This window comes from Calonectris borealis, chromosome 15 (genome assembly GCF_964195595.1).
Source record: "Calonectris borealis chromosome 15, bCalBor7.hap1.2, whole genome shotgun sequence".
NCBI classification, from domain to species: Eukaryota; Metazoa; Chordata; class Aves; order Procellariiformes; family Procellariidae; genus Calonectris; species Calonectris borealis.
In genome coordinates, this window is record NC_134326.1 from 14,136,939 (window position 1) to 14,279,689 (window position 142,751).

The window sequence follows — 142,751 nt, forward strand, 5'->3', positions numbered from 1 at the left end:
CAAACGTGCCTCAGTGTCCTGCTATTGTTCTGTCTGTGTTGGCAAAGATCTGGTGGCAAGGACCAGAGGAGGCCAGGAGGTACCACCAGGACACACAGCACTGAAATGGAAATGGGGGAGAGCGTGCATCAAAAGTTCCACTGATCTCCAAGGAGAACAGAGAGCTACTATTGCAGAAAAGCCTGTCAACACATACTTAATTTAGTACAAGAATCACATAACCAAGTGTAAAAATCTTCAAATGTCATTTATTAAGACATTCAGCTATGTCTGTCAGTCTACATCCAAATTTACTACTAAAAATAAAATAGTATCACATTTCACATTAGGAATACCGACTTTGAAAAACACTTGAGTCAAGCCTATCGTATAAATAAGTGACTAATTTCTCTTCATATCAAAATTCACATAAAAAAATTGCCTGCCCCCTACTCCCACCTATTTCCCCACCCCAGTCCCTAGTTCTACTTGAAGCCATGATGCATGTAAAAATTTAAGTATGGACATGTCCTTGTCAAAGAAAAAAGGTGCAAACCTATTAACAGCTTTAAAAGTGGCATTTGCGGAGTCTGATCATACACAATAATGTACTCATTCCCAAAGTGCAAATATCGCCAGAGTTTAATACTGTTTTAATTCAGCTGCAAGAATTAAACATTACACAGCACAGTACTGCAAGGCCTCTATCTGTGCCCTAAAACTCATCCCACTTTCCTCCTGCACATGGTAGCCGAAGTCAAAGTGTTCATTAGAGCTTTAGTTTACTTCATGCAGCCCAGCCTGTGCCCATTATTAGCAAAAGTTTCATATACATCAAAATATTGAAGACTCCGTCATAAAAGTCAAGAGTCACTATAGATTACATGAATTCAAATGCAATTGCCCCACCAAGAACACCCAAAGCATACACATGACGTATTAAGAGTGCTTCCATCTTCTAGTACAATCACTGCTGTTATATCTTTGATTTTTGCTTACGTGCCATAAAAAATTTGTCAGCAACCAAAGCTGCACCTCAGAGACTAACAACTCGCTGCATTTAACGCCTCTCAGGTACCCTGGGACATGGCTGTGTGCGATACCTTCTTCCTGACCAAAACAAAAGCTAGCGTTCTCTCTGTCTGTCTACAACCTCTCACAGACCTCTCGTTCCTCTTATCCCTCACCTACGTCTTGAAAACACTCTTTCACTGCAATTTATTTCCAGACGTCCTTCCTATGCCCACAGTTCAGAGAGCTTCTGGAGTCATTTCTACTACATCTCACTGGAGTTACCACTACCAAGCAGCCCATAAAAATCAGCATGGGAGATTACATTTTGACCAGCATTAATAGCTAAACTTCTTTCACAGCTGTGGAAGGATAGGTTTTCTTCTGAGTCAAAGTTGGATCTCTGAAATGTGTTTGTTCCTGTGTCATGCTTTGTCACCTTAGAGCTGGACACAAACCCTTGGGTCTCGAGCGGGGCACCCCTCTGGGGCTGCAATTAGTTCTGCAGCACAAGCTGCTCCCTGGCTGGCCTCACACGGGCTCGTGCCGCTGTCCATGCTTTGAGACCCCTCCGTCTCAGCAGAGGCCTCCAGGCTGTCCTGTCCATCAGCAACCTGTCCACTGCTCTTGCTAGGGCTGTCTTTCATACTGGGCCCACTGTCACGTTCAACACCAGGGGGCTCAGCTGCATCTCCAGGTCTGGTATTTTGCTCTGCACCAGGATTTGGCTGTTGAACTGGCTCTGGTCCCAGTCCCGGTAGCTGTGAAGGGCTCTTAAGTTGGCAGTGGCACAGAGGGCAGGTTTCTTGCACATACAGCCATTTCTTAAGACAACCCGCATGAAAAAAATGGCTACATGGTGTGATTACAGCAGTTTTCATATCCTGAAAGACACGAAAAAAAAGAGAAAGATCATATTATTTGTAATTCCATTCCTCTCCTCTCACTCCATACATCTAATGGGTCCACTAGCCACGCAGGAGACAGAAGCAGACAAGTCAGAGAATGATCCTTCCTTCGTACCAACAAGCCTCCACATTCAAATACAGACAGAATTCAAACACAGGCCAGGTCTGGCTGTTTATATCACAGGGATTAGAAATTAGGCAAAAAGCTTTGTTTATAAGGATTACACTTAAATAAAAGCTTCTGTAGGATAAGAGTCACAGGATTAGTTGGCTTAAGAAACAATTGTGCAAGTCAAAAACAGCACTTACAGATACAACATGTAACAGCAAACCAGAAATGAAGTAACACCCTAACTCTGTCAGCTGAGACCCACATATTACCAGTCTGGTGTTTCAAACACTGTCATTCAACCTGGCACTGGTAGTTTTACTCTTCAAAGAATTTGTATCAAGTTTGGAGTCAACCCAATTGCACTCCAGCTGCACACTACTAACCTTAGGGTGGTTCTTTCGCTGTCATGCACAACTACAATTTCTATCCAAGAGAAAGAGACTTCGGAGCTAGAGGTATGATAAAGGTATTACTTTCAGCATTAATTTCTAAGGTCCCTACATCTGCTGGCTTACATCAGGAAGACCCTTAATCTTTTGATAATTAGGTTTCTGTTATAAAACTGACATTGCACATGAAGTGGAAGTAGCGATGTCTGTAGAGACTGAGCTGCTTCTGCGGAATAATAACAAATCAGCTACTGAGTACACGTTGTCTTTCAGTAACAAAATCTTCCACTAATGAAGAAAGGGTACATTTGCTGTTACTATTGAGACCAGCTCAACCCAAACATGAGAGGTTTCAAAGAAGCTCAAGGACACAGTTTGTTGTGTAACTGGAGAAAAAAGAATGGAAGTTTAAACACATCCCAACTATCTCTTTATTAATAAAAACTATCTCGGTGACAGCACTCCAAATCAATTTACACAAAGCAGAAAACTGGGTAATTCAAGTAACTTACTGAGCACAGTATTACTCACTAAATATAATTCAAGTAACTTATTTTACTAGTTGCAGACTGAACTTGACAGTGTAGTGGTATTTCAATTCAAGTCAACCTTTTGACGCTTCCATTCTTACCTGGTAGCAGATGGCACAGATATCATTGTGTTGCTCCAACTGCTCTTTTGTGGCAACGGGCAGTGATTTTATCTTGTTCACAGCGTCTCTGCGAAGAAGGAAACTTTTCCACCCCAGCTGGGCCCGCAACCACACGTTGTAATAGGAGTGAATGAAGATGATCACAGAACCCATCACAGTCCATTCACCAAAGATCGTTTCCGAGACACCGTATGCCACCACACAGAGAGCGACGAGGAATTCCAGCAGCCGGTACGTGCCATTTACATAATAAATCACATCATCCATATTTTCTACTGGTTCTTTTCTGAACTCCTCCACCATAAACAAAACATAAATGAAGAGTGTCCCAAGCACCTGCAACACAGTGCAAGACCATGAGCTCACCGTTCAATTCTGAACTGTAGCTTAAGTCATTCAGCATTGTCCATCGAGCTCTGTACACACCACGCTCCCGAATCAGACAGAGGGCAGGCAAGCCTCAAAGTAGTAAAATTGTCGCTGAACTTCAAGACAAATCAAAGTCACTCTTTCTTGCAAAGCATTTAAGCTTGTTCCCAAGTACTTCCCCTTCTGTACTTTCCCGAGTGCAGAACATAGCTGAGTTGATTAAACAAAAGTGCTGAGCATCATGAGGGGTGATTTTATAAATTTAATAATAAAAAACCCAAGTTATAACAAATACTCATAGTACAAAACATTTCCTGTATTTACACTACTGTGTTTTGAACTTCAAATTGCTTTCAAAGAGCCATAGCTAAGTAACAATATATAAATGAGTACTCTGGAAAAAAACTTTTTACTAAGATAGTTATGCCCTCAAAAGCCTTCTGGCTTTACAATTTGAAATAGAATTCCATTCACCTATGTTCTCAGCCCACCCCTAAGAGCTCCTTAGCCTTAGATACAGGCTAAAGAAAGAGATTTGATATCATATCTTGTACTTCTGCCCTTCTATCATCCCTGTTCTTTTCTCATCATGTATTTCCGCCCCTAGAGTAACAGGATCACAGTTAATACAGGGCTTCACAGTTACTACAGGGCTAACGTTCTTACCTGAAGAGAGGTTAGAATACTGCTGGAGATAATGATCAACAGCCAGAAATCCATGTGGAAAAATTGACAAATCATGTAGGCCATGTATGCGGGGAACACGAGTAAGAACAAACAGAGGCTGACTGCTCGGAAGTGCTTCCAGAGACTCCTGCAAACAACACAATAGGTTTTTATTTTTTAAGTCAGTTTTGAGTGTCAGAATAAGAATTGGCTGACTGCTGGATGTAGCCATGTTAGATGTTTGCTCAAGGCTTTAACTTGTTGAAGGGAGTTTCTCTTTTACTTGGGCACAGTCTCATTCCCAGCATGCATACCTACAACACACACAGCATGAAAAGTTCGCTCTCATCTGACCTTTGCTGTTTTCAATACAAAGACAAAGATTATGGGCAAAAATTCACCTACATTAATTGTCATAATGGGTCAAGTCAGTGGTTAGACAAATTAAGTACCCGAGATATGAATATTTCAGATGAAAGTCCATTAAAATAAAGAAAATTATTAAACATGCATGTAACTGTACACTTTTCTATATAAACAGAGTTCTCCCAGATTATATACTTATTTCAACTCTTCTATGTCTTTTTGCTAATATGCATGGGGCAAAGGTATTTCCTTTCATCACCAGATTTAACCCTGCTGCCTTTAGAAGCATATTCCCCAATTCAGGGATCACAAAAGAAGAAATGTAGCAGGACTTGAACATTCATCTCTGCCAGTCCTTACTCTGCTCCTATCAGTTACTTCTTCCTAATCTCCTCCCCAACCTAAACACACCATCAATCTTTTCACACCCACCCATTTGTGAAGGCTTTCAGAATATCTCCAGTAATTTACTATACTACCTTTACATGTTCCTCAAGTTGTATTTTAACCTCATTTAGCTGTGGAAATGATCTACAGAAAAAGTGGAAGTATTGGGGGGACAGGACAGCAGCAGAAACTGGCTAATTTAATAGAGTCTGAAGAAACACCAGAACTGCAGACCTCACAGTAGCATTCTGTGTCTGGGGTGAGGGAGAAAGGGGGAGCTAAAGGGGAATTTAATCCTGATCCTTGTTGATTTAGAACTGCCTGGGAGATTTGGCAGAAGAAAGTTAAAACTCGCTATCACCACAGACTGCTTGTTTAAGCTGGGCAGATGCTCATATCCTGGCTGTACTCCCTTTCCCTCTGTTACTATATTTGAAGTTAACATTGCTGCAGGCAGAACATGCCGGCTACAAGTAGCCTTGAAGCTAAACAAATTCTCTACACATAAATAAACCTTCTCTTTTATTTCTTCACTTACAGGTTACAGAAAGGGAAAAGACACAAACAATTAACAAAGATACAAACAGATTAATACAAGACACCAAATACCAATACAGCTCTTCAAAACACAAATTAAACTTAACAACCATCCCACATGATCAGAACATCTGGTACACTAATGCAAGCCTTCCATCTCCTATGTTCTGCCAATAAACCCTATCATTTTGGGATCACAGCCTCACAAAAAAATAGGTTTTACAATATCTAACACAAAGTCACTCCCAGAAACTTCCCATCCTCAAGAGCTGTCTGAGACCACTACATTAGAGGGAAACCTACCCAGCTGCAGAGGAGGTTAAGCAAAACCATTCTGCAAATCCACACAATGGAGTGTGGGTGGGGAGAGCACAGGCACTGGAGTCCTGGATTTGCTTAACTGAGACCACAGTGCACTGACACTCTTGCTAGGGAGAAGAACCACTGAACAGCGTAATACTCGAGTGGGCAGCCAGCAGCTGCAGAAGAGCATGGTCTTGCACAGGCTGGATGGACGCAGTCCTGAGCAGGAGCAGGTGACCAAAGTCACCCTTGTTTGCCAGCATACAGCATGGTGAAAAGTAGTACTGTGTGCCCTTGAGAGAGTAGGATAGAGAGGGGGAAAACGAGAGAATTTAGACTAGAAAAGAAATCTGCATACAGAAAAGACAGGGTAACTTTACAAGCTACTAAAAATCCAAATCAGGCCATCAATTACTAGTTTATCACCTCCTAAAACATCATTGAGTAACTTTCAGTTTAGGAAACCAGTCTCTTACTTGTCCCTTGAGGCTCCCAATGCCAAGACAATGGGATCAGCAATTTCCAGCATGGACTGAAGGATGGATGCCACCACAATGAAAAGAATAATACTGAGCAGGAACGCCCGATGCACAACTTGGAGCTCAATCAAACCTGTCTGCACAGCCAGGATCAGGAGTGTGACTCCTTCAGTCATTCCCCTGCAGATCAACACAGTCAAAAGAACAAACAATCACATCTTTCTGTGTGTCGATGTTGGTTCAAAAATACATCTAGAAGCACCAGGAAATAAGCTGTCTGTTTCTGCCACAACCCTTCAAATGTCACTGGTTTTAGCTTTTACTCATGTCCCTGCTAAGGTTTTAACCAGAGAGGAGTGAAGTGATGGGGGTTAGGAACTAGCAGATTTCGGAACCCTGACCCTGACTAGCAGCATCTGGGCTATATCCAGCCCAGCAGACGCCACCCAATGACAGAGTTCCCCACCAGCACAGAGCATTTTAAGGACCCAGGTTGTGTCTTAAGAGGAGGAACCCACCAGCCTCAGTGTTGCCTACACAAACCCAAAGCAGCCCTGCTATGTCTACACCTGGGCACCAGTCACCCTCATTCCTAGATCACCATGAAGATCCTCTCCACCTGCTGTATTTCCCCATCACCACCCTCCAGTCTGTCCTTTGGCCCCGGGGAAACATCCTTGACTCAACACCCCCCCTGGTGCCCAATTTAGGCAAATCAGCAATTTTTCAGTTTATTCTCTCTGTACCTATACCAAATAAGCTGTCCGCTTCTTTTTGGCTTGGAACCTCAGACTGAATTTCGTATCTCCAAGGACCACGATTTAGCACCAGTATTTGACGCAGTTGAAGTACAGATCACCCAGAACTGCATGCTTCCCAAAAGATGCTTTTATGTAGACTACTCCTGGGCAACCCTGATTTATACCATTTTTGCTTCCACATCTTGGAATCCAAAATGTAAAACATTCTTTTGTATATGGTCTGGACTTTCTGTAGAGTTAAGGGCTGGAATAACTGAGAAAGGTAGTGTCATACGTAGGATCCCAATTTCGTATCAGACAAGTTGGGACAAGCATTAAGAAAAGGCAGTTTCTGTATTTTGGCTATTTCCCATAGTAATTTACAGGCAATCCATTCAATGCTGTGTTTTAAGCCTCATAGAATAGTAATGTTTCACACATGACTACAGGGTAAATAAGGAAATGGAAGTATGAAGTGTTTATATTATCCAAGCATGTGAAAATTTTCCAGTGACTCATGAAAATGAAAGCACTAAGACAATCAAACTCTGCAATTACAAATCCCAACTAACAGCCCTGAATTTGTTACAGAAATGAGCCATCTCCCAAGAAGTCTGTGACAAGCTGTATTTTCACCTCAAATCCTCCCAGTGAACACACAGACTAGCATACAAAAAGCCTGTCAAGGATATCCAGGAGTTCGTAAGTTAAAAAATTGCAATGCAACCTGTACATTTCTATATAAATCCTTTTTTGTCTGCTTCTTTTTAGACTCTAGGCACAACAAGGCACTTACCTGTTCATAGCAGGATCATTCATGAATGCTCGGTAACCCTGCAAGTAAAACTTGCAGAGAGTCAGAACTCCCAAAGCAACGAAAGAGACTGTGAAGACCAAGCCCAGCAGTGAGTATGGAGTGCTACAGCATTCGGCAATACTGGAAGGAGACAGGGGAAAAGAAACAAAAAGAAAAGGTCCATCAATTAAAAGCAATGTGGTGAGCTCTCCCCTTGTCCTGTTAATTGTGCAAGTTGGTTTTAAAGCAAAATTGGATTGGTTTAATGAAAATATTAAAAGCTCTACACCGCCATGAAATCCTCCTATAAAAAGATGAGACGTATTCTGTTACTTGTCTCCAAGACACAACTTCATCTCAGCTCCCTAGTTAATGCTGCCGTCAGGCTGGAGCTCGGGCCGTGCTATGGTATTTCTCTGGTCCCTCTCCAGCGCTGTGCCACACGGTGGCACTGTCCTGCTTGCGTAGGGTTTTCATAACCACAAGTCAATTTGACAGCCACAATACACCCAGAAATTCAGCCAGCTACCAGAAACACAGAGTTAAAGCAGATGGATTCACTAAGGCACTTTCCACTCATATCCACAATCGTACAAACAAACATCAAACTGATAAATACTACTGGGAGACTGGGAGCTTTTTGGTAGCATTCACATCAGGTTCAGGTAGGCAACACCTGTCTTTCAAACGGCTGAGCCAGAAGCAGCAAAATAAGACAGTGAAGAACATTCTTCCTCAGCAGGCTTCTTCCTCTCTTTTGCTACAGCAGTGAAGTCCCAAAGATTGAGACCCCAGAATACATTTGACAATGCTGAGAACAGCTGCATAACTTGACCTCCCTCACCTCAGGGCTGCTCTTCTGCTGATCCTGGCACTGCAATATTTGGAGCAGCCTAAGCCTCAGAGCGTACTTCGGCTTCTGAAACATGACGCTGCCAGAACAAGGGGAATGCAGTGCGGTGCACCGTATGCCCCAACACTACGTAAAGAACCAGCTGTCAGCCAGGGATTACACATCTGGAAATGCTCACATACATAATCCAAGGTAATACATTGACACCCCCATTCATTTAAAAAGAAAAAAAATCTTTGCTTGTTCACCAGGACAGTAGTCTTGTAAGAGAAATTATGGTGGTCAAAAACATGTCATGCTAATTAACCAACTGAAGAGTGAACTAGTCCAGCACTCTGACAAGACAAAAGAGTTTTGAGAAAGCATATGCTTCAAAAATAAACAAAGCTTGTCCAAGAGACATTTACTTTGTCTCTTTTAATGACTACTTTAACCGGAAATCTCCTTTGAAAGCAATTCACAGCAGAAAATTTTGATGTGTTTACATAAACTATTTGCAGTGCTTCTGGTAAGCCTTCAAATTCTGCCTGTTTACCAAGCCGAGCAGGGCTGAAAAAGCTTTTAAATGTTCCTGCTGGTCAAGGTAGTGAGAAACGCAGTATTTAAAGCAGCTATTTCTGTAGGATATTTGAGGAACTTGGAACAAATTATCAGAAATCAAGAATCCTGGCTTTTCTGCCTGATGCCAAATCCTTTTTTGTCAGAGTAATTTTAGTACCCTTATTAAACTTATTTTCAGATGATCTACTATGCAAGGGTCCTAGAGGAGCTTAAGAGCTCAAAGAGAAGTCTGGGGAGCTTTCAGTGTTATGTTTATGTGTCAAGCACAAGTTTATAAATTGTCCCAAAGAGCTGAACTCTTCAAGGCTTCTCAAAAATCACAGCAGTTACATACCCATGGAAAAGATTTTGAGAGGAACAAGGACAATGAAAGGTACAGAAGAGTTTTTAAACAGCAAACATGCAAGCAAAAGCTTTCCAGTCTGGGAAGAACAGACCTACGCTACTCGCAATTTTAAAGAAAAGAACGGAACTGTGTGGTCTTTCCCCCCCTGCCAATACATGAATTGAGGGGCACTGAATGAAACTATATGGATTCAAACAATCAAAATGGATTTTTCATCATACAGACCAAGTTGAGCCATGAAACACCTTGCCTCAGGATCTTTCAAATGACACAAGTGTACACAGGTCCAAGGGCAGAAAGAACAAGTTAATGGAAGAGAAGTCTTTTGGGTGTTACTCAACACATATTAACCATATCCAGCTAATGCAGCCTGACAGCTGAAATTGGATGCGGGATTGGAAGGGTACTAGGAAGCGTCCTTTCTGTCATATTATCAGTAGGTATCTTTCCAGGTACTTGTTTACAGCCACTGCTGGAAACTGGATCCTAGGCTAGATCAGTATTTGGTCTGACCCAGTACAGACACTCTGAGGTTCTTATGAAAATCAGACACAGCTATTCTGCACACCCCAAGTGCTGTCAGCTGAATTCCAGCTACACTGTTTTAAGCAATCATTACACTTAAAGGGCACAGATGCAGAATTCGCTCACTTTCATGGAAGAGCACACCTTTTCTTCCATTTTGTTAAACAGCCACCGCTCCATTATTAACTGGCCTGACAAGGTATACCTGAGTTTGTGTTTTTAAGATGAGTAAGTGTTTATAATTTTTCTACTGTGACAGAGCTGAGAACACTGAGAACATTTGCATAGTTTTTCTGTTCTTTTCCAACTGCAAGGAGAACTTCACAGAGATCAATTGGTATTCATTCTCTCATAGATCAAGCCAATGCAAATCTGCAAAGTAAGTTCTCTGTTTTGCCATGAACAGAAGTCTAACAATTTGGTGCAGGAATAAACTCAACTTATTTACAAGGAAAAGGATTGCTTCCCCCATCTCTGCTAATTGCTAAATGCAGTACTCTATTGAAACAAAACTAAAATTGCAGCAGAGATGAACAGGAGGAAAAACTTCAGACACCAATGGTTTAGTTAACAACCAGGTAACATAGTCAGTGCTTTTACATAATGCAGTGTGACACTGTAAGCAATTTTAATACTACATGCAATAAAATCCCTAGGATTTCTCCTTAATGATAATGAATTTTGACAGCTTACACTATGGCACAGATAGATACACACACACAGAGGCAAGAAACAGCTAAGCAATTGGAAAGTCTGATTGGAAAACTGTAGTGATGAGCAAGTTACTCAAAGAAGTTGCTACCCAAACATGGTCTCTAAAGAGTATGTCTTATGTTACCTGTGTGTTTAGACAACTATTACCTCTTTTCTCCCCACTCCAGTATTACACTATCTAATTTGCCTAACCCACCTTCTGCAACACACCCAGTTCTTCCCTGCCCTAAGCTCCCGCTCCCTTTTGCATGCTGTAATTTCTAGTTAAACAACAGCCAACAAAGGCACCTAAGTTCCAGCCAGAAGAATCCCTCAAATGCTGCCTTTCTCTCAATAACAGCACTAACCACGTGTCCTGGTTTTGGCTGGGATAGAGTTAATTTTCTTCCTAGTAGCTGGTATAGTGCTGTGTTTTGGATTTGGTACAAGAATAATGTTGATAGCAACAACCAAAACATCAGTGTGTTAAGTAGTGCTTACACTAAATCAAGGACTTCTCAGCTTCTCATGCTCTACCAACTGAGAAGGCTGGAGATACACAAGAAGCTGGGAGGGGGCACAGCCAGGACAGCTGACCCAAACTGGCCAAAGGGATATTCCATACGCCATGCTCAGTATATAAACTAGGGGAAAGCTGGCTGGGGGGCCGCTGCTAGGGACCGGCTGGGCATTGGTTGGCGGGTGGTAAGCAACTGCATCGTGCATCACTTGCTTTGTATATTCTTTTTTTATTATTATTATTATTGCTATTTTATTTTATTTCATTTCAATTATTAAACTGTTCTTATCTCAACCCACGAGTTTTCTCACTTTTACTCTTCTGATTCTCTCCCCCATTCCACTGGGGGGGGAAGGGGGAGAAGCGAGTGAGCGGCTGTGTAGTGCTTAGTCGCCAACTGGGGTTAAACCACGACACACAGGCCTCTCTCCTTTATCTTACAACCAGTTTTTAGGAAGCTTTTAGGAATTTGGTATCTTTAAGACCTTTACACCTCTGCCAAATTAACTACTGGGCTCAAAAGTTACTTCGGGAGTTGGGTACTTCGGCTGCTTGGATGAACTTAAGAATGTGTCCCACACCAGACTGATGAATCAAGACATACAAGGCTCAGAAAGCAACACAATCATGAGTAAGATATCAGTTGGACTGAACTTCAGCTGAAATATCTCAGACTTAAAACCAATTTGTATACTGAAAACAACTTCCAGACCAAGGCTCTAATTATAGCTATTCCCTCATCAAAAGAATATTTTGCTTTCTTTGGGAACTCTCCCACAGTTCTACTAATGCTGTCTGTTCTGAATGGGATCCATGCCTCTGAAGGACAAGCTTAACACGGTTTACATACAAGGTCACTGCAATAAGGACAAATATTTGTTGGGTATCCAAATGCAATATAGCCAATCTACATATCTAGTCTCTAAAAGAGCATAAACATTCATTTCAGAAGATAGTCAAAACAGAAAACTGATTATTTGCAGGCTAGTTAATTACCTTGTCAAGAAGAGGAAGAGGAGCCTCTCTCTTGAGGCAGGCTGGTCCCGTGTACTGAAATAGGAATAGATCTGAAGAGCAAATAAGACAAGCCAAAACACCATGAAAAGAACTGGGACGACCAGCTGGTTCCACAGAGACATCCCCAAAGCCAGGAGACCATACACCTCCACCACCTGGGCAAGACAGAAAAATGCAGTTTGTTACTGGTTCACAGCACCCGTGATTTGATAACAAAAGGCTAGTCAACAATACAGCCACAAGGAAGCTAAGGATAATTCACATGGCATTAGTCATCCCAACGGAAAAGAGGAGGTACATCAAACTGCAGTCTGACAAAGGGAGAACCCAGGTTCAGCAGTGACATATTACCACTGTCTGTCTTGAAGTAGGGAGAAGTACCTGACTGTGCAGCAAACTATCAGGCCAGCTGAATGCCCCTTCCTATGAAAAACTGGCTCGGAGCTGCTGACTGCAGCCAGCTCACAGCCAGAGGAGCGAGGGAGGACATGTGCCTCCAGTTCACGCATAACCCTCTCAGGCCTTTTTGCCCAGCTTAAGTCACAGCAATGTTGTTTTCTCTGTAGCTACTGCCAGGTCACTGCACACACTAGATACTGAAATATGAGCCACATCATTTCAGCATAGTAAAACTGCTTTGCTGACCTGTTTTTAAGGAAAAACTTAATACCTCAGACATTTTATATTTAAGTATCTCAAAAAACAACACGTACCAGACTTCTGACCGCTCTAATCCACCAAGTGTTTTGAAATTCATGTTTAAGCATTATTTCAGAAGACTCTGAAGCTCAAATTACTTTTGTATTGCAACGACTAAGTTACAATGCAGTCATTTCCAAGAAGCTGGAACTTCATATAACTGGACTTAATACAAAAGGTCAAAAGGAGATCACTCATAACTACTATTTTCTCATCATCTGCTTCCCAGGATGACACACAATCCATAATGGCTAGCAAATTTTAGCAAACGCTAAAAAAGCTGCCTACTTAGTCTGTCATGACAAGCATGAGGGATGTTACGTTCATGAGACCTGCTGCAGAACGTACTGTCGCTGATCGGCAAGCAACATGCTGCTGGCAGGCACACGGTGCCAAGCTCCCTTTTAACACAGACTTGTGAAGGAAGTGCATCTGCCCTCAGGAGACTCCCTTGGCCTCTCCCTTGGCCCGGGACCAATGCAAGCAATCCTATGCAGCTCCTGGCAGAGTACTCGACCACATCGGAAAAGGGTCATGCTACGCTCATAATGTAGATTCATAACCGTGAGGTATTTCTGGCATCTTCTGCTGCAAGTAGGCAGCCAAGGTTCTGGACCGGCTTTTAAATTATACCATTAGCTACAGTTTGAAACACACACACAAAAATCTGCTTCAGTCCACCTGGTAGGGCTGTCTCCCCTACGGTGCTGCATTCAGGAAACACTTCTGGTGTTTAACATCCCAATATTCACTAAGTTTTGCCACTGATATCAAAACAGCAATCAAATTCAGCCTAAAATAGTAGTAAACTCACAAACACCAGGACGAAGGCATTACTGAAAACTAACAACTGCACAAAGTTATAGCGATGGAAATACAAGTAGGAAAACATTCAAGACAAAACAACAATATTCTCCTCTGGAATAAGCATACTAAGCTTGATTTGTAGTGGAGTTGCAACCAGTTATACGAACACACTATAAGCCACTGTTTTTTTCTGTTCTGTTTCAGGAACATAGGCAAAGAGCAGCAAGCTCTTTAAAAACAAAAATCCTGTTTTCCTATATTTTCAATACAATGCAAAAACCACTCACACACAGTGTCCAAAGGCCACGTACAAGGAATACTTCTTCCTCCTGATTACAACACCGTAATACAGCCTGGCAGATTTGAAATACTGGGGGGGAGGGGGAAGAGACAAGCAATCCTAGAGATGAGGAGACTTGTGTAACAGCTATATTTAGAATATATAATATTATATATAACAATTCTGACGGGGGGGGGGGGGGGGCCGCGGGAATTAGCAAGAAACAACTATCTCCCCCCTCACCCCGGAATGTATTTGCAATTAAAACACTCCTAAGATGCTGAAGTGTTTTAAACATAAGTGTCTAATAAAAAATAGATACACGACACTCAAATCCAAATCTGATCTGAATTTGACTTCAGGAAGCTAAACTCTGCATCCGTTCATACACGTGGAAAATGGAACTGCTGGTTCCAACCTGTTGCAAGTCTTCGAGCTGTACAAAGACGTGCAACCGTTTTACCCCAAATGTTACCACTCTAAGTAAACAATCAGCATGATTTTCCTATTCTCACTGGAAAACAAGGATATTGAAGCTTTGCCAGTTAGCTCCCAAATTACTTTTTAATCAGCAAATCTACAAGCTAGTTATGGACAAGATCAGACCATGCTAGGTGCTGTACAAACACAGAGGGATAATCCTGCTCCAAAGACCAATTACATACAAAATAAACAACCAGACAGTACTGATCACCATGTCAGGCTGAGACCTTGGCACACCAGACACCTACTGCTGCCAAGTTTTTGTTTGTGTATGACAGATATGACAGCAAAGAAGAGCTTTAAAAAGGCCTTTGAAAGAGCTTAACAAGTTAGTTTTCAGACTGCTTCTGGACTGAAAAGCAGAAGGCAGAAAACCCGTAGCTTGGTTTGAAAAAAATCCAGCGAGTGGTGAGAGCTGAAATAGCAAGTCAGTCAAAAGTTAAGCAAGCATCAATCTTTTTATATCGAAATATTATATATACATAGAAGGATGCATATACACATATATTTTATTTTTATATAAAACATGTGAGGTGTGATGTTTCTGTACCACTAACAAAGTGTCTTTTCAACTGAATATCTATCAGATGTCAAAGGGTTAACAAAATGCTTATATGTCAGATCAGTCTTCTCTGTTCCTGCTAACTCTTTTGTTAGAGGTCTCAGCAATGCTGCTGTTCTAAAGAAAATACTACAGACCTTTCAAATCACTGTCTGCAAGTTACAAATCACTGACTGTAAGTCAGCGATTATTACAGTCAAAATCAGCTTTAGTGTTACTCCCAATTTAACACTACTATAATTACAAATGCTTTTCATACAGAAGGCATTTCTTGAACAACTACTACAATTCATGCATGGGGATTACCTTGCTCACTTACGGAGGCTGTAAATAAATTCCATTTGCCACAATCTTGTCTTTTCACCTGGATTTGGGAAGCACTAAGCAAAGTCCAAGCAAAGTGGACATGCTCAGCTGACCAGCAATGTAATTCAGGCTAATATCTTAACTGCTCACCCATACAAATTAGAAGCTACCATAAATTAAAGAAAGAAGATGCTATGGATAGGAACACATTTGGTTTGCTAAGAAAGCATGAGTTAACACACACACACAGTTGCACAGAAAACAGCCAAAGTATTTTTTATTTCTTTCCTGCAAAAAAGGCTCAGGCCAAGGAAAATAAAATTGTTACGTTCGCTGTCTTACCTGGACAAGCTCTCTGTATGCAGATTTCGCCAAGTTATAGGGTACCAGAAGATTTGATGCCAGAAAGTAGAGAACTTCTAAACCAGTGAAAATCATGGCAAATTTGTTGATGACAACAATGGTTTCCAAAGGGACCAGGCAAAGTCGTGCCAGCAGAGGGAGCATGTGAGCAGAGAAAAGCCAGATCTGTTTTGTTTTCATGACGCAAGAGCAGAGCGTACATACCACCAGCTGACCTGAAAACGCGACACAGTATTTTATAATCAAGCTGATTATCCCCTTCAGGAAAAACGTATATTAATACATTATCTTTCCATAACACAGTTATCAACATCCAGCATATTATGACAGTTCTAACTAGGACATAATCTGTTATGAAACCAGGCTCCTCCGCGTCTTTTGCTGGGTCACAGAAGTTACCATTTTCCAGATTAGTGAGATGTAAACCCAGAACACATGCAGAATCATACTCAGATTAACATGAAGTTCCAGGAACAAATCATGCAGAGGATAACCCAACAAGTCATCCCTCTTCTTCCTTAACATCCTTTCCTTACACCCCATCAGTAGCTGGATACACAGCAGCAGCTTTTCTGAAGCCCAGCTATACTACTATTTCATCCCGATCTATGCAAAAAAAGTAATCAGGGGTCCCAAATGCCTTTTAAAGCAACAATATTTATACTGTCAAGAGGAATTACTGGCCAAGAACAGCAACAGAAGAACAGCCAGGTCAGCAGCTGAGACTTCAATAATTTCATAATGCCCTGAGGCAGTTGCTCAAAATTATCACTGAAGCTTGCAAGTGACAGATATTTAACAACTAAATTCTCTTTAACAGTTGGCAGGGACACAAGCACAAGCACATCTCTACCACCCACCCAGAGATTTGGGGAGTGGTATTTCTAGAGCAGACCACTCCAGTATAACTGCTCCCATTAGAATCACTGAAAGTTGTACCCTTTATCTCGGAGGAAATGGAATGGGGCGAAATGCACAATGCCTGGATAAGAACAATTCTCACTCATCATTTTGCAGTAAGGAAGAAGTTTATTGCGTATTATTTAAAAGCAGAACCTTGTTCACCATCTATGTTAGTTTAATCCGAAAACCGCAATACGTGGTACTGAACCCAAGTGCTTCTGCTCTGTTTTGGAGCTACCTCCACTAATGTCTGCATTTCACAACTCTTCCCAAAACCAGGAGTTACCCTTAGCAAAACACAGAGTAACAAAACCAAGGCTGTTAACATCTCTAGGTAAGTGCTAACTCCATGTGTTCACATAAGCTTACTGACCTTGTAAACCCTTCTGGATGGGCTGGGGAGGGAAGCTGCGAGAGGAGAAATAGCAGCACTAGGGTTTTGCTTTCATTCTGCCTAGCTTCCCTACCTAGGAAAGGACTTCTGCTTTCAAAATAACTGCAACTGAGCTGAAAGCAATCTCTAATCTCTACTGCTTAAGCATACAAAGTTCTTCCTCCTTCACACTGTCCTCGTTCAAGTTTAAGTCCTACTGTATAGATGTATTTACTAGATGTATTTTTGCATTAGCAGATATCTTTTCAGAACAAGCACCCTCAGAAAGACACTATTAGCATACTGGGTCTTACAAGCCTCAGAAGAAGTTACTCTACTCATCTTTTTAGAGGTCCAACAGACTCCAGCTCTGAAGCACTCTCCCTCTGCTTTGTTGTTCTCTGCCCACACACAGGTTGCTACAATCCTATTTAACACACCACCAGTGCACTGCTGTGCTGTAACGTTCACGAGCCTGGCACAGTCAGCTTGAGAGGATTTCTGCGACTCACGGTAACTAAGGCAACCCAGCTTCACACACAAAGGGATACAAATACCAGTATCCAATATGTTCTTCAGGATTTAGTAAGAGTGTCATCATCTGAAATAAAATATTGCGATGACATCACGTTAAACAATCCAGTGCTCTTTGGGATGACTCTGGAGCTCTCCAAACACAAAATAGGACCTCTGAGTCCAGTCTCATCTCATGCAATAGCAAAACCTGTTTTCCTCCAACAGTGATGTGCAGAGTATGCTGGTAATCCCTGCTAAACTCTCTGACCCTCCCACGTTTTTGATCTAAACACCTATCAAAAGTTAACTTGTCATGTGAAGGAGAGCTGTACACCATCAAAGGAAATACATGGAGCACTTTCTCTGGAGGCCCCGATCTCCTTCCTGAAGTCTGCACCTTGTCAATTCTCAACCCCTTCAGGAAGGGCCTGAAAACATCTCCAATGGACTTCTAGTGACTGGTACTTCCCACTTTAAACTGGGGTAGCAGCACCTTAGTTCAGGACAGACAACGTCTCTCTGCAGTAAATCACAGTTTCTCTCCAAGTGGGCCTGTGCACCATCAGTCATCACACATAACATAGCAGGATCAGTCAGAAGAAATTAGTTTGTTCCTCATATCAAATCGTAAAAAGATTTTAATACTCTAGCTATCTGCTGAGACTAGCAAATCCAGCTGAATGTTTCCACTCTGTAAACTTAAATGCCGTGGACTGAAAACTGCCAGAGACAGCTAATGAACCCGACAGCTCGAATCCTCCTGCAGGACACCAGGCTCCTCTGCTAGGGAATGAGGTAGTAAGGAAGTTGCCGTAAGTTCCTGCCCATTCTTTTCCCTTCCCAAAACCTCCACAAATACATTAAACATTGCTGACAGATAGCCAAAGCCTCCCAGCTTGTAAGCTAATGGAAAATGTGCAACAAGAAAGCCTATGCAGCACAGCCGCTGTTCAAGCCACTTTAAGTAGGGAACTGTCTTTATTTCATTTCCAATTTTAAAAAGCTGACGTTAACAAATTCCCTGGCTACGTCATTAACTGTTATGCAAAAAACAGGATGTCTTAAAGTTCATATATAATGCCATTATTGTGCACTAAGAAAAAGCAAGTCTTCATGGTAGCATCGCTTCCAAAACCACGCAGCTTTGTAACGTTCACAGCTGACATGCTCACAAAGTGGCACGCTCATCCAAGGGGCAGTCTTCAGAGACATCTATTCCATCCAGCATGTTAGTAACCCTAGTCAACAGTCATCAGACTGAATTAGATCCAGGGGAAGAAATGACTATGAGAGCTCATTCAAAAAGCACTAATGAATAAAAGCATTAACAAAGATTAAATTTGTGAAGCAGCTGGCGTACTGTACATCATCCCCTTAATTCTAACCAGAACTTTTAGGAACCAGAGCTGTACTAGTAGCACGATGACTCCCCCATGCACCTGCCTCAGTGCCTTTGTCAACAGTGCTGCAGCACAACACTGGCAGAACACATAAGAGAAAGATGGAGTGAAGCACCTATATATTCATTTTGCTGTGAAGATGACACAGTTCAGTGCAGTACACTCCTGCGACATGGCAGATTGCACTGGATAAATACCTTCGTATGTAACAAATTTGAGAAAGTATTTCATATTTGTACAAAACACTGCTGAGCCTCTTAGCCCACTTTCACAGGTCTTCCCCAAAGAACACCACTTGCCATCAAGACTAAAATTACACTTTCAAGTTGGCTTTAAAAGAACAGGGGCAATTAATAATGGGGATATTAAGTATATTAACGTACACACATTTACTAGTATAGTCAAGCACCTACTTCTGAAAAACAATTACAATAAGGGGACACTTTAGTCTGACACCCAGTACAACCCAACACTATATTGGATAAAAACAATACTATCTTTCACTTATTTTTACTCCATATTAAAACCTGGATGAAGCGTAATGGGTTTGACTCTCAGTTTAGTTTCTGTCTAAATGTTACTGGATGACACAATTCCTCCTGATCTCTTCCTGCCCAGACCTGCCTGACACTTTGTGAAGCCCTCTGAAGGATTCTGCTTTATCATGGGACCCTGCATTGCACCAGAGAAATTCAAAGACTAATTACAAACATTTTCCCATAGAAACACACTAAAGGCTTTAGTTGTACTTTGGTGTCATTTGGCAAGACAGCAAAATATATCTAGAAATTCAGAAGAGCGAAGAAATGATATCTAAAGAAGATTTCCTTTCCTTGAAAAATACCAATGTTATTTCTATAAAAAAATATTAAAAGCAAAGACAAATGCCACATTTGAAAGTAAGGATGCAGGCAAACAGGAGATGTATATATTCTGGTAGACCTAACATATACTGTGAAGAAGTAAACCCATTTAAATCTGCCAGTAGCAGCTGCAAGTAAACAGAAAGCAGCTGAGTTTTGCCAACAGTACATGGCTGACTAAATCTGTCGATAATCTGATGAAAACCATAGATCTTAGTGAAAGGAATTAAGGAAGATTTTTCTTTCAAGCTTGTCTCAGGCTTAATTTTAAAATACACATGGGGGGGGGGGTGTATTCCGATATCCTCTCAGTAGAACATATGGTATGGCGTAGCAACCTTAATGCTGAATTTATTCTCTTCCAGTCAAAGTTCAAAGGGTAAGGGAACAGTCTAGAAAGCCCAATTCTTCAGGATTTATTTGGGATTTTTAGGTAGAGAACTCACCTCTGCCATTAATCAAACACAATTTAAATATAGTTTTGACTTGTTACTCCTTAACTCTTTAATTAGACATATCCCTGGGACTCCTTTAAAAAAAAAGCAGCCTGTAGCCCCGTGCACACACCCACAAATCTATTTCACCAGTTTTTTGTAAGAGAATGATAGCGTTCATCTATAAGGCCAATAAAGAATAAATACTTACACACCACACTCATTGACAAAAGCACTACAAATACACGTTACTATTGAAATTTCTACAGTACTTTCCACCTAAAGATTATTATAGACAATCCAGTCCTTCTGAATCAGATTGCGAGTCTGAGAAGAACATAGGGGCAGAGCATGACAAACAGATCTAGAAAATACTTCAAAGCTGCAAGTACAAGAGTATTGGTAAATCAGTAGCATAGAAAAAGCCAGGCAGGATACACCTAGCCTCCCCTGCCTCTTGCATATTAACAAGAATCACAGCTACTAAAAGCGATAAGAAAAAATTGAAACCAAGAGGTGCATAGGTTTCAATGAAGAGAATAAGGCAGAGCTCTCTCCTGCATCACAAATATTTAAAGCACTTACCTACTAAAGCAGTCATGAAGCGATTCATCGAGAGAGGTTCCAAGTACATTGGCCCTTCATATCCTGATTCCAATTCACTCCTTACATAATCCCTAAAAAAATAAACCCACAAATTATTAAGATCCATCTGATCAGACAAGAAGCAATTTATTCATTCCACACATACGTAACTTCAGTGTATGTCACAGTCAATTAACTAAATTACAAAAAGCAGTATTAACACTACTGTTACAGCAGCCTCACTGATGTAAGGATCTAACTGAGGCATGACTTAAGAGAAAAAAGTATTATCTGTAATTAGACTCACTGGCATAGCTGCAAAAATCCTTTGGGACATCCAAGCTGTTCTTCAGAGCGTGGCCTGAAACTGCGTATTGACAAAGCCTCTTAAGCACCATTCCATTTTTAAGTATCCTTATTAAGTGTTCTTCTTCCCCATAATAATTTCTTTTCCCACCAGCTCCATGTGAAAAAAATTTGAAAGCTTGACAGAGAGGTTTACCAATTTAATGGTTATAGTATTTTGCATCTAACAATCTCTGCATTGAATTTAAAAATAGGTATGAAGGAAAAGTGACAGTCATGAACTCGAGACAGGAACAGAGTTGCTTCATAATCCTTTTATCCAACATGATTTAAAATTTTAGCTCTATCCTGGGAAACTTGGGGGACCAACCGGATACCCTCAAACTGATAGATTGCTATTGACAAATACAGTGAAATAGTCTGATAATCTGACAGGATATTTGTAATTTCTCTCAGAAAACGCTGGCTAGGAGGGTGGGCTCAGGCAACCAAAGAAAAAGATAAGAATGTGAGAAAACTGGGCATTTTTCTGCTGTTGGTGATCATCCATCAGCTCTGCTTTCAAGCAGGCTAACATATGTAACAGCAATATAATTCAAATAGGAACTTCACACTAAGAGCAAGCATTTTGCACTTTCAGAAGGCAATCCTGGAACAGCACAGCAATAATTCTCCAGTGGCTCCTTAATCCCCTGCCATGAGATAGCAGGCAATACTCATGATCCTTTGCATCCAGACCTCCAGCCCCTTTTTCTGCCTTGCCCTGCGACCCCTTCCTTCTCCACTCCCAGAACAGCTGCTGCTCCACCCTTATTATGACACTACCAACTCTGCCACCAGCAGCACAACTAAGCCTGTGCTTGTATCTGGCTGATGCTGTCCAGTCATTCATGTCTAGCTGCATCACGTCGCGGGAATGCCAGACAGACACACTTGATCTGACCCCGCATAGAGCTAGCAGAGTCTGTTTGCTCAAGGGGCATGGCACTTCATTTATTACATACTTATTTATACCAGTGAGGCAAGCCACACTTGCTGGGAACAGATGCAATCAAAGCAAGGCAAACAGTACTGGAAACCACAACCAATACAAGAATTGCTTTTTTTATTTCAGTGCAGAAAAATATGCAACTCAGTGCTACTGGAAGCATGCACTTCTCCCCAGAAACGTGGAAATATACCCTTCTTCTAGTATTAGCTTGCTACCCCAATGTATTCACATTTTCATTTGCAAAAAATCTCTGGAATTCAAGACATAAATCTCAAAGTACTAAAACAAACACTTCAAAGCCTGTTCTTCATAGCTGACAACCCTGCCTACTCACTGCAGCTTTTCAAGTGTCATAGTATATGTGAGGTATGTTGAAATGGGTTCTTTAGGCTGTAACCTACAATTAAAAACACATGAGGATTGAAAAGGCACCTAAGATGACTGATTGTAGGTAGAACTTTCCCCCTTGTTATCAAGGTATAGCTAAGCACAAGGGTTTTTTTCTACCTTCCAACATCCATACAGATGTAATCTTTGGGACAAAGTTGGGTTTTTTTCTTTTATTTATTTCATATGAACCTGCAGAAAGCACTTTCTGAAAGCATTAGCAACACAAACAGGACAGTCCATCAGAGTTACAAAGGGAGGAAAAAATAACACCATTTCCAACATGCTGAAGATGGCTTTTTGTATTAGTAATATCATGTTCCATCCTCAAATTTAGGGTGAAAACACTGGCTATTTCTAAACTGCTGGAAGTTTCTTCGGTATCTGTTAGGGAACAGGTTACAAAATCATCCAGGACACCAGCTGTAGCAAGATGACCTTACACAACTTAGCTAAGACATACCAACAAAGCTGGACTTACAGTTGCTTCTTCAACACCAGGAACATGCCTGGAGATGACCCAAATTCCTTCAAGCTACATTTCTTGCCATTGTCTATCTGATTCAGTCATCTGCACAGAGGTCTGTACTTGGCTTAATTCTTTAAGTAACTCTCATTAATTGAGTTTTAGACCTACCAGCTTGGAGAAGCAACGTTTTAAGATCTCCTAAATTCTTTAAACAGTATTTGTAGATGATGTCTGAATAAGGAAAGTCAAAGCAATGATTCTCTTATTACCAGTACAAACACAAGGATCTTTTGGCACAGACAGCAATCAGAAGATGCCTTGAACAGCTGCACTGCCATACAAGATGCTGAGAAGAGCAAGCGCCTGCACTCAATTTTGATCAATTAAAGCTGTATTAAGCTGCAGCTTTTACATTTGAGAATTGTTCACTTTACTGCAGCAATGTAAGAACACAAGAATGCTAAAATCATTATTTACTAGTTAATGAAATGACTGAAACTACATTATTACTCTAGAAAATTAGGATATAAGAATAAAGCTTAGATCAGATTGCCTGCTGTTCATTCTGTAGACGCATTTCCAGCCTCATTTAATCAAACTGCGGGACTGTGAACATATACTCACAGACAGCCATGCCTAACATTGCTCTAAAAGGGTAAAGAGATACAGTGCTTCACACATGACGATTTACTGAAAATGCAGAAAGGTCTTCTGTTATTAAAAATGTGCTTTGTAATTGACTGACATAAGGCACAGTGGTTATCTGACCTAATTGACTCATATTGCTGACATTTACTTCGGCTGATTAATCTCTGCCATCAACATCAAACACACACTCTCATAGGTTTTAAATGTCTACAGACAACCTTAAAATTAAGTGTATTTTAAGATTATCCATAAGAAACAATTCAGTCTCTTGTTCCCACCCATATTCTCATTCTAAGCTCTGCGAGGCTCAACACTTGGAATACAATCATAACAAAACTGCAAAACATGAAATAAGATAATGATGTAGTTTCAATTTTTTAGCATTAACAGTGTGTTTAATTGCATAATTTCTTTTCTGCATAACTGCATCATTTATTTTCCCAAGTTTTATTGCTGGAAATAGGGAAAAGAAATGTGATCCTTTTAAGCAAGACATTTGTGCAGCTACATATAAAATAAAATCGGCATCCATTTTCCTTGTCAGGAGCAGCAGGATTTTGTTTTTTAAAGCTGACTTGTCCTTTTTCCATAAACAGATGGTGTACTATCTCCACCCAAATGGCCAGGTTAACATGCTACATACAAATGAAGCATCTTCTTTGGACTCTCCCAAGTGTTCACAAACATGAATCAATCTTTACACATTAAGGTAATTCTCAGTCTTGCAGATAAGGAAACACTTAAGAAGTTAGGGGACTTGTCAAGGTCACATAGACTTGGAAGTCTGAAGTCAGAGCTTAACTATAAAATTCAGATCTTATTCCCAGACTTGCAGCTGAACTGCAAGCTATTTCTGGGGTGGAAAAAAAACCACTCAAAGCTGAAGTCTTTCAACAGCTCAGAATTTCCAGGACACTGCAGAGTCACAAGTGCCAGCTGATTCTGGTCTTGTTCTATAATTTGCATTAACCAAGCTGGCCTCAATATGAGACCTCTTCATCTCTCTTAAATAGCATTCCAACTGGTAGTGCATGTGAGCAATTCACCGGAAGTTTTCAGCTCTAAGCAGAATTATTAACAGAAAACCACTCAGGAACAGTTTGCACATGTGACAACTGTATGTCTTGTTATGACCAGTGTGCTAAATAGAAACATCAGCTGGAACTGGATAGCTTTGGCAATAAAAGGAATAGCTCCACTAACATTATATTTGTGCATTACTATTTTCAATATGAAAACTAATGGGATTCAAAAATTCTTCTGAAAAGCTAATGCAAGTGTCACTCCCCACATTATATAAAGGCTGCCGCTGAGAACCCCTTGCACAGTGCTTCCTTCCAAACCAACTCAGTCTTATATCTAGGGAATGGGTAAGCTCACTAAAAAGTGTTAGCAACTACATTTGCTTTGCAAAATAGCTAGGGAATACTGCTGGACTATTTGAATCCAAGACATCTTTTAATTAAATATATTTTTTTTGTGCCAGCTGATGCAAGATTTAATTAAAGACTTTATTAACTCACTCCAGAAGTACCAAATAGAGAAAGCTTAGTACAAATACGCCGAACAGTCCAAGCAATAGTTATCTAATATGTTTCAGTGAAGCCTGTAAAGTCTCAAACCTCACAAAGCAATAGAAGTCACAATTCACATTACATAGAAACACAAACAAAAAAGGTATTAAAATCAAACATAGTGCTATCCCTTAATGTATCAACTAAAATCCATACCGTCTCTCTTTTAAAAAATTTAAAGATCCCAGAATGGCATAAAGATCTCTAGCTGTAAATGTTCTGGACCAAAGCCCTGTAGCTGATGGGTATTTGTACTTTATAGTTTAATTTTCATTTCAACACAAGTTCTTAAATAATGTTTAGGTTTCTCTTTTCTAATAAATAAGCCTTCAACCCTATAAGAAACACCCACAAACTGTATCTATAAAACTCAGGACTCCCCTGAGGATGATAAAAAACCCACTTTCCTTCCCACCCAGGCAATAAGAGGCCGTAATTCCCCTCTTGCACCCTCATCCATTCAGGAAATCATTAACTGCAACTCTGACAGCCACAACAGCGACATGTCAAGTCACCACAAAACCTTCATTAACACTCCCCTGAACTGCAACATAGCAAGCAAGAGATATTCCAGCACATGCTTTAGAACAACAATTTTGATGCAGAAATAACAAACCTATTACTTCACTTAAATCAATCAAAAGCACATTCTCAAATGTTTCCCATCAGCAGGCACCAAAATAAATCAGGCTCAAGTCCATATTTTCAAAACTTCCTATGTAAAGCCATTAATGTGATGGCACTCTCTTTGGTTCCAATTAAACTTCTTTTTGGTATGACAGTTTACATCGGCTTTCAACAGATTTAGCTAGAGCCAAACAAACGAAGATGATCGACTCTGACTCGTCCGACTCAAGAGTTCTTCAGCCTCTTGCTTTGCGTTTTAGATCCAAAATGCCTTTCTTTTTCTTTTCATTGTAAAATATATTACATAAAGAAAGATGAATTTAAGAATAAATTCCACTACTACTTTACTTTTACCATCTTCATATCTCTATTTTCTCTCTCAATGTAGGTACCAGGAACCTAAAAGTAATGTCCTGTCTACTTTGTAGAATGCTCCAGTGTTGAAAGCATGTTAGCCGAGCCATTTAATAACTCAGATTACTACATCAGAGGCCACATTCAGTCTTGTGGTGTTTTCTCTCCTCAGATTAATGGACATTACACTCTACAGAAACGTAGCTCTAAATTCCTTTTAAGCCAAAGAAAATACACCAGAATTACCTGACTGCATATTTAATTCTGTAAACTTTTTCAAGACAAAAACCAGCACGATATATTTAGGTGTCTGGCATAGAAAAAAGGCCTCCACAAAACCAGACCTATCCCATTTATACAAGATATTAACTAAATATCAGTCATTTTGCTAATTCCCAAACCAAGCTAACAAAATTAATCCATTTATTCTTACCTGGAAATTTGGTGCCCCGCATAAAGCAGCAGTGCGGTCAAAAAGTACAGATAAAGCTGAACCAGGTGTTGCCTTGGTAAAGTTAAGAGCACAACACTTAAGATGTAACCTGTAACAAAAAGCAGAGATTGAAATTTCAAAAAAACACCACCTAATCCCAAATTTCTTAATATGCATTAACATTCAAGTTTTTCAGATCTCTTTAACCACCTTGTTTTCATTTGGTTTTAAAGTTCACGTACCTATATTTTCCTCTCATCAAAACACAAAGCACGCAAAAAACCTGCCACTTTTTCTTTTTTTTTTCCCCATGAATAGAAATAGCTCTATCAGCTTCTGTAAGATTATACCTAGATGTCTAGAAGTGGACTTGATCCACAGTATTTTAACAAGACTTAATTAACATAACCTACGTAACAAAGGGAAAACAGGCCTAGATCTCCCTCTTCTTCCAAGTGAAAGCAAGTTTCAGTGTCACAGGGAAGAAAGCCTATCCATCCAACAAACTCAAGTCAATTGACATAAAAAATCCTTTTCTTCAAGCAAAGGACACACAGAACACCTTTCGATGCTGATTAGCATTACACATTTGAATTCTTCCACTATATCTTCATGGTTTAAATATACTTTGCATGCCCATAATTTGAGATGGGGACACACAGGCTGTTCTCCATACTAGCAATATTAAAGCACATTCAAGCTATCAGTGTTGCATAAATCAAGGCCAAGACTTGGCACAGCCTAGGATTTGTAGGCATTTACAACAGCAGTTCTTTTACTTCTTGTTAGCATTTAGTAAGCCTGTGGAAAAAGATCCGATGCAGATACAGCTTTACTCTTCAAGAACACAGCCTGGCTGCTCAGCAGCCTCTCCAACAAGCAGAACACTGATCCTTTTTTTCACACCTGCTCTCATTAGGATACTTAAATAAAGCAGTACTTTGAAGTCCATTTCACAACTGGGTGGTACATGCCCATCCTCTTCTCCTTCCCAGACAGACTCTGCAGGTCAAAAACCCAGCACATGGTGCCCTTACTAATCTTTATTTCCAAGCTCTCCATCACAATGCAGTGCACTCATGCTCTTTCTGAAGGTCACCTTAAGTGCTTGGCACTGCAATCCATTTAGGAAAAAAACCCAGCAACAGCTAACAACTTCCCTGCAGCTAAGAACAAAACACTATAGAAGAACTTATCCTGATACTTACAGCTATACTAGTCATGTTATATTTAAAGTTTCATCCATCTATTCAGCAATACTGGGCACAGCCTTTTTAACTGAGTTAATTTATACTTTGAGCTTTTTAAAAATACTGAAGAAAATAATGTAACTCTAGACTACGCACTCATAAGTAGTGGGACAACCAACTACTATAAAACAGCTTGGGAACACAGTATGTTCCAATATTTTAAAAAGATACCATTTCAGAGTCAGTCGGTATTTATGTAGAAGCATTTCAAGGCTACTTAGTACCTGCCACCTTCAATAAGCCATCTCTGTAAAATTCTACCAATAGTTAGGTCTTCAAGAAGGTAACTTGCAACATGCTCCTAGAAAAGGCATCAGACCCACAGTATGCCAAGCAAAGATCAATACAGATATGATAGATGATAGGAGGGATGATAGACAGACAAAGCCTATTTACTTACCTTTTCTAAAATACAAATATACAATTTACAAATTTAACATTAAAGATAATTTTTCAAGTACTTTCATAAAGTAGGTGTGACAAGTTGCACATTCCTCTGAGGATGTGCTTTTTCAAAAGCTGAAATAATGGATAGTTTCTTTGATTAAAATGAAGTTTTGGTTAAAATGAAGTATCATACAAGTCACCATCACTAGTTTCTGTACAGTATCCATTTGATCATTTACAAAAACGATGAGAGGGACGCAACACCTCTCCTATGAGGAAAGGCTGAGAGTTAGGGTTCTTTAGCCTGGAGAAGAGAGGGCTCCAGGCAGACCTTACTGCAGCCTTTCAGTACTTAAAGGGGGCTTATAAGAAAGATGGGGACAGACTTTTTAATAGGGCCGGCAGCGATAGGACAAGGGGTAATGGCTTTAAACTAAAAGATGGTAGATTCAGACTAGATATAAGGAAGAAATTTTTCACAGTGAGGGTGGTGAAACACTGGCACAGGTTGCCCAGAGAGGTGGTAGATGCCCAATCCCTGGCAACATTCAAGGTCAGGTTGGACGGGGCTCTGAGCAACCTGATCTAGTTGAAGATGTCCCTGCTCACTGCAGGGGGGTTGCACTAGATGACCTTTAAAGGTCCCTTCCAACTCAAACCATTCTATGATTCTATGATGTTTATTTCGAACTTTTGAAAGGGCCTGAAACCCAGCACGACAACAGTTTCCTTCTAGCAACCGTTTTATACAGAATAACATGCTTCTAGTTAATACAACACAGCAGATGTTTTACATTGCAGTTTTCTTAGCAAACACCTGTATTTTATGGAATTCATCTTCTCTGCTCACGACCTTCCTTCTACCAAATACACAAATGACAAGAGCAGGAATCCCTCAGCAGAATCTCCATGAAGACATTTAGTTTGCACCACACCACAGCATCATGAGCCAGCTCCAGCAGCTCTCACACCATCTGCAGACATTCTTAACACCTCGTCTCTGCTGTATTCACCACCTTCCCTTGATTGCTAAGTTAGGGACAATTCTCTCTGCGGAACAACCCACGTGGCACAACTATGTATCATTCCATCACTTGAGTCGAATCTCTAAACCCTTCCTTCTCACTGTTGCCCATGACGCACCTTCAGGTGGAGAACTAAATGGAGTTTATTATGCAGTCTTTTATTCCTCTATTACTCTATAAATAGCCTAAGAATACCTGTTTACTGTATCTGCATTTAAGCTCTGCCATCTTCTTTACCTTATTCTATCACATGAAAGTCTGCTCCTTGGCCACATGATGATGTACTTGAGCGGTGCTAGGATAATTTCTGTAAAAGGAAGACATTTTAGAGGGCAGTAATTGCACTCCAACATAGCCATGTTACATAGGAGTATTTTAGAAGCGACTAAAGTTCGTTCTTCTCTACATGATCACAACTTTAACTAAAATAATAGCAGGATACATTGAATGAGTGAAAACAATGTCCAAATACAAATCAAAAGATGAGAGGATTACTATCACATCTGTGCCTTTTAAACAGAGGGCTTCCAAACAGCACAGATGCTTGTAACACTGCACAGGGAAGCAGCACAAGACAGCCAAGGTTACTGCAGAAGCTTGAGCAATGAACTCCACCGCTCATAAGTATGGGCTGGAATTTAAATGTTCGCTTTGAAGCAGCCGTTTGCTCTAATTGTTAGATTTTGAAGAGGGGGAGAGTGAGAGACATTTAAAGTCGTTCCCTTTCATTCTTATTTACAATTCCCTCTTGTGACTTGATAAGAGAGAGATTTTGACACACTTCATACTGCAATATCTGTGGTTTTGCTGCAGTGGCCCTATTCCCAAAGTGGTACCAACCTCGTTTTTATCAACAACGCTTCTGCCAAAAAAAAAAGGCAAATAATTAATTACCAAATTTTCTCATTGCAGAAGAAAAGGAAGACAAGCTCAAATTCAGACATACTAGCAGCAATATTCTATTCCCTTTGTTCTTGCCCCAACAAATGATGTAATTAATATATGGCGTAAACGAGATTCTACTTCAAAACAAAGGACCAGGAAATGAAATCTCCCACAGCAGCTTTCTCATCTAAATCATTACATTCTGTTTTCACTTGCACCTCCTCTGTCAGAAGAAAACATGATGTTGAGAACATATATCCCTTTGGAGAGATTCTCCACACACAAGGATTTATAGTTTGAGAAACAGTGATCTTACTGGGTAACCTTTAGTCACGGGTTAACAGTAACTAACGCCCACTTCCATCCAAAGCTTTCTGAGCTCTGCTATCTGCAACGAGCGCTCCTCTCCCTTGATTTAGGCCATGCGTGCTATTGTCACTCTTGGGACTTGGTGTATTGTCCCTTTTAACTCACCAAGTACATTTCTGTTTAAGTGTAAGCAGCAGGGTCAGTGAAGCCCAATTCCTGCCCTGGTAAAGAAACCGTTCTAACACACGTTAAAAAAAAAAAGATAAAGACAAGAGAGAATAAGTTCTTTCCTGAATACAGTAGTAGTGCCCTAGGGCTAGGCCGCCAAGAAACAGAATCGCACCCTTAGGCTTCCAGCTATAAGAAGCTCTACAGAAGCCCCATTCTGCCAACCTTACAAATACAGAGACCCACTCCTCAGTACTTATTCAGGAGCACAAGGAAGCAGAGAACTTCCACTGCCTGTCATGCAAGACGGTACAGATTTAGGCCACATTGGAGAAAATAAACTGTGAAACCAATAACAAGCAGAAAAGCTAAGTTAAACATTGCTAGACGAGAACACATGTATTAACTAGCTCATGACCTCATTTACAACTTGTTGATTCAGCTAGATGAAAACCTCTCACTGTGCAATGCTCATTGTTACAGTAAGCAGCAGCTCACAGATTGCCTTTCAGCAATCTCTCTCTATTTGTGTATCACCAAGGTGCTTCCCAGCTTCTCTCACCCTGTATTACCTCTTTGCCGACTCAGGTGTCTGAGTTTTATTGACATGCTGCATACAACAGAGGCTTCTGGAGCATGATCAAAGTTGCAACCTATCCTCTTTATGAAACATTTTAGTGCTCATTTGCATGATTACAGATCCCTCGTGTCCACTTCACATTATTACTCAAAGTTTCCTGCAGGTTTAGTCTAAAAATGAGAACTTTGCACATGAAAAAGAGTTCATAACATTTCTTAATAAAACCACACCATTTCTTGGATACTGCTTCTGCAGAGGCTTGCCAAGGAAACACTGCCCCCAAAAGAAAAGCAGCTGTTTATGTTGGATACTACAATGTGAGGAATTCAAATCTTTGAGTGACAGAAAGTAATAGTACAATTGCTCGGATTTTACCAGGAAATTAATTTGGGGGGCCCTAACTTCCCACTCCCCCATATCCTCTGAGGGTAAAGGGCTCATCTTACAATGACTTGCAAAGCAACTTGCTGTGAGGCAGCAAGCTGTGAGCAGCAGAATACCATCAAAACTCCTGTCTCTCCCGACACAACGTAGGATCAGCGCACTCACTGAGTTGGTCATTTCATTTCAGCCTAACCCTTGACTGGCACTTTAAGTATAAATAATCCAAGAACTGAGTTCCTTACAGAGATTTGCAGTGTTGTCTGAACAAATAAAATGGACTTTTGATTCTAGTTCTGCCGTATGATTCAGAGGCTGTTTCTATAATACAGTATACCTAATGATCAGAGTTCTGGGACTAATTACAATTATGGAGAACCTGAAGAATACTGGAAAAGAGCACAGAAGTTGAACTGTAAAAATATAAACAGTCACAATGTATTCTAAATTATGAACACAGATTGGTATGTTGTCATAAGACTGGTACTCTGAGTCATGCAAACCTCAAAATTTTAAACATCTTCTTTCAAGCAAGCTGCTATTGGCTTTTTTTTTTTTAAATAAAAAGTGATTCAGGTTGCCAAAAAGAGATACCAGCTTTACACAGAAAAATTACCTAAAAGTATACGTATGCTGAGAAAGCTGCTTAGTAAAAGCCTATGACACTATTGAAGCAGTATAGGAATCAGCAGTCTCTAGAGTTGGAAAGAGAAAAAAGGGTATGCTCTATTTTGAGCATGGAATACTCTCTACCCTCTTCCATGTGCACCAACTGCAGCATACACTGCATTTTACCCAAGAAGACAATATGAAGACATAGCAAGTAATTTTTTTAAGAAATAAAGCCAAGTCCAAGTCATAAAATTGCATTTGGTTAAAAATAGTACAGTTTAAAATAGTAACACTCAGAAAATAGTTCTACTACCCATTTACCTAAGTGCTGCTGGCAGGAGGGAGACAGAAGACATGGGACAGCAGACCCAGAGATGCTGAATCTGAGCAGCACTTTGTCTTTGTATGCATTAAGTGCATTTACACATTTAGTCATGCATCCTCTTCTTACAATTTTGGGAAATTTCCTTCTGGAATGAACCAACTGCTTCTTTCTTCTCACATCGAAGCGTCACTGGACACTTTTTACTGTGTTTGTGTCAGAGTACTATATCTTTCCTCTTAAGAGAAAAACCACCACAAAAAAGCAATCCAAATAAAAGATCTTCTAATTAATGCAGAAGAGCTTAAAGAAAAGTGAGCAGACCAAAGTAGAGAGCAATCAGCAAACACAGGATGGCAGGAAGTTCAGAAGGTTTCTTCTCCCTCAAGCCTCCTTTTTAAAGACAGCATTCATAACAAGTAGTTCACACCTAGCAAGTGATGTGGCCAAGCGATTAAAGTAATAACTGCACAGTTCAAGAAACTGTGATTACAAATAGGGTTGTGAAAGATGACGCACCTTCCACCTATTCCAAGTATTCAAACAGTTTCCTTACGTTTTTCCCAAGAATTTCTTTTTTTTTGTAATGACAGAGAGTACAGTTTAAGACAGAAAACTGTTCTTATTTTTATTCTTAGGTAAGAAAACACTATGTATTTAGTGCAATTCTGTGCCTCTGTCGTGACAGTGACTTAAATTCCAAGTCTGACTATGATTACAGGTTAAGCTCATGACTCTCCTCTTCCCATCCAGCTCAGAGTACTTACCAGTAAGCACAAATAGCATTGCTTTGCCCTTCATAGGAGGAAATTACGTGGTTTCAACTGTTTCCATCTTCTTCATCAAAAGAATGAAAAAAGAAGTGACTGTCTTCTCAGAGCTACTCTACAGTGCAGAGCACTGAAGTCTGGCAGTAGCAGAGTGTGCTAGTCTACCCTACATAGAGGTTTGAGATAGAAAGCCATTTTAGCTAGCACATATCTTTCCTGAAGGAGATGCTACTTTAGATTTATACAAATTACATTACATGAATACAAATTACATTAATGAAATCTTAATGAAACCACATTATACCTCTAACAGTTGTGGACAAAAAAGTTGGTTTGCTTTCTAAGCTTCTTTCCCCTCAGATCCTTATACCTGGTAACAGACAACATATCAACTGTCAGAATTATACCTGGTAATACAGCAGCACACTGCACACAAATTTATCACATGCTACTCTTCAGCCAGACTGTCTGGATGGGTTAGCAAAAAAAAAAAAAAATTAAATAGGATGACTGGGAATATTTGGGAAAGAGTCCTGGGACAGTACTACGTATTGAAAGATACTCCTAAACACTCCAGGAAGAACTACAGAACGCACTTTCATTCACAGGTCACATTTCCAAATAAGGCTTATAGTTCAGGATTTTTCAATACTTATAAAAGAAAAAAAAAATAGATGCATATATATATTTTATTGTATTTAAAAGGATGGCATGACAGAGCCAGATTATAGAACCAAACTTTCCATGTGACTCCTTTCAGAGGACAAAAGAATTTTTACTATTTTTAATATAATTTCTCGTTGAATATCACTAGTACGTGCACTTGAATTCGGGTTGCAATCCCATTTTATCTGATTCTTGTCTGTTTTTGCAGATATCCAGTAGATATGGAAAACTAAAAAAAAAAAATAAAATCAAGTACACAGGTCAATTCCTTTTAATCCCAACCATCTCTAGTAATTTTAAATTAAGTCTTCAATGAATTATCTGGCAAATGTCCTGTAAGATGTACCAAAAGTACTTCCAGAAAGATATTCGGTGTGATGAATCAAGTTTTAAACTTGAGAGATCCTGTGACCATCAAGTATGAATTTCCACACACACAGAGAACAGAAATTTTTCAGCCCGAGACATTCCTGAATTGTTGCTTAACTAAGTTTGATGTTTGTCTTTTTAAGTACATTTGACAAACCTAGGAAAGTTTTCAGAAGTGAAACACAGTTTTAATGGTGATTCTAGAAGATAATTCACATGCAGGAAAATAGTATCATGAAATAAAGCAACATAACACAAACTTTATACCAAGAGCTAAAGTGCACGTTGAAGACTACTGCAAGCCATTCACAGGCCTTTTACGCCTGCCGAAACAGTAACCACAGTGCCGTTTGACAGAAAGTTCATAAACACAATCACTTTGCAATTTTTCCTATATGAAATTAATCTGTTTACATTCAACAATTCTAACCAGAAATTTATCTCTGCTGTTTGCATTGCTTTATGCATATTTAGTTAAAATTTCATGCAGTTGAACTTGTGGTTGAGTGGTTATCAGAACTGAGTATTTTCCTTCACTAAAGCAGATAAGGGCCATTTCACAAAAATATATGGAAGGGAAAAGCTGTATCAAAGGACAAATTGCATCCTAGAGGCTTTTATTATATTCCCAGTACTGCTAACTGGAACATGAATCACACTGTAAGATAATACCACTTCACTTGATCAAAACCAATTGGCTTTTCAAACTTTTAAGTCAAACAGATGGAAGAAAAAGAGTGCATTTAAACAGAAAAGATATTCCTGGTAACCCCCAGTTCTGAGCAAATTTCCAACTTTGGATCCTTAGTTCCAGGAAAAGGTTCACTATATCAAGATTAGTAGAGTTTATTGATTTTTATGGTTCTCCAGTCAAATCGTTCCTTGAGCACCTGCCCGAGATAGATGCACCCAATTTCCTAAGCTGCTAGAAGCTCTTCTATGATACGGTATCTTACACTGCCTATATAAGAAATTCAGCGATTGTTTGATATTGCAAAGCTGCCACAGCATTTGCTGATACTGTGTTTCCTAACTGCAAATATGAACAGTGGATTTTTTTCCTAAATAAAACAGATTAGCATGTTGAAACATATCCATGGTAAGTTGTTATTTAAATTACACACTTGCAGTTAATTTCCCCCAACATATCTTCAAAGAAGCTTAATTTCCCAAACTGGTGGAAAAGTGCTTTGTTTTGCTTACAAATCCAATTCATATATTTTGATACGTTATTTTAATTAAGGTTATACTGTAAACCAATGCAATTAAATCTATATAAAATCTTGTGCAGGCATGCAAATTGATTTAGCCCAGCCTCACACTGACACAGCTTAAAAAAACCACAACAGCCAAGGAACTGAAACAAATCAACTTTATTTGAAAAGTACTAGCAAAGTTTCGTCACTGAAAACTGTCTGAAAATCTTTTAAAACAAACAACTTGTTTGATGATTTAGAAGCCCTTCTTCACCAGCAACTACCAGTTGGAGCACTAAAAGTACAGACACTCAATACTGTAAAAGCAAAAAGTAAAAGAACTGCTGAGTGATTGTATGAGGAGCACAAAGTCAGAATCCACTGGTTTAGTACTAAAATAGCATCCAGGTGAGAAATACTTTGGTAACAATACCTACCCTCTCTGTAGCACTTTTTATTGGTGTATCTCAACGTATTTAAGCAAGGACAAGGTTATCAAATGACTATAAAGAGGGGCTGTGTCACTGCTGGAAATTATCCACTGACATCTTGAGAGCCTACTGCACAACTGTTAGTTCTGTATTAGAAACTGATTTGATAAACTAACTCCTAAAAGGTACTTGGGTGCATACAAGTGCATGAGAAAGTCAGCTGTAGTTAGATGCCACCACGGTACTGTGACACATTCACCAGCAACAAACAAGTACTCTCTCCCACAAACATATGAAAAGGGCATAGAACTGTAACACCAGCTTTTTGCACTAAAAGTACATTGCTATCCCAGCATGAGTGTAGTGGAGCCATAATAAAGAAAGCCACATGTGTTTTTAATGGCAGTAAATAATTTCCAGACAATAGACATTTAATAGATTAAAAAAAGAAAAGTCACATGCCAACACTTCTGCAGTCAAGATTAAAAACCTGCACATGCTACTTCAAAAAACCACAGTCCTCTACTTAACTAAAGGGTGTTTCCTTTAGCTGACTGCAGTACATCTTTATCCTCCAAAGCCATCTACAAGGAAGAAACACTGCAGAGTGGGAAAATTATATGCTAGCCATTTCTCTCCAAGCTAGGCAGTGCTCATGCAGATCATCATTGGCTATCAACCTCAACAGCCTGGATCCAATCCCTAATTAATCCCATGTGCAATCACTAGATGAATCACATACCCACTTGGAGAGCAGGTCCCAGAACACCAATCCTTTCATCTCCTAAAAACAGACATCTAGCATTCCAGCGCTAGACTTGCAGGCCAAGGTTCAAACCTCAGCTCCCTGAGCTGTGTTAGTAATTTTGTCCATTTATCTGCAACACAAGGACTTGTTACCTGCTCTAATCCACTCACAGTTCACATATAGTTCATAAGGCTGTAAATTGAAGAGCCACATCCATGCAGGAGTGAAAGGTAACCTGCTGGTGCTGTGGTAACAGTCCAAAGTAGGCAACCTTTTCCCTAGTCTATTGTTTAATGCCAATGATACAAGTTACAATACTTCTTGTCTGCACAGCATTTCACAGCAGCTTTCTCATCAGTCAGACACAGGCCAAAGTCACTGTGCTATTCTTTCAGGGCATCAATCGTGTTTCCAGACACCACGTTTACTCTATTTATGTATCAAGGCTAAGTAACAAAGTTCAGCAGAAGACCCTAGACAGGATTTCTTTGCTGCTAACATAAACAGTCCCTTAAGCAGAACTGTAATGAATACATTGTCATGCTATTTGTTGTAATCAATATATTATCATGCTATTATCAAATTCTTAAAATTCTTGTAGTAAGCAAAACAGTATTTACTACAGTCGTGTTTTCCCTTGAATACATGTACACTTACCCACATAATGCATATTGAGGGCCAAGTACTTGTACTGGAAGAGAGGGTTGTTGTGCAGGCTACTTCTTTGGATCTGCTGGAAGAATGAGCTGACATCCCATCTGTACAAGACATCCAACAGCATGATGCTTGGGACCCTTAGGGCCACGTTTAATACTGCCTCCAGCTTCTCCTTTGCAGCCATTCTCTTCCCTTTCTGTGAATTGGCAGCAGACTGTAAATAGCACAAGACAGAAAAGAGTAATCAGATCAATCTCACTGTACAAACAGCTATTAGGCTTTGTGATCATATGAATGGGGCTTCCTGTGTGGCCACAAATGACTGAATGAATCAACTGAGTTAAATTCAAATCCAGACAGGACAGCTTCTATTTTTGCTATATAAATGTCAATTTGCTAGCAATTTTTCCACCCTGATACTAAAATGGGAAACGGGGGGGGGGGGGGGGGGAGGGGGGCAGGTTAATGACATAAAAATGGTCAAAGGATGTGCACTGAATAAACCTTCATTCTTATTTGCACTAATTTAGCATCCAAGACCCCAGCCAAAAGATCCTGATGTACTCGGTACTACATAAACATTAACACGATAAGCTTTAGAAAGCAAACACCAACAAAATTCAGACACTACCTCCACTTAGCGTAACACTATTTCTGTGCCTCTCAAATGAAATAACCACCAACTAAAAGAGTTCTTAAAACATTTTAGATTCACTTCCTCAATGCAAATTGAAATAAATAATTTTCCAATATCTAAGCTTTTAAAAAATCATTTATGACATTCATTAACCTGTATGAATTTATATATTTATGGAATTTGAGGGCTGTGTGTTTTGAAAATTAGGACCAATAATGCAACTATTCTACTCATTTTAATGTAATTCACTGCAAGGAACCATAGAAACAAAAGACCATATCCTCAATCCATAGTACTAGAAGGTAATTTAATTTTGGGGCTTGCGATCAGAGAAGATGCGTGATGTAAGACAACGAAGGACGCTCTATTTTTTTTTTTTTTAAAACAGGAAAAAAATGCTGGTCCTCAACAGCATCTCAAAAGAGATCTAGTCACCAACAGGACCATTTTAAAGAGCAAAAGGATCAGTTTCCACATCCTGTCAGAGCACTGCCTTCAGCTGAGACTGACAGTTGTTCTTAAATTAAATGTGCTGGTTTTACCACATGCCACCTGCCCACCCTAGGAACAGCACTCATCCCAGGCTGTATTTGTGAGCCACCAATTATATACACTGTATTAGAGAAATGCAGTTGAAGTATTCAAGGCCAAGGTGGGGATAATCCAGCAAGTTTTCATCCACAAGCAGCCATTCAAACAAGTAAAAACAATCACCTGCAGCACCATCAGTCCCCCGATGAGGTCAGATTTAAGAAAAGGCTCCCAATCCCAATTATTTGGGGGACAATTGGAAAGAACTGCATCCTGACCAAAGAAACAGAAAAATCTGCACTTGGAACTGCACTTTTAAAATGAAGTTTTACAGGACTTTATTCATATTGTCCTTGTGTAAGTTTTAAAAGTTTTTGCAGTTGTGCAAGTTTTATAATATCAAGCCAACATGGAAGTACAGCATGAAATGAAACGATGCTAATATACAGAAACCAAAAAAACCTTCCTTCTTGTATGGGGAGACACACACACACAATCCTCATGTGAAGTTTTATTTGTGTTGCCATGGCCAAGATACTACCATAAACTGTTCATGTGCACACCTAAAGCCACACTGACACTTGTCAAGGCACGATGACATAAAATTAATTCAGCTCAAGAAGTCAGGACAGATCAAAACTGAGATTTGGCTCAGTAAACCATAGGTTACAGGGCTGCTGCTAGTCATCGTCTAGCCCACAGTCTAACTTTTCAAGTTATGTAAATGCGGGCACCTTTTACAGAGCTCTTGCAACAGCTCTACAAACCCCAAAGACAGCACGTCCTTCCCCTCGCGCAGGAAGCGCCTCCCCGCTACATTGGGCATCCCACACAATACTGGCATTTCACAATGCTTCCCAAAACAAATTAAAAGGTCAGCCAAAAAACTACAAATATTTTGAATGAACAACCAAAACCATTGCCCAAGCAGCTACTACAGAATATTAGCATTCAACATTTAGTGTGAATAAAAGATGGAGTTTAAACATATCATGGTACAAATAAAAGTTGGGAGCTACGCAGATTGTATACAAACAGTTTCGCCAGGCTGCATACTGAAATACAAGCCTATGCTCGGCACACAGCTTAAATATTTCATATCAAAACATTTTAAGTGTCCTGGAATTTTCCAAAATCTTTGGTTTTCCCAAATTCGCAAAATTAATCAAAACTTTTAAATGAAGCTGCCTCCTGGTTTTTTGCTAGGTTACTTTTCCAAGTAGATCAGGGCTTAGGGGTGGGCGGGAACTGACTTAAAGGTTTTCACTCTGTCGTAAAAATACCCATGTAAAGTGACAACAAGCACCTGATTTCAAATTACGTTCTTGTAACTGTCAAGCCTTCTCCAGTCATCAATAACAACCAAACATGTAGAACAAGAAGGAAATTTTCACTTGAGCTTTCACTCTTCTTAATTACTCCAAATGCAGAATTCCATGGACTTCTCCTGATACTGAAAATTAATTGAGGTTCAGCACATCCAAATTAAGCTGAAAAATTCTGCCTCCTAAATTCATATACACATACTTGCGAATGTAGGAGAACTGAAAAGTGCAGCATTTATATTATCTAAGAAAACAATCTAAATTTCAAACCCTGTTAAAACAAAAGCAAAACAAACTTTGAAAACCACATTATGTCGCAATGGATAGGCTATGAGAAGCAGCCACTGCAACTCTGCAGCATATTCTGTCACTGACTGACAAAGCAACCAATACTAATAAGAAACCCTTTAAAATTAACTCCGCTAGAAATGCGGATGTGTTAAATAAAGCCTCAGTTGTAATTGCTGCCAAGTTCTAACAGAATGTAATACAGGCAAGCAACAAAGTCCATTGCTCTAAGCTCATTATATTGTAAAGAGCTCTCACAATACATTATTTTGATTGGTGTAAAAACAAACAAAAACAAAAAAGCCACCAGAACATTAAACCTCTAAAACCTTTAGATAAATGATGATGAAAAGAGTTGCTGGATGCTCAGACGTTGGAAAAAAATAGGTCACTGTTGTACATAGCCAAAAAATGGACTTAAGAACAGGACTGGGAAGCCACTAGTTTGCGTTTCAAAAATTTTTTCCCATGATTTCAAACATCTCCCTGTTCCAAATCGGGGTAAGAAGAAGAACAGTCTTAGGAAGAACTTCAGACTAAGTGAGTGCAAGCACAGCTGTGCTATTTGACCAAAACCACCTTTTAAAGATTTCACATCATAACTGATTAATGTTCATGGAAACATTTTTGTTTTCTAACAACACAGTACTTTTCAAAAATCACTCCCTCACCTGACATACCCATTTTGTCAAAAGCATATTGCTGGCTAGCTTTAAAGAAAACAGTACAATTAGCAAAACCACAAGTCTGACCCAGCTCATTCTATTAGCTGAACAGATTAGCAGTAAACTCAAAAAAAACCCTCAAAGATAACACACATTTTCCCTTTAATAGAATTTTCTTTCTGAGGTTTTGTCATCACACAAAATTTTACCATTTCAGCTGAAGCTGTAAATTATGCCACTTAAACCAGTGTAACTGTTGTTTATGTACCAACTTAAATACAAATCTATCACATCACAGGCAGAAAATATTCACTGGTAAAGCAGTACAAGAAGCCGCACAAAATCAGCATCCATTTATCCAAGCAGGTGCAAAACTACTTTAACAGAGTAAAGTTTCTACATTTAGAAAAGCATTAATTATGAAGTTACTTAATGGTTATAGAAATACGCTGGAATATTTGCAAATTTAAGAGTTATTCTAATACTACTGTCATCAAAAATCACCATAGAAAGATACAGTAATTCCAGCTGGGATCAGAACTTCAAAACCAGACTTGCTCCTGCAACATTCAGCCTAACATCTGTGAACAAGATGCTCATTATCCTACAGGATTACAACCTAAAATACTTGGAAAGATCGACCAGAAACCAAAAGAGATAATTTCAACTTCTGTTCCTCACATCTATGAAATTCTAGTTACTTTGGATACCTCCATTAACAAGCAGACTTTGATCTGTAGTCTAGTTTCCACTTTAAATTATTTTTCAGTGATACATTCCGAAACTAAAAACATCACCAGGAAAAGCTTTTATTTTCCTATAGGGTAAACTTTGATAGCTAGATCCTGAAGAGGGGAAAAAAACAACCCAAACCAAAATATACCACTCCTGTCTGTAACTATAGAAAAGTTCAGTGTCGCAGTTCAAAACCTAAAATTAGACTCATCACCTGGGTTGCATTCACGTACTCCCCAGAACTCCTCCTTCTATATGCCTGTCCTGTTCTTGAGAGCAAAAAGAAAGGAATTTGAAGTACAGAGGAACTCCATTCTTCAGAGACTTAGATCTTTATATCATCGGTTTGGGAGGGAGAAAACAAAGAGAAGAAAAGGGAAGGAATAGGAAGAAAAGGTTTATCAGATATGCACTTAGAAAAGAATTTCCCTGTGTAAGTCTGTAGGAGAAAAAAAAAACTAGAACTCCAGGGAATATCTGAATCACCGATCCATCAAAACAGCTCTTTCCTATGCAGTCAGCAGCAAGGAAAGCACAAGATGTCTTGCTCCCATACAATTTAAATTGGCTAACAAGGACAGCACTCAAAAATTTCTGCTGAGAAGGCCAGATACTTAGGTAAGCATATCAACTGTACTAATAAAGCAGTGAAACATTGCAGACATGTACAGTAACACTATCATTAGGATCCAGTCAGCATTTCCAATAATACTCAGTTTTTGTAGTTCACTAGAGTAGTTCAGTAATTTCAAGTAATAACCAGAGAGTATTTAGCCTTCAATTTAAAGGTTTTTAGAGAGAGTCGGTCAGCAGACAGACTTACTCAATCTTGCTATGTAAGAAGTTAACAAGAATAAACCAATTTTTTTTCCTCCTTTTTTCCCCATCTGGTCTAACAACATGGATTGCTGTAAAGCTGCTGTGGTGGTGTGACTGGAGAACTACCTAGAAAACAAATGAATTCTTAAATTCCTACTCACCCAAGACTCATTCAGTTGTGAACTGAGGCACAGCTAAGGTTAATCATTCCAAACAAATACATAACACACTTTGCGAAAAACAACTTTTACTGCAAAACAAATCAGGTCAACCTCTTATCTACTCATAGGGACATAAGCAAACATGCATTCACATTAAAGGCATATTAAAAATGGGCAAAACCAACTAGACACAGTTAACTGTATAGAAGAAAAAAAAAATCTACACTTCCAACTTTCATTAATTCTAGCAAGTTTTATATGAGGGAAAAGAAAATCAATTCAGGAAACAAGGATACATATCACAGAGCTGTGAAATTAAAGTTGTCTTTAAAGATTTATTTCTGGAGTACGTTGATACACTATGAGCAGTTCCAGTACACTCACAATTATATAGCAAGTGTATTATTTATAGGCAGCCTGTAAAACACCCTGTGTCTTTTATTTTTCATAATGAGCAGGTAAGACCAGGGAACTGAACTCAGGGACTAACACGTTAACAAAGGTTAACAAATCCACCAGGTATGCAGCAAAATCTTCCTGTGGATTCCTACAGGATCAGCGCTCTGCCTGCATACGATCAGTTCAAATCCAGTCACACTAAGAGGGGCTGCTTGTTTTTTAGATCACAGATTTGCTGAGTTCAGTTAAGCACCTGAAAGACAGGAATCCAATTCATTAAAATAAAAATATAACTAATAATATCTTTAAGTAAAATCTTCAGAAAAAAAATCCAGATTGAATCAACAAACTGAACTGCTCTGAGGTCCTTTTTGACTCTACAGTTTCTTGCCAGTCCAAGGTTTGGTTTATTAACTAGTTATTCAGCATTTTTTTTTGCCATCACAGCCATGTTTGCAAGCCTACACCTACAAGCCTGCCTAACCACATTTGTATCAGCACATTCTGAGAAAATCTGGGCAGCAATCCCAAAGCGCCTCTGCAGAGGATAGAATACCCAGAGGACCTGCACAGAGAGCATTAATGACAGCCCAAGATGATGCAGTCTGTGACAACCCACCTCAGAGAGCGCGATCACAGGAAGACCAGCCACGCAAGTAAAGCCGGCGTACCCCATCAACCTCACAAAAAAACCTGCAACCCAAATGTGTTACCAGGATGAAGTTACATGACAGGATGAAATATATTTCATCCTCCACAGTTGCTCATTGAGCCATTTCAGATATAGAGCCTGCAATGCCAAGAATTAGTTACCTCTCTGGTTAGAAGTTAAAATATAAAATAAGACTTTCAAGACCTCTCTAGGTCAATATTGATAAAGTTTCCGTGGCTGCTGCTGCCTTAGCTATTTGAGTCCTGTAAATAAAGAGCATCAGTTTCCAGGCCTGTCAAATAGGCAGTTTAACTTCCTGCAGTACCAGACTCGTGCAACAAAAAGATCAAATAAATGGTGAAAAAACTTAGAAAAGTCCCTTTTAAAACATGTTCAAACTCAAGACATGCAACCAAAAAAATTTTCCAGAAAAACTCCACGAGATTAAGTACCCACTTCTGAATGTTCCTTTCAAGTATGCAACTAATTATAAAGCAGCAGGGCTTCTCTAAAATGAAAGGAAATGTTAAAAAAGTAAAGGCAGGGAAACTGGCACATGGATGTCTGAATCATACTGAAGGTGCTAGACATTAACATTCACTTAAAAAGCAAAACTACAGTGAACTGTCCACTTTATAACCACATCAAACATTGCCAGGTGTATGTGGAGCTAAAAAAGGACACAGAGTAAATCACCACACAAATATAAAGAGTTCCAGAGGACTGAAAGAGAAGCTATCCACATGTCTGTGTGAAGAAGAGGAAACCAACTTAAGTTTAGCAAACAGCTTAGAGAATGTTTTTGAGAGTGTAACACGAAACACTAAGCAGGCTTATACAGTTTTCAACGACACACCCATTTGTTCACATCTTATTGGCATGATGTGCCTTTCTGCATCTGCACCACGGACTCCAGCTGCTGAACTGAAGTGAGATACTAATCTCTTTCCATCATCTCCAAAGGAAGGAATTCCCCGGTATTTCTTCCAACACACGTTGCTCAGTTCGTATCTCCGTAACAATTAGGTTGCTTTAACATCAATAGTTCCTCCCAAGACAGATATAAACAAGGTGAATCCTGTGTTTTGGACAAGCAGCAGCTTTATGTTGCTCTCTAAGCAACATAATGGTGGTCACAAAGACGACTATTTCCTAAAGCTAATGAGTTTAGGAATTAATAACATTAAATCCCCTCATGACATTATAGCTTAAAAAACAGCAGCTGATTACCACAGTTATTAAAACTAACTAGAAACAAAAAGATACAGTTTCTCACGCACAGGCAGCTCGTTATTTAAGATAACTGGCAAAAATAAGCCAAGGTTGCAGATAAATCAAAATTACAGGCTGCAATAGCTTAACAGTTCTCACCTTAAAAAAAAATTTTTTCAATTTTTAAATCTATCTTCACTAACCTATAAACAAAAGTGACCAAAGAGAGTAATTAAAAATTATTTCCTTCTTCCCCTCCCAAGTTTGATCTCTGGGGGTGCATTACACACACAAAAAACCCCTAATACAAATTCAATTAAAAGTATCCAAAGCCCAAGCCCACAAAACAAGTTAACAGAAACTCGTGTACTAAAAATTGCAGAAGAAACAAATACAGCAACACCTACAGATTTAAAAGTATTTTGAATGAGATCACAAATGGCTAACATTTATAAGTCAAACATATTACTGAAATCTCCTTTCTCACTGGCAAACAAAAGGCGGTTTTTTGCCAAGAATGTCTGCTATTCTCCCTTTTCTACTGACACTTACGTGCGTTAAACAAAAAGCCCACCCTTTTTTCACTTTATTCTCCCAGTCACATTATTTATGCACCACCCCCACACACACCCCCAAAAAGATAGCACAACCAAAAGATAAGAATCCCTCTAAGAGTGGCCATCTGTCACAAGTGTACTTAGTACACAGAACCACTCTCGATCACAGAAAAAAACTGAAAATTCTCATCACAAACCTTATTTTAAAAGACTACAGAAGGTCTCAGAAAATCGACTAACATGACATAAGTAGGAAAGAGAGAAAAAGCCCTGTTCTTCACGCTACGGAGAGGCTGCTTCTTACATAAGCATTACCATATGCTTTAGGGCCCGTCTCCAGGAGGGAATAACCGGGCCTCCCCTCTTCCCACCTGACCGCCTGAACCCAGGCGCACGCCACAGCCCTGTGTCTCACCCGTGAAGGCGTGCGGCGTCTGGCCACCAGAAAAAGGGCTAGGGGGTATTTACAGCCGGCTGCGGAAACCAGGAGGTAAAGCCGGACCCCAGAGAGGGAGGGGAGCACCGCAACCTCCACAGCGAAGCCAGCACCTCGGTCACGACTGCAGCACCCAGCGACTCATCCTCTGGGCCTGAGTCAAGCTCCACAGCCGGGCCGAGCACACGTAGGCATGCATGCAGGCATGCATGCATGCGGGCGTGCAAACTCTACGGCCCCCCCCAAGCACACTCCCCAACCGGCGACTTATTTCCTGCCCGCCGCCTGCCAGGCGACACTCGCGCATCCATCCCCCGCGCTGCAGCAAGCCGCTCGCATCCTTCCGCGGGCCCCGCCGCCTTTGAACTCTAGTAACCCCTGCGAAGCTCGCTGCAAGCCAGCGCCGGCGGAGGGAGGGGAGAGAGGAGGGAAGGGGGAGGGAGGGGAGGAAGAGGGAGGGGAGGAGGGGGGCGCTGCGCAGAGGAAAGGCCAGGGAAGCCCCCGCCACACGAACGCGCGCACACGGACACGCACACGCGTGCGAGCAGCGGGGTGCGCGGAGCTGCGCCCCGGGCTGTGCGCCCCCGCGTGCGCGAGCGGCGCGCGCCCCCGCAGGCGCGCGGGAGGGGTGGGCGGGGGGCGCCTCGGCCCCCCGCGACGCCCCGAGGGGCGGGGGAGGGGCACGCGCATGTCTGAGGCGGCGGGTGGGGAATCACCTGGGCCGGCGGGGTCGTCGCCGCCGCCTCCTTCTCTTGCTCCTGCTCCCCGGTGGCGCGGCGGGCCTCCCCGCCTCACAGCGACGGCGGCGGCTCGGTGCCCGACGGCGGCAGACCGGCTCCTCGAGGCACCATGGCCGCGCCGCGCCGCCTCAGGGCGCCGACACCCTACGGCCCCACAGACGGGTGGCCATGGCCCCGCTGCCTGCGCGCGCGCGCCGCCCCGCTCCGCGCATGCGCCCGCCCCGCCCACAGCACCGCCCCGCGCGCCCGCCTCGGGCCGCCGGCGCCCGCCTGCGCCGGCGCGGCGCAGCGCGGCGCGGCGCGGGGGGCGTGAGGTGCCTGCGGAGCGGCTCCTCCGCCCCCGCGCTGCCCTCCGCTGCAAACGTGCCCGGGGGCGCGGGTCGGAGAGAGCAGAACGCGCTTTTTGAGTGGAAAGCAGAGTTTTGGGCGTAGGAATTTGGCTGGGGAGGCTGCCCGCCAGCGGGGCGCTGACCTTAACGCCGGGGCAGCTCGGCGCCAGCCGCCCTCCAGCCACGCTGTTACCCCCCGCCCCCCGGAAAGGCAGAGGTTTGGGTTTAAATTCCGATGGGAGACCAGGGTTTTAGTTCTGGTTTGGTTTGGGGTCCGCCCGGGACGTGAAGGACTCGTCAGGGCAGCTGCAAATCTGACAGATGACTCACAGGAGTCAGCCCGCAAAACTGGAGGTAGCGTCTGGGCAGATGTTTGAAAAGGCAGCTCAGCTATTTTAATAATATTCTGTGCTGGCCTTGTGGAACGCAAAATGCTGGATTAATTTAAAACATTAGAGTTGACTCGGGTTTTTCCAGTGGAGTACTGCAGAATCTGTAGTCACCTTTGTTGTGAAATCGACCAGAAAAATACTGGACTTTCTGTTCTTTCACGTTGTCATTTTTCAGCTGGAGACCTGTGCTGGGGGCAGCTCCCTCACCGCACAGACCCCTGTGCAGGAGCACACGCTTCGCAGTCTGCACTCACAGCCCTTGCATGAAAAGTCTCACTAATATTTACTCATTCTGTAAAGGTTGCGTGGCCAGGCCCCAGCATGCACTCTTAAGTGCTAAGGAAAAAAACGTGACCCAAGAGAAGTAATGTTTTTTACCTTAATGTTTGAAAAACTACAAAGCCATGTTGTCTGGGACATGAAAAAAACTTTGCTGCAGTGAGGAATGAGGGAATACATTGAACTGGAAAATCCTGTAGTTCACAAGGGTTGGGCTAGCCAACTTAATAATTGCTTTTTTCCTTCCATCTCTAATGAGGACTGGAGCATTCACAGATGTAGGTATTAACAACGCGTAGCCTCAACACAATGTCTTTAACTCTATGAATTAGACATATTAAAATAAGGGGTTTGGGTGTCTGTCAACATTCTGCTTTGCAAAATTGCCCTTGTCAAGTACCCAAAGGTTTTCAAAACGCCAGAAGAAAAAGATAGTTTGACCATATCAAAACTGTGGTAGGGCTCTGCCCTGCTGTGTATTCTCAGATGGTTCTATTTGGTGTTAACCTGGACCCATCTCCTCCCAAACTCCAGTCAGCCCAGAATGCACAGGAAGGAGACCAAATGGCACAACTGACACAGGTCTCCCAGAGGGAAGCCCCTCCTCAGGCACCATAGAGGAGCTCAGCTTACTGATACAATTTTTCACAAGCTTCGGATTTTAATGCTATTTAAAAAATAACAGGCTTTTTACTGTAAAGTTTTTAGTTTAAAGCTATCAGTCCATGCAACTCAGTAATTCTTCGCTTTAGAAAGAACAAATAAGCACGTCCAGCCAAACTACGGACATGCATATACATGTGATTGTTACTCATAAGCACTTTGTGCTCTGGTCAGGCTTACAAGGATCAGAGACCCTTCTGCACAGGGCTTCTCTGATCCACCGAGTTTCTCTCCTAAGCAATTACTTTCCTCCTTTGTCACTTAACAGGTCCCTGCATGACAAGTACTTGCAGCTCTTGTTTTATGCATCCTTTTATTAATCATGCCACTATCACCTAATCCTTTTGTTGTATCTGGCGTAAACACACTGCGACAAGCGAGGGAAGGCAGGCAGTCGACTCAATGTGAGTGATAAGGCCAGCTTCAACTTTATTGTAAAACCCTACACATATTTATACACTAAGTTCTACCTTATGCATACTTGTCTCACAATCATTGGCTTAGCTCTAAAAATTACATTATCATATTCCTCCTACTTTCGGTTACTGCTATGTGGTCCGGGTTCCATCCTGTTTTTCTTATACTGTACTTTCTCAAAGTTGCTTATCTGCACAGAGCAAGGTCAGCATGACTTTCTTTTCTCCCTTCTCAGCATGACTCAGAATTTTCCCACCGCGGCCTAGTCTGGCTAACTTTCTCCAACAATTCCCCCTTTTTCTTTTTGGACCACCAATACATTGTGGTTCATTTTTACAACATTATTTAAAATACAGTGATATGCTATTTTTACTATAACTATAATTGTTAATAAAATACCAAGCCAGCGCTTGCGCAGTGCCTATGTTAGGCACTAGGGAAGCAAATACATTGGCTGTGGTTGACCATAATTCTATATTGTCGTTACAATCTGCTTGCAATTGATGTATAGACCTTTTGTGTCGATTTGTCGCTACTGTAGTTATATTGAGCCAACTTTGTCGGCTAACTGTGAGCAGAGTTAATTTACCTACATAACAAGGCCCTCCAAAGGCGTTCTTTGGAATGCCAGGCCATGCTCGATCCCCACAGATCAAAAAATATCCGGGGGGAAGAGCTTTGGCCGTATCATTGTTCCACAAAGAGTTATTGGTTCCCTTCATACTCCGTCCATAGGCACTGAGTGTTTTGGAAGCGTTATAATTCCCACAATATTGGCCTATTTCGAATCCTTTCGTAAAAGGTGAAACAACAGTCCAACAGGTGGTATTAACAAAAGGGTTGTTATCATCAGTGCGGCTGCTTATGCCGATCAATGACTGAAAGGTCTGGGCCTGTGCGGCAAAGCGGCTAAAACTGCCAAACACAAAACATGTCTGAGTAGTAACATTATCAGTTGCATTTCCAGTTTTTTCTGACCCCAAAAGGTCAATTTCTTGGGGGTCCCAAGGGAGAGTGTGATTTAGGGCTCTTATTAGTTGTACCGAGCAATTTGCTACAGTAACATTTATACAATTAACTGTTACAGCCGTCCAATTATCAAAATCTCTGGCAATAATTTCAGGAAAGCCTATCAGACATGTTTTAAAGGGCTCAGTTGCCGTAGCTGAACTCAGGCAAAAATCTGTCATCCCAGTTTTATTCGCCCACGCCACCCATAAGTTCGCACGGCTGGGCAACGGCATCGCTGGGATCAGTACAGACAGAGCTGCATTGATCATCATCAGCAACAGCAGCTTTGGTCCAGCGGCTTGGAATCCACTTCGGCCCTGTGGGAGTAAGTACACACATATAACCTCTACCCATATACTTCACTTCTGCTGGACCTTTCCACAGTCCGGTTGCTGGATCTCTATACATAACGAAAACTGGCTTGTCATCCTTATTTTCTTTAGGATAACCATGCACCCATGCTGGTGGCTCTTTCTGATCTGCAAAAATACGTAAATGATTTAGCACAAAAAGAGTCTTAACAAGTCTTTCTTGTACATCTGAGATTTCCCTAAATTTTTGCAAATATTGTTTCAGCGTTTGATGCGCCCTTTCAATGATAGCTTGTCCCGTGGGTGAGTGCGGAATACCAGCAGTATGTCGCACTCCCCATGTTTGGAAAAAATGTTTCACTTTGGCGCTTGTGTATGCAGGGCCATTGCCAGTTTTTATCGTTTGTGGCACTCCCATAACTGCAAAACAACTAGTCAAATGTCGCATTACGTGGAGTGCTCGTTCTCCTGTTTGTGCCGTGGCCCATATAAATTTGCTATAGGTGTCAACCGTAACATGTATATATCTCAGTCTGCCAAAGTCAGCAACGTGAGTCACATCCACTTGCCACAATTCTCTGGCCTCGAGTCCCCTGGGATTCACGCCGATTCCGAGACCAGGCCCATGGTGGCTACACGTAGGACAGGCCCACACAATCCCCTGTAAAATGTCCATAAAATATCCATAAATGTACACAAAATGTCCACTGCATTCATTTAGTCCATGACTTTGGGCTCCATCTGTTATGGTGGTCACTCAGGTCAGCAGAGGTGGTGCGTTGCGTGGAGTTACTGGGCACCAAAGCCGGCTCAGGTCGGGTCACTGCTGCACTTGCGCTGCTCCTTGTAAAGTTTGTCCTCCGTTGGTTCAGGTGGTTCCTGCTGCTTGGGCATGGGCTTATCCACAGTCACAGACGCCTCGGGGTGTCCTGTCCCGCATGGACTCAGCCACAGGTCACAGTCCCTTTGATTCGAGTTCACGCTGCAGTTCCAGCCTGTCCAGCACAGCAGCACAGAAGCAGCAGCGATGCCCTGGCCATCTGCCGGCCCAGGCGCATCCCCATTGCTGTTATCAGAATGTTCCCAGGCACAGCACAGTAAGACGATCAGCAGTGCAGCAGTACAGCAAGCAGCAAGAGCAAAAAAGCAGCCACTAACGAGCACAAGACTCTAATACACATTAAGGCAAGCAAGCCCCATGGCAAGCACAAGAGCCTGCGAATTAATAGCTAAACAGCAGTAACAGCTATAAATTCAATCTAGCACATTCCAATCAAACGTGTCGTTATCTTGAATTGTAGTCTTTGGTTGCATTCCGGTAAATATCCATTCTAATACTCTCACAGTCTCCCCCTTTTTCTTTTTGCACTGCGTGAGTGCACCAATAAAATGTGTGGGGCCGTGCAAAACGGTTAAGTCCACAGGTAAGTCAGGGTCAATACGATCCACTGCTCGGTCAACGATGTGGGTACTGAGTTTTTGAATCACAATCGATAAGTCCTCGTAATATAAAAAGTCCTTGGAGACCACTGGATGATCGCCCCAACAACAACGCTCCATGAGATTGTCCATTGATAACTATGGGCCCTTTAATTCCTGTAGCAATTTTTCGCGGCCGGTCGTCAATTAGCGTGACATCTACTGCTGTTGCCAGATCCAGTCCGAGGCTCCCCCTGGTTGCTGGTCGAAGTTGGGTTGCTGGTCGAAGCTGGGCAATGGCGTCTGGTATCTCTGCACTGTCGTTTGGTTGGGGGCTGCCGTTGGCCTGAAGGTGACCGGAGCCGCGATTGGTGTTGGCGCGCTGCGGCTCTTGGCGCTCGGTTTCCCGTTTCCCGAATGCCGGCAGACCGTAGTATTATGATTATTCATTTGACAGTTCTGGCAGCTCCCGACATTGTCGACGCAGATGTCCTGGGTAGCCACATCGGAAGCACTTATACTCTCGTCGGCCAGTCGTCTTACTTTGGTGGGCATCCGGAGGCTTCAGTGGGGCAAGAGCTGCAAACGCCTGTCCCTGCGCCTTGACTAATTTTTCCCCTAGTTCTCTGGTTGTTTCAACTAACATGGCTTGAGCTCCTACAGGAACTCTACTCATTCGCTCTAATATGACTTCTATGGTGGCGTCTAAGGGTAAGGTGACAAGGATGCCCTTCGTATAAGTATTACAATTCTCTAATACACACTGTCTCAGCAAAGGTCCTTTCATAAAATCTGCCATATCTGCGTGGTCAATAGCGTCTGTGACTCTATCTACAAAAGATGCAAAAGGCTCCTCTCTTCCTTGTTTAATTGACATATATGAGGGAGGAGCTGGTGTAGTTTTAACTTTCTGCAAGGCTTCTCGTGCTAATTTCATAGATTCTAACAACACGTCTGGGCCAGTTTGCATCTGCATTTCTACAGAGGCAAAAGGACCTATACCTATTAGTTGTTCTACAGTTACTCCAGCTAAACGATCATTTGGGGCTCGGGGCGAGTGCGCAGATATTTCACAAAGTCTTTGCCAGTGAGCTTGCCAAAGTAATTGTTGTGATTGCTTCAAAATAAGCCTCATTATGTTCTTAATATCTTCTGGACATAGCATTCCGCTACCCCAGATATAGTTTAGCATTTGCCTTGCACATTAACTGTGTTTCACAATTGATTTAATATTTTCCAATCTAGGGCCTGATGCACCCCAGTCATAGCCCCCGCGTTATCTACCTGGTAGATTACCGGGAAGGCTTGAGGGCTAATTTGATCTAATAAATCAAAATCTTTTTGTTCAACAGCTTCTCGTGCTATTTTGTCCCAACTAACCCGCACTAAACGCGGCTGTTGATGAGCTTGGGACGGGGGGTGGGGTGGGAGGGGGTGGGGGGAGTGGGGGGGGTGAGGCCTTTAGAAGACTTTCAGCTTGAGCAGTCTCCTGTCCGCTACCGTCTACCCTCTCATTTTCACTTGGACCCTCCCCCTCCCTTTCCCCCGGTGGTGCGGAGGGACAAGCCCTTTCTGTCGGCGGATCAGGAGGGGGACGAGAGGGTCGGCAAACAACGGGAACAGGAATTCCCGAAGGCGGAGGTGAAAAGTAGTCACCCCCTGCTGTGAGACGTCCAGCGGCAGGATCGGACTGCTCAAGCCGATCTGAGGCGGCTGTAGCTTTTCGCCTTTCAGTTTTATATCTTTTTATACAATTAATAACATCTCTCCAAGATTTCATTAATTTGCTTGCTGATTTATCATCATCAATTACTAGATCCCACAAACAATCTCCATAAGAACGCCACTCGTCTACTTCAAACATACTTTCAGGGTCTTTAAAAAACCCTTTCGCTTTCCCTAACGCAATTAACCCAGCCAGGTCTTTTAATTGGCTTACTCCCCGCTCTTCTAAAAAGCATTTTAAAATATCGAAGGCTACCTCTACTTCCATTGCGCGCTTCTCTTGACCCTCTTAATTATCTGGTCGTTTGCAGCCTTTTCCCACGGGTAGCCTTCTATCGGACGGCGAACCCCTTTTAATCATCCTGGGTTCAAGCACGGATCAGGCACGCCGCGACAGCGTCTACTGATCTTCTGCTCCCTGGTCGCTGCTACCAGTGCTTCTCCGATCTCGCTGTCCGGTGGAAAACAGGGATGGGGGGTCCCTGTTCGGGCGCCACTTGCGACGAGCGAGGGAAGGCAGGCAGTTGACTCAATGTGAGTGATAAGGCCAGCTTCAACTTTATTGTAAAACCCTACACATATTTATACACTAAGTTCTACCTTATGCATACTTGTCTCACAATCATTGGCTTAGCTCTAAAAATTACATTATCATATTCCTCCTACTTTCGGTTACTGCTATGTGGTCCGGGTTCCATCCTGTTTTTCTTATACTGTACTTTCTCAAAGTTGCTTATCTGCACAGAGCAAGGTCAGCATGACTTTCTTTTCTCCCTTCTCAGCATGACTCAGAATTTTCCCACCGCGGCCTAGTCTGGCTAACTTTCTCCAACAACACACTGCTCCAAACCCTGGACTCCTGCAGAGAACACGGGAAAACAACGGCTTCACCAGTCTCCCGCCACCCCACTGTTCTGCCTGGCTCTGCCTACTCACTGCGTCACTGCTCGCTAATACTTGCCAGTACCCCACTTCTTATCACAAGGAGTATGAGCCAGCTGTCATATAAGGCATAAGAATTTCAGCTTCATTTCTAGGGCCTGCTTGTCTTTTCATGCCGTACATGGAAAAAAAATCATGAGTCACTTCTTTTCTGTTCTTTGTGGGCTTGGTTCAATGCTGACTGAGGTCGGGGCGATGGCGCAGGATCTGCAAGTCCTACCGCCTGTCTTCAGTGCTGCTTCTGAGAAAAAAGACAGCAAGCAGCAGAGAGACAAATATATATTCACAACTGAAGACAGCGACAGGTATTTACAGGAGATGGAGTGGAAATCTCTATTATTATTTTAGAAGTATTTATAACATGAAAGTATTGTAGCAAATCACCAAAGTTCTCGCTTCAGTTTGCAAGCAAACCTGTGCTTTTGTGAAGTAACATATTTTTTATTTTATTCTATCATCTCTCGGCATTTAATTCTGAAAATGTGTTACTTCACAAAAGCACAGGTTTTCTAATGGGTAGATCAGGTATGTGGCGTTACCACTGGCTTGTCAGGCATCTCTCTTTAAAAGCACCTCAACTTTCTGCTTCATTTCTCTGGAATTTTAAAAGCCTTTCCTGCATTTGACACTGGGTGGCTAAGAATTCTGAATTCAATGATTGTTTATCTCTCATTATTAAGAGGCGTTTGGATTCCAAACTTCCAGTGATCAGCAACTGAGGATGGAAGGGGGCCGCTATGGTAACATCTCATTAAAACTTTCAAAAGACCTTCGCAGAGTTCAGATAATGTGGAAGCTTGATTTGTCCTTGCGGCTGGACAAATGCCAGCACCCCAAACTGCTTACAAAGAAAATCACTCATAAGAATTCTCAAGAGCAGCAAAATATGCTGACATGGAAGGACATTGCATGCCTAAGGTGGACAATAACAGGGGCAGTTTTATTTGAAGCTTTTCACAAGCCATTGTTTCAAAAAATATTCATACATACATATGTAAAAGCAAAGGAATGTCTTAACAAATAGGTTATATTACATAAAGTCAGACAAAAGTTAAATAATGCAAAAATTAAGATTGCCTGCGAAACCTAATTTGGTGCCTCATGTGTATGCCTTGTAATACTGATGGCAGCCAGCTGCCAAAGCCTTTGTATTCTCTTCTTGCAATTCTACCCCATTCACTAAATGAAGGAACAAATAAACTTTAATTCCTGCAGAAACACGTACCCAGACACGGGAATTGGGAGCATTACTGGGTCCCACAGTAGTAACAGAGCCAGTGCATCTCTCTGTCTGATTTACCTACTGTCACTCTGTAGCCCCATCTCAGAAATTCCTCTGCTTTTCCCTACCTGTGACCCTATTTCCTAAATTTCTCCCCATCACTTAGTTTCTCATCAACCCTCATTTTTCCTCTCATTCTCACTACTTTTCAGAGCCCCTTCTAGCAGTTCAGCTAGTTCCAGTTTCTCAATGTCATATTTACTTTCTTCAGGAAACCACTTCTGCGGTACCTCTGATAATTACATATCTCATATAATTACATATATTTTTACCATTTTCTTAACACTGGAGAGCGCTGACTCCAAACAAAAAACCAGCTGCTGTGATTTACAACTTACCTAAAGGAAAGCCATACCAATCTCTGTGTTGAGAAGCTAGAGAGCTGGGTGGTGATGTAAGGAAAGTGATGAATCGCGTTTTGTTCGGCGAACAAAAGCATCACAGTTCTCTCCCAAGATCCCTTGCCAGTGGGGCATAATCTAGCATACAAAGAATCGAAGTAAATAAAATAAAAATAATTGGGCTGAATAGCGGTAGAAGAATAACAGTTGCATTCAGAAAGTGGAGAATCATATGGTATACTGGTACAAGCTTCTAGTATTTATAGCATCTCACAGTGCCAACATTAATTAAATAATCCTGAAAAAACTCCTGTAAGGAAACTATATAAATATTATTCTAACCTCCACGTTACTGATAAGAAAGCTGAGACAGAGACTTACTGTATTAGTGATAACTTGAATATGTGTTTCATTTCCAACTTGAGACATTTCCACGTCTCCAGCTGAGCTGCCAGCTACTAAAGCACACCACATTATTGAACACTGGAAATTCAGCTCTCGGTGTTTTGCCCAGTCACACAGTGACTCAGAATCAGAGCTTGCATTCAAATGCTACATTTCTAGGGCACAGTGATGGCTGTGTCCAGTAAACCATGCTGTCTGTTGTATTACATTGAAGGGGTCATGAAGAGCACAGAAGGGTTGCACACACATCTGCACTGGGCTGGAACCACTTGGATGGTAGAGACTTGAAGAGTTTGACATTCTCAGACATCATTGCTTCTGCCTGCTTAGAACAAATTATAAAACAGAGAAAAAGGACTGGGAAAAAATAATAAATAAGAAAGTATTGTAGGAAATAGTAAAAAGAGTCGAGAGGGGAAACCAAAAAGGGTAAAACAGATTAAGAGTAAAATACACTGGTACTAAGCTGTATTTTAAGGATTCTTCTATTCCTAGTGGAGAATATGGGCTCTGCTCTAGATTTTTCCCTAACGTGGGTTCAATTTAGAAGTGGGGTAGAGAGACTGGCGCATATTCAAATGAGTTTCCTGAGCAATTTGGGAAAAAAAAAAAAAGGTTCTAAAACCGTGAAATCTGGGATGTTGTCCCATTCATAGTCTGCATCACATTAACATCCGCACTGACTCTCCACCATTAGTCACTGAATACAACAAATATTTAGCATCTCTCAGACCTGCAATGTCATCACCTTTTGCTTTCTAACTTCACATAGAGATGCGATCTAATCTTCCTCTTAATTCTCAAAGCAACCTTTGAGCTTTCCACACTGTTTTCATCTTCAAATGGATTTTAAAGGATTCTTACCTAGCATCCCCCAGAGTTGCTAGTGGGAATTTTGCTGTCTTATATGCAGCATGAACAGCAATTTAGGAGATGAGCTCCTAGGCTTCAGTAGTTATGCACAGGAGCGTATTCCTCAAAACGCTCAGAAATGCTTTTTGTGAACATGAAGTACTGGCAGGGAGCCAGCAGGCATCAATTTGACATGCAGTCACTTTTTTTATTTCACCTTGGAGCATCCCAGGACATAGTGCACATCAAGGTGAAAGGGAACGCGCATCTGCTTTAAAATTTCCCCACTGCTTTTCCTTCCTCCTTGCTCTGCTAGTTTACCACAGTGTAAACCCAGAGAGTACCACCACAAAACAAACTCCTCGGCACAAAGAAAAGATTATGCTGTTTAGGCTCTGAATTGTAATTATATGGTCTTAGTCAAATTACTTTACCACTTTGCACTTATTAATGTTAGGATTGAGCACCACCATGCGTTTTCACAGCTAAGTAAAAGGACGTATTTATCTGTGCCACATGAATGTTGTCAGGATCAGAGCATTTTTCAACAGCGCCTAGCGCAAGGACATCCTCGTCATAGCTCAGGATACTAAAACACCAGTATCATACCAGAAATGAAATATGCATAAATACTTATAAATACTTTTTCATATTACTCCTCAAACAGAAAAAAAAAAACAAACCAACCCAAAACCAAAACCCTACTGCCTCCTCTTCAAGAGAGCTTTTTCAAAGCCAACCAGAAAATAATAAAAAATATTTTTAAAAGATTACAAATAGAGAGGCGATCACACTGTATAACATTTTCGTAGCCCGAATTTTTAAACATGCCTGGAGGGTGCATAGTTTTATGACAGGGTGTGACTTTAATTACTAGTTGCAGCTTTGGAAGCTTTCCAGCACTACTGTAATGCGCTGCCTCTGTGCGGAGGACAACTGCGTATCATTAAAGGAAAAAGCAAACCCTTCGTGACTGGGATACATACATAATGACTGGTTTTATGAGGATTTACGTGCAGTGAGAAGCTAAACTCGACATGAACAGTCACTACAGTAGTCTCCCATTTGTACTACTTTTTTGGAAACCAAAATGCTTTTATGCTAAAACCTGAACATAGAACAGAACTTAAAATACGTATCCAGGCAGGAAATTCATTAAATTCATATCCACTCAGGAAAGAAATCAGGCTTCTATGCAGTTTTTGTTTATACTGCACTTCTTCACTGAGATTTACTTACACTAGGAATGGCTCTTAAAAGTTACAGGAGCCCTTCTGAACAAACTTGTACTTGGTGCACGGCTGCTCACCTCTGCTCTTTTGTTCTCTTCCCTATTTATCACCAAACGAAAAAGAGAGAGAAAAATGATCTAACCTCTCTACAGAGCAAGACCCATGATGAGGGAGGACTGAAACTTTCACTCCCTCAAATTTAACAGCGTCTCTGCTGATGCCAAGGGGAACTGCAGCCTGTATCATCTCCACTTGATTTCACATACACAAAAAACCAGACTTCACCACAGAACAATTTTTCCTTTAAACTATTTCTGCAAAGCAGAATACCTGAGTGCAAAAGGCCATCTTTGTGCAAAATACATTTTTTCTTCTACATCTGTGCACAAAACCACTGCAGCTGAAGCCAGTTCCCAAGAATCCCAACAGTAGCTGAGAAGTGACCCCTGATTCAACAGACACAAAATAATATGCCTGTAAAGAGTCAGCACAGAAGCTATGAAAGTTTTGAGTCAGGATCCCTGGGTACAGAGCAATGTCCTTTCAGGGTTAATAATGAAAAAAGAGACACCGGTGGCAATAGCTGCATATGGAAGTTGCCTCTGCTGGCCTCCCCGGGTCCAGTGCAGTTCAGCCTCACAACCGGCGATGAAGGGAGCGGGGGACCTGGGCAGGACCCTTGCTCCGTGGCTGCCGTGGATTTTACCTCACAAAACCGCGATTTCCTGCGTGAACCCGACAGGAGCAGCCCCGAGGAGCTCTCCTCAGGCGGGCATGCGAGGAAAGCTCTTCTTCTCGTTAAAGAAGGTGAAACCTCTCGCTCGCCTCACAGCCTGACCGGTACACGAACAGGCAGGTTCACCCCGCCCTCCCCAACACCGCTCGGTCAGAGGTGACCGGGCCCGCCGGGGCGAGCAGCGGCCGCACGGGCGGCTCCCGCGGCGGGCCGCCCGAGCCCCGCTCAGGGATGACCGTTCCGGCAGGGAGCCAGGGCCCGGCGAGAGCCCGAGCCGGGCCCGCCGGCTCCGGCCGCCCCGCGCTGCCATGGCGACGCTGCCGCCCGCCGGGCGGGAAACCCGCGCACATCCGGGCGGCTGCGGGCGCCGCGCGCTGCCTCCCCCCCCCTCCCGCTTCCGGTGGGCGCCAGTTCCGCTTCCGGTGCGGCGGATCCCGGGACGGTGCCGGTTCCGTTGCCAGGGTGAGGGGCTGCACCGCGCTGCCGAGGGGCGGGGGGTGGATCGGCGGCGGTAATGCGACCCGGTGGGCTGCGGGGAGCGCCACCGTGCCCCCGATCGCCGGGGCGGCCCGGTGGGTCTGGGCCCGAGCCAGTCCGTGTGCGGCGGAGGCCGGGCTTTACCGGGCCGGGGTGAGGCAGGGCCGCTCGCGGGGGGGGCCCGAGGGCGGGCGGTTGTCTAGGCCGGGTCGGTGCCCCCGTAACGTCTGCGGGGCGGGAGCGGCTCCCCAGGCCCCGACAGCAGTGTGTGGGCTCTCCCCGCTCGCCTCGCCCCGTCTCGCTGCTGGGACAGCCCCGGGGGGGGAAGCGAACCTCGGTTTGTGATCCCGCGGCTGCTGCCCAGAGGCGTTTTGCGGTGGTGGCTGACGCAGAGCAGCTTCTGATCTGAAACCCCGTTCCTCCACCTGTTGCGGTGTAGTAGAAAGTGCTGCCGTCCCGTCTGCGCAGTATTGCACTTTCCGTGTTTTGGGTTTTTTATGTTTATGATTTATGTTGCTTGGGGAAACTTAAAGATGTGGATGTCTCTCTTCCAAATCTTCCAAGAAGAGTGGTGTAATGCGACAATTTAATTACAACAACACAAATTTAACACTTTCTCTGCCCCAGTGACCTTCCAATCCGTAGGCTCTTGGTGGTCCAAGGGGCTTGTAAAGGCTCTGAAAATGTAATTACCTAAAGCAGGCTTCATTTCAGTAAGCTTCAGTTTCGCATGGCATCCAGCTCTGATGGTAGAATCATTGAAAATCTCTGTGATTTTCTCTGCTCCTAATCTGTTTTCCTGTAATCATTGATTCTGGTGTCCACACTCTGTCCCCTTTGTGTTTTGGCATTGAATAAAGGTGTCTTATTTCTACTTGGCATTTCTGGTAACACTCATCTTGACAGGACTGTAATTCAGTAAGGATAGACGGTTCGTCAAGTGCTCAACTTTGGAGGGATGATCTTTTCAATTTAGTGCTGGACAGAGACTTGAGAAGTTTTCTTACAGTTCTTGCCCTATGCATTTTCTTGCAGAATGATTTGAGGTGTATGGTACAGGTGAGAAAACAGACAATAAACTCTTTCTGTAAACTTACACTAAGGACTATGGACAGGGATAATTTATGATAATGATCCTATGTATCAATATTGCTTGACGGTATGCAGCCTTAACCTCAGTTGAATTTCTTGGTGCTTCTAAAACCCCTTTTTCATGAGTCTTTCTCACCAGGTCTCTATCTGAATTGGGGATATTTGGGGGGGAAAAAAAAAAGGAAAAAAATTAATTTTTCTGTGATACCAGTTTTCCTCTTCAATTTGTTTTCAGGACTCTTAGAGGGAATAGTGTGGAGGTGTGGCTTGTAGTATCCTCAGCAAGCAGGTTGTCTCTAGCCCTATATTTCTCATCTGGTCTGAGCTTGGTGGGTATGCCCGAGTAATTACTTGTTCATTCCTAATAGGCTGTACTGTATAAATGAGAAGTATTTTGTCTGAGAGCAGGTAACCTCTGAGAATACGATGCTAGAGAGGAAGAGGAATTAGATTTTTGGATTCTGAGATTTTTCAGAAAACCAGACCTGTAGTTCTCGGTGTAATGCATTTCTTGAAGGTGGATAGCCTCAGTTTTTTTCACAGGTCTGCTCTCTTCTTTGTGAATATCAGTCTTCTGAGGACAATCTCACCATTAGTAGTGCAAAGGCCTTCTCTGCATCTCCTGGCAGCCTGTAACAGCCTTTTCATACCTTTCTATCTCCTTGATTCTCTGTTTCCAAGCTTCAACAGAAAAAACATGTTCTTCTTCCTTCCACATAAAGCTAAAAATCTTGTTTTTCTGCTGTGTTTAATGTAGGACTAAACTGTTAAATACAATTTGTATAAGTGATGCTGTGTAAATTAAAGATAGTATAATTATGGTTGTTTTGTCAGCACTGCAATGAAAGTGCAGTTCTTACAGTGTAATTGCGTTGTGTAGGTGTGTATTTTGGCTTTGTTTTCAAACTCCTACTTTGATATTGCTACAGTGACCTGGGGTGTATGTTACTGCAGGTATTGCACAGATCTTAGTGAAAGTGAATAGAGAAATCCAATGCTAAAAATGAACTGTTGGGTTCAGAACTAGTTTTATGGTTTTATATATTTTAGGTATTTCATATTTGCTGTTTTGTTGTTACATATGTAAAGATATCCATAGCTGGTTCGGTTGCGTAATTATTGCAGAGGACATTTCTGAGATTTGAAATGACTTTTATGACACTGCAGTACTCTGCCTGGGTGCCGGTTGTGCAGTGAACAGGCTGTACCTGCACAGAACACACAGCAAATGAGCATATGCTGGAGCAAATGGTGAATGTGACATTGCTAAACACGTTGAGGTGGAACTTGGAGCCCCAGTTTTAGTGCTGTTCTTTCTCCCTCTAGTTTCAACATTTTATCAACATGTTTATCATCTGTTCATGCAAAACAAACAACTCTGTGATGTACAATATAACAAAAAATAGTTTAAACAGACTGTATGGTTTGTCGTCTGAAAAGAGTAATTCACCTATTTCTTCCTTATGTGATCATTGTATTTTCCTCCTGCAGCAGATTTTTCAGAAATTAATACTGAACATATGCTTCAAGGATGTCTCTCTCTCTCATAATAAAATGGGGTGGACAGGAGTATACGATAACCTCGCTATCAGAAGAAGACACAGTATTGGATCTGAAGCAGTCTCTTAAAGGCCTTACTGGAGTGTTACCAGAGCGTCAAAAACTACTTGGACTTAAAATGAAGGGTAACTATTCATATTTATTATTTGTTGTGGATATGCCCGAGATGTTTATGGACAAACATCCTCTAAACCTAGCCACGATGTGTATACTAACAGGGCATCTGCCTCCCAGATCTAGCTTTTGAATGAACATAGGAATTTTATACATCACTGGGTATTGTTTATTATTGATACATCTACCTGGTCATACTTTAATGGCTGACATGGAAGTGTGGCACACGTACGTTAAAAAAAGTTAAATTGCTGCTAGCCAGACAAGCAATGTATATGGAGGAGGACGATAATACAGCCTGGGGTATTCTGGTGTTTGATGGGTAGCTTATTTCAATTAAGCATGAAATGTATTGACAGTTTTCTAAAATTTCTCTACCCCAGTAAAAAAAATTATCTGCTCGCATTATAGGCAAACCTGCAGATGATGATGTTAAGCTTGGAGCTCTCAAGTTGAAACCAAATACTAAAATTATGATGATGGGCACTCGTGAAGAGAGTTTGGTAAATATTTGACTTGTTTATTAGCTTAAACAGGAAAAGATGCTTATATATATCTCTCCTCATTATGATTTTAAATTTTGAATATTCCAGTAATCATTTGAAAAACAGTAATGCAGTACATTTCTGTTGGTGTTTATTTTTCTGTGTAAAGTAAGCTTTTCTGCAGAACTCTGATAGCAGTGTATTCATTAAACGCCTCTATTGTTCTGGACTTAAAGTACAAACCTATTATTATGATATTCACTGACTTCTCAAATCTGAACAATCATCAGTATACTTTAGTAATTCTTTCCACTAGTAAAGTGAAATAATTTTGGTTAAATAGTATTTTTTCTCCTGTAATGTGCAGGAACAGAGACTTGATATCCGTTGTTATTTCCCTTCAGTGATCCTTGTTATCTTTTATTATTATTCCTCTAGGAAGATGTCCTTGGGCCACCTCCTGATAATGATGATGTTGTCAATGACTTTGATATTGAAGAGGAAGTTGTGGAAGTAGAAAATAGGTTAGGAGTTTTAGCTATTAAAAAACAGTCCTGTTACAGAATGTACAGTATGCGTATTAATTAACTATAACTTTCTGCACTGTTATATTAGGGAAGAAAATCTACTAAAAATTTCCCGCAGAGTTAAAGAATACAAAGTGGAAATTCTGAATCCTCCTAGAGAAGGAAAAAAGCTGCTGGTGCTAGATGTTGATTATACACTATTTGGTGAGATTTTATGCAACTTGTGGTTTTTGTTTGTTTAAGAGGTCAGTTTATTTGCCAGTTCACGTTTCTTGATTCTTGTTTCACATATCTTCTTCAGTAACTTTGGTATGTGTTGTACTATATAACTTCTGCTTTGTAATATTGTGGGGTCTTCTGCCCATATTTTAAAAAGCATTGGGTTTTGTAAGTGTTGCATATTATTGATTTTAGTGCAGCAACTATTTACTTTCTGCAAGAAGACATAAAAAAATAGCAATTTAGTATTTTATCTAAATAATCTTTCTCTTGACCAACTTGTATTTTGGACATCACAGTGGCAGGGCAAGATACTGTAAAATAACGATCTCAGTCTGTACCTGATTGACTCCACTTTTGGGGGGCGTGGGAGAATAGCTTCAAATTTCATTTTCAGATCGTTACTAAATACGCACAAGACTCTGTTTTACTTGAAAATTCTGTCAGACTGGTTTTTTTGGAAGCCAGAATTTTCTTCTGACTTAATTTTCTGGGATGTAGGTGTGTCATGGCAGCTTGACTATAAGCAATAAATAATAGCTTGCTTTATTCCTTTTCCTTAGCTTTCCTTTTTGATGAGATTTGTTTACAATCTGAGATCAAAATTCAATCTATTACTGAGTTTAAAATTTTTATTTAGATGTCTTCTGCTAGCAGAATTTGACAGCAGTTTTCGAATTGGAACAGGCAATGTTTGCATGTCTGAAATAAGCTTGATATATGTTCACAAAATTAACTGGACTAGGTTTGAAGGAATCTATTTCATATCTGGGCTGTTACAAGTTTGCTAAGGTGCACAGATGAACTATTTGGCCTGGCTCTTCAAAGATATTCAGACCCACAGATCTCTGATTTAATGATTAGCTAAGCCCTCAAATACCTGTAAGGATCAACAGGTAAATATCCCCTCTGCTTCTTCTCTCCACCTTTAAAATGGGAATGGTAGTTTGCTATTAATTCATTCATGATTTTAAAGTGCCCCAGTGCTTCCCTCATGAAACTTTTCAGGTGTCTGGATAGATGGGAAAGTCAGACTGAGGTTTAATAACTTAACTTAAAATTTAATAATAAATTGCTTCTCTCTTACATTCTTTTTAGACCACAGATCGTGTGCTGAAACTGGAGTAGAACTGATGAGGCCATACCTTCATGAATTCCTGACATCTGCATATGAGGATTATGATATTGTAATTTGGTGTAAGTTTTATACTCAGTACCTAAGACTTTATTGTAAATTGTCATTCAGAGCGGAGACTCCACTTCAGAGCAGGTGGGAGGTTGTTATATTGCTTTTTAGTGTGAATCACAAGATCTAAAACAATACATGAATGCTTAGCTGTAATAGATTCAGCAGGAATGTTCAAACAGCTATTAGAGCTATTTTAGAAAAATAGTAATTCTTATGTGAAAAAAACACTTCGTATTGCTCACAGGAATGGATCCAATCACAGTATAAAGCTCAACATCACTTTACTGAGTGTTACTTTGTACAAACAAACAAGTGCTTGAAGTAACAGATTTTATCATCAGCGTTCAGACACTGATAGCTATCTTTACAAATGATCTCAGTTCAGACAATAAGTAGTGAACTGCCAAAAGAACCAAACTCTCCTGTCTACAGGGAGGGTTGATCGTTTGCCTTTGCACGCTGTTTCACTTCCTGTCCAACAGCTGGAGAACAGACTTTAGCCAATGCGGAGTTTAAACCACATCAAAATTGTATTACAAAATTTAGTTTTCATAGTTTGGAACAATGTTTCCACATATTCTTAGATCAGTGGCCAATGTTGACACTTCTTCCTTTCCAGGCCTTATGTATTCTTATCGTTGCTTCCAGGAGAAAATCCTGCACAGGCAGTATGGTTCCTCAAACCAGGTGTAGCCCACTTCTTATGGACCCGCAGACTGTAGTTCAGTAACAGCTGATCTAGAAAATGGTTTAAACGCATGCAGTGCTTCATCTAGTTGTTCCTTTGAAAAGTAAGCTTTTCCAAATAAAAATAAACTTCCATGAAGGAAGACTGTCTTCAAGGCAGTGAACCCGAAAAGCTGTAGCAAGGATGGATCTTTCTGAAATTAAATTTTGTGTAAAAAAATTGATACGTTAAGTGAACAGTTTCTTGGCTTGTTTCTTTTTTGCCTGTCAATGACTTATTTTGATAAAGTAGTATTTCTGTTTTCTCCCTTTTGTTTCAGCTGCTACTAATATGAAGTGGATTGAAGCTAAAATGAAAGTAAGTTGTTCCAAAAATGTGTAACTTGTTTCTAGTCTGGCTAGCTGTTCATATAGTTGGACTCATGCTCAGCGTTATCGAGTGGGTTAGCAACTGGGGAGGTTGTATGAGTCAAAACCCGAGTTTTTTACATCTTCATAGTCACTTTAAATTATCTTTGTCACAAAACTAGATTAAATCTAATTTTAGAATTCCACAGAAACTATCAGCAGTATGTGCTAAATTTAGCAGAACTAAACACAAGTCAGTACCTGCTGAAACTTAGATTAGTCACGCAGCCTTCACAGTTGCTTTCATCTTACCTCTAATTATAGAGTTCTAGTCTTTAAGTGTAATATCATTTTTTTAAAGGAGCGGACAGATGTGGCATGCTGCAGTAGGTTATCAAGAGGAAACTCTTTTCGTATTTATCTTATACTTCTTGCAGCTGTGTGATTCTGTTGCTTCCTCTGCCTTATTAAACATCCGTAAGAGCTCTTCTTTCAATCGTACTTTCTTCTGTACCTAGATCAGGCAACTAGCCAGTTTTGCACAGCTGACCTAGTGGTAAACATATTTACAGTCAGGCTTAGCTGTAAATCTAATGAGCTTACTAAGAATTGCTGTATGGTTGGTTGGTGGGTTGGGGTTTTTTATGCTTATAAATCAAGGCTTGTTTCCATTTCAGGGAAAACTTTTCCAAATTTAAGCTTTTGTATCTCCACTCTTTGTTATAGACTAACCATTTTTTTCAGGTTGTAACAGAGCAAAGCACATCTTCCTCAAAATAATGAATTGCTACAATTTTTCTAAACAAACAAAAATGCCTCAGAGTGATCTCAGAAATGAGAACCTTTAATCAGAACTATGAAGTAGAGTTAGTGCCAGTAAAATCAGCATTGAGCCTTGCAAACATTGCACTTCTTGTGGCAGTGTTACATCTCCATTTATGCTGTGTCTGTCAGTGTAGTGCAAAGACTCAGTCTTGCGGAAAACCATTTTTAAAAACTGGGCTGTTTCCCATGCATTGGTCACCTTTCTACATTTCTAGGTCACCTTTCCAGCCCTTTCGTATGTGACTGAATCACAACCTTTCTATGCCTACTCCTGGATCTTGATGAGTTGAGATTCCTGCCGCTAGATGCCAACTGCTGTTTCTCCTTAAACTGATAGCACCAGGGGTGCTTACCTCTAAAATTTCACTTTTTGTCAGGGAACAATGATCCCAGCAATACTTGGCATTAAAGCTTTTGTTTTAAACTACAAAGCAGGAACAGCATTAAAAAGAAGGGGGTATCAGATAACCAAGTTTAATCTCTCATTTACCATCTATTTATGCCTGGAATTCAGACGGTCTAGAACAGGTAGTTTTTTCAGTGTAACAGGACACTGACCCAGGTAGGTAGTGCTTTTCATTAGCAAAATTCACTTTTTCATGTAAAAGAAATCAATTAAGTGTGGCTGGATATCTGTAAGAGAGCTGCTGCAGTGGATATTTTCTCCTTGTTGTGTAGCTTTGCACATTACTGCTGTTGCACACACCAGAAATTAAGTCAGCAATATCTATGTCATAATGCGTCAGCAGATTTTACTTTCCAGCTTTGTAAAGGATTTGAAATTGAAATCTAGTCAAAGTTGTTTGTTTGTTTGTTTCTGAAAAGGATAAGTTTTCCTTAGAGTCTGTATTTCAGGAGTTGTCAAATCTTTAAAGTGCAAACGGACAGATTTCTGACTAACATTGGCTATCTTGGACACGTGTAGGAGGAAAGGGTAACAATGAACTGTTACTGTGTATCTCATCTTTGTTTGGGCTGTGATTTGTTGCAACTTACTGGAAGGAACAAATAGCAGACAGTACACAGTTGCTATCCTTGCTATAGATATTGAGTAAAGTTGAGGCATGTAGAAATTGTGAAAGATTATGCATGAAGGTATGAGCAAGACCTCTCTGTTTTCTGCCTTTTCTGCAAAGTTGCTTTGACTTTATGCTGACATAAGTTGATAAGTTTCTGATAGAAAACACTGCAAAAATAAGTTCCTAACAGCTTTTTTTCTTTTGGTAGAATAGTGTACTTTTATGATTCTCATTGGATAAAAAAGTTTAAAAGCCCCCAGATACCTATTTTTAGTGTGTCTCTGATAATCCTCAGCAGCTTCCCTTTGACAAACAATATATTATAATCATGATTTCAGTTGTACAGCAATAAAACTGTCATAATTAGAAGCTTTAATAATAAATCTTTGTGATGCAGGAGCTTGGAGTGAGTACCAATGCAAACTACAAGATAACTTTCATGTTGGACAGTGCTGCCATGATAACAGTGCACACTCCTAGAAGAGGACTAATAGATGTAAGTGCCTATTTTTTCCTGATCTTTTTCTGCATTCAGCTTACATCCTACCCCTTTGAAATATTCAATGATAAAGTTGTGCTGGAATTTTCATGCAAGAAAACTGTAAAAATCTTGGAAGCATAGATTTTTTTTTCCTACTGAAATTCTCTATTAATGTTTTATTTTGAGTAGTACATTTGGATGACACTGCTTTCAAATCAAATAATAGGTAACTGTTGCAAGAAAATTTAGTACCAACAGAAAGGTTTTCTTTAGTGTGTGGGGTATTTAGTATATTATACTATTTCACATCTCTTCCGTTATTAAAGCCCAACTACCTGCTAATTTTTCAGCAAAAGAATGCAAGCGTCCATTTGAGTTTGGACTCAAGTTCCTATAGACTGGTATTTTCACCTCCTGCATATGATCTGGTTTACCTCAGGTACCTTTTATGTGTTATTTTTGCAGGTGAAGCCTCTTGGTGTTATCTGGGGAAAATTTTCAGAATATTACAGCAAAAAAAATACTATTATGTTTGATGATATTGGCCGAAACTTCCTAATGAATCCACAAAACGGACTCAAGGTAATTTTAACTGGAATTTTCATTTATTACTACTTTTTCTTATACTTCAAGTAGTACTTTCTCATACTTCTTTGGTGTATCATAAAGAAAGGCTATTCTTAACTAGCAAAGATGCATATTTTATTCTTTTTTATTTAGATTGCCATTTGTCTGGACTAATATTTCCCTAATAGTAGTATTAAATAAGCTTTGTTTCACTATTAAGTGAGCTTTTAAGAGACTACCAAAATCAATGAAATTATGATTTCTGCTTAAATTATACCTGCGAGCCATAATCAAGCTGGGCATTGCTGATAGGCACCATTGAACTATGTGATGTTCAATCTCAAGAGTGTTTATATTCAGAAAATAAATCGAATAACAAGTGGCTGTACTTCTTGGTAATATGCCAATGTAATAGTAAGCATTCTGTTCTGGGAAATAATTAATACCTCGAGCCATTTTGACTGCTGAACAGCAAATATTTCATTTTATAAAATTGTCAACCAGTTTGTGCTCCGTTGTCAGTGCTGGTTCTGAATAAGAAGAATGCTACTTAAATTTCTACTTATATATGATGGTACAGCAGTATGGTACTAAAAGAACCCTCATTAATTTCTTTAAAAAAAAAAAAGATGCTTTCAAATGCAGAAATCCAAGATGATGTTTCTTTGAAAGTATCCATGATGTGAAGAGGATAGCAATTGGTGAGATCTAGCAAGATGATGTTAATGGGAACTGTACAGTGTTAGGAGAATCAGGAATAGCAGAGATCTTGCTGGGAGACGATTATCCAGAGAGCTCCCTCTAGCTCAGATTTGAAAGATGTTTGTCAAAATGTTGTTAAGAGAGCTGCAGACAAGAACATTGAATCACTAAAACAAGGCACAGGTATAATGTATTCCAAGCTTAAAGCAACTGTCAGACAAGCTTTATTTCTGACATCTCTTTTCACAGAAGCTATGATTGTAGTCAAATGCTTTTTGTTGAAAAAAAGCATCTGGTTCCAGTGATGCAACACAACTTATAAAGCAGAGCTGAAAACCCCCTCATGTCTCCTGCAAAAATATCTATGAAATCATATTAGAAAATGTGGCAGTCCATTCCAGCTCATTTTATCATCCTGTCTGACTGGGAGGGGAAGGCTTGAAGAAGTGCAAGACAAAACAAGTTTCTTCCTGGTGGGCATACAAGGCAAAAACCCTACAGTCCAGTTTGCAGTCCAGACAAATTGGATGTGGCCACTAATGGAAAGGCTTTTCTTCCTCTTACCTAAGAGAAGTTATAACTTGGCATAGTACTGAAAATATATTTTAATTAGGTGATAAATGATAAAGAATTGGAAGCATTTTTCTTACTTTGAGCAAATGGTTATACCCCGTTTATTTGTTTTGTATAGATAAGGCCTTTTATGAAAGCACATTTAAATCGGGATAAAGACAAGGAGCTTCTAAAGCTCACTCAATACCTCAAAGAAATAGCGAAATTAGATGACTTTTTGGAGCTGAATCACAAACATTGGGAAAGGTAAGAACAAAGTCAAAATTCTTTCTTCCTTCTGTCCCTGACTCCGCTGTGATTTGCTTGAGGTTGTCTGTACAAAGACCGGAAACAACTGAACTGATCAACTTTGACATCATTTACGGTTATGAAGGTGCTTTAGTTTGAGTAGAATTTTAATAAGGCTATAGTGTTTGGGCTGCTTCCCTAAAATGATAAATATCTAAAATGATAGATTTTGACAAAATGGACCTTTTTTTCATACTTTTCCAGTATTCAGGACCGCTGGTGGTTTTCAGTGAAGCAATTATGCTTCCTAAAGGGAAAAGAATTTTTGAAGGAACCTGGTCCCTGGAAATATCTCTCTTTCCACCCCTACAAAGTTAGGCTGCCAGTTTAGATCTCAGGTCCTTTGTTAGGAGGCAAGTTTTCTGGCGGTTACTTTAGAGGTTTAGGGTGTTACAGTGTGTTGCTCGGGCGCTATCGAAGTTGTGTGGTATTACAGTATTCATCGGCTCTGAAAGGTAAGTTACTGTCTTATGAACAAGAGTTTTCCAAATGCTTATGGCACCAGTTAGCATCCTAATTCTTGCAAGAGAATGATTAGCTGAAGTGTTTGGGCAAAATCCGTCTTAATGATTTTATGCAACAGCCTGAAGTTTCAATACATGTAGAAAAAAGTGTGTGCAATATGCCATTCGAAAAACACCCATTCGGTGCTTAAAAGAACAGCCTTGCAAACTTGATACAATTTTCTTTCTTGTTTCTGATTAGAACAGGAAGTCAAATGTTAAACTTTAAAAGCAGTGAAATTCATTGAATATTTCACACTGTCAGTTAAATTGGTCAGATTTTTTTTTTTCCTAGCGTATTTGTAAAGACTTCAATGTCACCACATAGCCAGCTTGCTCCAGCTGTAGTGGTAAGAGAACTATGAGATCAGAAAACAAGCAGTTTGGAGCAACTCAGATTCTCTAAATCGGCTAGTGGAGGGCTGTTCTTTTCCAGTTATGCTGGATGACTGTTCATTAAAGTCTTGAATTTATTTGAAGGAGTACCATATCTAATGGGCCTTTTTATCTTAAAGGATATAATAGCTACTTTTCCAACTGATGTAATTTTCAACCCCTTAGAATAAAACATGTTTCCATTTCCTTCCTCTCTTTTGTTTAAAAAACCTGATAGAGTAACTAAAAACATGAGAATTACTGTAAGATAACCTATCATGGAATTCAAATAATGTTGAAATCAAATAAAATCATAAGTAGTATTGATAACTTTTCTAATTTTTGGTTATCAAGAGGGGGATTGCTAGTGATAAAAGAAAGCAGATTCATACTCTGAGTTTATAAAAGGTACTAGATACATTTGTGCCTACCTCTTATTTTGTGAAAAACTGTACTTTTGTTTCTTTCAGGTATCTTTCAAAGAAGCAAGGACAATAACGCTAATAAAATTGTGTGGCACTGAATTGAAGGGAACATAACTAAGATCATTGGACTTTTCCTTGCTTTTACGCTAGAGTATAATAGTGCTGGACACTGGATCCAATGCCAGAACGACTGCTATACTTGGTCTTCCAGGTGGTTGGTTGTGGGTTTTTTTTAAAAGATCACAGCAATAAGCTCAAAGTGGGAGAAACAAGTCAGTTACTTTTTCTTGCATTCAGTTCTGGTGTTACTATTTAAAATACTTTCCTCTCCTTTGCTGCCGAAGTACAACCATAACCATTAAAGACCAAAACCATTCTGAAACTAGAAAAAAAATACTTAGACCAAAAAAGTTGAGTAAGGAGCCAACTTTGGCAGTGTATGAATTGTATAAGCCCTCTATTCCCTCCATCTTTAGAAACAGTCTCCCTCTCCCATTCCAGTATTTAAGTCTATAAATTACAAGTTGTCTAAGTTTGGTATGTATTAGTAAGTCAGTGTTTCTCTGTGCAAGACAGTAAGATGGGAAAGTACCACCTCTGTGGCCAATTTACCCCAGTGTGTGAACTCGTACTATAAAGCAGTGTTTACTGGAAAACAAAAGATTAAACTTTGAGGGAGAGAAACCCACTCTTATTTGGTAAATGAAAAGCAGTCTGCCTGAAAAATTCTCCTATGTCAGATAAAGGGTTTAAACCTCAGATGGGAAAGTCACATTCCTAACAAAGCATGAACAAAACCCTTGTTCTCTTCTAGCTAAATCTTGTCAAAGTGCAAACACTGTGTTTAAATACAATATTCAGCCATACTGTTCTTAAAATATCATGTACTTGCGCTGCTTATGCCTGCACTATAGAAGTGTGATGTGACTGCTGTTTGGCATTACCAACACTTGTGCATTATGCAGTTCATGTATTTGAAAGAAGACTGACCCTTTCAAATAAAAATGGTATATATTGTTCTTAAGGAACTATAGCAGTTGTGTAAATAATAAATACCTTTTTCATACTTGGTGTCCTGTGCTGTCTTAAATATTTAGTTTGTATAATAGAGAAGCCATTGATAATCTTAATTTTGGGTTTTTGGGGTGTTTCTTCATATTCCAGAGACACCGGCTTTGCATCAGTAGTTAAGAGACTGGTATGTGCTGCTGCAGATTAGGGCAGTGGTGTTGAATAATAAAGTGCCTCGCTGCCCGGGAAAGGAACCTTGACAGCAAATGTCAGAATGTCAGGACAGCAGACACAAATGAGCTGTTAAGATGAGCATGTTAGGCTCTGGCTCAATGACCTGTCAGAAAATAGACAGTTTCTTATCTGCTGCTCTTTGTGGTATAGTGCCAACCCAAGCAGTGTTTTAAACAAGTAAACCAGAAACCTGATGCATAAAAATCTTTGTTTTAGGTAAGTACAGAGGGTGAATTTCAGAAGTTTTGTCTCCTAGAGCTGATTTCTGAACTAGAAGGCTGACTCACTTATGTACATACAGTGCAGATACAGTCCCCGAGGTTAGAACAGTGATTATTTACCTAGAAAGGCTGCAGTAGCATAGATATTGGAATATAGGACTGGTATAGGGTGTACTAGAATACCTTTCAATTTAAAGAATTGAAAAAAGTCAAGGCATTGCACATAGATCACCTATAGAGTTTGTTATGCTAGCCAGACAGAGAAAAACAGAACCAAGGGAATGTATTTAAACATGTGCCTATATCTTTTTGCTCACAGTTGGCAAACAAACAGAAGTTTTACAGTGAATAAGCAATACTCTATTGCTTTATACAAGGAACATTTAAGAAAAAAAAAATCTTGATTTTTTTATTTCCGTGACACTGGGATTTCATCCCAGAATCTGGGATCTGAAGTAGATGTGCACTCCCCTTTCAAATATTTTATAAGCTGCACTGGAATATGTGAGAATATGATCTCGATGTGATGGTTACACATTGCTGTTGCTGACAAGTCATTGTGTCTTTTATGACTAATGTTGTTTCTCTTATATTTTATGTTTGAAGGCTAGTCTTGCAATTTTATTGCCGCCCCCCACCCCCCAAAGAAGCCTGTGTATTTTACTGGCTATCTCCTAAAAATGCTGCAGTGATTTACTTGGCTGAGACATCACTGAGGTTTAAAATCGTGAAGCTGTGGGTAAGGCAAGCGCAAAACTGATGTTCACCAAATCCCACAATACTAGAATGAGGGGTCACTCACACAAATAGAACAGTGGCTTTAAGAGCAGCAGGTAGCAATCTCCTGGAATTTGCTGCCACAGTTTGTTGTGGAGGCAGGTAGCATCAGCAGGTTCAGAAAGGAGTTGGACAACTTCATGAACAAGTCCATAGTCTGATGCTAAAGGGAGTAGGCTAGGAAGGTCTAATATCCTTAATACAAGAATTGCAGGTGCTCAAGAAGATGAGAGTGGGTCTCACATAGTGGCCAAGTCTGCGTGCTCCCCTAGAACCACTGCTGAGCGGAACTTCGGCCAAAGCAGCGCAGCTCTCCTATTTGTACTGCAGGACTCTTCTGGGCTATACGTACAGTATGATTCTGTGCCAAACTACCAGAATTTAGTATAACTGTAAGGATAAATGGCTACCTTCCTGCTTAGCCCAAAAATAATTATTTATTGTGCATAAGTTCAGAGGAAAACACCTGCTGACTTTGTTTCTCCTTTTTAATAGGGAAAGCAGTTTTGACCTACTTGTATTTCCAAAGTATAGTTGAGCCTTGGGAATAGCTATCAACAGCAAAGTTTGAAGCCTTGATCCCTGTTAACATTTAGATTATATTGAGGTCATTGAGAAGTATTTGATCAATGGCTTTCATAATCTCTGTTAAAAGAAATAGGATTAAAGCATAATCAAAGAGAGGGAGTGTGGCTTAATTATAGAGCTCATAATTTACTGTTCTGCAAAACTCTGGAGAAGCATTAAAGGGGGTCTGAAATGTTCCAAACATTTCATGTGTCAGACTGTACTGGGCTCCCAGTACACATCAAGTATTTTGTATATTGTTCTGTCTGATTATTCATACCAAAAGAGACAGTCCATTTAAAAATGAAGTTATTTCTGTAAGCTCTGGATATCTGACAACTCTAATACCTCTCTGTGGCATGAATGCTCATCACTGGAGGTACATGGAGTGACAGCTGAAGCCAAGAACTGAACTGCAAATTCAGCTCCACAAATCCTGCTGCATGACTGAAATCTACAGCTAGTCACCAATTTTTATTCCTGACTTGACATGCGACTGACAGCAAGTGGATGCCAAAGGGTTTAAGACAATTTTCCACTCTGTCTGTTCAGGATGTATTTAAGACTGATGTGAGAAGTGCTGAATACTTCTTTCTAGCCATAAGGTGAAGCCTAGGTAAAAACTGTGTTTCAGAAGGTGAAGAAAAGTAAACAGTTCTCCTGTTTCATTAAAGCTGTTTAAAACCAGAAATGCTGGATGAAGAGGTGTTAGAGTGCAGAGTCCTCCCACATTTCGCTATTGACATTGCAGCAGTCACGGCTGGTGCTAGCCGGTGTTAGCGTGGCAATTAGCGTGCTGCCCCCGGTGTAGGGTGGCTGATGAAGTTGGCTGGGGGATTGATGGAGAAAGATTTCAGTGAAAAGGAAATGTTGAGGGAGAGAATAACAGGACTAGAAGAGAAAAATACTGATCTATCTGGGAAAAGACAAGGTACATCTTTCAAATGTTATGAATTTCTTGTGTAAGTAATATTAGCAATATCTTGTGACAGCCATAAGTTACCAGAGTACTATACTGACATCCGTGCTTTCAAAGGGCCCTTCACTAATCAGGACGTGTTTTAGGTATAAGCAACTCGGAAGATTCAGGGTCTGGAAGAACTGCATCATGGCGAGAGATGAGCAATTGCAGTTTGGTTAGGTTTTCCTAGAGAATGGCGAAAAATGTCTATGATGCCTTACAGTGCTAAGTCTGACTCTTCTGACTCCTGGCTTTATCTGCTGGATGACACTGTCTATCTTAGACCTTTATTTCCCAGCCCAGCTGTATTAACCACTCCAGATCCTCTACACTGCAATCCCCCGTTATCTTTTAGATCCCCAATAATTACACGGGGCCTCAACCTCACTATTCGTACATCAGCCCTCTTCTGATGGTGTTTTATAATAGAGGATTTCAAAATGAACTGTTTTTATACTGATGAGCTTTCTCATACATCCCTGAGCTTCCTTATTTATGAAGTTTGTCATCTCTGGAGATCCTTTGATGCTGCTTTGATACTGCAAGCACTTGGATGCTCATTTAGTTCTCAGGAGTCTGTGCAGAACTTGGCATGTTTCCTTTCTGCACACAGACACATACAATGCCATGCCATTAATTTCTATGTCTCTCCTAGCAAGTAGTTTTCCCACCAATTCATTTTCTGTTTAGAAATAATGGGTACAAGTCAAAGGGAGCTTGTTCTCAAATTGCATAATGCTCTTAGCACTATGGGTGGGGTGGTGGGCACAGCAAAGAAAAGTCCATCATTAACACTTGATTGAAAGTGGTGGTTTTTTTCTTTGACTGTCTAGTTGGAATTGCACACCCACTCTGCTCACACACCACCATTTTTCAAGGTGTTTATATATCAGAAAAGAGCAGCTCTTATTTTCACCATGGCAGGGGCCAGGTTGGCCGCAGCTCCTGCGCGCAAGAGACTGGGTGACCTTGCAGAGAGCCTGCATAGTCACTGTTGCCAAGTGATGTCCCCTCCTTCCCTTGCAACACCCCAGAAGATTTTGATTTTGGTGTTATGAAACACTTAGGTTATTGCATCAGATTTTTAGTGACTAAATATCTTCACCTGTGGTGTTAAAGCATTTGGTATTTAACAACAAGAGCCTTGTTCTTCAGTATTTATGCTGCTCTTGAGAGGACAGAGAGTCAAACTCCAGATCAGAGCATCAGTCAAAGAAGTCATAGTTCAATATAGATGCTCAAGCCAAATATCTCAACCCTCAGATTTGATTGGAATTTTCATCTGGAGCAGTCTGAGCTAGTACTTCATTCTACTTGCTGCAAGATCAGCCCCTGGATTTTGAGTTGGATCTGCCATGGATCTTCCTGAACATAGACCACACAGCCAGACAGCTGGGCATGAGTGGCTGAGTCACAGGCTGTTCAGAAAGGTTGTTTGAATTGTTTCATATTGGAGGGAAATGTCCACCGATGAATTAAAAAAAAATAGAACAAGCTCAGCTTTAACACCCAGAGTTATGTTTCTGAGCATGTTCTCACAGTAGTATTGCAGTTAAAAAAACCTCCTTCCTGGCTTTGTTTTTTTCCAGTGCTCTAGAATTTTTCCATTTCTTAAAAGCTTCTTGGTGTGGATGTACATCATGTCTCTCAATTTGTGCTTTATTGGCACAGCGGACTGTAGATGCTCCGTAGGAGGCAGTGTGCCCTGGCATTGTAACAACTGAGTGCTCTGATGAGCTTTGTACATTATTGATGTGTTACAAGCCAAGAGCTCCACTGGTAAGCATCAAACTTTCTTCCTCTGGTCTTTTCCCCTAGTTTGGGTCATACTGGAAGAATAAATGGTGGCACAGGAAGAATAATGTTAACAATTTAACAAATTCTAGTAAAACTTTCTAAGATACCCTGCTTCCTAGGGCAAGGTGAGATGGCTCTAGAATTGTATTTTGCAAGGCTTGCTGATTCTTTACCCTGCTTTCTATATTCAGGCACATTTCGTGCCATACGTGGGTATGCAACATTTGAGAGCAATGAAAACTGCAAGCACCAGTTTAGTAGGTGAGCATGAGCAGAATTTCAAGCACATGCTTAAAGTGCAACTGATGCCAGTGTGACTTTTGGGTCCCTCTGCTGTCCTAATGATGGATATTCCTCGAATCAGGACCAAAATGAGCATATTTTTTGAAAAGTTAAGTGTATTAAACTGCTTCAGAGATGAAAATGATAAAGTGATGTGGTTTCTTAAAAATCTGATTAGTCCCTTACAGACGTGTCTAGACATAACAGGTATGTTGTAAAGCCTTTTTCTATAACAGGGTAACAGATCAAAAACTAAATAATTCGTGTCTAACACTTGAAAAGAAGGAAATTCTGAGCTTCAGATACAGGTGGGTTTGTAATTACATCTCAGCAATATCCCCACCCCCAAAAGTAGTAAATTAGTTGAGATAAACATATTCAGAAGCTATTAAACTACTTCATTTTGAATTTAGTGAGTAGCTGCAGTTGGAAGAAAGCAGGCAAATAATTGAAAATTCTGACTTCTTTAAACAGAATCAAAATATTGCATTTTGTATGTGCATTTCTACTTTCAAGTCGTCCTAAATTTTAAGAGTTTAAGTATCCTAAAGTGAATTTTTTTTCCTTAATCTGATATGATTGATTTGGTTGGTTCACTGAAAAATATCAAACAACCCCCTGAAAGAGATATTTACTTGAGATAGACCAAAATTGAGTAAATTTAGGTAGACTTCTTTCTGCAACTAAAGCTATGTAACATACGGCTTTATGGAACAGAAATACACCCATGCAGAATTGAGATGGTGCTGTTGTCACTGATAAAACTGAATTCATGGCTCGTCGCTCACTTATTTCAGCAATCCCTGACCAAGTTATATGACAGTTTGTCTTGTTTTAACCCTAGAGATGCTATAAAATAATTGTCCAGTTAAACTTACGTCACTGATGCAGAACCATTCGTTACTCTCCGATGCATGGACAGATGTGTTGAAGTGCGCACGCCAAGAGCCCCCCAGCTCGCTGCTGGTCCAGAAGCCTCAGGTGGGTGCTGGGGGTCAGAGATAAGGGTGAGTCAGGGAGAGACCAGCAGGGAGAAATGCTGGTCCTCATCTCTGCTCGCCCGGCAGTTAACCCAGCACATAGCACGCAGAGGTTACAGGCAGCCGGCGAGATGAAAACATCAAAATAAGCAGTAGATCTTGTAAGATTAACATATAAAATCCATTAATGGATACGTAGGGAACACAGATAATTACAGACCCACAGACCATGACTCAGTCAAGCACAGGGCACAGTTCGAGAAACTATGAAAGGAAAAAAAGTCACAGTATTACCTCCAAAGAAACTGCCAGAGAGCAGCAACAGCACTAAGTTATCAGTCTATTTAGGCAGTAAGCAGGGCAAATGGAGACTTAGGGGCAGAGTTTCCAGCACTGGTCAATCTTTCACAAGGATCTGTTAAGCTTTACACCCCCCTCCCGCCTTGCCCTTCCAGAGGGTTGCACAGAAGCCTTGGGCCAGGCATGGATCAAGCACCAAAGCAAAGTGCTAAAGGCCGGGAAGGAAACCAGACAGGAGCTTTTGAGCTAAAGCTTCTGCCAAAGCCAATTAACATGCAATGGCTGGATCGCACCAGCTTTGCAGGGGCGGGAGATGGCACAGATGACCTTATCTTACCTAGCAGAGACAGCACTGGGCAGGGTGTTCAGGCAGCCGAAGTGTCAAACAGGCTCTCCAGCCCTACAACAAGGACCTAGCAGCAAGTGAATTTGCCCAAAGCGTTCCTTGACCCATGAATCAGTGCTTTCTCCTGTTCCTAAGTCGCAATAAGACATGGGCACAACAGGACTTTCTCAAGACAACACAGTTGTCTTGAACAGAAAGCCATAGAGCAAGGCTGGAGCGGTATCTGCAGGTCCATCTCTCCTGCCTCCCCTCAGCCCCTGCTCATTCTGCAGGGAGCAACAGCTGGGCAGAGAGGTCCATACCCACAGTCACGTCCTAAAGCAGAGTGCCATGGACACCCATCTCCCCATGACCATCATGTCTGCTTTCATCCCCATGTCTTGTGTCTGAGACCTTCTCCTATTGCTAGAGAAAGGCCACGGCCACAAAACCCCAAGGGCTGATCCTCAGGAAGGCTTTTGCTCATTTTGATTCCCAGTCTCAGTGCTGGGTGCGGCCGCTCACCTTTACCTACAACACGGAAAATCCAGCAAAACCCTTCGGGATCACTGAGAGGGCATAGAGAGCCTCTGGCTGCCCCAGGAAGCCCAGCTTTCCTGCTTGCTGGCACAGTGCTTTACCCAGACATCCTCCCATTGACCCCATACCTGTCCCTAAACCCCACACTCCTCCCATTGACCCCATACCTGTCCCTAAACCCCACACTCCCTCTTTTTAAAGAAGTCCCCATGGTCCTCCCTGGTTCTCGTATTTCCATCACCTTTCCAGCAGCAGTGACAGAGCCACGGCACAGCAGGGAAGCTCAAGTGCTTTTCACTTCATTCTCATTAACAAAGCACCATCACCGAAGACTATTCATTTGCTAAGAGCAGGGGTTAAGGCTCATCTTTAATTACACCTTGTCATGCCTCCTGTCTCAACAGCATGGATCTGCTTTCAAGGGGAGGTGAGGTTTGACTGGTCAAAGCTGAATGTTTGAACTGCGTACAGGTTGGCTCAGCTAACCTTCACTGCCCCACAAGAGACTCCGCTTACTGAATTTAGCTTTATACAAGAAGTATCAAGGTTCCCCAATCTATTTGGGAATAGAAATGCTTTCACATTTCCTGTAGCATGAAGGTGTGTACAGCTGTGCCAGTGCTTTCCTCCCCAGGTTTAGCTGATAAAACAGCTTTTCCACCCCAAGGGCTGTCTGTACACCCACATAAATATCTCTTCCCACCATGGTATGTGTGGCTTTGTCTGCTCCTTACATTCTACTTTATCCCTGTCCTATGTTGACTTCCATTTTCCAGAAAGGGGAAAGGAAATTTATTAATACTTCCTCCATAATATATTTTCCCTCAAGACCACCATAAAAATCAAATTAAGAAGCAGGACATGGGCTGCATATTACAGGACAGTAACCATTATTCTCTTTGCAATAGAGGCTCCCTGCCACCCCCCTCAGCCCCCCAACCTATTCTTTCTGTGACAGCAATAGCAGCACAGCTCCCCAGGAGCCATCCCAGCTGCTCTTTCTCTACCAGGGGAGCTCTGCAGTGTCTGCTGGGGGGGCCTGCAGCAAAGCCCCAGTTTTAAAAACCTATCAGGTACAGCTATTGTTATAGTGAAGTCAACAGTAAAACTCTGGCATTACAAACACAAGTCCTGGTGTCACCAGCCGTGGCTAGGACAGTCCTAGGTGAAGGGCCACCCCCCTGCCCCTCGCAGCTGGACCACGCAGCCTGCCCACGAGGGCTGGAAAGCTCCCTGGTCTTCAGCACTGCTCAGGTACCAACTATTCCTGCTCTCGTCGATTCGATACCTCCCCACACACCCAGGGACAGAGTCCTGTATCCAGACAGGAGGAGCAAGAACTACCTTCTCTCACTGACCCTCGAGACAGCTACTTTATTGCTTGCTGTCGGGTTTCCAAATAACCATGACTGACTCCCCTACAGCTCCAGGATGAGCTCCCCACAGACACCCACAGTCCTCTTACAAAAAGTGTGACTGCAGTCTGTCTGTGGATGGGACATGAATGGTTTCTACTGCCACCACCCAGTCTCCCTGCCCCTCCCTGTACATGCCCACCTGATGCTTTATGCTGCACACTCTGGAACAGAGACCATTCCCTGGAGTGCAGCACTGGGGCTGGAAATAAGTTATCACAACAGACAAATCTTTTGGAGCAGTGAGCAGATATCCATGCACCTGAAATTTTGTGTTAAAAACCAAGTTGTGAGTAGTTGCTACCTGCCCCAGGAGTGCCAGTGGGGATGGCAGAGCTTGGCCAAATGGGGAGGAACAAACACATGCACCTGCAAAAGCCCCTGTTTTAATTTGTGAGGTTTGTCCCCAACCCAAAAAGCCAAAGAGGAGATGCAGAACCTGTTATGTCAAAGACCCCTAGGCTCCCCGCCGGGGTGCAGGGCTGCCTCTCAAGGCAGGGCTGATGCTAACAGCACAACTGGAGCCCTGCTGAGGCAGGAATAAGGGCTGTTATCAGAACTTGGCAGGAGGATCACCTTTTTGTCTCAGCACTTGTGACATCTGCCAGGCTCCTGGAGCTACCAGGTGAATGTTTGCACGCCATGACCCAGGGCTAATCAGAATTGCAGACAAAACAGGGACTGGGATTTAGTCCACTGGAAATGTTTGTCCCCTGCAATAGAACATCATGCTGATTTTTCAAACAAGTTGGTTGTTCTACCTTTGAGTTTTCTCAGCCTTCTCCTTGAATCATGATTTGACCTCATATTAGAGGGGCTTAAACTATATAAATACATTTTTTTTTTTTTAGGAAGGTAGAAGTTTAGGTCTCACCTAATCACTACACTCCTGGAGCTGGGGCTTTACAAAAAAACCTATAGCAAGGATCACAGCCTGGTGCCAGAAGCCCGAAGCTGAACTGCCCTGAAGAGACACGGCACCACCGATAAAACCACCCGGTCTGTGGCAGCATCCAGTGTCCGTCCTTGGTACTGCACTCTCCCCCCCTCCATCACTCTGCAATTTGCTCACAACAGGAGGAGCAGCATCATCCTGCCAGGCCTTGGAGAGACAACACCAGGGCCTGGACCATCGCAGAGGGTTAGCAGGTGCTGGACAGACCACAAGACACAAGAGCAAACAGCAGAGCACCCTCAGCAGCAGAAGGTCCTCTGAGACCCTGTTAGGGTAGAGAGGGCTTGCACCATCTCTGCAGCTGTGCCATGCTCAGACACAAGGGTAAGCAATGGCTTTCTCCTTTGTCACAGCATTAACAGAGGGAAAGAGCATCACAGAGGCAGAGCCCAAGCCTCAGCTGGGTTCAGTGAAAAGCTGAGCAAGTGTGTCATGCCTGGAATCCCACCACTGTTGCTAAATCTCAATATGTGCATCCAGCAACAGCATAACTGGAAAGCTCTCCCCAATTCCTAGAGGTACAAAGCCCAGCTCATCTCAGCTGCAGTTCTCTGCCCCCAAACTTCTTCCTCCAATGCCTGCAGGAGAAGTGAGCAATGCCCTGGGGAAGTCAGCAGTCCGAGCAGCCTCAGGGCAAGGAACTAACTGATTAGAGCTATCTTTTATCTATTATGTCAAGGGGACATGCTGAGACTGCACCCTGAGCCTGAGCTCTTTGATGAGAGGTGATGGGCCCTGCACAAGCCCAGGAAACTTGTCCAGACCTGATCCAACAGCGGCCTCAGGAGAGGGGAAAATGGCTGCCAGGAGGGAGAGCCGAGGCACGAGTAACAACAAACAGAAACTGTTTACTAGGACAGCTCATGGTGCCAGTGCCTCCCTGCCCTCCTGCACGGATCTCCGTCAGTGTAATTCATTGCAAGAACAGCTGTTGGGCTCAGCAAAAATAGGCTAATACAGACACCCATCTTGAAAAGAGGATGGGTGCTGCAATCTCAGGAACTTGTGAATCTCTGGGGGTGAATAACTTTATCACAGCTTGTGCATGGCTCTGCTGTCGGCACCTCTAATTTTAAGCAAGACTTCAACAGGTAAAATCAGCGCCGTGGCTGGGTCATGCCTCTGCAGAGCGCCAGGACCCCAAGGTGGCATTTTACTCATTTTAGCAGAGCTTTGCTCATTTTGGCAGAGCTGACTCGCTCCCGAAGGTTGGCACAAAGAGGACATCAGGGCCCCTCTCCGAAATGAGCCTGTCCAGCAGGACCAGAGCAGCATCCCCAGCTCCAGCTCCCCAGGGTACCGGCGAGCGGTGCCTCTCCCGGCGTGTGCCCGGCAGTCACGAGAGGGAGCCCGATGCCCGGGAACCAGCGCAGCCCCGCAGCGGCACCGCCCCGCCCGCTCCGCCCGGCAAGGATGCGCTGGGCAGCGGTGTCCCCGCCTGGGACAGGGGAGCAGCGCAGGTGACCTTCTGCAGCCCCTCCTAGCTCCTTTTTAATGAGTCATCATCGTCAGATAAAATTGGAGCATCCGCTTGCCGGTTGTAACTGTGAATGAGGATTAAGGGTATGTCTAGAAACGGAAGATGACAGGAGGATGCGTTTACAGGGCAGGGCCTGGACAGCTGATGGTTTTATCACAGATGACTCCACAAAATCACCCTCCCAAACAAAAGCATGACATTCTTTGGGAAGAAGGCCAGAGGTGTCACAGCCAGCCCTTGCCATGACACTGACATTTCAGTTCACTCCCAATTAATTGAGCAATTTTAGCTCAGAAAGGGAAGCACTATTACACAGCACCACCGCTTTTCTCACATCCCTGGGAAACCTTTAATCCACAAGCTGGGTGCCAGGTCCAACCCTGCTACAAGCACTGAGGCTGTTGCTTGGGGCCAGCCTCAGGTTGGTCAGGGCATCCCTCCAGGCCCAGCAGAAGATCAGTTTTGACCTTCTCTTTCAAGTCCTGATTGAGGCTCTGCCAAAACCCTATTTCCTCTAGAGACCCAAGGAGCTGACCTTATTGAAGCTCTTGTCCTTCACCGCCCCATGGGTGTCAAAGCCAAAGAGGTGCCTTGGAGCACCATCTCACCACTGAAGATTTAAAGCAAGCAACTCTTCATGTCGTACCTGCCTTTCTATATGGATATATCTTATGCCTCCCCCATTCTCCCTTTAGGTATTGCAGTACCCCTTGTCTCCCACATGCATTTTATAAGCCTTCCCCAGCATTTTTAGAGCAGCCTTATAAGACACCAAGACCAGCCACAATTACTGTGGTTCTCCCATGAGAAGCTTCTAAACCACAGTACTTATTTCAGGGGAAAAAAAAAATAAACCAAAACACCAAAACTGACACCACAAAGCAAACTCCTTACCTTCTCTTTGCTCTGGAATTAGTAAAAACAACCAAATGCTTCCCCTGGGCTCCTATTTAAGTCCTTCAACTGTGATGGGGGTGGGGGGAACTCTTGGCTGATTCCCAGCATCTGGGAGCCGTTTCACCCCAGAGCAGGCTCAGCTGCTCTCTAATCCTTAAAGGACCCAATACACACTGACACCCTCCTGCTGCTCCCTGCATCTGTCACCATCTACATCTTTTCAGTCCCCTGCAATACTTCTACAGTTCTCCCACCTGCCCCCCGAACAATCCTTTTCCTTGTCCCCGTAGCTCAGCCTTCCCTCCTGTGTTCAGTTTTGGGCCCCACCCCAATACAAGAAGGGCATTGAAAATCTGGAGAAAGTTCAGTGAAGAGCCACCAAAAGAGTTGGGGACTGGAGCATTTGCCCTGTGAGAAGAGATAGAGGGAGGTGGGCTTGTTCAGCCTGGTGAGAAAAAGGCTTCAGGGGGACGTAAGAGCAGCCTGCCAGTTAGCAAGCAGGTTACTGAGCAGGAGGAGCCAGGCTCTTCACGGTGGTGCATGGCTTGGAGATGAGGCAGTAGAAAGAAAAGAGGTTGAAACCAGACACAAGGAAAAAATTTCTTTACAATGATGAGAGTCAAGCCCTGGGACAGGTAGCCCAGGGAGATCATACATTCTCCATCCTTGGAGGTTTTCAATGCTAAATTGGATAAAGCCCTGAGCAACTTGATATGACCTCAGAACTGACCCTGCCATGAGCAGGGGGTTGGACCAAAGTCCCTTCCAACCTGATCCAGCCTGCCTTCTTTTAGGGAAAAGAGGGTGAACAGCAATGATAACCAAGTCCAGATCTTCCTCCCCAGCCGGGATGTGGGAATCCTGCAGTTAGCACCACCACCCTAGGATGATCCGATGGCAGCTAGAAAAGCCTTGTCAAATGCTGTGAATATCAAGGGAAAAAAGTAGGACAAAGGATTCAACTGAGTTGCGACAGTGACACGTGCCTGTGCTGGGGGAGGAGGAGGAAGCGGTGGAGTGCACAAGTTAAATGGGCCAAGAGCCTGGACACAATAATGTATCAGCTGCATCACCAGCAGAGTGAAGCTGTGAGATGGAAATACATCCTTCCCCACTGCCATGTGCATAGCCCGGTCACGGAAGGGTGCTCAGCTGTGAGCGACGACTTCCTTTCAGTAAGAGCAACCATGCACAAATTTAATTCTCCCATTATTTTAACTGCTGAGGAGGACTGAGTGAGATGCAAGGGGCCCTCGTTCTGCTGCAAGGGGCAGGTCTTGGCAGCGGCCGAGATGCTGGGGCAGCTCCCACCCCAGCCTCTGCCCTGTAGCTAAGGACCCTTCCTCCCCAGGGAGAGAAAAATCTGTGAAGATGCTCATGTTATCTAATAGAAGAGAGATCTCAAAAGTATCATCACTCACCTTTCAAAGCTGTCAAAAAAAAATCCCCAAAACCCAACACATCTTAAAAGGTGGAGGAAGAAAATAAAAGGAGAAGTAGTGGCTGAAGGTTTGGTTTCTGGTTTGGTACGCGTGCGGGAAGGCAGCCAGACACAGACGGGAGCTCAGGCTGGACAGGCTGTGGCCGCTGCCACACTCCTGCCCTGGTATCCACCCATCAGCCCTGCTGGGAAGGCGAGCACAGCGCTCTGAATCCAAGAGTGAAAGGACCCGGCACCAGCAAAGCATCACTGCTGCCTCGGTTAACCGGAGCAATGTGCCCGCTCAGCCAGAAGGGACCGTGACAGGCGCCAATCGCTCGGTGTAGTGCTGCCTCTCTTGGCCTCTCCTGGGGGGAAAGTTTTGGGAAGTTTCCCCGACTGGGGGAAATCATCTCCTCCAGGGAGATGACTCCCATTCTCCGTTCCCCCGGCACAGGTGGAGGAGAAGGTAGCCGGGTCTGTAGAGGTACAGAGGTGTTTTTATTTGCTATTTGCACTGAAAGTTTCTGTTGTCTTGTGTTCTGTCCTTGTTACCTCAGCCTCCAGATTAAAAAGCATTAGATACTGGAATATGCTCTGAGATTTTTTGAGTCGCTGAGGGCATCTCAGGCACAAAGATGTCCCTCTCTCTTTAAAATGTTGCTTTCCATCTTAAAAACGGTGTCTTTTGGCTCCTGTGCTCTGAATATGGTCCAGAGCCACACAATGTAGTAGGATCATCACAGGATAACTCAGGTAGGAGAGGACATGCGGAGGTCATCCTTCTCCAAGCAGAACGATTGACGAGGAAGGTCCTCCCACTTTCCCAACATGTCCTTCTTGTCTTTGTGCAGGAGGTGCTTCTTGCTCCCCTCCATCTTATCCATGTTCTGGATGTCTTGCTGTTGAGTTTACTAATGTCACATCTGAATTTCAAACCAAACAAATGCACTTTCCCAGGCTGTACAACCTGGGACACAGAGGATGTTAGTCTGCTTCCAAGAAGAGGCGGCAGATTTTGCAAGTATCCAGTAAACTGGGATGGGAAAAAGAGCAGGATCAAAGACAACTGGTCCGAGAGAAGCTCCAAACCAGCCAACGCGGAGTTTTGCCTGCGCGGTTCAACCGCTGGCTGGCTGCCGCCTGCACGCTGCCTGTGAAGCTACCGAATGACAAAGGATTTGCCAGAATTGGCATCGCAAATGTGGATTATCAGAAGAGAAGCCAGCTTTAGGTGTGCTGAGCACATTGCTAAGTCCTCTGTTTAGGCATTGCGCCCCAATTGAGTTCAAAGCGTGGATTGTGGCATGATAGGCAAACACTCAAGCTCTGTCCAAACAAGGTCCAGAGGTTTAGATGCTCAGCATTTAGATGCTTGCAAAATATGTTGACCCCTGAGGCTCATGATAAAATCTAAAGCTCCCTTTGAAAGTTAAGTGTTTAACATAAAGGACCTGGTGTCCCATTGATCTGCTGCCAATGTTTTAACAAGGGGATGCCACAAGTATTTCCCTGTGTGAATTTTGCACAGTGAATGGGGAGAGACTATAGAATTCATTTGCTCATGCCACAAAGAAGGATTTTCCAGCCAGCATCAAGAAGAAAGAAGGCAGCAGTGTGAAAAGTAAAGAAAGGAATTACAATTAAAAATTGTAAATAAATACAAATCTTTGTGCCTATAAAGTCAAGGTCTGTGTATGATTCAGGAAGAGTTTATCCTAGAGGTGGGGAGAGGAAGCACACAGCTCTTCTCCTCCAGGGAATATTTTTTTTTTAATTATTGACACTTTAGACAATCTGGTACTCTTCTAAATATAATTTTATTAGCATGAGAAGCCACTTGACAGCAGGAAACTAATGCTGGTGAGTTCACAGTTTTCAAGACAAAGCGTTCTCTTAGAACGAAGAAGAAAGAGACTGATTTGGAAAGAAGAGCCTCGCAGCTTCTGCCTAAAACCAGCCTCCACCTGCCATCTTCTTGTTGCAGGCTTAAATGGAGCAATATTCCCTAGCCTCAGCTTGTTTGTCTCTGGTTTCCAAAGGAGATGAGGCATATGCAGTCACGCTGTTCACCAGCTCTCCTGTCACCCTCCCACAATAACCTCCGAGAGAGGAAGGAACATGTCTATGGAGGATGGGTAAAGAGTAAAGGCGCCCGCTGTCACCCACCCCCTGGGATGGGGAGAACGGGGCAGGAGCCCACGAGCGGTTGTGCTGCTTGGCTGCCCGGCAGGCGTGTGCCAATTTGTCAGGCAGGACGGGGAGAGAAGAGCTTCGGCTGCTGGGGACGGGAGGACGCAGCCCACGGGGGCCGTGGGAATCGCCGCTCCGGCACAGGGAGCGCCGCGCTTCCCGGGAGGGGGGTGATGTAACAGCACAGCAAAGCAAAGCCAGGCATTAGGCTCTAGCACGGCTGTATCCATGTGCTTTTCTGGGTATTATGGAAAAAGGAATCCAGCCAAAGAATCGTGCTAAGATTTATTTTATTGAGCAGAGACGACGGAGATGAGGGCAAGCTTCTCCCGTGTCCCTGCACGGGCGTCTGCGGCCGTTGTTGACGGGGGCTCAGCTCTTGCTGCTCGGTGACAGTGAGGACTCAGCATTTCCCCAGGTGCTTCAATCTTATTTTCCCTCCACTTCTCCTGTAAAAGGAGCAAGACAGACTTAGACAAAGCAATGTATGACAGACATAGCAGCGTGGGACAAGGAGCTCATCCATCCGAACAGGACCATTTGCCTGACTCATGCTAGTGTACCCTGGTGCCTCACAGGGAACATCAAGCCATTTTCTCCTCTCTTTGCTCTTCTCTGATTTCCCCTAGGGTAAGGCAGCCTTGAGTGTGCACCAAATGTTAAGGACTGCTCAGGAAAAACCGATGGTTTGCAAGCACATTCAGCCCAGGGGTGCTGGCGCCTATTGCATCTCCTTTAAAAGGTGACAGAGCTCAGAGGAAGGAGAAACTCCGGTCCTTCCTCTGAGATTTTGTGTCTTGTTCCACAAAGTCCATTCAGACTTTTCAGGAATAATTTGGCATGGCTCAGCTCCCGCATTCCTCCAGACACTTCTCAGTATCCAGAAGTGTGGGCAGTGAGAGTTGCAGCCTGTGGCGTATAGTGGGAAATGTGCATCAATTCAGTGCGTGCAGAAGGTACAGGCAGGATGCAATCGCCTGCCAGGCCCCGTGCTGCCTCTCGGCATGGCAACCAGCAGCGTGCAAAACCTAGAAATGAATTAAAATTAACTTGCATTCACACAGCTCCGTTCCAAGGAGGAAATATTCCACTTGACACGATTCAGGGGCTGGTCCATACAAGAGCAGCCTGGATGCAGGGCCTCCCCTCCATGAAGAACATCATTACATACGTGGAAATGGAGCCAACTCCGTTATTTCAATGCCCTCTACTTTCACTTACAGCACTGCCTTGCAGAAGGCACATTTGTTTCCATACGTGATGCCATCCGTGCCGCAGTGAGGGTTGGACTCCCTCGTGCAGAACACGCTTCTGTTTATAAACTCTCTACAAATCTGCAAAAGGAATAAAAAAATACCCTTTCAGGACTCCCATACTCTTTCTTTCACTTTCCAAATTGGATACAAGGTCACTAATATAATGCTTTTTCTGACAAGAGGACTGAAGCGGCAGTGATGACACTGCCTATTGACAGAAAGAAAAAACCCTGTCAGAAATGAGCAGAAGCAGTGTTTCAGGGGAATTTTTGCCCCATGTTTGAGGAGGGACACTGTAGTCACCTGGCAGAAGTCTTGATCTCTCAAAGACACAGGTGGATTAGCCTAGGCATGTAGGAGAAGAGTCAGCACTGATGCTCTTTCAGGCATTTGGCGCCAAGTGAGCTCACTGCTGCATGGCTTCATGCATCTTGCGAAACTGGGCGCCCAGCTTGGTGCTTGCTGAGCTTTCTGCCTTCCCAGCGGAAGGAGGAGAAAACCATAGTCCATGGGGAATTAAAAATGGTGTCCAGGAAATGTACAGGGATTTTGTCTTTGGACAACAATGGACCTTGTTTGGGGGGAATAAAACACTCTCAATTGTCTATTTGTTTCGTGAGAAGACTGGACAGTGGACCAAAGTGGACAAAAGTGGTGCTGCGTACAAACACAGCCCTGTGCAAGCACCCTAGACCTAATCATGGGAAGCATTTACTAAACCAACCGTCCATTTCCCTGGTCTGCTTGCTAATGTGGCCACACATTAGATCCCCTGTACAATGGAGAACTCCACAAAGTGTTGGGACATCTTGGAAGGACCCACCTGCTCCCAGCAGACATTAAAAACTGTTTACCATGCACCAAGATCTTGGTTACAAAACCATTCCTCTAGAAAATGCAGATTCAGTAAGCAGAAACAGCTGCACTAACCTCTTCAATATCTTGACCTTCTACATCTGGAATAAAAAAAAACAACAAAAAACAAACAGAGATTTTACACGTCAGCATTATTTTCTGATAGAGGCTGAACTAAAGTCACAAACCCTTTATGCAAACCACAGTGAAACGTACACCAGGTTTTTCCTACTCCGTCATCCTGTGCGGCGGAGGAGGGGGCAGGAAATACGTTATCTGAATTGCTTTTCAGTATTTTGCTTTTTTGAAAAATGTTACTAAAATACCATGTAATCAGTCATTCAGCTGCTAACTGCGCCTCAGACACATAACCCAATCTCCTGGAAGGCAGCCACTCCCGGGGAAGCGAGCTGCCATATCGGATCTGGAGCCGTGCTCAACAGAGATTTTAAAGCTATATTGATTTTTAAGGCTTTTAGGCTCCTGCACCTCTGAACAGCAAAAATGGCTGGTGCTGCTAACAAGAGTCTACCGTGGAGAAGGAGCAGGAGCCCCCGTGGTCAGCTTTACAGCCCCCTCAGCACGGCACAGCCCAGAGACTCTCCCAGAACAACTTCATCCCGGGTGAGATACGAAGAGACGTCATGGGGTGATACAGAGCAGAACAGGCAGCGCTGGGCAGTAAGAGCCCCAAAATACGCGCTGTAACCACAGGCTCTGGGCTTGAAGGTAATCAGTCCATCCTCTTTGTATTTCTTCACTGCAAAGACCGCAGTCAGGTGCGGAGGTTGAGCCATAGCCATGGGTCAGGGCGACCCTGCGATGTCTCCAAGGGGGAGCCTGACACTCAAGGGTGTCTTGAATGCAGATTTGCAGAATCTGGGGCACAACACCATGGGACAAATACCCAGCATCTCGCACGGCAGCGGGGCAGCAGAGGTGGGGATGCAAGGCTGTACCTGCTGGGTCGGTGGGGCCACTGCCAGCTGTGGTGCTGCTCAGGTGGCTCTGAGCAGGAGGGAACCTGGGACAGGAGATGGGAGGACCTTGTCCTACACTTGGCCCCCACACATTGGAAATCCCACCCAAGCCTCAATCAGCTAGACCATCATCCAGCAACCCACCCTACTTCTTCTGCCACCTGTATTGCCCTTCGGGGTTTTATCCCTGGTGCTGGTGTATTTATCATGTCCTCAGGTTAGGCTAGGCTGCCTTAATGGTAGAGTCACTGTTATGGCTATCTGCATATTATTTACAAAATAGCTCATTAGATGGTGTTTATAAATATTGTATGTGGCTACACAAGACTTTGTGATGATGTCTTTTGACATTTGTTTATTTTATAGGAGATCACAGAGTTTGCTGCTATTCTGCCTGGCCTTGGAAGGAAGCTTCAGCACTCTGACGGAACCCAGTCCCAATTAAGACTCAATTAGAGACAGATGAATATTTCATAATGAATAATGTGTATAAAGTAATTCACGTCTTTTCTCCATGCACAGCTTGCAATTTTCTCAAGTGAATTCTTTATTCAAATTATTCACAGAAAAACAAGTATAAATAATTCCTGTTCTGCACATTCTTCAATAACTGTCACAACAAACCTTCCAGAGCTGGGTCAGCCGGACACAAGCAGTTGATAACACTGACATGATCTATATGTTCAAAAATCATCATTCAGCTTCCCCAGATCGTCAGAGAGATGTGTAAATCTCCAGATAAATAAAATGCTGGATCCTTTTAATTTGTCCTCTTTGTTCTGACTCCTTGAGGACATTTGAATTTAATTTTCAAGCTTTTCTCTGCAATGTAAAGGAAAGCTGAAACTTTCATCTAATTACGTTTCCACATCTCCAAGGAAAACACCAAATACCAAGATGCTTAGGATCAAAACAAGAGCTGATGAGCCTGAGGTGAGTGAGTTTCTTCTCTAACTGGTTCAGCAAAACTCTCCAGCGAACATTTGTACCAAAAATTCATAATTACACTATGTACACTTCGGTACATTTGCTGAAAGAGCCACTTAGAATTTGCTCGCTCTGTCTCCCTGTGACACCTCCGCTGCGTTATTCACTGCGGAGGCACACGAGGAGTGGAAATATGTCATACGAGTGAGCAAGTCCCGCAGATACTTTCTACTTGCTCAGCTTTATCTTCAAGCCTATCATCCGCTGATCAAGGCTCTCCAAAGTTTGCTGTTGTCAGGAAAATTTGGGTTTTTTTTTTTTCTAGGCTAGGGAAAAGATCACTTACCCGAGAAGAAAGAGAGCAGCAGCAGGCTGAGCAGCACTAAGGCGCCTGTTGCCTTCATGCTGCAGGTAGCTCTAGTCCAAGCCAAGCGATCTGTGCGGGAGGTGTCGTCTCAGCACCGGAGCCCACAGTGCGCACACAGACCTGCCTTTCTGTGTATTTATGTGCCCATCCGTAGCTGTCCTCATTCCCCACCTTAATTGTGAGAACTTCTCCACTTCATTTCTAAAGTCATTATTGGTCCTGGCCGTGTTTATGGTGCTTTAGGAATGCTGCCCTGTCCACATCAAACCTAGAAAGGGCTAATTATATGAGTGATAGACTCGGGCTTGTAATAGCTTTTTTTTTTTTTTCTAAATAGTCACAGGATTCTCACAAGGGTGAATTTTCAAAGCGGTGATTCATCGGGGAAGCTGGTAATTTTCATTCTCTGGGCCCTCGCTGAATGCCAGCTCCGAGGCTTTGAGTGCGGCGTGATGACACTCACTAGACGTTACGAAATAAATCACAGCATGAGAATGTGTTGTCTGTGAAACCAATTATACGTTGTTCCCTGGCTATTTTTGAGGATGGTTCTAAATTTGTTGGGTTGGGGTGGAGAAGCGCTCCAACGTGACATGCTCTCATAGCTGTGCACACAGTCCCAGATAGGACTGCTGACTCTCCTCCCTGAACTTTTTAAACTCTAGCTGTCAATGTTTTCCAGTTTTTCACACTCACAAACATATGTTAGGGCTCCGCTCCCACAGCAAGTGGCAATGAAGGGAATTTGATGGGGAATTGGGAGACTTGAGCTCTATTTCCTGCTGAGTCTGTGCAAGGATTTGTGGTCAGCTGCACCATTTGCAAAATATCTGTTCAGATAAGAATAAGCTTAAAATTTTAGTATGCTTTCCTAAGAAGGCAAGGAAGCAATGTGTATAGCTGTATCTGTTTATTAGTTTCCCCAGCAAATTTTGAATCTGCAACTAGTTCCAACCAAATTTGACATAGGAGTGAAAAAAATTAAAAATAATAAATAACATTTTTATACAACATTTTTCTAGCAACAGAGGAAAGATGCTACTAACGTCCTCAGCCAGCAAGGGAGACAGTTTCTGCAGGAGAGCAATGTTATGAATGCCCTACATCTGGGGAAGCATTAGTTTGCAGCTTGCTAGACATCTTAAAATCCACACAGCAGAGAAACCATGACTGACAGGTGAATACTCAGATGTCTATTAAGGCTGAGCTCACGACGCAGCCTCTCATATAATGTAGTTATCAAGTCAGTCAGCCGCAGCGCCGTTCAAAATCACGCTTAGTTCTGCCACTCGCAGCACTACGTGTTTGCCTTTTCTAGTTTCATGCGTCACTGCTCACAACCACAGCCTTAATGCCTCAGTCCTCTAACCAAACGTTTCGGTTGCTGCAGCATAACTGACTGGCTAAAGCCTTAGCAAACGTACCGCAGGCACCAATCCCTTCTGGGCTGAGGAGAGGAAGAGACTAAATTACCAACCGGGTGATTATCGTTATTACCTCTTTCCACTTCTTTATAACATCTGAAACAGGCCACTTGCTGGCATAGGTGAGGGAATTCTTCTGTCCCTCTGACTTCTCTGAAAATCAGGGGTAGAAGAAGGGCACCCAGACCTTGCTTTGCAGTCTAAGGGGTACAGTTGGGCAGAGTCTTGCTGGTGTCAAGCCGAGTACTTACCTGTGCTGGGCCAGTCTTTAGTCTTATGGGATACAAACCTTTCCATCTTCTAAAGAGTTCTTGCTTAGAGGCTCAATTGGCATCCAGGATACAGCCATATACCCAGTACTTGCCATTTGCCCTCCCTTTCCTTGTAGGTGAGCAGCTCTTCTTCGGGCTTTTCCAAAGCCTTCTGAGCTCCTGAGCAAGTATCTGGCTTCCTCAGGCAGAAACTACCACTGCGGAGGAGGTTCACCCTAGGATCTTGCTGTTGAAGACAATTTCCTGCTATGGCCAAAACTCCACTAGTCTGTGGCCACTCTAGAAACCTCTTGGCCAACAAGAAATTACGGCAGAGCTCTGTCCTGTGCTGACAGGTCTCTGTTCACATCCGCTAGCTACTTAGACTGTTCCTTAATTATTTTTCACACACACACAAAGAGGTAAGCAGTGAGGACTCTCATGGCTCTCCGGTTTGTCTTTTCTTAAGAGCAGGCACAAAGGCGTGATGTGATTTATATTGCCTGTACTAACACAAAAAAACCTGAAAATACGAAGCACTGCTCTGTGCTAGTACTAGGGGAAGGACAAGCCTCTTATCTTCTGGTGAGAAGCACCTACAAAATTCCTGGTCAAGAAATTTTCTGCTTCAGGAAACAAGATCCAAAGAAAAAGGCTTGGAAGTCACAGATTTTGTCCTAAATATCAGCCTTAGCAGCAGATATTCTTGCTGCCTAAGAAGAGAATGGGTGGTGGAGAAAGGAGGAGGAAGGGAGTGTGCCAGCTGTGGCACTAGGGACTTTTTGCCTGTGCTGTTTGCATATTAACTCCTTGACTCACCCAAAAAGATGGCACATCATCATGAACATTCATATATGTCATTGCTCCTCCAGTGCACTCTTCAGGCTCCCACAAAGATGTTATCTCCATACCTTTTTTCCCAAGATAGAAAGCATCTTGGAGCTACCAGCACATCTTCTGGCCCTTCTTTCCTAGGGTTAGAAAATCTAAGACTTTTCCTGAAGGGTCCCCTGTCCTACCTCTGCCTCAAATACCCCAAGTACAACTTTTCAGATCTCTTCTCCAAGAAGCTGAAAGCCCGAGCCCAGTCTAATTTCTCCTCGGGTTCTCATTAGGCTCATTACAGCCTTGCCTAGCTTGCTGCAATTTTCTGCTGATCAACATAGTCTCGATGGACACACCCTTCAAGGAAGCAGCAGTTCCTAATTTTCTTCCCTATGAGACAGCCTCCTCCCTTTGCCATAAGCCTCCTTTTTATAATGCACGGCCAGACCTGCCCCTTGCCCAGGTGTGACCAGGTAGGGTTGACCACGGCCACCTTTCTCTCTCACACTTCCCCGGGGCCATCCCCCCATGCCAGGGCCCCTAAAAGGACCAGTTCCTCCAAGACTCAGTGCTGTTACAAAGACAAATCCTTTTACGCTCTATAAGACACCAAAAATAAGAAAGTGGCAGTATTTTACAGCAGCCTGGTTTCTCTTCTGATGGTTTGGTATGGAGTGACGTACTCTCGTGAGGGCTTGGGCTGGTGTGTGATGGGCGTTACACTTTGCTCTTTATTGTGGTTTGTTTCACAACTTCTCCTGCCTGACAGATAAGTACCTAAAAGCCTGAAGACCATTACCCCTGCCCTGAAAAAAAACACCAAAACCCAGTCCATGGCAAAGAGAGTGGCTGCATTTAATTTATTGATCAATCAAAGCAGAGACGAATGCGCATCAGTCGAGGGAGCAGGGAAGAGCGTGTTTGATTGCAGGATTTGTAAGGGAAAGATCAGGGCCAAGGGTACGGCTCCAGCGCTCAGCATTCCCCACTGTGTTTGAGGAACAGAACTCCGCGGCTCCGCCTGAAGAGAAAGAGGGAGACCAAAATTACGGACACGGATCTCAGTTTTGTAGTCTAACTTCACCCAAATAAGGCAATGCTTTCATGCTCTCCACGTTACAAAGTACTTTGCTTAATGTTTCACCTCTTTCCTGATTCCCCAGGTTATACGTGAAAGAGATTTGGGACAAACCCCATAATTTTGGACACCTCCTATAGTCATAGTTTAAATCGCTCTGGCAGGGAGGGAGTCAGCAACGCTATGAGCCTGCAAACGGGGATCTGGATTTAATTGCAAGGGAAGGAGAAGACTCACTCGGGCTTAAGATCTTCAGTGCCTGGGGGGTGACAGAGGAGTGAGCGTCGGGAGAGGAACGCGGGGCAGGGATGGATTTACCGAGGGGCTAACGGGAGCTCCAGGGCTTCCACACCAGCTGCTGCTGATGCGTGTGTGCTCCAGCTCCTCTGGTTCCTGGCTATGCGGTGAGCTCCATACTTACGAAACTGCGCTGCAGAACTGGCACTTGTTTCCATAAGTTCTGCCATCGGAGCCACAAAGGGGGTTATAGTCGTCAGTGCACATGAAATTGCTGCCCTTCTGTTCGTTGCAGTCAATTTGTTGCTAATAATGGAGCAAAAACAGGTTTTAAAGACCTTGTTCCCTGTATTTTCCTACGTGAGTGCTTTATGTTTATTTAATATTTATGATATGGCAAAGCATAAAAGTACTTTTCAGGTGCAGGGCTCTGTTGTTCTAGCGGCTCTGCAAACTCAAAGGGAGAGAAAATGTTTGCCTGGAGCAGCCGGAGGTGGGGAGAAGGCGGGGGGAAAAAAATCTAATAAATACTATCATAAATAGTGAAATGACTGTGTTGATATTTCCAGGCTGGCCCCCCCACTGGCTGCTCTGCTCTGGTTCAGCAGGTTAGCAGAGGCAAGCGTACAGAAAGTGGATGGTCGCAAGCCACACTGCAGAAAGCGCTCCCACCTGAGGAATCACCGCTCCTGACAGTGCTGTTGGATATGACCTTCCAGCTCTCCCACAGAAGGGATGGGGCAGCATCTCTTGCTCAGCCCCTTTCCCAGTAAATGAAGGTCTTGGCACCCGCTGAGTGCTGCATTCCCAGGGCAGAGGGGGGACTGCATATCTGAGTCACAGATTTGGTTCAATACCCTTTGACCCTGGCATACTTCAACTATTTTCCTCAAATCCTATTTCCAGGCCAAATGCACCAGGACAGTGCAGGCATTTCTATTATTTAGTTGTGATTCAGTGAATTTGTGTGGTAAAATGTATTGTAACAGCAGTTAAGAGTGCAGATTTCTGTGCTTTACCTGGGAGCATTCTCCAATGTTGCGCAGGTTTATGTCCAGTCCATTCCTTCGGGAAGAAAACGAGTTGAGGATGAATGAGCGCAGCGCAGCTGCTTCACGAGTCAAACTACTTCATTACACTCTAAATACCAACACGAGCACCTACCGATCCAGAAATCCCTCCCGTGACCCAGCCCCTTCACTTACGCCACAGCATTGCAGAAGTGGCACTTGTTTTTGTAGGTAACCCCGTTGGTGCCACAGATGGGCATGTACTCGAGGGTGCAGGGGATCGCACCACCGCTGCTTGATCTCAGGTAGCCAGTACAGTCGAGCTGAAACAGTCACAGAACAACATTTTAATCCCTGTTCCTCTTTGCATCAGTCCTGTATAAAAGGCATCTTCCCCTCTCCCCAGAGCTGCAAGGGGAGAGGAGCTTCCAGCCCCAGCGTGGTGGAGTTGGGGGAGCACCAACAATTGAAATCCTGCACGTGGGTACAGCGTGATCCTGCAGTATCTGTTTTTTTCCTGTCCTGAAGTGGGCTTCATCCCTATCATCTTGGGGATTTTCACCGTGAACACCACCATGAAGGATCTTTGCCTAAAATGCCTTATGCAGCAGCAACTTTTGCTGCGAAATGTCGATGCCGCTTGAAAATGGAGTTTACGCTCACCTTGGTGTTTCTGCAATTACTCTGAGTGTACTGAAATGGAAGTCGTTGTATTCTGTTAAATTGCACAGCCACACTCTTTCTTTACTTTCTCTCTCTAAAGTAAAAATAGAGATACTTCTCCACTTCACGGTAGCTCCATATATTGATAAACAAACTTTACAATAAACATTCTGAAAGAAGCATTTTTCTGTTACAAAATTACGATTTAGTCAAAATCCAGACCTCCTCTGGGAATTTCTTAGCTTCAACAAGCCTCTGAGTCTAAGTCTAGAGAGAAGTGTTTTGATAATGCTGAAGCATTATTGAAATCAAAAGTTTCCGTTCTTAAGAAGTCTGGTGTTATACACAAGATAACATTTTAAAACTCACTGGTTTTAACTGTTCAAACAAAAATTAAAAGAAATTCTTACAAATCTGAAATTTTTCCTTTTCATCCCATTTCTGACAGTTTTAAATTGTGTGGTTTTAATACAGATTTGATCCTAGGCGGGGTTTCTCTCTAGCTCTCTGCCACCATTTCACTCACCACTGCTCAGTGCAGCAAGAGAAGGAACCAGTCTCAGACCTTACCTTAACACATCTTCCATCGTGCTTCTTGTCGAGGGCTCGGTTACGGCTAGAGGGAGAGCGGGAGAAGGAAAGGAAGGATTAATCTGTTGATGCTATATAGTCATCTCACTCCTTAAGTATCTCCACTCGTAAAGCCCCAGTAATTAATCAGGTTCAGGAGCTTTGACACAGAAGATCGTGGGCATTAGGGAAGACAGAAACTTATGAAAAGTCTAGTCCACCCCACGATTAGTCACAACCCCAAAGGCTTTTGTCTGCTGCTTGGACTGGCATTGTAGGTAATCGGGAGACCTTATACTCACAGCATTTCTCTGCAGAGGGAGCACTCGTTGGGGTAGGTCACCCTGTCGGTCCCGCAGACGGGTTCGTAGTCGCGAGGACAGGCAAGCTGCGTTTTTCCAGAAAACTGGTACATGCCGCAGGAGGCCTGTTAAAGAGGACTTGTAATGTCTCCAAGTGGAGAGAAGGGTGTGCTTGTGTTAATCGTGTTTTCGCTGCGTTGGGAGACTACTGCTGGTCATTATTTTTCTCTATCGTTCCTCCACGGTGAAGAAGAGAGGGAACAAAATATACCGTGTTCCTTACAGTGTGCAAAAGCACCTTTTCACTATTAAGACTTTCAGTATTTTTGGCAAGAATTGCAGGCAAAAAGGATCATTCCTTGGGGAATCAAGACAGGGAAGATACTTAGGCAGTTATTCAATAGTTGTATGGATTTTCTGCTGGCACTCTGTGATGTGCTGACTCTCACTCTACATTATTAATCACTGCCTTTTTTATCATCAACATGGTAAGTTATCTTTCTCTGACAAAGACATCTTCTTGTTTTGGGAAAAAGAGGTGGTATAATACCTAGGGGCACTTTTCCTTCTTCCTTTCTCACTCACTCTCTCTCTTTTTCTCTGTCAAGTCTTCCCTGGTTACACTGTGAGTATGAATTATTCATCTAGACTTAGAAATCAAGACTAAATGACAAAGAAGATTGACTACTCACCCGTTGTTGAGCAATAACGATATCTACAATAAAAACAGAGATTATAAAATATAAAAATTGTACAATGTCCTTGACTAAAATTCTTTTGGAATCATCAATTTCCCAACAGAGCAACCAAACACACTTTTTTATTCCTGAGAAGTTACTGTTTTCCCAAATGTTTTATCTACTCCGAGTAAACAAGAAGTTATATGCTAAGATTTAAAAAATCAATTATTTGTCAAGCCAGAAATTTTGACTCACTAAAGAAGAAATAGGACCTAAATTTTTCTCCTTTTTCAGCACTATATCCCCACTAAGTCTCATAAGGTTAAATCAGACAAATGCATCCTACTGATCTATAGCATTTATCTGCACAAGGATAAAGTTCATTAAAAGAGACCTCATGTATTACTAAATCATCACTTCTCCAAAAGGCTGACCTCTCCTTTAAGATGTATATATAAAGGCAAACGTTCAGGAGGAGTAGAGGTACTAGCATAGACTGTAACAAAAACAACTTACCAGAAAGGCAGCTGAGAAGCACAAGCCCAAGAAGGGCAACACTTCTTGTTGTCTTCATAGCGGAGATGGTTGTATGGTCTGTTACTTGCAAATCTGCCGCCGTTGAGCTCAGTAGATGGTTCTCAGCCTTCTCTCGCCGCACTATATATATACATCTCCTGGACCTTGTGAAGTCATTCCGTAAAGTAATTATTTGTTCTGTAAACTAAGAAAATTGTATTGATTATTGAGTTGAGCTCTAAAGAATACTTGTTTGTTAGAGAGATGCCCAGAAGAATTAAAGAAAAATGTGAGCTACACCCAACTTGTTAACAAAGGCGCCCTGCTGTACAATGAGTGATTTGTACTTTCCAAACAAGAGCACTGTCTCAATAGTAGATGTTGTGAAATTACGTATGGAAGTTGGTAAAGCAAAAAAAACCCATTTGTTGAAAGTGTTTCAACTTGTGCACACCATATTACATACACTAGACGGTATTTGGGCTCCAGGAGAGTTGCATGGGGGGACAGCAGCATGGGACACTCTAAGCTTTTACAGACATAAAATCTGGGGTTTGGCAGGCATCAGTGTGCTCTGAAGATGCTGAGGGCTCCATCAATCTCTCCGCACTCTCTCCTATAGTTTCCTGGTACACTGGATTTCTCACCAACAGGAAGGAAACAGTCATCACAACAGGAAAGCATTACCTAAAACTTCAGAAGTTTATAAAGACATTTCTATGTCTTTATATTAACTCTCTATACAAGAGTTATTAATCTGTTGGTAATGGGCATGAGTCTGATTAAGAAATGATGAGAATAAATAGCCTTAAATCTGCACTGGGATAATGTTTCCTCTTAATGGCAAGCGAGTGGTATTCTGTGCAGGTGACGTGGGCTTCTTAATACCAAAGAAATTCATGAAAAATTTGCAGCAGCTGCAAACAGAAGGTGAGTCCTTAGGCTCCCGCCTCCCGCCCCCCTCCCCCCTCTATTATATGGCATTAAATTTACAGTGTCAGCTGAAAGTCTTGTTTTGAGGAAGATAAGTGAAGAATAATGTGCTAGGCTCTGTTAAGTGGTTCAACTCTATCATAAGTGTATGGAAAAACAAATAAGGAATATTGCATAAAATAATACATTTTTGATTTAAGGTAGTCACGGAAGGAAGTGAGGGATGGAATATGTTTGTGCTTTAGAAGAAGCTTGATTCATACATGTGGCTTAAAGGCAGCCTGAGTTTTAAACAGAAAATCAGAATTGTTTTTCTTATTATCCTGGGAGATGTTCAAGTCTTGACATGGGCAGATAAATCATACAAATGTAGCTGAAAGTGTAAGGGAATTGTAGTCACAGAATAGAGTTTGCAGGATTTGGCCTGTGCATATCAATGAAATCATTTTCCTGAAAAATAAATGAGTAATGTTATTTGGATCTCATTCACAAATATCAGAAGTTGAAGGGTTCCTTTGAAAGCTGTTTCTGTTGTATTCTTAGCATCCTGAGTGACTTGACTTTCAGATTCCTTGAACTGATTGTGAGCATATTTGGAAGGGAAGCAGTAATCACAGAAGCATTAATATTGATTATTCTCCAGGGGCCAGAATGCCGAAGCCTGAAAAGAAGGCTTCCTCAGAACTTGCACCAGCCGCCGGTGGAGATGGCACTTACTGGCTCTGCAGTGGTTAGTGAGGCTACAGGAATGTAGTCTGTCTCCTCTCCAGCCCTGCGACCTCAGCTTCTCCATATCCGCCTCCAGATCTGAGATCCCCGGTCACCGGGAACTGTGCTGCTTCTCCGGTTTCCTCTCCTGGCAGGCTGAAATCACGCTGGTCGCTCAGGAGCTGCTGTGAATGGCAGGGTATCTGCTAGGGAGCAGCATCAGTCTTGTGTGTTTGGCCAACACCTGCCCTTTTATTAATTAGATCCACTGGGGAGATCCCCCTCTCATCTGCATGCTGCTTGGGAGGGTCAGGGTAGCCAGCCAGGATTGCTCCAAAAGCAGCTCTTTTCCTCCAGGAATCCCTGCCACTTCACAGGGCAGCAGGGGGAAAAAGAGAAACAAGGAAAGAGTCTTGCTACAGGGTCTATGAGAAAGGATGGGAGATAATCGGCAGCGAAGGGCAGGGCAGCGAGAGCTGCTGGGCAAGGCGTGACGTGGGATTGCACAAGGAGCTCCATTAACAAGAAACAGAGGGAATGGGGCAGAAGTAATTGTGGGGCAGCAGATGGGCTGAAAACAGGCGTTAGGAGCAGTCAAAAACAACTGTCTCCATGCATTTGGAAGTGTGAGCTTCGGCAAATGTCATACACATGGGAAGGGCAAAATGAACTCACCTGCCAAAACCCCTCTCTGATATTCAAGAGTCTCATGATGGTGGGCTCAGTAAAGTGACTTTGGCCATAGGATTATTTTAACCTTTCTACAGATATAAGAACCAGAGAAAAGTTTAAATAAAACTCTTCCTGCTATTTCAAGTTCTTGAAGGGCAAACTTCCAAGAAGGTTATGGCCACATGAGTGGGATAAACATTGGTAGTCAAATGATGGATCCTCTTGTATTAAGGTAAATTTCCAATAACTCTGGAAGTTCTACCCAGTTTTTAACCCAGCATTATTTTTTCCCATAACAGTGATATTTTCCTGGAAATCTTTTCCTCTGGTCTTGAGATTCCCTATCTCAATCAAGTCCATAACCTACCACGACCTAAAAAAGTCTTCGTTTATTTTCCCTGCTTTAGTTTAAAACTTGTCACAGGCTTCATCTGGCCACAAAGAGAAATTATATTTTTTAATTGTTTTGGAAAATGGAAAAGGTGGATGCGTGCACGCAAGACTACGTGTTGTTATTCTGGCAGCAGATCATTGTCCTTGCTCCCGTATCCTGCTGTCACACACCGCACCGTAATCAAGAATAAAGTGGTACTGTGCTTCAGTCTATGCTACTGTAGAGACAAATGCAAAATGCATTTCTTTGCCATTGCCTAGCGATGTGGCACACTGCAAGAGCTCACAAAACAGGTTGCTGTTCCCAGACTTCTGCACACGGGGGCAGAACTGGATCTTCTATGAGAACGTTAATCCAATTTACAGCAAGCAAAGCCCCTGCTCTAAGCCGCACTCATGTAATATTTCTCCTTGCAGTTCAGCTATCTGATCGCTGCCTGCGTATCTCCAGTCGTTTAAGTGTAGATGCTATCACAGGCAAGGGTATCTGGAATAATCTGACTGTCTGGGAGCCGCATACTAACAGCAAAAGCCTGAGGATCTGGCCCTGCACATCCCAGTCCCTCAGCAAATCCCAGCTCTGCGGCGCTGCGATAGCTCTGACACAGCCAGCCCCCAAAAACGACGTCTCCAAGTAATTTTCTTTTAAAACATCATTTTATTTTTCTCCGCATCAAGAAAGAACGTAGCAACAAACCATTTATCCTGAATGAAGCCTCAGAGAGAAACTGCATTAACAGAAAGGTCTAGTCTGGCCTGAGGTATATTTTGGCCAGCAACAAGTAGAACAATACACTGAAACAGAAGCATTGATATAAAATAGAGCAGAACAAAATAACTACATGCAATGTGTTAATTAGGTTATGGGGTAATTGAATGGCATTTCCTAAATTCACAAACATCAGATAATGACATAAAGTGCCGAGGTACTGCTTAAAGAATTGTACCATAAAATACCTCGGCAGGCAGACAACGTTTCCTGCCTTGAATTTCCTGGAGGGAGAGTTAGATTAGTAATGGTGAGAGGATTTTGTGTTGTTGTGGCAGGATTTTATTGAGCAGCAACAAAAAAATTATTTCCAATGAGGTGCCCATAAAAGAGGACTGTCTTCCTCTCCATCCTAAGGAGCTGCCTGCCGGGGGCAGGGGGTCTGGGGTGCCGCTGGGGTCCTGCTCTGCCCTCGGTTCCTGGTGAGTAATGCTGCATAACCCTGCATCAGGGTGGAGGATTTGTCCCCGTTCATTTCTACTCACAGTTTCCCCTCAATTGCCTGGTGGATTTTCCTGTTTAGCGGAGATGGCCCCTGGAAGATGCCCTCTGAGGACCACTGGGATCTTGAGCGTGATGGGGAGCTCCGCTTGTCTCCAAGGCATCACGGCTCCTGGGGGCCATCCTCATCCTCTCCGCTGCTCCACAGGAAAGAAAATAAGTGCCGGAGCTGCTGTTCTCTTACCCCCGACTCCCTCGTGCAGTGGAGGGGGACAAGAAGGAGCACGAAGCCCCTGAGCCACACACCCCCGGCACTACCTCCTGGAGCCTCAATTTGTCTTGGTCCTAACAAATTGCATGACAGTGAAATGCCGTCCCGCACACAGACCTCCCTCTCACAGGAGGGACATTCCAGCCCCGGGAAGGGACTTGGCAATAAATGGTTGCAGAGAGTCATGTCTTTTGGAAATAAATTTTCTCCCTTCAGAGAGCTGCTCTCTCCAGTCTCTGGAAAGTGACACATTGTCACTTAAGATCATTAACTATTTGACTGTGAGACTGCTGTCTGTACAGCACGCCACACTGCCAGCGCTTCGCTGTTAATGAATAATAAATTAACGCTATGACTCTGAGCCCTTCCTTTCATCAGCCGAGATTTCCAGAGGCCGAAGAATCTCAAAGGATCCTCTACAAGCGACAGTCGATGTAATTACCTACAAGCAGCAGCTAAGTGGTGGGTGAGGTGCAGAAACGGGCTGTGGTAGCGATTGCTAGCAGTCCTCCGAACATCAGGTCTGTTAGGACTGACTGCCCACTGGTTTTCTGCAACACCCCGCACTGATGAACATTGCAAACATGAGTGTGGGCAGCCAGGTATCTGCCCGCCAGAGAAAACACCCTGTCCCGTTGCCTTGGGAGGTAGAGCAGATTGCAAAAGGGCTTCTCTCACCTAAACGTGTGTTTCCAACCCTGTTTGCAAGGGGAAGAGATGCAGCTGGGAACTGCCCTTCTTCACCACTTCTCTTGTGGGCATAAGAAATGGGGCTAACCCTGGAAACCAAAACAGGGATGAGCAGCAATCGGTGCCAGCAAGACCCTCTCTGCCTCCACGGCTTTTGCAGAGCAGCCACAAAACACCCCCAACCGCAACAGTCTTGGGACTGTCTCTAATTATGTGTATGTTCAGGTTTGCCTGGGGCTTCTTCATGCTGCCAAAGTCTTCCATACAGCAGTGCAGGCGTGAGGCAGCAGGTATTTGACAGCAGCGGTTAGGGAGGCAGACAGTTCCTCTCACCCAAGCAGAGAGTGTCTGTCCCTTAGTGGAATAAATCGATTGGAGCATTGCACCAGGATGCATCTCCAGCCCTGGTTTTCTTTTGGAAAGCTAGATGAAGGCAGATGCCCTCAAGATTTACCCATTGCCTTTGCGGTTGGGGTTGATTTCTTTGTAGATCAGAACAATGTATTCCCTCTCCCTGTAATTTACCCGTTAATACCCACACCCCAGGATTGTTGCAGTGATGTAATCATGCAACATCTTTGGTAAAAACAGAATGACACATATTATTAAAGCAAGACATAAATGCTGATGGCTTTTTTATTAAGCAGAGGTTTCAAGATTCATCAGGAGCTTGCAAGGTTCAGGACAAAGCTTTAGGGGAGCATCTGCCATGGGGAACATTGCCAGGGAGGATTCCTCTTTCTGAGCTGAAGCCTGTCGAGAAGTTAACACTCCTGAAGACGTCTCAAGCGAAGAGACCGACGGCTTCTCCTGCGGAGAAAGAAATCAGCACCTCAGAGACAAAACATCTGGGCTTTTACTGTTTGTCTCTCCCTCTGGTGAAGGGTATATCATAGAGGAACTTAAAACAGAAAACTTCTGAACACTATTCCAGCTATTTCCTTTTATTACTAACATTCAAAGACAAAGACTTAATTTAAAGGAAGAACAAATAGTCTGTAGGAAATAGACTTTGTTTGCTGGAAGAAAGCTCTTCAGCAAATTACTTAAGAGGGAAATGAAGAACTCTACTAAATGTTACCTCTTTATACCTGAAAGAAAGGAATTCCTGGCAAATTCTCCCAATAAAAAAACTGACCCTTACTAGTAAGAGAACAGGTAAACACAAAATATAAGAACTTTACTTCTCTAACCAGTCTCCAAGACTGATTAGTTAGTTTAAGCTAAGTTTGTTCACTGTTTAGTTAGCAAAGAGATTTATTTTCATACATACAGGAATGCATTGCAGAATAAGCATTTGTTGCCATATGTTACACCATCGGACCCGCAGTGTGGGACGTACTCCATAGTACAGACAGCACTGGGTACCACGTAGTTACTGCAGTAGCCCTGTAGATAGATGCCATCTATGTTCACAAAAAAGCTCTCAACAACAGATATGTAAGAAAGGTGACATTAGGAGACCCCCACACACACAGAGACCCTGAGCTCCCCCCAGGAATGGCCAGAAGCAGATGCTGAGAAAAAGCCCAGGGACAGGGCAGGAGTACAGTGGTATGGGATGTTGCCTCCAGCAATGCAGAGCCTGTGTAACCATCGTAAACGCTGCTGCGGCACGTTTGATAATAATTTGGCCACGAACTGAATACTGCACTACTTGTTGAAACTATCATCAGATGAAAATGGCAATTTCACCCAATAATATCTGTGGCAAATATTGTTCAGACAGCTGGATGACTCAGGATTTTCAAATGCTCGATCACAATGTGATTAGTAAGGATTTATACAGAAATTGTTTTAAAGAAAGAAATGATGGAAAACAGAAAGATCTGTCCCTTACCTGCAGTGCATCAGTATCTGGAAAAAAGAAAAAAAGAAGGAAATATGATACAAATGCAATTCATGGGTTCTGTCAGAGTTAAAAAATCTGTGAATGCATGCCCTGAATACACAACTTTCAATTCACTCTTTGTTAGCAAATTACTTCTTAAACAAAAGGCATTTCAGGCAAAATTTTGTGCCATATTGGTTTTTTACAACATTGATTCTGTAGTATAATTTTTTTAATGAGGGTTACAGCCAAGATTGAAAAGGGTGTACAAAAGGAGAGAAGAGAAAGGCATTTTCCATGCTTCAAAGAATAGAGCAGGACATGTACTCAAAGCTAAGCAAGTTATGGAGGCAGGCAGGGTCATAAAGCTGGCAACTCCATGGAGGTAGCGTCTTACATGCATTGCCAGAAGCTTTCTTAAGTAAGAGGGCTATTTAGTGAGGTGTAACTTCTATAAAGCTTCTACAACTGTTCAGGCTCTCAAACTGCATCTCAGTTCAGGATGACTACAAGAAATGTTTGCTGTCATTCAGTAAAATAATTTGTGTTTCTGCAACATTTCAGAGGTTAAATACTGGATGTCTGAGTCTCCGGGTTGCACCACGTACATGTCACTTCTTTCATTATGCATAAACTAGCGCTGAGAGTAGAGCTGTTCCCACAGTTGTTCTTACCCACTCAGTTCTGTTGCTAAAATATTACCCCATAAGTGATAGTCTTTGATGTCAAGTCTTTTCAACACTATCTTTCTAGGAGTAAATAAGTCCTTGTAGAATGAAGCTCTTTCCAGTCTGAGGATGTTTTTGTGGTTTTAAAGACAGCCAGCACTTACTCAAAGGCAGAGCAGGAGGGAGCAAAGCTACTCACCTGGGATGCAGCAAAGGGCTAGAGCAAACAGCAGCAACACTCCTGCCGTCTTCATGGTGGGTGAAGCGTCTGTGTGCGGCGGAGCCTGTGTTTTGCTCAGTATACGTAGCCTTAATTCTGCCCTCAGGTGGTAACGAGGCTTATATGTAGGCGCACATGTTTGTGTGTGTGTGTGTGCGTTTGTGTGCACGTATTTGCGTGCATTCGTATTTGGCTTATCCACCCTTATTCTGAAGTAACATTCCCGGTCTGTTGTCGGGGTGGTGATCTCAACAGAGGTAAGCCATGCTGTAAGCCAGGAAGAATGCTTCTTCATCAACAGGAGTCACAAGAAGTTTAGGTATGTTAAGGGACACTCTCTGTGTCGTTATTTCAAGTGAAATATGTGACACGTTCCTTCTGAAGGACCACAGAAAATTCCTACGGGCAAAAGAGCAACTGTACAAACCTAAGCAGCAACTGCTGTCAGATTTCTCTGTGTGCACCTATCAGTGCCTACTCACGTGCAGTGCTTTTTCACAAGCAAAACATTGAATGAACTGCTTCCAGAGTAGAAAGTCTCTACTTTTATTTTCATGCTTCATCCCAGTAAAGCATCATTAAGTTATAGTGAAACCAGGACAGTGGTGAACTGGGAAGGCAAGCAAGAGAGTGTCCCAGACACTGACGGGAGTCCTTGGACTGGACAAGAGATGGAGCAACTTTTATGGGCATACGCAAAGAATTTACAATTGTTATTTCCCCTAAAAGCCATTAGCATTGTGGGTTAGATTTGCAGTAATGGACTGATAGTCTGATGATGACAGAATGATGCAAGACCCTAGCCTGGATCCTAGAAAAGTTGAACCCAATCTGGGAATCGCTGCTTCATCCATTTGCCCATCTCAACATAAATCCTTTGTTTTACCACCAAAGCATCGCTTTTTTGGACGATCTCATTCCATCAAGGAAAACAAGCACCCCCCTCCCTTCGGTCCCAGAAGAAATGCATGTGGGAGATATTACTTTTTAGAAGGGATATGCCCAATTTATTTATGTTTCTCTTGCGTGGATCAAAAAAACACCAATTCAATACTCCAACAGAGGACAAAAGCAAAATAAATTTCACGGACAATACGCTAATGACAGGTCACACTCTCAAAACACAGGATACTTTGTCCTTGGATTGTGAAATAGTGCTGAAATACTCCTTGGGCTGGCAAAGAGTATTATCTTATTAAAGACTAAGAGAGAAGACAAGCTGGCAGGAGTAGGAACCATCCCTAGGAGGGCATTTATCTTAAAACACTTGGGGGTTGTTAAAGGACGATTTCAAGATGAGAAAAACCTAGAAATAAGTCATTTGGAGGACCTAGACAAATAGGCAGGGCCCACGCACATGTCTGAAAAATAGGGGCTTTGCTAACAGACTGCGCTTGCAGAGTGCTACGCTTCAGGTGAGGACTGCGCTCAGGAGGCCAGGGACCAGCTCTTGGTGCAGACACCACCACAGCCTGAACGGGTTTTGCTGATGATGCCTGCACGGGAAAAGCGCACCAGAAATACCTTGGGAGAGATCAGCTAGCGTCATCGCTTCAGAGCGGTATTTCAGCCCTTTACAATGTCAAATGTCTAAAAGGGTCTGAACACAAATGTAGGCTGACTGTCATTTATGTGCAAAGTCACACAGCTCTGAGGTTTATGCATCTGTAATTAATTTTCTGCCTTTTATGAGAGGGAGGGGAGCAAGACGTTCTTGTTATATCCCAGAGCTATAAGCACATAACCTATTCAGCCTGGCATCATCATTCAACAAATCAGAAGAAAATGTTTCATGAGAAAACACATGAAACAAGACAAAGAAATGTTGCTGATTTAGTTTATTGAGAAAGAAAATCAAGAGTGAGCTGAGTTCCCCAGAGGACAAGATGAACTGAGGTGAGATCTTTAGTTGGGATTTTCCCGTGGGGATCCTATGGTGAATTCTCTCAGCACCGATACTCAGCATTTTCCAAAATGGCTTAAAGTGAGAGTCCCATTGCTGTCTCTAAAAGTGAGGAGAGGAAAAAATGGATTAGACACAGAGTCCTGCCTGCTATAATCTGTTCTTTTGCTTGGCTCCTAGAGAAGGCATCAGATAGGATCCTGCCCCAGAGCCAAAGAACTTGCAGGCTCAGAGTCCCATTAGCTATTTGATTATTAAAAGATGAGTGAAATGATTTAACCCATTCTTAAGACTGAAAATATTTTTGGGAACTATAATGAAATTTCAAATTTAATTTTCTTTGCAACATGCAAGAAAAATTCCATTAAGTAAGTTTAATGGTCTTCAAACCATTCACACTAACAAACCAGACATAGCTCTTTGTATGCTCTAATGAAAAGAAATGAGTGATTGGCATGATGGCTGATATTCTCTCCTGCCCCAAATCCCTGATCAGCACTGGTCAGCACACAAGAAAAAGTGGCAACTGTGCAAACTTGTGCCTATAGGAGGCAACTGATAACACGAATGTGATCCATGTTTGTACATACAAGACTGCATTGCAGAAGTTACACTTATTGCTGTATGTTTTGCTGTCAGAGCCACAGAGAGGCATGTACTCAAGCGAGCAGACAGGTTTAGGGTAGTCACTGCAGTCAACCTGCAAAAAAAAAAGAAAGTCTAATGTGAAGGATATGAACAACTCAATAGCAGAAGGGCTTGAACCTCTAGCTACAGCTGCGGCGCTAATGATAACGATCTAACTAAAAGTAATTAACTTCCTTGCACAATCTGATATAAACGGAGGTGTCAGTTTCTCCTATACCAGAAGAATTTAATAATATAAAAATAGATCATAATTTCCTGTCTGAAGAGATGTATATCATAACCTGACCACAGCATTTCTAAGCAGCAGCAGTTCACTTGGTGAATGTGCCATGCTCGTGATCACATTGCACCGTGTTCCCAACCTGGCCAGGAAATTAAATGGAAAAACACTGGTGTCTGGAGAAGTGTAGGTGCTGATGCCTCTATAAGGGTCCAGTATCTCTCCCGTAGTCTTAAAAGAGGAAGATCAGCCCTTAACTAGATACTGTGAGAGTGGGATTTTGTTTCTTTTTGCAATGGGTGCTACACTTGCTGAGAGGTATCATAGCGCAAAAAAAGTATATGGGTCCAGGGAGAGGCTGAGGAATTTCATGGAGGAGAAATCCATCGCGGCTTTACTGACTACACAGAAATCGCACCTAGCTGAGGTCCATCACCTGAAAATAGCTGGAGGTTGGAAGAGCAGAAGTCCCATACATACTCCACTCTTACTCTCCTCTACACAGTCCTTACGACCCCTGCTAAGAGTGGGCTCTGCATCAAACGGTCATGGGCTTGATGGACCATTGGTCTGACCCCAAAAGCCATTCTTTGTTCTTATTCTCAGTTCTGCCCTGATGGATTATTTCTGCTACTACTCTTTTACTGATTCCTTCCCGTGCAATCACCCTCTTCCTTTTCTGACATCAGTGTGGATAATGTGTCTTACACATGGAGAAAGCAAAATCTTCCGTGTGCTGAAGCACAGCAGCAGTTATACTCCTGTAGGATGCTACTGGTCTGGGTGCCGCTGCAAACACCAACATTAGTGGGACTGAAACCCCGTCCCCCATCATGCAGTTCACTTACTGTAGCAATTTCCTTCTTACATTCACCATCATACTTCTTGCCAACACTGGTTCCAGGCTCTCTGGAAGGGAAGACACCCGTGTTAGGGAGCTCTGCGAGCAACCTGCTCTGCTGAACCCACGACCCAGCAATGTCGATCAGCCTCAGGTACAATGTACGGGATACAGAAGATGTCCAGCTTAGGCTGTGTCCACATGGCTCTAGGTACCAGCTCATGTGGTGCCCCTGCCTGCTGGGGTGCTGTTTTATAGCGTGATGCGAAGGACAAGGGAGGGTCCAGGGTGTTAGGGTAAACTAGGAGCTAGGTTGTGTGACAATGTAGGTGCCCCTTAGGTTAGCTGCTGTCCTCTGCAAGGCAGCATCTGCTGTATAGACCCTTATAACTTAGTTAAGAGAAGCATTCTGTCCTGCATTAGATCCCCACCCAGCCCTCTACTTCTCTCTCTAGATCAAAGGCACAGTTTTCCTTCTAATCACAAAGGAAAACAGGGTCTAGTTACCAGGGAAAGAAGAGGGTCAAAGTCCAAGCACCTTACAGAAAAGGCCTTGGTAGAAGTCCTGATATTCGGAAGAGCAGCTGGCAGGAGTCCCTCACAGGAGAGCTCTGCACACCAGTACTCACAGGTTACGGGCACACAGCAGGCACTCGTTGTCGTAGGTGACCCCGTCAGTACCGCAGACGGGGCTGAGGTCTTTGTTGCAGAGCAACACTACTTTGCCTTCCTCGTTTGTCGTGTTGGGATATCTACTGCAGCCCACCTGTTGAGGGAACACACAACAAAGCACTGGTGAAGGAAGCAAGTAGATCTGGTGAGTGTGTCTGGCCACCTAGGGTACCACCACAGCAGGAAAAAATGCTTTTTTTTGTGTCACTATGATGACAGTTCACTTGAAGATGACTGGTGCAAGATTCTGACATCTCGTATGTCCTCTTATTTAGTGTTTGAATTATTTCTTGGGGGAGTTAATAAGCAGCTTTGGCCACTTAGAAGCAGGACCTGCCCTTGTTTTGCCCTTGGTTTCACTTACAGGGGCAACTTCCTTGCATTCTCCATCGTGGTCTTTGCTGACATTGGTTCCATATTCTCTGGAGAGGGAAAGACACATGTTAGGAAGTTCAGCAAAGACATCTTGCTGCATCCTAGGTGCTGGAAATATGTCATTAATACAAGGGAAAGCTGACTCTCCATCAGTCAGGCTTATATACATCTTTTGAGAAGGTAGTGCCATCCTCCCTGACCAGATAGCACTGAGGGGCTGGCAGGGATGTAAAGACCCTGAGAGCTTTAGGACCATTTTGGGCAGTTCAGAGCAGAGCATCTCTCCATCCTTTTGCTCTGCTTTGCCATGATGAAATGTGTCCTAGGCGCTGTCATCTGGCTGATCCTTGAGCTGGAGAAGAAAAACCTGAATAAATTACATCAGCAAGAGAGACACACAGTGACTAAAGTGGCAACGGAGTGCCACGCAGTGATATCCAAGCCCATTTTGAAGGAATTGACACAAGTGACATATGACAGATCACTGTTTGTTGAAAAGTGGTGCTGCCAGGAGTCCTAAGCACCGCTGCCTGAGCTCTCCTACGCAGTACATACATGTTGTAGGCACAGAGCAGGCACTCATTGCTGTAGGTGACTCCATCGGTACCGCAGATGGGGCTGAGGATCTTGGTGCAGACCAACACCTCTTTGCCTTCCTCATTTGTAGTGTTGGGATACGTACTGCAGTCCACCTGCCAAAGGAACGTACAGGGTGGAGAAGACATTCTACATTCACAACTCTCGTTTTGCATGAGAGAGTGACCAGATACAACCTGCAGTGGGTTTTTCACTACCACAGCAAAAACTTGTGCTGGTAGGTCAATCTGGTAACAGGTAAATCCTTCCTGCAGCGACCTCCCCATACCGCAGGAGAGGAGGAGAGGGCTGTAGCCATGCAGCCCCCCAGATAGGGTAAATCAGTGGTGGTCTCTCACGCTCACTTGGCATCATTTTACAAAGGCTATCCATTGGTCCCTCATTCTTATATTCTTGTGGCCCCTCCGGCACACTTCTGTTATTACTCTTTCATTCCCAACACATTGATTGTGTTTTTTTCAGAGGAGCAAGACTAATGACCTGGTGTGTGGTAGCTGGAGTGTCTCAAAGTATTTTATTCTTTCACTAGGTTGCCTTCGGGTAGGTTCTGATACCACAGTGCATTGCTATCAGAGCAATTTAATTACAGCCAGTCATATATGACCATCTGAAAGCTTAGACCAGTTTAAAGTTGGTGAAAAATGAATTAATCCAAAAATTTTGTATCATTACTACTCCTACATTATTAACATACAGCATAGATGTGGAGCCAAGAACAGTATAATTTAATGTTTTACACTGTAGAATCTGATTACAATGACACTAATTTCACGCTAGGTGAAAAACAGTTAAGCGTCTACAGGCCGGAGGTTTTTCCTATTCCTCTGGTTATGTCTCAACCAGGCCACATACCTGAGAAAAGTGACAGAAAGAAATCTTCCACTCACCTCAACCCCAAAGGCAGCATCTGGAAAAGAAAAGAGAGGCAGAAAGTGTGAAACAAAGCCAGTAGGATAAGACATCAGTTAAAAAGCTGGAAATCTGGATGTAAAATTCCTGTACACAGGACCAAACTGAATGATTTCCAGTGATTGGTTTCCTGAACTAAATAAACTATGTATGAATTTTTTTTCTATGTTGATAAGTATAATAGCATTGCTTATTGCTGGCTGTGATGAAATATGGTTTTGAATAGCTTTGTTCTTCTTTATTTTGAGATAGGTAGACTTATTAATTGAAAATAGAATAGCTTTTCCTTCCTTATCTTTTTACACATCCGTTTTGACCCTAAAGAGCTGCTGTTACATATCTGAAAAGAAACCTGTGTCAACACAGATAAATGCAAATGTAAATGCCAATAGTCACCTACAGGATAAGCAAATACATACAGCATCTGTTGTCAGGAATATGCATTTTTAAAGAAGCTGAGTGTGAAAAAAATTGGTTTTGACGTTGTAATTTCATCAGATGTAAATATGCAGTGAGAACATCAGTCTCTGGCTTGTTTTCATCTCTTGTTTCCCCATTAGCAGCAAAAGTATTGCAGGAAAGTTGCCAGGCTCCTGCAAAGAATTTGCTTGTGCCATTACAACATTTTTGTGACTAGTTACTGGAGGTCTCACCACCTCGTTTCAAGTGTTTATCCATTTGCTGTAATTGGACAACAACAAGCATAAGCAGTGTAACAGTGTTAAAACAACAGCGTAAAAAGTGTAACAGCACTAGTTACCAGCACAGGACTCCACTCGCAGTTATTTGTATTTACAGCAGACAGCCAGCTACAGCAGCGATCCATTTAAGATTGTCCTGAAATCTGCTCCTGCACCCTACGCAATGCCATCATACCGAGACAGCCTAGCTCTTTGTAGGAGAAGATTTTCTCTCTTTGAAGCCACTATCTTATCCTTTTAAAGACAGACAGGACTCGGACGTGAAGCCTCTGCGGCACCTTAAGAGTTACTCACCTGGGAAGCAGCAAAGCGCAAAGGAGAGGAGCGCAAAAACGCCTGCCGTGGTCATGGTGGAAGTATTTCTTGAGTCTGCAGGCTGCCTGCTCCTGCTCTGCTCGTGAGATGGTGTCTCCGCGGCTGACTGCAAATATATACAAATGCAATGTCTAAATTGTTCAACTGTAACATAAACCAAGCAGCAGAATCTGTCACCAGTACAATGAGGCTGGTAATATTTATTGAGGTCTTGACTTTCAGGTAATGGCCTGCGTCTGCTAGGCAATTGATTTTGGCTGGACATCTGGTTAATAGCTTGAGACAAGTATCACATGTTCTCCGTGGTCAAAACCAAACAAACCTTGGCCTTTTAGACAAAAGAAACGCTTTAGGATTCTAGTAGAAATGTAAGGAGCACAAAATACTGAGGGGAGTAGACGGCAGGTCCTTCATTGATCTCTGCGGAGCAACATCTCCCATCAGGGAGCAGCTCAGGCAGAGCATGCAGAAGTACCCTGTTTGCAGATCAGGCCAAGAGTCTCCACTTTCCTTTCTGGTTTTGGGTGGGGTTTTTTCTGCCTTCTCAGATATTCACCACTAGGTATGAACATGGGTCGGGTGTGGGTTTGCCATCAGCAGAACTGGTTAAGCTTTGTCAGGTGAGTCTGGCAGGACTGTGTCTAACCTGTGAAGCTAATGGTGTTTAGCACTGGTTTGATAAAAGAAAGGGCTTCTTGATAGTTTCACTGCCTGGGTATAGGAGAGCTCAGTAGAAGACTTGAAAACAGGTTAAATTCTGTCAAATGCCACTAAAAATGTCACTTACACCTTATCAGCAGGGAGACTTATTTACAGACCCAGTCACAGTTAAACACACCGACCGATTCAAAGTGTTCCGCCAAGCCATCTTAAGAACAAAAGACACTGAAGGTTTGGGAACCTATTTACATAGCACCAACTATGCTTGAAAGTACAGTAGGTCCTTTCCCCCTACAGATATAGAAAATGATACTTAAAATATAGAGCCTGTCCCAATTTTCCTGTCTGTCTCGCACCATCTCCAAATTGCTCCTTCCTAGGAGGAGGTCTGGACCTCTGCTGCTTCAGTAGGTGTAATTTTGCAGGAGTGGGTTCTGCCTTTAACCTAAGTTTCTCACTGTGATCCCTTTCACAGGTCTGAAATGACAAGCATACCTGGGTTCTTTTTTTGTCATGGGAGCTAAGCGTTGTGCTTAGGATAGACTTCAGCACTCTGGGAGCTGCAGAGCAAAAGATGCTTTACAGGTGCTCCCTTGAACAAACAAGGCACCACCCATTAATCAAATGAAATTCAGCTGAAATCATTGAAATTTAGCCCAAGCAATTGTGTTGGTGTCTGATACATCACAGTGGTCTGACGGGTATACTTTGATCCTTAAATGTATAAATTGTGTAGTGCATGGAATCACCTACCCTGGGCATGTTATGAAGGCCGCAGCATGGCTGTGTGGATGTATAGGTTACTTTTTACCTAAGAAGAGATGCGTTTCTTCACAGAGAGAAACATTAAAATCATTATGCTGCTGGGTTTGTTTCTATAAATTACAGGGAGCATGCACGAATATTTTAGACAGATTTGGCACATCTTCAAGACGTATTTGCCCTAATGTGCCTTGTGGATAGCATCTCTGGAAGCCAAATACTTTCCCCTGCACATGTACGGGAGCACGCTGGGGCTGCTGTCACATTCCCCGCTCGTTGCCTTCATCAGCTCACACGTACGGTCTCCGCACAGTTGGAGGGAGGTACATCTTTCTGGGTCAAATACGAACTTTGCCACTGCCTTCTCCAGTCAGGCAGCGAGACCTCTGCAAATCATCCTCGCCAGCCTTCCCAGCCCCGACCTGGCAGCTTTTGACAGGTTGCCTCCTGCCTGGTGCCCGCGTGCTGCTGCTCCGGGCTGCGCCCTGCCCCGGACGGTGCTGTCCTCTAGGCAGGACCGACCTCTCTCCTGATGGGTGGAAAACACCTTCCTGCCAAATGCTGGTGTGTGTTGCCTGTACACACCAGAGGAAAATTTTCCACTGCAACTGCTGGGTTCAGCACTGGGTCTGGCACTTACTGGCCCCAACCAACCCAGATTTCCTCCGACCACCACAACGCCCGTCTGATGTTCAGCAGATCCATTCCTTCACTCTCTCACCTACAGACACTTTAGGGAGACGCAAGTCTGTGACAATTAAGTGCTGACTGGGGAACACCAGTCTCCCCTGAGCTGCTCAGGTACTCCCTCCAGGCAAGCCACAAAAATAACACCCAGAAATCACCAGGTTTCAGACTCATGTGCAGCCTCCAGACAGCCAACATCCGCAGCCTTCCCACCCGGGGTTACAGCTCCAGATTATCCTGCCTCGGATAACAGCGTGGAAAAATCCCACAGCTGGCTAAGCTCATGCTGTAGGACAGGTTGCTCAGTTCTTAGCTACTTCTGGAAGAATGGTTAGAAAGAGGATTTGGTCTGCAATCCTGCCACTGATCTCGTGCTGTAATCCACTTCATTACGGTCTTCTAATCCTCAAAGCCAGGTGCAGTATATGGCTAATGACCATTTGGCTAAAGGAAAATCCTCGTGTGTGCAGAAGCCAGGACGAGGACAGAGATCTGCAAGTAAGCAAAGGCAGCGCCGCATCTCAGGGTACCACATGTTATGGTCCTGAGCACCAGAGGGTCTGCGGGCTGACACCAGGGCAGGATTTAGCCATTACACAACATCCTCTCTCACTTACCCAAGGAATTTCTTGTTTTACATTTCCCATTACAGTTTTTGCTAGTATCGATTTCATATTCTCTGGAAAAATCAAAACTGATGTTGGGAAATTTTCTTAGCGGATATGTGACTTCTCAGTGTAAGTAATACACTGATAGATGAATGACAAAATATTTAATACACTTTTCCAAACATTCCTGGGTTTTGTCACATTATTTAATTAACAAATAGCTGTTGTAAAAGTGGGAAATAACAATAATTAGTTGTAGCTCTTTCATGAAATTGCCTCTAATCACTCCAGAATGCCTGCAAAATACAATTCAGACTGCAGTTTCCATCTTTGTCTCTCTCTTGGCTGCAGTGTGGCCAGTAACTGTTTGTACTGAGCCACGCGCCTGGAGAAACCGGTCCAGAACAAACGGATGATCTGCCTCTCACCTAGTGCCCGAAGGCACCATTTGAACTAAGCAATAAAGCAAACCAAGTCACTGATATGATCAAAACATATCAATATGAAAACATATCCGTGTGTTTATGAACTTAATAAATAGAGCTTGATTCAGGTAAGGCCAGTGAATGTTTTCCTGAACTAACAAGACCATGCGCAGGACTTTGTACCCTGCAGGTGAAGGCTAACATGGTTTCACATTACTTATGCAATGAATTAAACGTACCTGGCCCCACTGCAAGGACAGATGTTGATACATGGGAACGAGTCCAGCAGAGGCCACCAGGCTGGTCAGGGGCTGGAGCACAGGGCATTGGGGGTAAGCTGAAGGAGCTAGGCTTCTTCAGCCTGGAGAAGAGATGGCTGCGGGGGATCACATTGCTAGCTGCAGCTCCCTGATGGGGCTATAGAGAAGACGGAGCCAGAGTCTCCTCAGAGCTGCACAGCAAAAGGATTAAATTCTAACCGAATATGAGGAATTATTCTTCACCACGAGGGTGATCAAGGAGTGGCACAGGAACCAGAGAGGTCATGCATGTCCTTCCTCGGTGATACTGAAAACCCAGCTGAACAAGGAAGACCTTGAGCATCCTGAGCTGACTTTGACTTTGGCCTTGCTTTGAGCAGGGTTGGGCTAGAGACCTCTTGAGAGCTCTTCCAACCTGAATTATTTTATGTATATGGTACTTACATAATGCTCTCTCCTGTGGATAGTTTTTATTAATGAAGGAACATAATATTTCTCCATGACTCAGGAAAGCAGCTTCAGAGTTTTCCTACAACTTTTGCTAAAGGGCCACAGGTAAGTGGTACAAAGAGCTCCCAGCACATTTTTACGGGGGATGACCAGTAACATGTACAACAAAGAGAGTAGATTGTAGTCATTATTAAAAAAAAACCACACTAAACTATTCAAATTGAGAACGTTATTAGCTCTCAATGATTTCAAAGTCTCTCCACTTCTGCAACAGCCCAGACCCCTGCCATCACAACACTTCCCCAGAAGAGCATCAGCATTCGAACCTAAAGCAAAATTATCTGCACCACAGAAAATCAGCTGCCAAAATAGCGGCCACTTCACTGCTGTGCTGCAGCCTGGACCAGACGTGGGTCTCAGCAGCATCAGCTCTGAGGACATACCTTCACTTCTCGCCTCACCAGCTCATGTTGTGCTCCAGCTCTGGGCAGTTTCTGGATGATGAGGACGTCAGGTCAGGGCTCCATTCCACAGGGCAAGAGTTACTCACGTGAAAGCAGGAAAATGCTAGAATGAGCAGCAGAAGAAGGAGGCACTAAACAGCAGAACATTTGGCTGGACAGCAGCCCAGGCTATTGCTCTTTGAAGTGAACATACACAGGGAAGGTGGTTTGGAGGTAATGCAGGAGATGTTATCCTGCAGCTGGTCAGAGGAAGAGAAAATCATTGGTTTAATCAGTTTTCCTGACAGTTCAGTGATCTCAGCTGTGCATCACTGAGTGCTCGTTTCATCTTTGCCACAGCCCAAGCAGGAACAATGAGGAGGTGGCTGCAGGGAAGTAGCAGCTGACCTGGGATTGACACCATTCATGGCTGCCTGGCAGGAGAAAGTCAATCTGGCAACTTCACTGCTAAGGCTGGGAAAGGCTCCTCCAGGAGCTGGGGTCAGGAGAAAATCTTCCAAAGGTAGGGGGGGAAAAAGAAAAATTCAATAGATTCTTATCTGCAAGGAGACATTATTTATAGCTCAATGCACAGTTAAAATAGAATGAATAAGCATGTTCTGCCATGAAAGCAAATTGCTTCGAGGTTATATAAACCAGGGGAAGAGTTGAACACATCTCCAAGGGACAGCAGATGAGGCATTTCCATCTAGCAGCACACACGTCATCAGAACAGCACACGGCGGGGGGGTCATGGCTGCATCCCTTGGATTTCAGACTACGCACGCCACCAAAGAGCATCATTGCCAAGAGAAGTTTATAGGCAGAACTAAGATATTTTAATTGACTAACTAGCAGGGCTGGGAAAAGTAATTCAGTATGGTTGGGATGCGCAATTACTGCATGCTACCGAGCAGCAAAGAGGAATACAAAGGCCTCAAGGAAGATCGTTTGATCCCTGGACAGCTGCATTCGAGAGCTTGTTTACAGAGGGATAAGCATCCCAGACGCAACTGAAATATGAAGGCTATGGCAAGGCTGGCTGGGGAGACAGGTTACAGTCTCCCGTGAAGCACAGGGATCATCTCTTCGGAGTGAGCTGCCAAGTCTCATTAATTTATCATAGGAACATGCCTGCAGCGCTCACTCCCCTCAGTTCTGTTTCGTAAGATTGATAGACATGTCTATAGACCACAAAGTGTTCTTGACAAGAGGGTAATTAACCTTTGATGTTTACATCTCCCTTCTCTTGGTAAGTAACACACCAAGTTTGTACGTTTTGGGGAAGACTGGCTGTAAACAAGTGATAGTTTCCTTTTATGCTCTTGATCAGAGGTCAGGAGGACTAGAATAATGATTTTTCTGAGCTCTCTCTGGAGTAGTAGGTAACTGAGGAAGAATTTCCTTGAATAAATAGGCAAAGCCTTGGACTCAGGGCTTTTGGACCAGCCCCAGGTCTGCGAGTGAGATCCCCATCAGCCTGTGGCTCCACAGCCCGTCATGCAAGCTCAGGACATGGTGAGCTGAGGCTCTGCCCTCCCTTGAGATAATGGCGTGTATGAGAGAGAAAGCAGCTGTCCTGGAGGTGCCAGTCCATCGCTGCCACAGTAACCTGGAGGCATCGCTCTGCCCGTTAACTGCCCCAAGAAACATAACATATCACATCCCCAGGCAAGGTTTTCTTTCCATGTGAAACCACAGGATGAGGCAATGCAGAACAGGAGCAAGTAGAGCATCAGACAAAAACATGGTCCTGGATCTCACTTTATCAGCCAAAAAACTAGCAAAAATCCATATGAGAAACAATGTTTAGAAAAAACAAATCAAGATGCTTGCTTTCATTTATGGGAAGAAACCCAGGAACCTCTGGGATTTGGGATGAATGATGATTTACATTTTAAGAAAGATCTTGTAATTAAAGCAGCAAGAAGGGATTTTCTTTCTGAGGGATAGGGTGCAATAGGCTAAGAAGGGAAATCCCTGGTGGGAAAAAGAGGGAGAATAGGGCAAGAGACTGGATGCATCATGGCACAATAATTTGAACACTTGGCTGGAATAGGAGGAACTGGATGGAAAGAGTTTCTATAGCTGAAGGACTATTAACATCATAACCACTGAACAATTCTTCCTTCATTATTAACATCAAAAGAAAGGGGAACAATTTAATTTATTCTGCAGAGTTGAGCTTCAATGAGACTACTGGCTGATTCTTTGCACATGGACATGGGTGAAGCACCGTTGGTGCTGACAGAAAGCAGCATGCTGTAGAATTACAGGATTTTACTATTTCACAGACTTTGAGGTAGATAGCAGGACTTCTACCATCTCTGAACTATTACACTAGCAAAGTAATGCAGCTAGTTACTTAATATGTTAGTACATGCATGACAACCGCTATGTTGTACGTGGTCATATGGCCCCTACATCCCCTGGCTTGGGCACAGTGGCCCATTTGCAACCTGACAAAAAGAGGTTGTCTCAGGAGAGCTAAATGCACTGATATCTGCAGGGGTTTGTGTGTCTCCTTTTCTGGTCTTGAAATAGGTTATGCTGCACCTCCTGATGCTGTCAGTGAAGGTTGTTTGTGCATGCTTGCATAGCAAAGAAATATTTGTGCTACTTGTCTCATATTTTGCATCTTTTTGCCATCCTTCCCTTCAGACATTTGAATGCAGCCTGTGGAGAATAGCAATATTAGGAAGCTAGCGTTAAATCACTGCCAAATAAAATGTCAACAGAAGGTATATGCATCACTTACGTCCAATCGTACGCTGCCTGCTCAGCATCCAGCTGACATTATTTGGGATGCTGCCACAGAGAGCAATGGGAGTTCAGGCTGCTTCTTGGTTTGCCTTCCTTCTTAGTCACTGGGCTGACTGCTGTTCCCAGGTCCGTGGGTGTCCCACGTTCTCTGAAGAAGGGGAAGTCTGCCATTAGAGACTTGGTATGATCCTTTTCCCAAAGGGGGAACAGATGCTGGGAATGTAAATAAAACTCCCAAATGATGCAAGTGAAGGAGAGTTCATCTGAGTTAACTACCAACAATGAAGTGGTTTTACCATCTCTGACTATTATAATCGTATCAGTCAACAAACCTCTGCCATCTGAATATGCTGCATCATTTGGATTTCCACTCCAGCTGTTTTCTCCAGCTATTTTCTTTTCTCTGCTAAATCTTCACGATTTCCCCCCAAGCACAAACAGCAAGTGGAGAGGGAGAAAAGGAGGACAAATTGGAAAAGCACAGGGAGAGGCCAGGGGCTAGGGAACTGTCATTCGGAAAGCATGTCCTTTCCATCAGACTGACACATTATAGGCACGGATCCCACATTCATTGGTGTAAGTGAAACCATCTGTGGCACAGATCTGGTCCGGCGCTTGGCCAGGGGGCCCTGACTGACCGTCCTCAGCGGTGCCCCTGGGGCACGTGCTACAGCTAAGCCTTGAAAGGAACAGAGAAAAAAAAAGAGCTTAAAGCAATAAATTTCCAAACATTCCTCATTCTTCAGGGGGCTTGAATGAAACTAAGGTTCTGCTTCTATGAATGAAAAACAGGCAGGAAGCAATATGCTATGTGAACGCTCTTTGTTTGCAAATTCACAGTATGTTTAAACTTATGGGGCTGTACCTCAGCTGGTGAAAGACTGGAAAACCCTCCTAGGCTGAGTGGATATCTGCCAGCTGGAGACAGACTCCCTTCCACTGCTGCTTTCTGCTTTTTTTCATATCTACTCGTTCATCAGCAGAGAGCACACAACCAGAGCCCAGAGCACGGGAAAGAATCAAATAAAATTGTATCCAACATTAAATTACAACAACAGAATGAACATTTCTCAGTGTGAACACATTGATGGATGAAATGGGTGGATACCAGGATTCTATTCCTTTAAATATAGAGGTCTGAGGAAATTTTTTCAGTTCCTAAACTATTTTCTTTGCTAACAGCCAGTTAAATAGACCTGTGCGACTAATACGATGAGTTTGTATTATTATTTCTGGATTTCTTTTTTTTGAGGAACATATAAAGTGGTTAAAAAAAAAAGCATATTTAAATATTCTTCTGAAAAGAGAGCAGTTTTTAAAAAAAATCAGTGGGATGAGCCTTGCCATTCTCAAGCACCCCTCAAGAGAGTGACAGAGTATCTCGGCCCATCCACATGCCTCTCCAGCAAATGCAGCATATGAAAAAAAGCTAAACCAAGGCAAATTATCAGCAGACATAATTTTGAAAGGTATAGGGTTTTTGGTAGTGTTTCAATGAAGCTTAGGTACAGACACTGTCAAGGAAAAGTTGGGGTTTTTTCAAGTCACACGTGGGTGAGTGCTGATATATACCATGCTGATAAATGGTGAAAAAAAAAAAACAACCTTTTGGCTCAATATAAAAACTCTAAGTCTTGTTTTTTAAATCCCACTTATCAAACAAGAACTAAATGATTCACCTCATTCTTCCTTCTCTTTGTGTTGTAAGAAAAATGACTGTAGACTCAGAAAACATTGATAAGGCTATAAAGATAAGTTAGACAAACAAGGAAGGAGAGACGACATTTATATTTGTAAAATATTGCCTCTGCGATATGTACCAGTGCACTTACAAGTCACGAATTCTGAGGCTGGACTCTCATCAGTGTGAAATACGTAGAAGTTCATCAGAACTTGGCGCTGCTCAGGAGCTCGGTCCCTGCTCTCCAGAGCCAGAGGGCTGCAGTAGTGGCTGCAAGGCAGCGCGTGGAGCCGGACCAGCTGCGTTTCAGCAATAAATTTTAGATACGTGGTGTTGCAGTCATAGCAGCCACTGGAAAGTCAGTTTTTTCTTCACTGCATCCTTGACTGAAGGTATAAGGCTGCACCTGCAACTATTTCTGTTCATGGCAAGAGTGCAAATAAAATAGTCCACTGAAGCGGGACTAAATCCAGGCTTCCATCTGATCCTTTTAGTGCCTCTTCCACGTTAAAAAACAGGCTTTCTTAGCATGACAGTTGAATAGTCTTTGAGAGCAACCTGACCGCTCTGAAGCTGCTCAGGCTTTGCCCAAGATGAGTAACAAAGTCAGCAGCATCATGCACCTGAGAAGCAATGGAGCAGCAGGCTGAGCAGCACCAAAGCATGGCACCCTCACGCTGGAGACAGTTACTGAATATATTTGCAGTCTGGCAAGCACTGAGCTCATGATATGATCTCTTGGTGTTCCCCAGCACAGGAATCTCCATCCATCTATCCAGCCATTCTTCTATCTATGGCCAAGCAGGCATCCAGCTCAGTCAACCGTACCTTAAACCACCTTTCAAGTCTCTTAGAGACACTTTAAACTTCGTATCGTTCTACCTCTCTCCTAAGCCACAAAAATTCAATGCTTCATCTTGAATGTACTCGTCTTTGCCTGACTGTTGCTTCCTCATCAACAAGAAGCAGGAAGAAATCGTCTAATTAACACACGCTCAGTAAATAACCCCGAACAGCTGAAAAACAACTCCGAGGCACAGAAAACAGCTCCATCCCTGAGAAGGCAGCTGCCCTACTTTTATAGAGTTCTATTGCTTCATAAAACACCCCCTGAACCTGGGGGATAATTAAACTCCAATGTCAGGCTTCTCCCATTTTCTGGCCCAGTTTTAGTGATTTATTCCATCATGTATTTTTCCATTAAACCCACTGGTGAATACTGCATGGGAATCTGTGTCTAATGACCACTTGGGCTTCTTCCCTGGATTGCTCTGACTTAATCTCAACTTTGTGCCTCCTTGAGTTCACGTTTGCCTTTGGTGTCATCAGACAATGAGCTCCGCAGAGGCGGCTTTGGCACGGCTGTGCCCAACTAATGTCATTCAGTTGCATTTTGACAGCTTTACTGCAAAGGCTTGCAAAAGCCAGCGGTCAGAGGTAAGGCCAAGGGAAAGTCTGCGAAAGTCCACAAAAAGAAATTATTCAGGTCTTATCTTTGAGGATAACCAAGTAACACAAACTAGCCTAAAGCAGCATGTTCTGCAAAAACACCTTAACAGCAAATGACAAAAAGGTTACATAAACCAAAGGAACATTTACATTGGGGCACAGACCCAAGAAAAGTACAATAAGCCATTGTTAGTTACAAATCGTCTTGAAAAGTACATGCCAGCCACAGACTTTAATAGGACGGAGGTACTGCGGCTTCATTCCCTGGTACAATACCCACAGTATCTCCAAGTCAGGAACATTTGCCTTCAGCCTATTCATCTAGCCCGACAATTCAACGAGTGACTTTTCAAACCGATCCAAATAATTGTGTTATTCTCTGGTAAACTACAATGGGACACTGAATGAGGGAGGTGCTAGCTGTAGTCCAGAAGAAATCCTTTAACCCTGAAATATTGGACTTGCAATAGCTTTGGTGACCTGGTGGAGCCAGCGGTAGTGGCTGTACCTATGTTGCCAACAGATGAAGGACAGCCCCCAGGTCCCCCTACCTCCCTGCCATCCATACAGACACCAAAGTGACAGCAATTGTATCACCAGGTCCTGAGCTCTTTGGCCTCAAAAAAGTAGGCAAAACATGACTATCAGGCAGAACCGCTTTCCTATGACTTGCTATATATTTGGTTAAATCTGGTCATAAGTGAACCGCTACATCCTTTTTCTTCCTGAATGGCTTGAGAAGGCAGGCGGCTGCAGTGATGGCTGTACCAGGGCTGTCCTCCACCCCAGGCCCACAGATATTCTGTTGCATTAATAAACCAAGATATTTCATGAGTGGACACTTCTGCTGTTCAGTGACCCTGAAGGGAGTTCGACATTCCCCCTCCTGTAGATTATATCCTACAACAGCACACGGCACTGAGGTCAATTCAGTGGAGAGAAGCTGAGATCACCTTTCTTGACAGCAGCTGCTGCCTCTTCCATGGGCCAGGCTGCACAGGCGGTGGGAACCAGGACAGGGGCACCTCTCGGCTGGGCAGCAAGTCTCCCTTTTTAGCCCACAGCAAGAAAGTGCTCTTCTTGAGAGCAAACCACCACCCACATCCTAGACATCGCCCTGTGGAGGAGGTGGACCACGCCCTTGAGGTGAATGTCTGCTCGCACTGACTATAAAGATGGAGCCCATGATCAGGTCATACAGAGATATTAATGGTTAGATGAGACTAATACTGACAAGGAGACTCTGAGAAGTAAAGAAGTGCCTGGGAGCTCCAAGGAGAGTCCAGGCCCTCATCAGAGCAGGGATGGCACTGGCACAGGGCAGGAAAAGATTTACCCACGTTGTTTGGTAGAGCAGAACATCAATAGAAAAATACATATGCACCACTACAAGAACCATATCAGGGAGGAGAAGGGGCAAAAGGGATGAGATGTGGCATTAAGACAGAGAAACGTTGCCAAGTGAATTTATTGAACAGGTGTTTCAGGAGCTAAAGAAACGAGACAAACTGAAGGAAAGTTGCTGGGGAAGATCAGTCCATGGGAAGTCACATGCAAGGAAGCTTGTCTTCCTGGGCTGGACTCCAGCACAGACTTAACATTCAGTCATACTCATGAGGTTGAGAGTCCTATTGCTTCTCCTGGCGAGAAAAGGAGAGAGAAGGATTAGACACAGAGCATATTCAGTGCTGAAGCCCTGTTCCTCACTTCACTGGCCCAAATGTTGGCTTAGTGTTGACTGGAGGTAAAGAGCAGTCACAAAAGCCCAAATACTCCCTTTCATTATTATCATTGAAGGAAAGATGAAAGGCTTCGCATATTTGATACAATCCAGTTGGTTTGGTGAAGTACTTTCCACATGCCCTGATGAGCTTGTGGGACAGATTATGTGCTGGTGAAAATAAGTAAGATATCTTTGAAGTTAACAAATGGGAGGCCATGTACAGATCACAGAAATGGGCCCTTCACATTTTCCCTTAAAACACAAAAAAAACCATCTCTTTGCACAAGTCACGGTGCATGAGAAGTGTCCAGTATATGCCCATAAGCAGTTAGTCAAAAACACAGCCCAGCATTCATAGTAGGTACAGGAATTGATCATGAAAGGAAGGGATTTGCTCTTGTACGTACAAGTAGGCACTGCAGAAAACACATCTGTTGCCGTATGTTTTGCCATCAGAGCCGCAGTGGGGCAGATATTCCATGGTGCAGACACTGACTTCTTGGAAGTTCTTGCAATGCTCCTGCACACGGAAGATAGAGGTGAGTCTCTCTGCCTGAGAGCAAACCATGGTCCCCCCAGCATAAGGAATGGCACCTCACTGAGAAATGAAACTGTCTGTAACATCAGAATAACCAACTCAAAGTTTCCTCCTGGTGGCAGATGTGATCTCGTACTATTTCTGCTCGCTGCCACGTTTTTTCCTGCACAGTTACAGAGCGATGGGATAGATGTTGTGTGTTTTATAACCAGCATGAAATTCCCAAGGGATCTCCTCAGATGTGCACACCATCACTCCCGCAGTTTGCAACCCAGAGCAGAGGACAGTCCCCCATGAGTGTAACAGACACTGGACCTTGCTCTTTGTTCTTATCCTTTCCCACTCACTTTTGTAATATCCTCTTCACAGCGTCCGTTCTTTCTTTTGCCAACGTTGGACCGATGGTTCCTGAAGGAAGACGACTGTCGTTAGCCACAACCTTCCTCATTACAGTGCAGTGCAAGAACATAACTTCACTCCCACGTAGTGCACAGGAGATTTTCAGATGAATTAGCTTAGCATTGCCTGCACAGCACTAGCAAGAAAGTGCCCTTACGGACCAGGCACGTGGCTTTTGGAATAACGCTCCCCCTTTGTGGGACTCCTGGGTCGAATGCCCATGTCAAACACCAACCAGGAAAACGGGGGTAGACCGAGAGGACCCATCCAGCACCGGGTTTCAGAGAGAGCCCTTGCACGTTAGTTGGCACTGAAAGACGGATCCAACCACCACCACTGCAAATCCCCCAGGGAGAAGGACAAGTACTTACAGGTTGTGGGCACACAGCGTACACTCGCTGGCGTAAGTGACACCATCAGTACCGCAGACGGGATCGTAGATCATGGTGCAGGCCACCAGCTGTCTGCCATCCTTCAGTGTGGAAGTTGCATACTGGCTGCAGTCAAGCTGGGGAACAAAGACGGCAAAAGCTCCAGCACAGCTCTGCTCTGTGCAAGGGCACCCAGACACAACCCCCCCCGCTATGCCTCCGCCTTATAGGATCTGCCATAGGATGAATTATGGTTATATTTTGACTCATTCTTCATGGAAAACTAGCAATTTCCTTTCATAGCCTTATGCTGGAGAAGACTGAATTAAGGCTTGAAGGTAGACATCACTCATTCAGCTTTGTATTTATCATGACACCCCTATACCTTACTGAACCTACCGGGGTATTACAAAAAGCAGCTCAAAAATAATCTGCAAACCAAAATGGCGTGATTTATGCACTTCCTATGAGAGCACTGACTGTGACCAAGGAGTTTTTCATAGCCCACAAGAATGGAGGGGAGATGTGCTGACAGGCCTTTTGTTGCAACGGGACAGCTCCTGGTGTTGAAATGTGCCAGCAGGACCGACAGCAGTTGAAGCTGATTTACACCGGTTGAAGAACTGGCCTTGTGTTTTAGCACTCCCAGTTTCTCCAGTGTGAGCTCTTCCTCCCTTATTTATGTATCTCACCCGGTCTGAGCACAGAGCGTACTTGGGAAACAAAGGAATGACATTTCATAGTTTGTTTGTATAGAAATGAAAGATCTGACTCGGGATGTTGACTCTTTCAAACATGCTAATGAGATGCCTTTGTTCTTCTATTCCCCAGTGAGTGTCAATAGTTTAGAGCTGGCCAAATATAGTTAATCTGGTATTTTTACATGATTCATTGTTGGTATACATTAGATTACATTGCATTTACAAAAAAAACAGGCAGGGGTTTGAATGCCCTGGTACCTTAGGTATCAGCATTCAAAACACAAGCAATTTTCTAATCTTTGCAGAACATACTTTTGTAAAATGCAAGCATCCAGAAGGCACTGGATACCCCGGGTCCTCTGCGTCCCCTTCCCATATTGCCAAAACAGACTGCTAAGTTCCTGCAGCAGCTATGATAGACTGCTGTGGGAAAGGGATTTCTTCTTGTAAAGCCTTAAATCGTTTACACTACCTGTCTCATAACTCATTCCTCACCTGTCCTCTCCTCTTTCTTTTCCTGACTGCGTGCAGGAAGTGCACAATGTTCCTGCTGCTGGGAGGGTGATATTCACCCGCAAAAGGAAGGACAGCACAAGCTGTGAGCCCCGGTGGAGGCTACACCAGCAAAACCAACCAGCGTTTATTCAAGTTATGCAGTCAGCACCAGCTCAAGCTCTTATTTTTCTTTAGGTTTCACTTACTTGGGGAACTTCCTCTATGCACCTTCCATCATGCTTCTTAGCAACATTGGTTCCAAATTCACTGGAAGAGAAAGCAGAGTTAAAAATGCTCCACAAGTAACTCCGTTGAGCTCTCGGGGAGTGAGCTCCAGGGCTTACATGTTATGGGCGCACAGCGCACAGTCATTGCTGTAGGTGACACCGTCTGTCCCACAGATCTCGCGCAGGATGAAGGGGCAGGCTGCGGTGGCTTCGCCAGTTTTGGTGTTGCTCAGGTATGTGCTGCAGTCAACCTGGGGAGATAAAATAACAATGCTGAGTCAGCTGCTGGGAGATGGAAGAGTGCCTCATCTGCAGTCCATCCACTCTGATCCTCCAGATTTTAAAGGCTTCTGCCAGAGGAAAATCAGAGGTTTTAAGTTTAGTCTTCCATTAGAAATGAATTAAGTAATTGTAGTTGGGTTTGATGTTGTCTGCTAACAGAGGGAAGAAAGGAACAGCTGGCCAAAAAAATTATTTTCCTAGAGTAGTACATATGCAAGTTTTAAAACAAGCATTTAACCCAAGAAATCTGATTTAAAGTGTTTGACATTAAGTCCAGCTTGACATAGTTAACTAAATCTGAGATTTTGTTTCAGCTTTTTCAAAACAGCAGCAAGAACTGTTTCACCAGCTCTTGTTGCAAAAATACTTACAATATATAAAATCTAACAGTTTTAATATTTAAGGATAAATAAACACCTATTGGAAGTCAGCCTACACTAGCTAAGCATCACTGGCACTTCACTGTCATTTTGCATAGTTTCCCCAATGCAGTGTCTTTTATTACCCATATTTCTCACATGGTCCAAGAGCAAATTAAAGCAAAGACAGCATTTTAACAATGTGTCTTTACTATAGAAAATGTATTGCAGTCCCTCAGGATGCATGAAATTATTTTCGGTGCTTTAGAGCTGCTCTGCATAAGCAGAATAAATGCACTGAGATATTATCAGCACATATTGTTACTGTGCAGGATAATAAAGCTATTTCTGTATGCATACCTGAGAGCAGATTTTTCCTGGCTGACCAGAGCATGAGGATTTTTTAACCTGCCTGTCTAGCGCAATGGAAATCCTAGCGCTGAATGAATACACGGACATCTAACACAGCCTTCGGTCTTCCTCTCCTACTGTGCTAAAATAGGTTGCATGGTTCTTGGGCTGCCTCTGATGATTTCTGTTCAGAGATCTGCAGTACTGGGACATTTTGTTTCTGAAGTCCCGGCCTGTTCCCGTTCTCTCTCGCCACAGCGGCCACTGTGAGCAGCTAGGGAGAACCGCAGCACCAGCACGAGCCCTGTGCACCACCCCTCCACACATCCGGGAGCACTGAGCCCAGCCAGGGTCTTCCCAGAGAGAGAGTAGGAGATGGCGCTTATTTTATAGCCAGTTACACTTACAGGAATACTTTCCTCCTTGCATCTTCCCTCATGGCTTTTCTTAACGTGAGTCCCCTGTTCTCTGAAAGGGAGAGGTTGGCGTTAGCAAGGTCACCAGCTAAGCCCTGTGACACCCAGGTGCCACAGAAAGCAAATCAAACTCATAGCCAATATATATGATAAAGGAGGCATCAGGTTGCCTAACGAACCAGCTTCTCCCAGTCATTAATCCTAAGCGGTAACAGACCCATCAGGTCTCCTCACTGTGTGCGATACAGCAGCCCCATCCACTCTTTCCTCTGCCCTCACAGTGTGCTCGGATTGAGAGTTGGTTCTCCCACAGCTCCCCCAAGGAGCACAAACAGAGCATCAGGGAACAAAATCAAGGTGACAGGGGCTTCAGGAGGTTGAAAGAGAAACAGAAAGAGACATATGGATATGTTGGTATTAAAAGAAAAGCCATCTGGAGCACTAACCATGGCTAATCACTCCAGAAGAGAGTCCTATGTACAGTACTTACAGATTATGGGCACAGATGCCACATTCGTTGTCATAAGTAAATCCGTCTGTGCCGCAGACTGGGAGCAGGATCCTTGGACAGCGCATCTGGGCTTTACCATCCTTAATCATTCTTGATGGGTATTGACTGCAATCGATCTACAAAAAGCAGGAGTGTCAACCCTGGGGAAGTCCTTGTTCTCTGAGAAAAACCCCAACGTAACCCCTTGCCATGTCTTTTATGCTGAGACAAAACTAGTGCTACGTCTCAGTTCTCTCAAAACCAAGCTGAGTCAGTTCTGCATGAATCCTCTCGTGCACAGAGGGAACTGCACAGCACCGCATAGTTGGTGAGATGCCAAATCACTACGGTAAGTAGCTCGGTCAATCCCAACTGCAAGATATGCCAGAAAAGAAAAAAAAGAGAAAAACATAATTCCCCTTTCATTCTGCAGTATAGATATAAACAAAACACCAAAATAGCGAAGGAATTTAGACTTCACTGAAAATGCATCTGAAGAGCATCCTCAAAGGAAGATCTAAGCCCAAACTGACTGACTTCCACATTTAGGTGTTGGCATGTCCTAGATACCAGCTCTGAGACTTCTCGGCTGATACACTCAGATCAAAACTTCAGGTGTGCTCCATATACCAGAATATACCCCCAGCCCAGAGGCTGGTGTAGGTATGGATCGGTAATGACAACTCTGTGCCTAGCTCCCATGCAGCCCATCTGCCAGGGCTGTGCGGGCAAGGAGGGCCCAGAGGACGCCTGCCTCAGGACAGACGGGATTTGTAGGCATCCTCAACACAAGGGGCTGACAAGACTTAATAGACATGTGGAGAAAGCCAGGCCTCTGGCTGGCTCACTTTCAGAGTAGATGCAGCCTCAGGGAACCTTTCAGTTGATACAGCTAAGAGGAGAAACATGCCTTATATTGAATACTTACCTCAGAAGTCTCCTGTCTGCATTTTCCATTATGCTTTTTGCCAACATGGGTCCTGTGTTCTCTGGAAGAAGGAAACAATGAAGTTGAACTAAATGCTTAGCCTCTCGGTCACAGTCACGTGCAAACCACGGCTTCAGACTCTATAAGAGTGTATTAGAATAACTACATTACTTTAATCATTAACAAGCTCATCACATCTTCTCATAACATGAAATTTAAAGCAATATTCTGAATTATTCCTTCCTCTGCTCAGTCACTGCCCAGCCCACAGACTAATCCAAGGAGCTGCCATCTGATTCTTCAAGGTTTCCCCTCATGAGCACAAAGAAGATATCAGGGGGAAGCTCAAGGTAAATCCAAAACCAATCCATTTTCCAAGAGACTTCAAGAAATAGGCATAAGCAGAAATGCAGAAGGACTGCAAAGCATTGCTGGCTACTTAGAAGGAGTGCTCTACGCATGGCACTTACCCATTGTGGGCACAGATTCCACATTCATTATCATATGTAATGCCATCTGTGCCGCAAACTGGTTGCAGGTTTCTTGGACAGGATACTAATACTTTGCCATCTTTACTGGTTGCTGTTGGGTACTTACTGCAATCAATCTGTCAAAATAAGGAGAATTAGCTCTGGGGGAGCCCTTGCTATATGAGAAGAGTTGATGCAAAACCTTTTCATTCTGTATCCCAGCCTCCATTGTTTCTGCAACAGGACAAAGCCCCGATACACTGAAGCTAAATCTTCAATCAGAAATTAGCTTTCTGAGTATTATCCTAGTTCTCTAGAAGTCAAGAAAAAGGACTATCTTGGGGAAGGGATCCTTCAGGCAGAAGAACACGTACAAAGTTTTGGGCCCATCTTCATCAAAAAACTGGTGTTGAATTTAGTGGGAAACATTTTTCACCAGCTGGAAATCTGACTAATATTGTTTTGATTTGTGTTGGTTTTCTCCCCACTTCTCCAGCTCTGTGATTACTTATTACTTCAGATTCCCTGTAGTTAAGCACAGGGTTTGAAAGGATAGAGGAAAAAAATTGCTTATCTATCAGTCAGAGAATGAACTTTCTACATCCCAGAATTTTGGTGCTGAAATATAGAAGTTTCTCTCCCTGCGGCACCAGACTGTTGGCCTCGTACAAATATACAATAAACTATACTCCATAAATATGTATGCTTAGTGCTTTTATGAGTCTCACTATGTCTGTGAAAGCAACCAGCATGGGAGTTTTGAATCCCTGTTGCAAAGGGTAGAAACACTTGTGATCTCCAGAGAGAAAACTGCCAACCTGCACAGCATGTTGGCAAATGAAATCTTGGGCCCCCCCTTCCCCTGGGCACAAAAGCCAGCTTAGTACGTAGGGAAGCGAGTTCTGCAGCACTGATTCACTGCAGCTTCTCATTTCACAGCCATCTCCTTTCTCCTTCATCGGTTTGGTGTGGTATGCATGGGGTGACCCTCTCTTTGGAGCAGGGAGGATTCAAAATCCACCCTCACTGTGCAGAAAAGCAAAGCATGGACTGGGATCCTCGTAAGCCTTCTCATACGGCCCCCTTGCAGTTTCCTAGGAAATCTGCGGGGTTCTCAGGATTCTATTAACAGCCCTAAGCGATGGACTTTTGACTTCCATTGCACTTACAGGGCCAATCTCCTGCTTGCATTCTCCATCGTAAAATTTGCTAATGTTGGTGTGATGTTCTCTGAAAGAAAGAAATTGTTTTGGTTAGGAAACCTTGAGAATAACTTTTCCCATGACACTCTAGGCACCGGGACAAGAAAACAAGGTCCCACCCGCCTTGTGGGACACTACAACTGCTTGACCTGCCTGAATGCACCCCACAGATGATAGCAGCAAATGCATGGTATTTCCGTATCACATGGTAATTAAGTGTTAGGAGTAATTAGGTGTTACAAGTAACACTTTGATCTGTTCATGGCTCTGCTCTGGGTTGTCCTCTGGTTCTTTTGTGATTCCCCTCACAAACACAGGAAGAAAATGGGAAAGAAAACTCAGGTTGGCTGAAGAATTACAAGCAGCCAACTCCAAGAAGACCTACAGAGACACCTGCCTTAAGACAGACCAGTGTTTTACAGAAGTGCTTCTGAGAGTCTTAACAGTTGCTAATTATCCAGTGGGATGTTCTATGCACAAGACTTACGCGTTATAGGCACAGATCCCACATTCGTTGTCATAAGTGAAGCTATCTGAGCCACAGACTGGTTTCAGTATCCTTGGGCATGCTACCATGACGTGACCATCCATTACAGTTCTTTGGTAACTACTGCAATCGATCTGTAAAAATAGCAGGAATAGAGGAAAAAAACCCACATTTTCAATATAAAGGTATAACATTCCTACATAGTCTGCTTACTCTCCCCCAGCCTTTAGGGACAAATCCATCATCAAACTAATTCCACTATCAAAAGTGGAAGCCAGAGTCAGTTCCGTGGGAATTCTCTCCTGTTGAAAAAAAATGGCATAGCAAGAAGGACTGTGATTGGGATTTTGTGAGGTCCTTCATAAGATCCTGCTAGAGCTATCCAGGCAGTGAGATCCAACCTTCAGCCAACACATTTTCATATTATTCCCAATTACAGAGGCTAGAAGTCTGAACTAGAAAAGCACAGAGACACAGTACCAGATAGCCCATAAAAACCCTCTCAGCTTTGGTCATCAGCAGATTTTAATTCCCTTTGGGCTGTGCAGACCAGTGCACATTCTGTTTTCCTCTTGTGTGGTGTTTGAACTGTCCCCTTTTACTGCCAGCTGAAGTCTTCCACGGACTTTGTCTTACCGTAATAGATCTTGGCTCACATTCTCCATCATGTGCCTTCTCCACACTGGCCCCGTGTTCCCTAAAAGAAAGAAGACGTGTGTCAAGGATCGCAGAGAGCCGCATCGCCTGGACGCTGGTGGTGTCGGCACCCGGCTGCTAACTCACATGCTCCTCTGCCCAGTCCGTCTTTGGGGGATGAAGCTGCCACCCTTACCTTGAGCCCCTTGCCCTGTGGCTTCTGCCTGGTTCCCAGCAATACTCACTTGTTGTGGAGGCAGATCCCACACTCGTTGCTGTACGTGGTGCCGTCGGTGCCGCAGACTGGCTCCAAGTTCCTCGGGCAAGCTACCCAGCCCATCCCATCCTTGCTGATGCTGCTGTAGAACTGGCTGCAATCAACCTGCGAAAGCAGCATGGAGTCAGCCCCAACGTTTGCTCCCTCATGGAAAGAAACCCGCATGCAGCCTCCCACCACCGCAGCCACAGTGCCTGCAGCTCCCGCCGGGAGGCACGTTAGAGGTATTGCTTCGAATCTGCTCGGGCAGTCAGGAGGAGTCAATCTTCTCTACAGAAGTTTCTGATTATGCTTTCCTGCCGGGGTCCAGGGGAGGCATGGAAGGATTGCTGTGGGTGAGACGGTGCCTAATGAAGGCAGTTGGTAATTGGGAGCCCGGCTGCACACCAGAGCCCCTCAGCTCAAAATCTGATGGTTTCAAATCGTGCTGCAGTCTCTGGTGAGTTACAGGGGTCCCATAACTGCGTGGGAAAAACCTGCAGACAAATCCATCGCACGGACCCTGCTGTTTTCCTCTCTGTGATATAGGTATAGAAAACCTATGCAAGGAACACTGTTCTGCAGGTCTTACTGTATAGAAAAAATTATCAGAATCACAGTCTTTGATATCATCTTAAGACAGTAATCCTCACGAAGAGGTAACCTACTGCCTTTGGCTTGGAGTAACTGAATTATGTCTAAGAGTTAACATAATAGGATTGTATAACTACTTCTTGCTTTCTTCATTTTATTTAATGAACTGAAAATATTGCAAAAAATGGGAGCTTTTTTGCTTTCTTGTGAAATTGGCAATATCATTCAATTGTGCACTAGCAAATATTATTTTAACAGCCAAGCTTTCATTAGATTTAATGCACTTGCTCATCAGGTAATTACATACTGTTTCTACTTTACCAGAAACCTGGAATAGAACTGAATAAATAGATCTGTAGCTCACCTCAATTCCAAAGGCAATATCTGGGGAAAAAAAAAAAATGGAGACAGAAAGGAAAAGAAAAAAAAAATCAAATTATTGATATGCAGAGAAGATATATGTAAATCTTTTCAGGCAACTTAAATTCAGTGACTGTTGTTGACTAGTTTATTGGGTTTAGGAAAATACGGAGTTTTACATTACGCCAGTAAATGGTCATAGGATGTATGAAAAGTTACTAAAGTTTCTTTGCGCTTTTGAGGGGAGATAAAACAGGGGAGAGCACATATATTAATCCATCCCTAAGATGTTACAGGGAAGCAATACAGGTACTTTCAATTCGGTACTCTTGAATTTTAACCTCTTCTAAGAGACTTTATATTTGACTTTCAAAAGTTTGGACATGCGTGTTTAAGTGTCCATCTCCAAACACATCCTCCTCAGTTACCAGGAACAGCACAATACACTTACAGAGCAACCCTGGAGGTTAAAATTTGCATTTATATTGCTCACATGGATAATGATGCCATTGCTAACAGTTTTACTTTGCCCTTATACACAGTACTCCCATGTGCAAGCTCCTGCCCTGCACTAGGACTGCTCCTTCAGCAATTTGCTCCTACAAAGCAAGAAGATGAAAACAGTCGGCTGTATGAGGTTTGCTGAAACCTCAATCTTGAAGTCTAATTTTTTGCTACGCTCTCTCAGGAAGAATATTTCTTCATGGAATAAGGCTCTCCTCCATGTTACAAGACCCAAACACTGAAATGAAAATTCAGCTCTGATTCAGCTAGACCTAGCTCTGCAACATCCCGGGAAATACTCACCTAAGCAGCAGCAGCAAAGGGCTAGAGCTGCGCTCACGAAAACCGCTGTTATCTTCATGGCAGACAGAGGTACCGCTCCAGTGCAGCCTGCTAGCTCTCTGTGCAGGAGAGGAAGGTTGCAGGTAGGAGCAGGAATATATAGCACACCACGATACCAAGTGGTCCGACCTTATTATGTAATGCTCCAAGTCTGTCATCAATCAAAGCCAAAAATATATTTACCCAGCTCTAGATTTCTAGCTAATGATTGACACAGGCGTGTATGCCAGGAAGGGGCCTTTTGTGTGGCTCGAGGGGAGCAGGGAGCATGCCAGGACCCCTCTCTTCCCAGATGGATTTGCCCCAGCCCCGGGCTGCCCCTCGCACTGTTGCGGCATTTTGCAGGCTCACGTCTACCCTGCGACTGGCTAAATGCGATTAGATCTTTCTCCTCCTCTATAGTTTTCAACCAAGCTGCATGCTGATAGCCAAAACCCTCGTTATTTAACCTCAGAGCATGATTTTGCACTCTTCACTGCTGTATTTCATCCCAGTTTGAGCCCAGGTAATTTCAGCCCAGAAGGTCACCCTGTGCTCTGCAGGAGAAATCCTGCTCTTCTCCTGTTTTGAAAAACGCAGCAGTGCTCTGCTCCACTTGCCAATTTTTTCTACTACAGCACAGAGCAAAAATATTAAGTTTGGTCCTAAAATCCATCTTTTTGGCTATTCACTGATAACTCCCACGGTACACTCTGCTCATCTGCTACCACCTCCCCCATGGCCAGTTCCTGACTCACCTCTCCAAGCCTAAGTGACACCATCCCACAGGGCAGCAGGCCAAATGCTTTTGATGTCTGCATAGACTGGATGTACTGTATTTCCTTCATCTAGGAAGTCAGCCAACTTTGCAAATATTGATATTAGCCCACGCATGGCTTCCTTCCTGAAAATTCACTGCGTACGTTATCCCTTTACACTTCATACCTTTAGTTTTCTTCAGATTTCTCCTGAAGGTTTGCTCACTATTAAGGTAACAGAACTTGGATTAGTCCTGAACACTTTTTTTGTCTCTTATTTAAGTAGATTTTTGGCAATTCTTTGGATTGGTCTCAATCCCAGCCTTCTCAATTGGGATCCTAAATGCTCCAAATTTCTCACTAAGTTTTAATCTTTCAAATTCTGTGCTTGGTAATCAAAATCCTTACTTGCAGATCTATTTTTGACATAATTTAAACAGAGTGAGCTCGTGTTGAATCATCCCAGTTTTATTTTTCTAAGAGAAGGACATCTCCAATATCTTTCTCACTTGAAAAGCAAATCCACAATAACACAATTTTGGGAATTACCTAATAGAAAATTCTATTTGCTTTCATATCCAGGAGCTCTGCTAATATTAGTAGTTTACAGTGTGCATCTGCAAAGCTAAAGTCTCCTCATATGCCAGCATTTCCAGCTATGCTAATCTCTAGTGACATTAGAGAGATCTTTATTCATATATCTTGTTTTCCTTCCTTCTCCCTGATATTCAGCCCCGATGTCTCCTGCCCTGTCCCTTATCTCAGTTCCACCAAGTGTCAAGGACTCCAGACCTTTGTACCAATGCAGGCCTCAGCTACAAGGACCTCTGTTCACCCTGATTACAATATCCATCTCTCAGGGCTTATTCCAGCCAAGACTATCATCAATTAATGCTTCCTGGCAGAGGAAAATGCATCTTGACAACTTAATTGCCAGACCCTGTAAAAGCTGTCATGGTCAAGCGAATTCCTGCCAATGTCCACAGAGATGACACCTGAACCTTATTGGAAAGGAGATATTATTTGCAAACCAAATCTGCAGTTAAAATAGATTGACTCAGCATGTTCTGTCAAGATCAAAGCAATTCTCTTCCAACTAAGTTATTAAATTTGGGGAATGGTTTGCAATAGGAGACAGATTAAAGGGACAGAACAGCAAACACCTGTCAAGGATCTAGAGAAGGAACTGGGATCTAGAAAACATCACCATAGCAATAGCACGTGCCTGCTGTCCCCCACCTTGGCCGAGGCACATTGTGCTCAGCTTCAGGCTCCTGCCTGTGCACAAGGAAGATCTATGCTGCGACCCTACAAGCGAGCTGCCTGCTTCACGGAGAATGATTCGGCAGAGCTTTTTCCACCAGCTGTTTTTCGGGCAGGACAGAGCCTTTTGGGACCTGCTGCACCTTCCGGTGCATCTTCTGGTGCAGTATATCGCACTAGGCTAGACAAGGAGCTGCAGGAGAGGCATCCTTGTGTTTGTGCAACCCCCACTTGCAGTCACACTGTATTGACGTCTACTTGTTTATTTTCCCTTCGCCGGGCATGTTGGGAGAGGGTGGCTCTGCAAAACCCACCTGGCCGAGCAGCCCTGAACACGCTCCTTTCTTCTGCTGCTTCTCCAGGTTACCTCTAGTCACAGCTGTGAATCATCTGTCACCATTTCTGCAGAATTTCACTGACACAGGCCAAGAAAGGAAGCAACCCCTTTGAAGACAGAAGGCAATAAAGCCCACTCACCTGTTTTTCACAAATATAAGTAGAAATTGTCTATGCTTCCCATCCACAAACCAAGCGTGTGGTTGTTACTACACCTAACACTAAACTGTTTCTTTTGGGACCTTCAACGTTAAGGTGAATCATGAATTCTCATCTGGATTGGTAATTTGCAAGTAGTTGCATTTACATCTCTATTTTCAGCGAACAACTTCAGTGGAGTCGCTCATACCTTCATGCCGGGGAAAGCGTGGAAAGTTCTTCTGTTGTAGTCCGGTGGGAGGGCTGGGCAGCAGGAGGGCTCCTGCAACAGACTGGAGCAGGGAGATCCCAAGGAAATGGCCTGGACAAGAGCTCCTTGTAGTAGGGAGGCCCTGCAGGAAAGGACAGATGTGCTAACAGATGCCACACAGGAACCCTAAAGAGAGGAAAGAGAGAAGCCCATTCACCAGTCCCCAGGATGAAAGCAGATGGGCCACGGAGCAGAAGTGTTGTTAATCAAGGCAAATCATAGAATGATAGAATTATTTAGGTTGGAAAAGACCTTTAAGATCATCAAGTCCAACCGTTAACCACATCTACGTGTCTTTTAAATACCTCCAGGGATGGTGACTCAACCACTTCCCTGGGCAGCCTGTTCCAATGCTTGACAACCATTTCAGTGAAGAAATTTTTCCTAATGTCCAATCTAAACCTCCCCTGGTGCAACTTGAGGCCATTTTCTCTCGCCCTATCGCTTGTTACTTGGGAGAAGAGACCAACACCCACCTCGCTACAACCTCCTTTCAGGGAGTTGTAGAGCGCGATGAGGTCTCCCCTCAGCCTCCTCTCCTCCAGACTAAACAACCCCAGTTCCCTCAGCTGCTCCTCATCAGACTTGTGCTCCAGGCCCTTCACCAGCTTCATTGCCCTTCTCTGGACACGCTCCAGCACCTCCATGTCCTTCTTGTAGTGAGGGGCCCAAAACTGAACACAGGATTCGAGGTGCGGCCTCACCAGTGCCGAGTACAGGGGCACGATCACCTCCCTGCTCCTGCTGGCCACACTAGTTCTGATACAGGCCAGGATGCCATTGGCCTTCTTGGCACACTGCCAGCTCATGTTCTGTCAGCTCTTGACCAACACCCCCAGGTCCTTTTCCTCTGGGCAGCTTTCCAGCCATTCTTCCCCAAGCCTGTAGCGTTGCCTGGGGTTGTTGTGACCCAAGTGCAGGACCCGGCACTTGGCCTTGTTGAACCTCATACAGTTGGCCTCGGCCCATCGATCCAGCCTGTCCAGGTCCCTCTGCAGAGCCTTCCTACCCTCGAGCAGATCAACACTCCCGCCCAACTTGGTGTCATCTGCAAACTTACTGAGGGAGCACTTGATCCCCTCATCCAGATCATCGATAAAGATATTGAACAGGACCGGCCCCAAAACTGAGCCCTGGGGAACACCACTTGTGACTGGCTGCCAACTGGATTTAACTCCATTCACCACAACTCTTTGGGCCCGACCATCCAGCCAGTTTTTTACCCAGCAAAGAGTACACCCATCCAAGCCATGAGCAGCCAGTTTCTCCAGGAAAATGCTGTGGGAAACAGTGTCAAAGGCTTTACTGAAGTCTAGGTAGACAATATCCACAGCCTTTCCCTCATCCACTAAGCAGATTACATTGTCATAGAAGGAGATCAAGTTAGTCAAGCAGGACCTGCCTTTCATAAACCCATGCTGACAGGGCCTGATCACCTGGTTGTCCTGTACATGCCACGTGGTGGCACTCAAGGTGATCTGCTCATAACCTTCCCCGGCACCGAGGTCAGACTGACCGGCCTGTAGTTCCCTGGATCCTCCTTCCAGCCCTTCTTGTAGATGGGCGTCACATTTGCTACTCTCCAGTCAGCTGGGACCCCCCCAGTCAGCCAGGACTGCTGATAAAGGATGGAAAGTGGCTCGGTGAGCACCTCTGCCAGCTCCCTCAGTACCCTTGGGTGGGTCCCATCCGGCCCCAGAGACTTGTGTGTCTCTAAGTGGTGTGGCAGGTCGCTAACTATGTCCCCTTGGATTAAGGGGGCTTCATTCTGCTCCCCGTCCCTGCCTTCCAGCTCAGGGGGCTGGGTACCCCGAGAACAATTGGTTGTAGTATTAAAGACTGAGGCAAAGAAGGCATTAAGTACCTCAGCCTTCTCCTCATCCTTTGTCACTATGTTTCCCCCCCGCATCCAATAAAGGATGGAGATTCTCCTTAGCCCTTCGTTTGTTATTAATGTATTTATAGAAACCTTTATTATCTTTTATGGCAGTAGCCAAATTAAGTTCTAATTAGGCCCTTCTCATTTTCTCCCTGCATAACCTCACCACATCTTTGTAGTCCTCCTGAGTTACCTGCCCCTTCTTCCAAAGGTCATAAACTCTTTCTCTTGCGTGCCAGCCAAAGCTCTCTGTTCAGCCAAGCCAGCCTTCTTCCCTGCTGGCTCATCTTTTGGCACACGGGGACAGCCTGCTCCTGCACCTTGAAGATTTCCTTCCTGCAGAACATCCAGCCTTCCTGGACTCCTTTGCCTTTCAGGACTGCCTCCCAAGGGATTCTGTCAAACCTAAACAGGTCAAAGTTAGCCCTCCAAAAGTCCAAGGTAGCAATTCTGCTGATCCCCCTCCTTACTTCTCCAAGAATCGAAAACTCTATCATTTCATGATTGAAATAATCATCGAACGATCAAATAATTGATCGAATAATGCTGAAAACCCCAAGTACCCATACACAGCAGTTGCTTGGTGGGATTGAGTGTCACAGGGATGTAGGGAGAGCCAGAAAAGAGAGCTCTGCAGCAGACCCAGAGGGGCTTCACTGCACAAACAGCATCAGGCTTTCCACATCACGACTCGCTCAGTTCTGTAAGAAGCAAATGCCCCTAAACTGCAGGATTCCTGGCACTGTCTACTGGGGCAGACTGAGAGAGGTCGCCTGGCTGGGGCACACCGTGCTGCCATGCATGGGCTCTCCCTCCATGTGAGAGCAGCTGGGAGGTGGTGGGCAGAGCTACCAGGCTCCAAAAGGACAGACTGCAGAGGATTGAGAAACACCATGGCGAGTTCAACGTCTGCTGAGTTGTCTGCCAGCCAGAGTCAATAGTCCTCACTATATGCCAAGAGCAGCATTTGCACGCCCTGAAGAGTTGCGTAGGTACCTAACATCTTTTATGGAAAAAAAAGCAAGAGACTCAAGGCCGCTGCAGAGAGTAGTTTAGCTCAAAACCCAACCGTGTTGAGAGGCCTGGAGACCGAAGCTGCCGATTCCTAACGCCAGTTCTGCAAAACCTCAGAAACTGCTGTGAGCCACACGGGGTGTATGGATCTTGGCAAGAGACAACCTTAATAAAGTGTAATTTACAACAAACTGAAGACTCCCTAGAGTGCTGGTACCTTTCCAGGTTCATAGAGGACTGTTTTGGCGTCATCACTGTGTTAGAGGGCAACACAAAGGGTAACCGAGAGCAAATATAGAAGAAAGGATAATAAACTCCCAATTCCTCTTGAGCCTTTGCCTCCTTCTCCCCAGGAACCTCACGGAAATAATGTGTGGCATCGCTCATGCAGAGTCCTGCCGGAGCTGGACTGCTCAGGACAAACATCATCGGCGAGCCCTTGGA

The 142,751-nt window shown here is 43.2% G+C and overlaps 6 protein-coding genes and 1 pseudogene across 12 annotated transcripts; 1 reads left to right on the plus strand and 6 right to left on the minus strand.

The window, feature by feature from the left end:
* Nucleotides 1-228: 228 nt before the first annotated feature.
* On the minus strand, nt 229-59,048 carry RNF145 (ring finger protein 145). 5 transcript variants are annotated; one of them, XM_075164305.1, is made up of 12 exons: nt 46,462-46,683; nt 38,680-38,769; nt 37,329-37,542; nt 26,573-26,681; nt 20,784-20,875; nt 15,689-15,924; nt 12,189-12,364; nt 7,695-7,835; nt 6,156-6,338; nt 4,087-4,234; nt 3,031-3,387; nt 229-1,874 (listed from the first exon to the last, which is right to left on the minus strand). In XM_075164305.1, exons 2-12 carry the CDS (start codon nt 38,689-38,691, stop codon nt 1,431-1,433), a joined length of 2,112 nt encoding a protein of 703 aa, XP_075020406.1. In that variant the 5' UTR covers nt 38,692-38,769; nt 46,462-46,683; the 3' UTR covers nt 229-1,430. The 5 variants fall into 5 exon arrangements, with proteins under 5 accessions (XP_075020406.1, XP_075020408.1, XP_075020407.1 ...); XM_075164307.1 differs by lacking the exons at nt 38,680-38,769; nt 46,462-46,683 and adding an exon at nt 58,792-59,048; XM_075164306.1 differs by lacking the exon at nt 38,680-38,769 and having other exon boundaries at nt 46,462-46,686.
* A 43-nt stretch (nt 59,049-59,091) lies between these two features.
* Nucleotides 59,092-72,343, plus strand: UBLCP1 (ubiquitin like domain containing CTD phosphatase 1). Of its 3 annotated transcripts, none has more exons than XM_075164312.1 (12): nt 59,171-59,283; nt 61,885-62,075; nt 62,476-62,567; nt 62,988-63,073; nt 63,165-63,280; nt 64,394-64,492; nt 65,492-65,529; nt 67,761-67,859; nt 68,310-68,426; nt 69,805-69,932; nt 70,773-70,827; nt 71,323-72,343. In XM_075164312.1, the coding sequence occupies exons 2-12, from the start codon at nt 61,922-61,924 to the stop codon at nt 71,389-71,391; spliced, it is 1,053 nt and encodes a 350-aa protein (XP_075020413.1). In that variant the 5' UTR covers nt 59,171-59,283; nt 61,885-61,921; the 3' UTR covers nt 71,392-72,343. The 3 variants fall into 3 exon arrangements, with proteins under 3 accessions (XP_075020414.1, XP_075020413.1, XP_075020412.1); XM_075164311.1 differs by having other exon boundaries at nt 59,206-59,283; nt 61,882-62,075; XM_075164313.1 differs by lacking the exon at nt 70,773-70,827 and having other exon boundaries at nt 59,092-59,283; nt 61,882-62,075.
* A 15,563-nt stretch (nt 72,344-87,906) lies between these two features.
* Nucleotides 87,907-92,297, minus strand: LOC142088505 (serine protease inhibitor Kazal-type 6-like). Its single transcript, XM_075163888.1, has 4 exons — nt 91,997-92,297; nt 89,819-89,844; nt 88,854-88,966; nt 87,907-88,081 (listed from the first exon to the last, which is right to left on the minus strand). The coding sequence occupies exons 1-4, from the start codon at nt 92,052-92,054 to the stop codon at nt 88,036-88,038; spliced, it is 243 nt and encodes an 80-aa protein (XP_075019989.1). The 5' UTR covers nt 92,055-92,297; the 3' UTR covers nt 87,907-88,035.
* A 3,105-nt stretch (nt 92,298-95,402) lies between these two features.
* LOC142088506 (ovomucoid-like) lies at nt 95,403-99,750 on the minus strand (annotated as a pseudogene).
* A 5,328-nt stretch (nt 99,751-105,078) lies between these two features.
* Nucleotides 105,079-107,248, minus strand: LOC142088507 (ovomucoid-like). Its single transcript, XM_075163889.1, has 4 exons — nt 107,149-107,248; nt 106,291-106,307; nt 105,724-105,839; nt 105,079-105,260 (listed from the first exon to the last, which is right to left on the minus strand). The coding sequence occupies exons 1-4, from the start codon at nt 107,201-107,203 to the stop codon at nt 105,215-105,217; spliced, it is 234 nt and encodes a 77-aa protein (XP_075019990.1). The 5' UTR covers nt 107,204-107,248; the 3' UTR covers nt 105,079-105,214.
* Nucleotides 107,249-109,128: 1,880 nt separating this feature from the next.
* Nucleotides 109,129-118,729, minus strand: LOC142088508 (ovomucoid-like). Its single transcript, XM_075163890.1, has 9 exons — nt 118,659-118,729; nt 114,330-114,456; nt 113,313-113,332; nt 112,384-112,520; nt 111,818-111,875; nt 111,411-111,547; nt 110,789-110,849; nt 109,663-109,772; nt 109,129-109,174 (listed from the first exon to the last, which is right to left on the minus strand). Exons 2-9 carry the CDS (start codon nt 114,382-114,384, stop codon nt 109,129-109,131), a joined length of 624 nt encoding a protein of 207 aa, XP_075019991.1. The 5' UTR covers nt 114,385-114,456; nt 118,659-118,729.
* Nucleotides 118,730-125,988: 7,259 nt separating this feature from the next.
* Nucleotides 125,989-136,748, minus strand: LOC142088703 (ovoinhibitor-like). Its single transcript, XM_075164314.1, has 16 exons — nt 136,631-136,748; nt 135,828-135,847; nt 134,859-134,995; nt 134,614-134,674; nt 133,978-134,111; nt 133,458-133,518; nt 132,289-132,425; nt 131,819-131,879; nt 130,891-131,027; nt 130,392-130,452; nt 129,110-129,243; nt 128,972-129,032; nt 127,570-127,706; nt 127,147-127,207; nt 126,669-126,781; nt 125,989-126,178 (listed from the first exon to the last, which is right to left on the minus strand). The coding sequence occupies exons 1-16, from the start codon at nt 136,686-136,688 to the stop codon at nt 126,133-126,135; spliced, it is 1,419 nt and encodes a 472-aa protein (XP_075020415.1). The 5' UTR covers nt 136,689-136,748; the 3' UTR covers nt 125,989-126,132.
* Between the last annotated feature and the right edge of the window lie 6,003 nt (nt 136,749-142,751).

Coding starts and splice junctions, on each gene's coding strand:
- RNF145 (XM_075164305.1), bottom strand. Junction 26,682..37,328: donor CCTCAATATGCATTATGTGG/GTAAGTGTACAT, acceptor TTTTTGTTACAG/GTTACATCTTAAGTGTTGTG. Junction 3,388..4,086: donor GTATTCTAACCTCTCTTCAG/GTAAGAACGTTA, acceptor ACTGTGTTGCAG/GTGCTTGGGACACTCTTCAT.
- UBLCP1 (XM_075164312.1), top strand. CDS start 61,922: ATGTCTCTCTCTCTCATAATAAAATGGGGTGGACAGGAGTATACGATA. Junction 63,074..63,164: donor GTTGTGGAAGTAGAAAATAG/GTTAGGAGTTTT, acceptor CTGTTATATTAG/GGAAGAAAATCTACTAAAAA. Junction 69,933..70,772: donor AATCACAAACATTGGGAAAG/GTAAGAACAAAG, acceptor TTTTTTTCCTAG/CGTATTTGTAAAGACTTCAA.
- LOC142088505 (XM_075163888.1), bottom strand. CDS start 92,054: ATGAAGGCAACAGGCGCCTTAGTGCTGCTCAGCCTGCTGCTGCTCTCT. Junction 88,967..89,818: donor AAGGTCAAGATATTGAAGAG/GTTAGTGCAGCT, acceptor TTCCTTTTGCAG/ATTTGTAGAGAGTTTATAAA. Junction 88,082..88,853: donor GCCTTCTGCAAGGCAGTGCT/GTAAGTGAAAGT, acceptor CTCCTTTTACAG/GAGAAGTGGAGGGAAAATAA.
- LOC142088507 (XM_075163889.1), bottom strand. CDS start 107,203: ATGAAGACGGCAGGAGTGTTGCTGCTGTTTGCTCTAGCCCTTTGCTGC. Junction 105,261..105,723: donor TTATTCTGCAATGCATTCCT/GTATGTATGAAA, acceptor CTTTCTCCGCAG/GAGAAGCCGTCGGTCTCTTC.
- LOC142088508 (XM_075163890.1), bottom strand. CDS start 114,384: ATGACCACGGCAGGCGTTTTTGCGCTCCTCTCCTTTGCGCTTTGCTGC. Junction 113,333..114,329: donor TGCGCTTTGCTGCTTCCCAG/GTGAGTAACTCT, acceptor TTTCTTTTCCAG/ATGCTGCCTTTGGGGTTGAG. Junction 111,548..111,817: donor AATGCAAGGAAGTTGCCCCT/GTAAGTGAAACC, acceptor TTCCCTCAACAG/GTGGGCTGCAGTAGATATCC.
- LOC142088703 (XM_075164314.1), bottom strand. CDS start 136,688: ATGAAGATAACAGCGGTTTTCGTGAGCGCAGCTCTAGCCCTTTGCTGC. Junction 131,028..131,818: donor GCAGACAGGAGACTTCTGAG/GTAAGTATTCAA, acceptor TGCTTTTTGTAG/ATCGATTGCAGTCAATACCC. Junction 126,782..127,146: donor GTGAAGAGGATATTACAAAA/GTGAGTGGGAAA, acceptor TTCCGTGTGCAG/GAGCATTGCAAGAACTTCCA.